This window comes from Pleurodeles waltl, chromosome 9 (assembly GCF_031143425.1).
Source record: "Pleurodeles waltl isolate 20211129_DDA chromosome 9, aPleWal1.hap1.20221129, whole genome shotgun sequence".
NCBI lineage: Eukaryota > Metazoa > Chordata > Amphibia > Caudata > Salamandridae > Pleurodeles > Pleurodeles waltl.
In genome coordinates, this window is record NC_090448.1 from 708,730,434 (window position 1) to 708,849,029 (window position 118,596).

The 118,596-nt window shown below is 45.7% G+C and overlaps 1 protein-coding gene and 1 long non-coding RNA gene across 2 annotated transcripts; one reads left to right on the plus strand and one right to left on the minus strand.

Annotated features, from left to right (window-relative positions):
• Positions 1-466: 466 nt before the first annotated feature.
• Positions 467-106,974, plus strand: TIGD3 (tigger transposable element derived 3). Its single transcript, XM_069207819.1, has 2 exons — positions 467-585; positions 99,080-106,974. The coding sequence occupies exon 2, from the start codon at positions 99,119-99,121 to the stop codon at positions 100,547-100,549; it is 1,431 nt and encodes a 476-aa protein (XP_069063920.1). The 5' UTR covers positions 467-585; positions 99,080-99,118; the 3' UTR covers positions 100,550-106,974.
• On the minus strand, positions 23,671-47,722 carry LOC138258705 (uncharacterized). The gene is made up of 3 exons (XR_011198515.1): positions 47,123-47,722; positions 27,667-27,831; positions 23,671-24,074 (listed from the first exon to the last, which is right to left on the minus strand). It is a non-coding gene; the product is annotated as an uncharacterized lncRNA (long non-coding RNA).
• Positions 106,975-118,596: the final 11,622 nt, after the last annotated feature.

Below are 118,596 nucleotides of genomic sequence, written 5' to 3' on the forward strand. Positions count from 1 at the left end.
CCTGGCAGCGAAGGGGTTAATACGTACATTTCGTGAACACTTTGGCGGCCACTTGTTGTTACACTTTCAAATGTGTACATTATTTTCCCTACGTTATTACATTTTCTACGCAATTCAACACTTAGGATATATGAATATTCATTAATAATTCTGTTAAAAACTCCTGCTCTAGCACCATCAACGTCGGCTAGTGTATTGCATTTGATTCCAGTGTTTGTTTGGCGTTTTTATCGCATGCCAAGGAGTTTCTGTACTGTATAGCAATGCATTCTATTGTATGTCACTTCTCTTGTGTGTTTTATATTTGTATTATTTCTACCGCTGCAGTTTTGCCCTGGGTACGATTTCTCCTACACTGCAGCTACAGGTCAGCAGTGATGCTGTGCTACAGTGGCACTCAGTCTCAGACTCGATCAACAGAGATGTCGAGAACGTGATTACTTCCCAGTCTAATTGGTCCCTTCTGCCGTACTCCACGTTTGAGGTCATCTACAGCAGCAGTGGTCGCTGGACAATGGTTGCTTCAGTACACACGGTTCATTGGCATTCGGAGTTTCCACTTCAACAGGATTGTCTGTGTACCGGGTGAGTATGGGACGTTAACAATCTGCATGGGAGGCAGCTGCACTCAGTACGCGACCTATTCTCTGTTTACCCCAGAGCTGGTCACAGACGCAGGGTTCGAGCGTATCAAACTGGCTCAGCCTTTGCAAATAGCAAACTGGCTGAAACTTTGTTAATAGCAACCTTATAGGCTGGACGATTCGATTGTCGAATGGCTACTAGGGGCATTCATCCCTGCGTGAGCAGTTGCCCCGAAGGCTGTGATAAACAGTTCAATGTGCAGCCGACCAGAAATCTTAAGTGTTTTTTGGCTTAGCTTTGTGTTTTGTTAAAATCTGTAATTTACATTTTCCGCTCAGCAAGAATGGACTTGTACTGCAGTTTGAATTCTGAAAAATTTGAGACCCCCACCCCCTTCGCTGCCAGACCTTTTCCTCTCAGGTGCTGTACCCTTTTTTTGGCCATTCGGGGCAGTTCGCGCTTAGGCCCTCATAACCTTCGTCCACATAAGCTACTCACGCCAAACTTGCATCCTTTTTTCCCAACATCCTAGGGATTCTAGAAGTACCCAGAGTATGTGGGTTCCCCAGGAGGAGACCAAGAAATTAGCCAAAATACAGCTGAAATTTCGTTTGAAAAAAAAAATGGGAAAAAAGGTCAGCAGAAGAAAGCTTGTATTTTTTCCCCTGAAAATGGCATCAACAATGGGTTTGCGATCCTAAAATCATAATCTTCCCAGCTTTCAGGAACAGGCTGACTTGAATCAGAAAACCACATTTTTCAACACAATTTTGGCATTTACTGGGACATACCCCATTTTTGCTATTTTTTTTATGCTTTCAGCCTCCTTCCAGTTAGCGCCAGAAGTGGGTGTGAAACCAATGCTGGATCCCGGATATCTAAACAATTCGGAAAAAGTAGCCAAAATTCGAAATTCAGCAAGGGGTCATTTGTGTAGATCCTTCAACGTTTTCCTAGAAAAAGTAACAGCTAAAATAAAAAAAAAATGAAATTGAGGTGAAAAAAGATCCATTTCTGTCCATGTTTTCTTCTATAACTTTTTCCAGCTATGGCAGATTTTTGGAAGCAATATACCATTATCGTCTGCTGGACTCTTCTGGTTGCGGGGATATAAAGGGCTTGTAGGTTTATCAAGAGCCCTAGGCACCCAGAGCAAATAAAGGAGCTGCACCTTGCAATCGGTTTTCATTGTATAACGGGTATACAGCAATTCATTTGGTGAAATATAAAGAGTGAAAAATAGGTAACAAGGCAATCTTTGTATTTCCAAAATGGGCCCAAGATAAGGTGTTGAGAAGCAGTGGTTATTTGCACATCTCTGAATTCTGGGGTACCCATACTAGCATGTGAATTACAAGGCATTTCTCAAATAGACGTCTCTTTTACACACTGTCTTACATTTGGACTGAAAAAACGTAGAGAAAGACAAGGGGCAATAACACTTTTTCTTCTATTCTTATTCCCCCAAGTCTCACGATAAAAATGGTACCTCACTTGTGTGGCTAGGCCTAATGCCTGCGACATGAAACGCAACATAGACACATCACATTTTTACATTGAAATCTGACGTGTTTTTTGGAAAGTGCCTAGCTGTGGATTTTGGCCTGTAGCTCAGCCGGCACCTAGTGAAGCCTACCAAACCTGTGCATTTTTGAAAACTAGACACCTAGGGGAAACCTGGATGGGGGTGACTTGTGGGGCTCTCACCAGGTTCTGTCACCCAGAATCCTTTGCACACCTCAAAATTTGGCAAAAAAAACATTTTTTCCTCACATTTCCGTGCTGCAAAGTTCTGGAATCTGAGGGGAGCCACAAACTTCCTTCTACCCAGCATTCCTCCCAATCTCCGATAAAGATGGTACCTCACTTATGTGGGTAGACCTAGTGCCGGCAGCAGGAAATTCCTCAAAACCCTATGTGGACACATCAAAATTATCAAATACAAAACTACCTGTCTTTGCGGGGGGCACCTGCGTTTTTGGTCCTGGGCTCAGCAGCCATCTAGGGAAACCTACCAAACCCAGACATTTCTGAAAACAAGACACCTGAGGGAGTCCAGGAAGGTGTGACTTGCATGGACCCCAAAGTTTTTTCTTACCCAGAATCCTCAGCAAACTTCAAATTTAGCTACAAAAAAACACATTTTCCCCACATTTCTGTGGGATCACTGCACAGAACAAATTTCCTACCACCCAACGTTCACCTCAGTCTCCCGATAAAAATGATACCTCACTTGTGTCAGTGGGCGAAGTGCCTGTGACAGGGAAGAGCCAAAAACATGTCGAAATTGAGGGGGAACCAAAGTGGGTCCAAAAGGGCAGTTTGGAAAAAAATTTTTTTTTAAGGCTGACAAGTGAGCCAGAATTTTTATTGGTTTAGATGCGACAACGCTGGGTGGTAGGAATTTTGTGGATTCCTGCAGATTCCGGACGGTTCCATCACAAAAATGGGGGGATAATGTGTGACTTCAAGCAAAGTTGGAGGTTTGCAAAGCATTGTGGGTAAGAAAATAATGCGGGTGTATGTGAAGCACACCACCCTGGACTCACCCAGATGTTTAGTTTTCAGATGTGTCTAGGTCTCGTAGATTTTTCTACATGGCAGCGTCCCAAAGTCCAAAAAATGCACCCCTCGCCGCTCCAAGCGGGACAATTTTGAGAGTTAGACAAGCTCTCATGGCCCAAATGTAAAACCAAAACCCAAAATAACCAAATGTCCTCTTACTTGCCTTTGGGATAAGATCTTTTAGTGTGTGGGGGGAGAGCTGAATGACTGTTACCCCCCTTCAACTTGGGTGGGGGCATAAAAATGCCCATACTGGTTGGTAGACACCACCCCACTATTTTTTTTTTATTTCCCTGGCATCTAGTAGGCTTTCTGTCCCCCCCCCGGAGTGGATCGGGGTTAATTGCCGCATCTGCCCACCAGTGGGCAGAACAACTTTGTCCCCATTCATTTGGAGTGGGGTATGGCCATACCCCCAACCTCTTTTTTTGAAAAATATTCTTCTCTGGTGTCTGGTGGGCTTTCTTTCCCCACTTGTTTGCTGATGGGCCTTGCAAAAATAGGGCGATGTGCCCAGAAGGGGGGCAGAAATGGCCAACAGTATTGTGCCCCATGCGAAGCATCCCTTGCCCAAGGGGCTGCCCCCCCAGACAAAGCACACACACCAATCAATGGTGCTTAAGTGGTTTCTGCCCCCCGGATCCCCCCGGACACAGATCGGCCTAATAGAAATAGGCCGATCTGCCCCCAAGGGGGGCATAAATAGCCCGAAATAAATTTGCCTTGCAGGGGAGCGACCCTTGCTTAAGGGGTAGCTCCCCATCTGTAAAAAAATAAAAAAAATCCCTGGTGCCTGGCAAAATAAAAATAGGCCGATCTGCCCAACCGGGGGTGGGGGGGGGTCAGAAATGGACTAAAATAAATTTGCCTCCAGGGGAGCAACCCTTGCCTAAAGGGTCATTTCCCTTACATGAAATTGGCGCAAAAAGCAATCCTTGGTGTTTAGTGGTTTCTGCCCTTCTTTGGGGCAGATTGGCCTAATTAAAATAGGCCGATCTGCCCGTGGGGGGGGGGGGGGGGGGCGAAAAGGCCTCATAAAAAAATGCCCTCCTGGGGAGCGACCCTTGCCCAAGGGGTCGCTCTCCTTCATTGTTTATTTAAAAAAGCCTTTCCTTTCCTTTCATGTCTGCCCAGCCCCACCCCCGATCAGAAGAGAAATGCTTTAATTTGGTCAGCACGCAATTAATGATGTTATCAGACATCACTGGGGGGGGCCGGCATGGAAGGGGAAGCGATTCCACTTCCATCCCTGCCCAGGGGAGAGGGGTGGGAGGCCCACAGCTAGAGCGCTAGTGCTCCCCCTGTGGGCCGGGTGCAGGACAAGCTGGTCTTGTCCTCAGCACACGGCAACCGTGGCGAAGGGCGAGACCAGCTCGTACAGGGCACCTGAGGGGTTAAAAGCAAAACTACAAGTCAGAGAATGCAACACTTTTAGCTAAAAAGCACCTGTTTGAGGTGTTACACATGACATAATGACACTTTGTATAATTGCATCTGTGCATATTATTCCGGGCAGTGTTTGATTTGTAAAATAATGATTGCTTGTGCCCAAAGCGCAACCCAGAAACCACAGTGGTGATGTTAAATGTCTGTGAGCCGGATACCAAGACTGTGTTGCCTAGAATCCACTTTGGGCCTCTTTAATCCACTGCCCTAGACGCCCTGACCCCTTATCTCATTATTATAGGTCCCTACTGTCTTCCATGGTGACGTTTTTTTTCCTATTTTTTCCCTTTTTTCACTCTCAGGAAACACCTGATTAGGAAAAATAAGTGCTGGTCCCCAAAAATGTGTGCCAGTGGCAGTTATGTTTCGGAGGAACTGGCATAGTTCATATTGGGCCTTAACTGAAGGGGTCCTCAGTAATGGGCCTCCCACAAAGTCGTGAGTGTGTGGTATCGCCCATGAAATCAGTACTGTAAAATAAACCACTGGCCCTTCCAGACAGGAAGTTTAGTCCCTACTACCATACCACAAGCATCTCGCGTCCTGTATGTTCCACGCTGTCGCGCCCTGTTGATATGCACACCACGCTGTCCAGCAGTGAACAGGGACCCACCTCATAACAGCTGGCGATGAGGGTGGAGGCCAGTCGCTGCTCACGCGGCACCCTGCCTTCTCCGTGCTTTGGTCTGGCACGACTGCACCTGACGGCTGTGGCCTCTTTTCCCGGCCTTGTCCCACAACGGACATCTGTATTGCCGGCCACTATGCAGCCGCTGCACTTCACCGCCACATGCCTTCCGATGACAAGAGTCTTGCCCAGCTTCACAAGCGACGAAAGATGCATTATCCGAGAACATGATGTTGGCCTGTTTAGATGCCAGCCCCACGGGGCTGGGGGCTGTTCTCTCTCAAAAGCAGAACAATGGGGAGTTGGCCCAGTGGTGTATGCCAGCAGAGCCCTCACAGACACCGAGCAAAGACACTCCCACATTGAGAAGCAATCCATTGGAGGGGTCGACATTTGCATCTATGTCTCTATGGACATCCTTTCATCATTCGTCTGGATCATAAGCCACTCATCCCGCTATTCTCCGAATCCTCGTCTAAGCCACCACCAAGAATCAAAAAATGGATCCTACAACTTCAGGAATACTGTTTCAGGATAGTGTATTGGCCAGGAGTCCAGAACCCGGCTGACTGTCTGTTCAGGCATGCTTGACCAGCCACTGCAGAAGAATAATTGAGTCTATTGAAATGGAATTGTATGTCAGACTGGTGGTAGAGAGGTTGAGGCCCTTCCCTCTCTCTATAGATGACATTGTCAAGGAGACACAAAATGACGACTGTCTCCAACTAGCCATAATGGCCGTTTTGTCTGACAGTTGGGCCACGATGACGCGCAACCTGTCGCACGGGACATGTGAAGCAGAACAAACAATAACATCATTAAGTCACCTGAAAGATGAACTGGCAGTATCGTCTGAAGGATGCTTACTAAGGGGGCCTCGCATTGTGATCCCGAAGGTCCTACAACAGCGGGTGGTAGACCCAGCACACCAAAGCTTCGTAAAGACGAAGTCCAGATTTTGCAGCAAGGTGTGGTTCCCAGTGTTAGACAATCTGGTCGAGCAGACCGTCACCCACTGTCTGATGTATCAAGCGGCCAGCCCTGCTGAGCCACCTGCTCCAATCATCACAACACCAATCCCGTCAATTCCTTGGCACTAAGTCAGCACAAACTTCGGCAGTCTCCCCGATGGGCACTTCATGCTGGTAGTGGTAGATAATTTTTCCAAGTATCTGGAGGTGGAGATTATGGAGACAACTACGGCCAATCAAACCATCCACCGATTTAAAAAAAGTTATAGCCACCCCTGGTCTGATCCTAGAACTACACACGGATAATGGACCTCCCTTCTCAAGTCAGATGTTTGCTGAGTATTTGAAGTTCAAAGGCATTCGTCATCTGAATGTCACACTGCGGGGGCCCCAAGCCAATGAGGAGGTGGAGTGTCTAATGAGAAGACGCCTTGCATTGCTGTCCCTGAAGGAAGAAACTTGGACTGTGCTCTATATGCATTTCTGAGGGAGTACCGACTAACTCCACACTCCACCATGGGCGTAAGCCCAAATGACTTTTGCCTCAGTCACCAGCAAATTATACCATTCCCCGTGTTGAACCGTCATCTGATCTTGGAGACAAAGCGTCTTGTGCTATCCAAAACCAGAAGGCCAAGAATCATGAAATATCGGTCCGGAGATGAGCCAGGAGCCAACACCTGGAGTTAGGAGACTTAGGGGGTCATTTTGACCTCGGTGGTCTTTTTCCAAGACTGCCGAGGGACCGCCGTGCTGAAGACCGCCAGTGGTGGCGGTTTGCCGCTCGGCCTATTATGACCGTTGGCAGCTCTCCGTCCTTTTACGGACGGAGAGCCGCCAACAGCCATACTGCCCAGCGAATCACATCCTGTGATTCGGCGTGGCGGTGTTCTGTTGGCGGTGTGGTGTCGGCGAAGCAGCCCCCATGGCTCCCGTCCCCTCCCGGAGGATCGTCGGACCAAGTAAGTCGATCGTCCGTGAGGGGGGGGTGGGAGGGTGTTGTGTGGGTGCATGGGGGTGTACGTGTGTGTGTGTAGTGGGGGAGTGTGAGTGCGTGTATGCTTGCGGTGGTGTTGTGAGGTTGGGAATGAGTGCGTGTATGACTGTAGGTATGTCTATATGGTTGTGTGCATGTATATTTGAATGTGGGTGTGCCTGTCTGACTGTGTGTGCGGATGTTGGCATGTATGTCGGTGTGCGTGCGTGTATGTGTGTTGGTGGTGCCTGCGTGCATGTCGTGTGTGTATGAGTGATGTTGGGGGTCGGGGTGGGGAGGGGGCTCCTGCCACCTTTGGGGGGTGGCAGGGGTGGTATGGGGTGTAGGGGAGTGAGTCGGGGTGGGGGAGACACCTATCAGTGCCAGGGAAGGAATTCCCTGGCACTGATAGTGCTTACCGCCATGGATTTCATGGCGGTTTCAAACCGCATGAAATCCATTACGGTGAGCCGGGTCAAAATACCGCCGGCGGTATAGTGACGGCCACCGGCTGGATACCCTGGTCTCTAGCCCGGCAGTCGTCTCCGCCCTGGCGGGCGGAACGGAGAACCGGCGGATGACCATGGCGGTAACCGCCATGGTCATTATACAAAAAAAAGACCGCCAGCCTGTTGGCGGTCTTACCGCCACTTCTCCTCCTTCCGCGAGGGTCATAATGACCCCCTTAGTTCTGAACAGAGACCGACGTCCTGGAAGCAAGTTCCATCTAAAGTTTGAACCTTCCCCATGTAAGGTGGCCCGAGTGAGAGGCACAATGATCACTGCCACCAACAGAACTGAGACAGTCACGAGGAATGTAGTGTTCTTCAAATGTTACAGGCCGTCTGACTACCGACCTAGACCTGGAGATTCTCTACTGCCGGAAATGACCGCTGAGGTGGATAGTGAACTTAACCTCCCTGGAGTGGCACTTTCGGCACCCTTACCCTATGATGAGTGTTTGATGACTGACAGTGAAACCCCAGAGTCAAGAACTGAGACAGCACCCTGTAGTTACCCAGAAGTTGACTATCGGGACACCAAGCACAGCCCCAGGAGCAGCGGAAGAGTTCTGCGTTCCAGGAGTACCAGATACAGTCTTTATCCCAATCCAGTGGCATCATCCTGGCTCAAAAATGTCATTCGAGAGTAGACTCTGAAAGAAACTAATTTTCACTGTTTGGACTTAGTGTATGTCTGTTTATTTTGTTTTTCTTTTGTTTTCCTCACTCTTCCCCCTTCCATGTTATCTGGTCAAAAAAATAAAAAAAACCTGACGGTATGTTCATGATTTCCCTATTGTTTTAATGTTTGTTTCAGGGGTCCTCAGTAGCGGGCCCCCACAAAGTTGTGAGTGTGTGCTACTCCCCATGATGTCAGTACTGATGAATACAAGCACTTCCCACCAGGAAGTTGAGTTCTGACTACCATTCCACATGCGTCTCGCGTCCTGTATGTTCCTCGCTGCTGCGCCCTGCCAATATGCACACCCGCTGCCCAGCAGTAAACTGTGACCCACCTCATAACAGTTGGCGCACCTTTAACCATCTGCTCAAATTAAGCACTGACAGTGCACTGGGACAGTTGTCGGCAGTAAAGGTTTCTTCCAGTCGCCCTCGGACTTGTAACAGATATTGGCTGTTCAGTAAGGCTCCAAGTGCTTATGGCACTTTAGTAGTTGTTTTGGATTATTAAGTGTAGCTCAATCAGACTAAGTAGTCAGCTCACAGAACAGGGTCACGCAAGGTCTGCTTCGTGCCTATGCAAAACTACCTCCCTTTGTTTTGATGCTCCAGTATCTCCTGGGTGCAGTGTGTATGGCAGTGCGTTCTGCTTCCTCAAAGTGACATTCACTGTACATTTCCTGGGCCAATACCGTTTAAAAAGCAAACAATGGGGACGTGGCCTGATCTGGAACGGAGTAGGATGTGATGCTTCCAAGTCCTGGGATCTCATGGTCCGCAAAGTCTCTTTCAAACATCCCCAACAGTGCTTTCATCCTTCATGTCTGTCGGGTGGAACCCCCATGGGCAGAGCTCACAGCTGTCATCTCGCTTCACTCCCGACCTCTGTCACAGGTGGGAAGGGAAATGTACACGCCGGGTCTCGGGCCCATCTGCACATCTGCAGGTCTATACACTGCACGGGCTGGTGGGCTATTCTTCTGCAGGTGCACCCACCAGTGAACTAACAGCAAACTCAGCAGCCCTGACAACAGGCAGTAGCAGCAGAACTGCCCTCCATCGTGGATAGGGCTGATAAAGAGAGAGAGCCCTGAACACCAGAGGGGCTCTGGCTTGCTTTTCAGTCTCGGGAGGAGGCAGCCCGCCATCTTATTCTGCACCTGAAACACTCGTTGGGCTCTGCCGCCAGACACCACTGGAGCCCCTGAGGGTTCTCTGCTACAGCACGTTCCCCCTCCTCCCCGTTAGTGCTGCCCATGAACTCCTGGCTGCCCCTTCAATCACGTTCACGAAGAGGGACACTTGCCTGAGCAGCCCCGGCCCAGAGAAGTGGGGTACCTGGTGGTAGATATTTGGGGTGCCTGGGTCTGCAACGCTGCATGATGCCGGCCTGCTGAGTGACCTCCAGGAGGGCACCCACCATGTTACCCCCTTCCAGTGGTGACCACCTGGGTCCACCGCATGGTCCACTGGGGTCAGTGCTGGCCAGCGCTTGTGATGTGGGATGCTCGAACAACTGCCTGGTGGCCATGGCTTCATATTCTCCTTCCATTGTTGGGCCTCGCCTGAGAGAACAATGGACTGTATAGAAGAAGATCAAGAGATGCTTTAGCGCCGATTGGCCACCCTGTAGGAACAACAAATTGACCTGCAAGCCAAGTAAGATGACCTTGAGAATCATAGCCACGGCAACAATATCTATATATGAGGAGGGCCTCGGGGCACGAAGGGAGAAGGCATCATAACATTCACTAGGGACCTCCTTCATGCAATCCAGGTCAGTTTGGAAGATCAGGCTTTGCTCCTTGACAGCGCACATTGTGTCACAGTGATGGAGGGGCCAACAGTCCTGTGCTCCAGACATCTTAAACCAGGGTACATTAATTCCAAGATAAAGAATCTTCCTTGAAGGTGTCCAGAAGAAAGGCTGCCATTATCTTCAGGAGTCACACCATGCAAATCTTCTAGGATCTCTCTCCCCTGGCGCATAGGAAAAGGCAATATTTCAAGTCTATCACAGGAAAACTTTGTGAGTAGAACATTAAATGTCAATGGGGCCACCCCTATAGCCTACTCTTTCAATGGAATGGTAAACAGAGAATGGTAGGATCCTTGGTTGAGTCCACACATCTGGTGGGTCTACAGGATGAATCACCGTACAGAGATCCTTCCCCACCTCAGTGTGGGGGTCTTGACCAATGGCGCCCAGTAAAGCAGACTGTGAGTGGCCACGGACCTGACCACCACACCAAAGCTAAAGCCCTGCACGACACCAACAGGAAGCCTCCCACTCTACCTCTAAGGATGCCTGAACATTTTTTTATACTTTTATGCCTGTTGAATGTTTGAGCAGTCGGAATTTATTTGTTCGTTGTGCATTATCCTCTTTAGCAGGGCTCCAGGACTCAGACCATCATTCTGACCTTTTGTAGGATTATCATCTACCTTTAGATCCTCACATTTACACCGTGGACCTATTCTTCGTGCCCTTCAAAGGCTTGCCTCTGTTGAGAGTAACACTTTGGCAGGGGAGAGTAGTGAATTCTTTCACCCGTTTCCTGATGAAGGGGGTCCCCCGGATGGGCTTTGTTGGCCCTAATGGTTCAGTACAATGTGTTTACACATTGTTTAGTCTCCTAATGGTAGAAATTTACAGGGGGTGGGACACCTAAGACTTCCCCGCTCTCCCCCTTTATCTGTCCGATCCCTATCAGCCTCCTCTACCGCTATGCTGATTACTGGCCCTAATTGTACAAATTTGGACCTTGAATATCGTTAAGCTCCTCTCCCTGAATGTTTGAGGCCTTAACTTCCCTAACAAACACAAACAAATCTGGTGCTACCTTTTACTGCAGGACCCTGATGTACTCTTAATTAAATAAATCCAGGATCTGTAAAGCACAGCGAATCATGCAAGATGGTCTCCAGGTGCTGAATTGTATGCACTGGTAAATTAAGTGATTTTCCCAGAATCACAGGATGTTGAGCCAAGACTCGAACCTGGTTCCCCCAGCTCTGAAGTCGACAGCTCAGGCCGTTACGCTACATCCTCTCCTTCAAGAAACCCACTTGCTCTAGGAGGATTGTCCTTGCATAACTCACCCGCAGTTCTCCTGTCAACACTAGGCCACCACCAGTTCCAAAACACTCAGCATAGCTATATTATTTAACAAGGATTGTGAAAGCCAATAGATCTTGCTTATGCAAGATCTATTGGCTTTGCCAATGTTTTTAGCCATGTTGCAAATGGCTGAAAGTAAAGATAAAAAACTTTGACGCAGCCAGCATTGACTGAATTATAGCGTTTTTGTTTTACTTGCAACTATGCTGCACTGAACCCTGCCTGCTGTGTAATAAATACTATAAGGTCCCTGGAGATCTATGGTCTGGGGGCTGCAAGCACACTCCTGACCTTTGCATGTGGCCCTCTGTTAAAATAAAAAATGGGCAATCATTTATTTACAAGTTAATCAACATGAAAGAAAGCAAGTAACTAGGGTGTCATGCACAGTTAACTTTTGGGCCACCTTCATTTTTTTAAAGACATTCTGCAACAAACGTGTAAAATATGAAAAAGTATCTTAAAAGATTAAAAAAATTTATTTTATTTAAATGCAATGCGATTCAATTCAATTCTTTATTGTTTTGGTTAATTAAAACCATAGCAATATTACTTGTGAACTTACAAATAGCTATTCTATTCACTAAAACACATAAAATCAGTATAGTATATAGAACGGCACAAAAATCTATTAATACTGATTTAATTCCCCCAATGATCAGTTCAATTATTTATCATAAAATAACATGTGGGAGTTTCTAAAAAACAGAGAAATAAATAAATTCCAATTCATCTTAGTGACATTGGCAGTAATCTAACTTCATTCAACAAAAATAAAACCATTTATGACGTAAAATAATAATACCATTGTACCACCTACTGAGAAGTACAATATTTAACCTGAGTTTGCGACTAAACAAGCTGTTAATTGTGGAATCACTTGTTCATGTAGCGATAGATATTTCATCAATTTACAGTTCAATTGTGGATTGGATTGGTCAAGACCTTTTATTATGGTAGCCCTACATGTGCTTATGCTCCCGGCAATAAAGCTCTTCTTTACCAAAGTGACAGATGCCTTTTGCAGATAGGAGCATATGCATAGCAGATGTATAAAGTCCTCTTTTTTGTATCCACAAAGTCTACATGGTGTGGCGCCACTATATTTCCAGGGCAGTTGATCGGATACTGTTGGTAAACAGCTAAAATGAATTGCCACACCCTTCTTTCTAGATGCAATGATAATGTGAGACTTTAATGTGATGCTGGCTTTAGGCTATCATAGTATTTAAGCACCATTCAAGCGTTTGAACATTGTCTGAAGCTATTCTTGTTGACCAGGTGTGAATGCAGTTTCGCAGCTTTGTTTACCGTTTGCCTCTAGTTTGCAAAAGGTAAGTTCTTGTTCTAGAACTCAGCAGTGTTTGTCCATTTTAGTGCCTTGAAGAAATATTTGTATTACGTAGATTGTGGGTCTCTTTCAAGCACCCGCCATAATGAGCTATTTAATGGGGAGCGTTCTTTGCTTAGTCTAACTTTGCACCAGCTTTTTATGGAGGTTTAGATTCTCCCTAATACCTTGTTTGTGAGCCAAATTCCAGTTGCACCTGTGCCAGCGAAGCATTTTGAGGTAGTGTAAACACCCGCTTAAATGCATTTACCTGCAGTTAGTTCAAAAGGAGCACATCTTTCCCATGCAAGGCCACACTTGCATATGCCACCAGCGAGGGCAGTTTTGCTGCTATTACAGACAGCAGCGGCTTATAGGAGGTACCATCCAGCTTCTTGGCAAGTGTTTAATGTGAATACCTGGGCGTTTCCTTTTTTTTTTTACATATATTGCATCTGCTCCTGATGGTTAAATCTATTATCAATGTATGCTCCTAGGTACTTGTAACTGTTCACCTCCTCCAGCCGCGTGTCGTCCAGCAATCCTCCTAGCTCTGCATGGCTCTGGATTATCATTGTTTTGGGTTTAGCTATATTGATTTCCAATTTGTTTGCAGTGGTATATTCCTCCAGTTCGGCCCCTGATCTTTGCAATCCGGCTACTTTTAAACTCATTAAAACCACTTTGTCTGTGAAGGTAAGGTGAGGTAGACTTAAAAGACCCAAACATGGTGGATTCGAGTTGACCTGGTCTCTCTGTGGTGTTGAGTCTGACATAAACAAATTGAGGAGATGTGGTGCCAACACGCACCCCTGCTTCCGGCCCTTTTTATAGTTATCTTTATCAAAATTTTGGTGCCACCTTCCAGTTTGACTCGAATCCAGATTTGCGTATACAGTTGTTCAATTTGTCACAATAGTTTTTCGGTAATATTCCAATCCTTTAGTTGCCTCTACAAAATGCCTCAGCCAAATGCTGCTTTTAGGTCTATGAAGCAAAGGTGTCATTTTGTTGTTTTGTGACATTTGTCTTCTATTAAGGAGACAGCTAAAATGTTTGTAATAGTGCCAAACCCTCTCCTGAATCCGGTTTAGTTGGTCGGGACCAAGTTGCTCTCATCAAACCATTCAATGAGGTCCCCTAGGATCAGACACAAGTAGTATTTTGCTTCTGCATCTAATAATGCAATTAGCCTATAATTTGCTAGATTAGTTTGGTCCTCATCTTTGAAGACCAGGTTTATTATAGAGCCTCTCCAATTTGACGGGATGGTACCTGTTAACTCAACTTCTTTTAATAAAGTGTTTAGAGTCAGGGTTCAAAAAATCTACTCAACCACTCGCTACGGCGAGTTTTATTTTATGTGTATGAGCTTTTTCTAGATCCTACTCGCCCCTTCTGGCGAGTGAACAAAGAATAGGTGTTCTGTTCAGTCAGAAACTGAATTAGCACTTAAGATGCCTTTAAATCTTATTCTCATCACATTTGCTCTGTATTCAGAGACAGAGGTCAAAAGTCAGTTTGTTTTATTGCAATGCAGATACGTTTTCTTGTGACTGCAGAGTTCCAGGATTTTGAAAGGTGAACTGTCTGACCTATGTGAAATGAAAGGTGGTATCAGGTTTTTCTTAACACATTTATATAACTAAGTCAACTTTACAAACATTTCAAAATATATTTCAGTAGCTGTGAAATACCATTTTTTGTACTTCTGTGTGATGAAAAAAATATTTTAATAGGATGAAAAAAGTCAGAACACTTTACTTGGTGATGTGCAAATGATAAATGTTTTTTGAAACCCAATTTTCACAGATTATTGTTAATACACTATTTAGTTTTATCAGTAAAGCTGCAAGTTAGTGGAAGGTTTTTGGACATTTCTTGGAAATTTACTGTCTGTAAATGACAGTGTGCTACCACCTCATGCTTTAATAATATATTTATTAAAAGTGAGTGTTTAAACATAAACTGAGAAACACTCCTACCCTGAGGGCAAAGCTATTAGTAAACTAAGAGGCAAGTCATGCATGGATAATGTGTACCCTGTATGTGGACTAGATTCATTATACATTGAGCAAACGTTTCGTGTATTTAATCAAACAAATGAGGATTTTTTTACTACAGAAATGCTGAACTCCTATATTTGAAGGTGCACTCATATGTAAGAATGAAGAAAAAGCTGACTGTAAAATACAATATTTGCCTAGGATCACACAATTTGAGACCTGTTTCCGGGTCAAGTACATTACAGTTAGGTCAAGTAGATTTTTCAAACTACTCAACCTGCAGGTCTAGTAACATTTTAATGATTTTTTTAGGCCTGTGGTTTACCCAGTATTGCAAGTCCCATTTGAAGGTGGCCTGTGGTATTCCATTAGGTCCAGGCGCTCCGTCTCTTCTACCCTTGGTTATTTTTTTTTTTACGTAGTCTGGCGAGTAGAACTGCTTATTTGGCTTTTAATTTGTTTTACCTCTTTTCCTATGTTGTGATCCATTGTTTCTCAATTTGTTATTTGGGTGTCAATTCTTAACTTATTTCCGACATTTCAAGCATAGTGGCCCCCTCAAACATGGTGGCCAAGAAGTCAGCCCAGACTTCTTCCTGGGTATTTAAATTATTTATTGCATTTGTTGGCCTGCTGAGACCGTTCACAAACTCCCAAATTGACCTGGAGTTGGTCTGCTTTGCACTAAAGATGAATTTTGTCCAAAGCGCCTCTTTCTTTGTGTTCCAATTTTCCCAAAGCTCCTTTTTATATTCTTTTCTATGTCGCCGAGCTTTTTTCTGTGAGATAAGTTGGGTGTTTGTTGTCTTCAGGTTCTGGGTTGCCTTTTCTAGCATCCTTTCCAGAAGGTGGCATTTTTGTGAGAGACCTTGCCTGCTACACACCTATTCTTTTTAATTGGAAGTGCATGTAATAACCATCTTGTAGTGAAATCTCCCCAAGTGTTGATTTGATTGCTTGCTGTTGTTCTACTGATCTCTACTAATTCTTTTGCTTTACTAGACAGACCTGCTAATGAGTTATTTCACCACCTCAAGCGCCTTACATTTGTTGATTTTAACTACTCAAGATCCCCTGGGGCGAAGGTGTGTGGGTTGTGGGGCTTATCCCAAATGTTATTCATTGACAGGAGTGATCACTAAGTGTAGTAGTGTACTGCGCTAAATGTGGGATTAGCGAGAGGGATACAATTGTGTAATCAAGTGTTGATCGTGAGTTTGCACTGTGGTAAGTACAATTTGGAGAGGTGTCTTCACTCGTTCTACCATTAATGACCCTCATACCTAGGTACTCTAGAACGGTTAGTTGACTTTGCCCTATACAGCAAAGATTGTAGGTGTTTTAAACCAGGAATTTCTGCAATCAGTCTCATTATGTTTCCTCTAATGAGGATATCCTGTAGGCCTTGCAAATCGTATTTTGGATTTAGACTAATTTGGTGTCTTGTTTTCTCCTTCAAAGGGGAGAAGTTCATATTTGGCAAGGGGCTTCAGCAACTTTCTAGCATGTTTTTTTGGTGAGTTGGTCTTTGATCTGCTCGCCCCGGTTGGGGGGGCAGTAATACTGTGCATTTTTTTGTATGTTGACCAGTAGTCTTCTGGCCTCCATTTCAGCTTGTGAGTGTTTTGTAAGTCATTAGCGATTAGATTAAGCATTAGCAGAAGACATCTTGTATTTAGCAACTATTGTGAACATTTCGCGGAATCCATTTTGTATTCATGGCAGCCATTTTCTCTGCCATGTGCTCTGTCCTACCTTTCTGTTAACTACTTTTGAAAATCTGTCTAGTGACAAGTTATATTTAGCATCTCTCACTTTCGCACATGCCAAGTAAGATCTGCAGCTGTTAGTAATCAGTAACAGACAGTAATGTGTCAACTAGTCCTTGAAAACTGTTAGCCCCTCCTACCTGTTGACTGTGCATTTCCATATGACCTTATATGTATATAAGTCTTGCTTCTATAATTGTACCACCATCTTTTAGCCCCTGCGTGGGTATAAAAGGACCATGCTCTCTTAGTTCAGTCTGCTACTTCAAACATTACTGAAGGGTGCTGTTTGAACTGTAGTACCACCTCATGAGGTTTAATAAACTTTGTCTTTTATTTCAGTTTCTGTGCCATCTTCTTCCTATATGGTCTGAGGACTTTGTGCAGAGAAGGGCGAGCCCCTTGCACTAGTAGGCCTTGCTGAGGCTTACTTCGACTAGTGGCCATCCAGTATTCCCTCCAGCAGGACTGGTCTTGCTTTGGTTACACTGGAGATTATCATGACTTCCTGACCACTAGGTACATTAGCTGATGTTATAGATTGAAACACTCTAGTGTCTGGTATCAGTGCATTCATTTATTCCTGCATGTGCTCCTTAACATTATTCACCTTTTGTGTTGGGAGCCCATGATAGAGCTTGGAGGTAACTCTGTGTGTATTTATGTTAACCAATAGTCTTCTGGCCTCCGAGTCACCTTGTAAGTAGCCATCCTGCATTCCTTCTTGTAAGGCTGGACTTGATTTGGTTTCGTGGCCACTGGAGATTGTCATGACTTCCCAACCACTAGGTACGTAAGCTGTGTAATAGATTGAGACCTCCTAGTATCTGGTGTCAATGTATTTGTTTTTTCCTGTTTGTGTTCCCTAGCATTGTTCACCTTTTGTGTGGGTTGGCCATGTGTGAGGAAGCGAGCACTATGCAAACTTGCTCCTTTTCCCTGTTTCTGTATGGGGTTAGCCCATCCTAGTCCTTTTGTTGGAGCTTGTTGCAGCATGCATTGTACTTTAAGTAATGATTGGATTCCGCTGCTAGTAGCGACCGCTGAAGGATTGTTCTGAATTTCCTCAGATGTAATAATAGTCAAATCTTTAGCGATGTCCGGTGATTCTGAGGGCATACGTTTGTTCCCCATTCCTTATTATTTGACTCTATCAATGTCCTTGCATCAACGGCATGATTACTGTCTTCTTTTATCTTAAGCATCGGGTATATACTGGGGGATTCTTCCTTTGCCAATTGCAGATGTTTCTTCCTTGCCTTCCTAGCCCATTTCTTCTGCCTGTTCGTTTGCACATCAGCCCTGGGCTCATTCAGACATGTACCACTTGGTGGCAACTGCAGCATGGGTTGCACTGTGTCCTTTCAACTCTTGCCTTTTTGAGTGTTCTAGTGCATCCCCTAGCAACGCAATTGCCAGTAAGTTCTCATGTAACTCCCCTCCCTGGTTTAGCTGATGTATAGTGAATTCTTGCAATTGTCAGTTATTAGCAAGTTTTTTAGCCAAGGGTATTTTTTCATTTCGATTATGCTTGCTGAAAGAGTAGGTAAACTACTTATTTCGTCAATGAATTGCTTGAACTCTAATAATTAAATCAGTTAATTTTCCCAGTTTTGCATTTATGCCTGAAATGTGAGAGGCATTTATGCCTGAAATGTGAGAGGCCATTAGATTCAAAAGATGTATTTGGATGTCTAATTAATCCGACTGTGTGTTAATCATCTTAGTTGAAGCTTGTAGAGTGTGTAGCAGTGAAAATACAAAGACCTGATGTGCCTCAGTCCCCATGCTGTTGATTCTTTGCCGTTATCAGTAGAATACTTGCCTGCCCACTTGCAGATTCTCTGATGCGATGTGGCTGTTTACTACTAAGGCTGTTTCAGAATTAGGGCTTTCATTCTGTGTGGCTTATTTGGATATGATAGTTGTATTTGCTATTATATGATCTGTTACATGATCTTGTTCCTTAACGTCGTCGGCCAAATTGATTGTTTTTACTTCCATAACTTGTATAAGGTCAATGTTGATTCATATTGAGATTGATCTTAGCCAGGAGTTGTCTTGGTCCTCTGTATATTCCTTAGAGATACTACTGGCTATCTGTAGGGGTTCCATGTTAGGGATAGGTCTAGGAGTTGAAAGAGAATGATTTGTAACACGGACCTGGGCATTTGTTGTTATCATTTCTGAGACTGGTATGTTAATGAGATGATTGATGTGGAGTTTTTTTTTTCTTTTACTATCACATCCATTGCTAGATCGATAATGCCTCTGTGATCTTGTTTCACTGGTAAATCATTTTGTTTCACTGATAAATCAGTGTTTTTGAAGAGTTAAAGGGGTTGGAAGACTTGTTAAATTTGCAAGCATTGAATAAATTGCTGCACTCATCTTTTTTGGGAAGGTGAACTTAAAATTTACATTTACTTTTCCAAAGAGGTTCAGTATAGGAGATATCAGAAGACTATCCTGGTCCTCATTTTTTTGGGCTGAATTCTTGCTGCTTTTGACTTCCTAGAGTCCCTCTTTTGGTTTACATGTTACTGGCCAATCTATTACCTAATTTTTCCTGACCTCATTTTCCACAGTTTTTACTCTATTCACTGAATTCCCAATTGATTTATATTTGCTACTAGTTCCTCTGTCCTCCACATGACTTTTCCAATGTGCATTGCCTGCCTCTGTGCGATAGGGAAGTGAAGAAATGATTACAGTTAATAGTGGTATAGGGCTCACGCCAACACTACAAACTTCCCCCCACCCTAGTGGGGCCATCTGTGTTGCCAGGCTCGACCCAAGTGGCGGCACTACCCTGCCACCCTACACTCTTCCACCATATCTTGTAGCCCTGTGATATCGTAAGACCACCAGATCTAGCCAGTTAGATGTATGTCGCAGGTTTTGACACACCAAGGGCCATATGTAAGATGCATTTTACCAGTCGCACACAGCCTATCAGGCCATTTGCGACCGGTAAAATGTGTTTTGGCATGCACCAAAGGAATAATGTGAGTCGGTAACTTGATACTGACTTGCGTTTTGCGTTTGTGATTTGGTATTAGGAAGAGGCCTGTAAGGGGCGCCCTTTCCTAATAATGAGTCACACTGGTGTGAATTAATGTTTTGCAACTGGTAATGCAGTCGCAAAACATTCATACTTTACTGACTCCTTGAAGGAGGTGGTAACATATTCGCAAACTGGAAGGGGTCCTTAAGGGACCCTTTCCCATTTGGAATGCGGGCGGCAACATTTATTCAGACCAGGTAGTGATCCCACGGACCACTGCCCACTCTAAACAAACCAAAAAAATAAAAAATATGAAAAGAAAACTTTTCATTTTTATTTTTGAAATGCATCCTGTTTTCCTTTAAGTAAAATAGGCTGCATTACAAAAAAAAATGTTTTATTGAAAAAGCAGTCACAGACATGGTGGTCTTTTGACCACATCCCTGTGAATGCTGGCCATTACCAACAATAGGACGCAAATTGCGACCTGCTTCATGAAAGTTAATAAGGCAGGTCCCTTGCAAACCATTTGGGAATCGCAAACAATGTCTCAGACACTGTTGGACATCAGTGTTTGCGACTATCAAAATAATGCAAATTGCGAGTGACAGACACTGAGGGTCATACATCTGGCCTCAAGCACCCTGTTTCCTTTTGGCTTAATTCTTAAAGTTGGCTTGCTTGCTCAATAATGTTGGTTTCACTGCGGAAGTGTGAGGTAGTGGGATATGTGGAAGCCCCACAAGGCAATAAAGGCAATAGAGGCTATTGAGGTGCTCCCAGCCCCTCACTCTCTTACCTTGTGAAGTTACAGCCATGTACGTTGTGAGGAGATATTGCAGCTAGTGACCTGGTGTCTCACGGCAGGGCTCCAGGAGCAGTTAATGGGAGCGGCGCCAAACACCAGGCAGTTCTTGGGCTGTGTATGGTGAATCCCTGCAACCCTCGCCACTGCCAGACACCACTGGCTTCCTCCTCAATTTTTTCAGTATTAATCATCCAACCCCATTCTCTTGCCGTTCTCTTGCTCTGTACTCTTGCCGACTGTGGACCAGCCCACCAGGAGCGTCACTGAGTGCGGCGTTCCTCACTGAGTGCTGTGCCCCACTTCTAAGTGCTTGTGGAAACTTGGGGTAATAGAGCTTCACTGATCTAGGGTCTGTCGTGCTCCAAGTTGATGAGACTCCAACCCCAGGGCCAAAACTCCAGGAGGGCCAGAGCTCCGGATGCTGTTGCTGCCACGGTCTCTCTCTCTCTTTCTCTTTTGCCACGCCTCCTCCTCGCTCGTGGTCATCCTCCATTCCATTTATCCACACGCAGAACAGTTTAATCTTAGTAGTAGTAGTAGTACATCAGACTAAATCGGTGCAAGTATGTTTTTTAAGGAATAGTTTTCAAACATGAATTTTGAAATGTTCATGCTTCCACCCAACCAAGTCAGTTATGTGCAACCTTTGGATGGCCTGGGTTGCTATTCTACATGGACAACATTTTAGTGAAATCAAATGTTGGAGACGTTTTCATACAGCACACATACTGAATGTATGTATTTCAAGACTGTATTATATGTAATAATAAAAAGAACAAGCATTGGTGAAGCCAATAGGTTTTGCCTATGTCAATGTTTTTGTACATGTTGCAGATGACTGTAATAAAGATGTGAAGTAATGGAAAGAGCTGCCGAATTCGGGAACCGGGTTTGAGTCTTGGCGTCAGCTCAACATCCTGTGATCCTGGCCAAATTTTGTAATCTCACGAGTGCAACAAAAAGTGTCTTTGTGCAATATAACTGGTGCTCTTACAAAGAACTGAAATACTTTGTAGAACATTTAAGTGTTTTTTATAAAAAGCTACCTGCACTGTGAAAAAAGGTGATCCTGTTTTGCCTTTCACTAATGACCCAGCTGAAATACTCATGCACTGACAAAAAATCTCTGGAATGCACTTCTTAGTCCAAAGAAGACATTTATTATTTCACTACGCAAGGTTCCTAAAAGGAGATTAGCATGTTGAAAGCCCATGTTTAAAAATAGTCATAACAATGAAATGAAAACATACACAAATAATTTTCCACCGCAATATACACAGCAAATAAATGTATCTATATTATAATGCAAAGCCAATAATTAATAAAAATGTTTCACCGTAGGGCCTGTCAGGTGCTTCATCTTTCTCCTGCCAGCAAGCTGATGACCCCGTTCGACTGCGAAAACGAAAGAGAGATCTCTAACCCCACGGGAAATCTATATCACTTATCCGACGTCTGAATCCTGATTGAGGTCTCTGAAATTCCTGCTGTTGAACTGGGTCTCTTTTATAGATTAAAAAAACAAAGAAGGAGCTTTATGGAAAAACCCATGCTGATTGCGCAGGAAGTATTCAAACATGCTGGCTAGTTTAGGTATGATTTGAAAATAACATGTTGGGATTTGGCCACAATCCCAAGATGTAAAGTCAAAGCAAGGCCATTCCCTGCTGTCTGAGTACATTCTTATCAGCCAAAGCCCTTGGTGAGAAAAAAGCACGAAAACAGACAGACAACGTGGAAAATCACTGGCAGCATTTAACATGGCAGTGTCTAATGCTCTGATAAAATCAGTAGGCAGAATGAAGCTAAGGCTAAACTGAATACAAAATATAGTCTGTAACTGGTGAACATTGGACAGCTAAGCCATGTGCAAAGTGGTGCAACACGAAGTCAGTGTTCAAAACACACATTTCACTACAGATCCGTACACTTTTAAGGTGTGCCAGTGTCCTAGGTAAGGAGAAAAGGAAGTCAGTGAGAGAGGAAGCCAGTGGGGGGAGAAAGGAAGAGTCAGGAAGCACGGCGGTGGTGGAGGAGACGGCGCTCCCACTGCGCCACAGGGAGCACTGAGACAGCAGATGGTCGCCAGGGAGTGGTGAGATATCAGTCATAGGTGGTTCCGAGTTGGGGATAGTAGTAAAATATAGCAACAATCTGTATTCCTAGACCTTTTGACCCCTATGCCACTGCACCTGCTGCACCATTTAAATCATGACCCTAATGCCTGCAAGGTAATTAGGCTTGTGACTGCTTGGTTAGCAGTAAAATATAGCAATAATCGGTGTTCAATGGGTTTCCCAGACCTTCTGGACCCTGTGCAACAGCTCCTGCTGCACCATACAAACCATGACCTTAGTGCTTGCAAGTTAATAGCACTTCTGACTGCTGGATAGGTAGTAAAATATAGCAATAATCAGTATTCAGTAGGTTTCCTAGATCTTTTTGCCCCTATACCTTTGCACCTGCTGCACCATTGAAATAATGGCCCTAATGTCTGCATGGTAGTTCAATTGTTGCTGCTTGTTTAACAGTAAAATATAGAAATAATCAGTGTTCAGTGGAATTCCTGGTGTTTTCAGCCCCTCTGCCAACTGCACCTGCTGCACAATTCAAATCATGACCCTAGTGCCTGCAAGGTAACTGCGCTTGTGGCTGCTTGTTTAGTAGTAAAATATAGCATTGATCGGTATTCAGTGGGTTTTCTAGCCCTTTTGGCCCCTATAACACTGCACCTGCTGCATTATTCAAATCATGACCCCAGTGCCTGCAAGCAAAATGCACTTGTGACTGTTTAGTAGTAAAATATAGCAATAATCAGTGTTGAGTGGGTTTCCTAGACCGTTTTGCCCCTTTGCCATTGCACCAGCTGCACCATTCAGATCATCATCCTAATGCCTGTGTGGTAACTGCATGTGTGACTGCTTGTCCAAAAGTAAAATGTAACAATTATCAGTGTTCAGTGGGTTTCCTAGACCTTTTGGCCCCAGTGCCACTACACTTGCTGCACCATTTAAATCATGACCCTAGTGCCTGCAAGGGAATAACAATTGACTGCTTCCTTAGTAGTAAAATATACCAATGTGGCTGTCTTAGAACTTTTGGCCCATGTGCCACTGCACCTGCTGCACCATTCAACTCACGAACCTAGTGCCTGCAGGGTAATTGCACTTGTGACTTCTTGTGTAGTAGTAAAAGATAGCAATAATGTAGATTTTCCTAGTTTATGACGGAAAGTCTTAATTTTATTAAAGACACGAGGCGAGTATTATGCGTTTCTTTCCTTGCTCAACTTTAATAGCAGCAGTCAAAATAAACAAACTACAATTCCCAAGTGGAGAAGAAAAAGAGCCAATGGGAAGAAAAACGTATTTCAATCATAGTAACCAATCAGAATAGATCTATACTATTATTACGTCACTTGACTGCGATAGCCCTCTTTTCTTGCTTGAGAAGTAAATCAGAACGAAATAGAGGGAAAATAGAAAATAAAATAAGAATAGCCATGATGAAGGACAATAGTTCAGAACAAAAGTTCATAAATCCAGGAAATGGAAAATGATCTGGAGCAACAGGACCGGCAGACATCAAGACTCTTCCTGAAGACGAAGAATTCGATAGTATGGACTTAAAAAAGATTGATGTTTATTTACGTGGAAGGTTGAGTAGTAGATGTTGTTGCTGTAAGGGTGGGAGAAAACAACAGTTAAACAGTGTGGTGGGATAATACTCGCCTCCATGTCTTTAATAAAACTAAGACTTTCTGGCATTAAAACTAGGAAAATCTACATTTTATCTCAAGACCGGATGCTCCTATTATGCTTGTTTAAAGCGTATTAATCACATTCATTGAAACATTATCAACAGGTTTACAATAAAATACTTTAAACACATTATCTTTAGACCAATCTGCAGATTCAAGAATGTCCTCCAAGCGGGAACCCACCCAAAAGGCTTTGGATGCCATTGCTCCTCTGGAAGAATGAGCCCCAAACATGGAAGTATCAATACCCGCTATAGACATGATCCATTTTACCCAGCGAGCTAGAGTAGTGGCAGATACAGGATTATAGGGTATCCTAAAAGAGATAAATAGTTTGGATACAGAGGGCATTCCTAAATCTGCAATTTTTTGTTCATAAACTTTTAAACATTGTCCAACACATAACTTGGGATGATCAGGAAAATAAGAATAAAATACTGATGTTAGATTGGTTTTGGTTCGACGGACCACTGTGAACAAAACCCCCAATGGAGTAAACTGGTGAGCGGAAATGTCTAAAGCTTTAACATCAGATAGACGCTTAATAGATATAAGACATGACATAACATTGTCAACTTGGCAGATAACATTTTCAGGAAAGCATAGAATTATCAGGCCATGATGAAAGAAAATTTTAAACTACATTAACATCCCATAATTGCGTATGTTTGGGCAGTGGAGGATTAGAAAATGTTACTCCCTTCAAAAGTCGGCAAACAAAAGGATCTTCTCCCATTGGTTTTCCATTCACATATGCATGGTTGGATGAAATAGCTGATCTGTACAGATTAATGGTACAATAGGATTTGCCTTTGCTGGCTTCTGCAGCCAGGAAATTAACAATGAATGTCACATCTGCTGAAAGGGAATTCATGTATTTTCCCAAGCACCAGCTGTGCCATAAAGACCAAGCTGATTTGTAAGCCTTTCTAGTTCCTGGAGCCAACGATTGTTTGAAATATTCTGAAGCCTCTGATAAATTAAAGGGAAAGGCTGGGAATTCCTGAACGTTCCCAAACCGAAAGGGTCAGGAGATTGTCTAATATGAGGTCGTGAGGAGGGTTCATATGATGGAACAAGAGGTTCGGAAACAAAGGAAGAAGGATGGGAAAATCTATTGAAAGTTCCAAAATAGTTGGGAACTAAATCTGGGATTTACAGAATAGAGCCATAAGCACTAGAGTGGCTTGTTGCCGTCTCGCTTGTGCAGGTACCCTGCTAATCATGAGGAAAGGGGGAAAGGCCTAATTCAGAGACTTTGATCAATCATGTAAAAAGTCATCTGAGGCCAAGGCCAACGGATCCAGGCGTCAGCTGTAGAATTGAGGAAGTTGGGAATTGAGGCGTGATGCAAACAAGTCGATTATCAAAGGGCCCTATTTGTTCTGAATTGATTAAAAATTGAGGGATGAAGGTTCCAATCGCTTGAGTCCCAAAGATGGCATGAGTGCCAATCTGCTATCGAGTTGAGAGCTCCTGGAAGATACTATGCCTGAACCGAAATTTGGTTTAAAAGGCAAAATTCCCAAAAGCCTTTTGCCAGTTCTGCTAAGGGTTTGGATTTTGTCCCCTCAAGATGATTTATGTACCAAAATATTGTTCATCCTGAGAAGGATGGCACAACGAACCTTGTTTTTTGCAAGGCTTCTGATTCGAAACCCAAAGGGTCAGGAGATTGTCTAAAATGAGGTCGTGAGGAGGGTTCAGAGGATCCAACAAGAGGTTCAGAAACGAAGGAAGAAGGAAGGGAAAATCTATTGAAAGTTCCAAAAGAGTTTGGAACCAAATCTGGGATTTCCAGAATGGAGCTATAAGCACTAGAGTGGCTTGTTGCCATCTCTCTTGTGCAAGTACCCTTCTGATCATGAGGGAAGAGTGAAAGGCATAATTCAGAGAATTTGACCAATCATGCAAAAAGGCATCTGAGGCCAAGGCCAACGGATCCAGATGTCAGCTGTAGAATTGAGGAAGTTGGGAATTGAGGCGTGATGCAAACAAGTCGATTACCAAAGGGCCCCATTTGTTCTGAATTGATTGAAAATTGAGGGATGAAGTTTCCAATCGCTTGAGTCCCGAAGATGGCATGAGAGCCAATCTGCTATCGAGTTGAGAGCTCCTGGAAGATACTATGCCTTAACCGAAATTTGGTTTAAAAGGCAAAATTCCCAAAAGCTTTTTGCCAGTTCCGCTAAGGGTTTGGATTTTGTCCCCCGAGATGATTTATGTACCAAAATATTAGTAATCCTGAGAAGGGTTGCACAACGAACCTTGTTTTTTGCAAGGCTTCTGATTGCAAAGGAGCCGGCAAGCATCTCTAAACAATTGATATGCAATTTGGACTCCTCCAAAGACCATGTACCCCTAGTCAAAATTGGCCTACATCGGGCCCCCCAACTTGTGCGGCGTGCATCTGATTCTAACAGAAGATCTGGGGTTGTTGCAAAGATAGTTCTGCCGTTCCAGGCATCTAAATGGTCTATCCATCATTGAAGTTCTATAGATGATTCGAGATCTAGCGCAATAGAGTCTGAATACAATAGGCCTTTTCTTAAATGTTGATTCTTTAGTCTCTGTAGAGCCCGATAGTGAAGAGGACCTGGGAATATCGCTTGACTAGAGGAAGAAAGAAGTCCAACTATTCGAGCCAGCAGTCTTAGAGAAATCAATGAGCTGCGTAGGATCTGAAGAATTTCTAATTTTATGGATTTTATTTTTGCCGAAGGAAGAAGAGTGGCAGAACCTGAATTTATTTTGAAACCTAAGAATTCTATAAGTTGAGTTGGAAGCAGAAAGGATTTTTCCTTGTTGAGAATAAACCCTAGATAGGATAGGAGAGAACATGTTAGTGTCAAGTGAGATATGAGGTGACTGGCTCATTATAAGAATGTTGCCTAAATAAATGATGAGTCGCACTCCTTGAGCTCTGAGGAAAGCTACCATCAGCTTCATGAGCTTGGTGAAGCACCACGGAGCGGACAAGAGATCAAAGGGTAGAGAGGTAAAGTGAAAGTGTTGGTCTAACCACTGAAATTGGAGAAATTTCCTGAAATCTGGATGAATTGGAACAACTAGGTATGCTTCTTGTAGATCTAACCGAAGCATCCAACCGTGTTGGAGGAGAGTATCTCTGAGATGAAGAATCGTCTCCATTTTGAAATGTCGATAGACCACAAAATGGTTGAAGTACTTGAGATTAATTAGTGGATGCATCTTTTTGTTCTTCTTTTGAACTAAGAAGATGGAGGTGGTAAAACGTGATGGATCATGTTGGGTAAAAGAAATTGCTTGTTTCTGTAGAAGAGGCTGTACTTCTGAAGAAATGAGATTGGACATTTCTGTCAAAAAACGCGGATGTAGCGGTAAACCTGTTTTGACCGGGTTTGAGGAAAGTTCAATAATATAAACTTGTACCGTGTTTAATACCCAAGGGTCTGAGGTGATTGACAACCATTTTGGTAGAAAAAAATGAAGACGACCCTCTACAGGAGGAGGGCCAGATGGTAGACTTACCTGATTGATTGGAGAATCCGGAATTCTTGTAACCTCTACTATGGAAACCTCTGCCTCTTTGCGGTAGAATTGGGGCCGCTATTCTTGGTAGGATGTGCTGTAGTAGCCTTGGGAACCTTGGTTGGAATAGCTGCAGTTTCTGCCTCTGCCAGCCCGGGCAAAAACCTGTTGCGAAAACATTTTCTTTAAAGACTGTTGAGCTTTGTCCAAAGACGCAAAGGTGGCAACATATTTACTCAATTCCTTAAATAACTTCTCCCCAAAAAGTAGACCTTCCGTTTTAACATCCTGATGTACCGTCGCCAAATTAACCAATTAGGGATCAAATTTAAGTAAGAGACCTTTTCTTCTTTCATGAGTGAGTGCGGAGTTAGCATTACCCAGGAGGCAGACTGTCCGCTGAACCCATAGCGAAAGTTCTTCCAGATCAATAAAAGTGCAACTAGCCTGGCAGCCTCTGCAAGATCAAAAATGTGTGTAAGGGGGCCAACCACATCCAGAAGTTTATCTTGGCAAGAGGACCATGCTTTGCCCACCCCTTTTCGAGGATCTTTACCGAATTGTTAGGAGAGCTGTATTAATAGAGGGAGTAATTGTGACTTTTTGGGAAAGGGAAGGGCGAGGGCATTCAGATTTTAACTTGGCCCTAGCCTGCTTGTCTAGAGAACAATTCAGTTTGGCGGATACATACTCCCCTACATGATCCGCAGGCACCCACTCTGTAGAGTTGGGGTGGAGAATGTGACATGGATCAACCATTGGTACCCCTTCGGAATCCATGACCGGCTTAGAAGCCTCCAATGAGGATAACTTGGGTTTTTATGAAGGAGTGGGAAATAATGAATCTCTCTCAACCTTGTCAGATAGCTTATTATCTGAGTCCATATCAGGCAAATCGTCATCCGTATCGGGAATGGAAGTAATGACTATAGAAGCCATATTATGTTTTGGTTTTGATTTGCATTTTAAAGACAATTTTAAATTGTCCTGAGATTTATTCTCCTTTGTAGGAGCCTTGTGAGGAGCCGCGTCCTCTGCCATGTGTGATGGAACCTTACTCACCTTTAGCGCCACCTTATGCAATTTGTTAGGCTGATTAATGGCTGAAAGGCGCTGTCTGCTTTCCCCCCGCAGACTGGGTTGAAATCATCTTAGTATGCATATTAAACACTGAAGTTTCTAAATTATTTGACAATTCTTGGATAGAGGAACAAACCGCCTGCGGTACAGAGTTTTGAATAAAGGTGTTAAACTCCTGCCTAAATGTATTGACCTCTTCAGGGTCATCCTGCGGTAAAGGGGAGCTGTCAATCTTCATCACTGTGAGAGGAGATGAGAGAGCAAAAAAAAACTGTGTTGAAACCGGAAGTGAAAGGGTTAAAATTGAGAGGGAAGGTGTTTAGGCTGGAGCTCTGCCAATGGGTGGTACCAAAAGGGAACTGATAAAGTGAACGGACCGGAAAGAAGGAGCCTGAGACGTCGCCGCATCAGAGAGAGCAGCAATGATTGAAAACACAAAGAAAGTTCCAGTTTAAATGCTGAAACCACCAAAATCCGGACGAGGAAAAGGAACTGTGAGGAAACGGTATCGACGCTCCTCAGATGCGGGGAAAATGGCGACCGCAATCTGAGGAGACGGTTGAAAACCGTTCGGAAGCAAGCGCAAGCGCTCATAAAGCATGCAGCAATTTGCAGACTCAAAATAAATACGCTAATGACGCGCTATGGCAGTAAATCAATAAGGTAAAGGCAAAATGTTCAAAAGACTGTAATAATACTTATAAATATTGAAGAAGAGAATTATAAAAGTACCTAACTGATTGGTTACTATGTTTGGACTACGTTTTCTTCCCATTGACTCTTTTTCTTCACCACTTGGGATTTGTAGTTTGTTTATTTTGACTGCTGCTATTAAAGATAAGCAAGAAAAGAAACACATAATAGGAGCCTCCGGTCTTTAATAAAATCAGTGTTTTTTTTTTTTTTAGACCTTTTGACCTGTGTGCCACTGCACTTGCTGCACCATTCAAATCATGACCCTAGTGCCTGCAAAGTAACAACACTTGTGACTGCTTGTTTAGTAGTAAAATATAGCAATAATCAGTGTTGAGTGGGTTTCCTAGAACTTTTGGCCCCTGTGCCACTGCACCTGGTGCACCATTCAAATCATGACCCTAGTGCCTGCAAGGTAGCTGCACTTGTGACTGCTTGTTTAATAGTAAAATATAGCAATAATTGTTCAGTGGGTTTCCTAGTGCTTTTGGCCCCTGTGCTATTGTACCTGCTGCACCATTCAAATTATGACCCTAGTACCTGCAAGGATAAATGAAGAGATTCGTTATGGATCAATTCTGTTTATTTGTTAATATGACAAATCTATTTGCCTACAACCCATTGGGCCAGGAGCATATGATAGCGAATAGTAACCACTTATCACAGCCTAAGGCCTACAACCCAGAGGCCAGCAGCATTGCAGGATGTGATAAGATAAAGAAAAACAAGAAAACTTCAAACCCCCCCCCATGGACTACCATCTCCCTCACCTCCTCACATACAGCCAGGTGGTCACTGGTGAGTCACATAAGTGAATAAGCCTAATAAGAGAACAACAGGTGAAATGTATTGTATGGTAGCAGTATGTTAGTGTCGTATCATGTTGGGGCAGGAGGGGTAACATCTTCAAATAGTTGGGACAAGTAAGCTCATTAAATTCTGAGGAGAGGACTTGGATAATTGGCGCCCATTTTGTGGAGTAAACCTGTCTTTGGTGGTCCGCTGCCAAGGACAGTTTCTCTATCCCTAATTAAAAAAAGCATAACTTGTGGAGCCAGGACATGTAGTCTGGTATCTTTCTGTGCCCCACAATGATAAGATTACTTGATGTGCGCACCAAGGGCGAGGGGCATCTCTTTCCTTTTTTGGGGTCAGAGTGGGAAGGTTAAGGGGTTGGGAGGCTCAGGATAGTATATGCCGGAAATCGGGAGAGTACAGTATTAAATGTTTTATCAATGTCATCCAGTATGCGCCCCCAGAACCGATCTAGTTTTGGGCATTGCCACATGAGGTGAAGCAGTGTATCCGTATTCTCACAGCCCCCCCAACACTCCCAAGATCTGGTCGGGTTCCAAGACTGAAGTCTAGTAGGACTAAGATACCAGTAAGAGATTAATGTGGAATTGATTGCAATGCTGGCTATACTGTTGACTGTGTGATGTATTCTATAAAATATGTCTCCCTATTCCGTGTCTGTCAGTTCCCTGCCTAGCTCTTCTTCCCATTTAGTTTGGCCTAGTGTCTTAGGGGGTGTGTCTGTGCATCAGGAGTGCATATATCTTGGAAATTAAGCACTTGTCATCCTTTTTAAGTAACACCCATTTCTCAAATGATGTGAGAAGCCTCTGTGTATAAGTTTGGATGGTGGGCTGTAGCACCCAGTGGCAAAGTTGCAGATATTGCAGTCTATCAGATTTCGTTACACCATGCTTCAATTTTAGCTGGTCAAACTGTATAATGTCGAAGAGGCAGCCCACTCTTTTACACTCCCTCTCCTGCCATTGTTGAAATTGATCAGGGCACATTCCAGGAGTGACATCGGGGTTGGCACATATGGGGGCCAAAGGGGATAGGAAAGAGGTCAGCACCGCTTTGGTCGCAACTGCATTCCAATCTTGAAACACAGAACTGGTGACGGGGGAGGAGTAAAGTCCACAAGCCCGATGCTTACGGGGGAGCCAAGATTCCCTCCATTTGTGGGACCCGGCACCTGCTTGGTCCGTAAAGCACCAGTGTTTCTCTGAGAGTGGATGGCTGCATTCCACCAGAAGCGTAGCTGAGCAGCTTCGAAGTATTGCTCTAAACAAGGTATTGCAAGTCCCCACTCCCGCAACAGGCAGTACACAAATGTTTGGATAGTCATAGAGGTTTCCTTTTCCAGACAAATTTGTAGATCACGTTTTGCATAGTATTTTTCAGCCATGTTAGGGGGACCGTCTGGAAGAGTTAAAGGACACAGGGTAAAGTAATCATTTTGATCACTGCAATGCGGCCCATCCAAGATAGGCACAGATGCCGCCATGTATCTAAGTCTATGAGGACATGTGCTGTAATAATTTGTGATATGGTGCGGACCAATTTGATCCCTAGGTAGGGGAGATGATTAGATGTCCACAGAAATGGAAATCTAGATCAGAGGCTGGTTTTGCGGTGCAGAGTTACTGTAAGATGGAGAACCTGGGATTTCTGCATATTGACTTTAAGGCCTGATATCAGCCCGAATCCCTGAAGTTTGTTGACCAGGGCAGCGAGAGAGACCATTGAGTCAGAGATGGCCAGGATTATGTCATATGCAAATAAGCTGATGAGATGGTGGTCACCGCCAAACTTTATCCCAGTAATATTAGGGTTGGTTCGGATCTTTTGAGCAGGTGGCTCCATGTATAGGGCAAAGAGCAGGGGAGATAGGGGAAATCCCTATCTTGTCGCCTTCTGGATGGGAAAGGGCTGTGAGGACACCCTGTTCACCTGCATTGAAGCCCTCAGCGTGCTACACACGCTCTTGACCCAGCTCCTGAATTTATTTCCAAAGCCCAGGTGGGAGAGTGGTGCAAAGAGATAGGGCCAGTGGACCCTGTCAAATGCTTTCTCAGCGTCGATAGACAGCAGAAGTGCTTCCTTATTTGATCTTATCCACTAAGTGTAACATGCGCTTAGTGTTGTCTCCTCATTCTCAGGTGGGAACAAAGCCTGCCTGGTCTGGGTCAACCAGTTGTACGTTTTTGTACTCCTCCCAATTTAAGATCGATTGGAATAAGGCCATGGTGTAGTTCTTGATGTCCGTGCTTTCGGCACCCTGGTGGCCCCCCTTATGCAAATGTTGTTCCATCAGGGACGATTCTCAAGTTCCTCCACATGAGGCTGTAGTATGCCTTGTTGTTCTTGGAGGCACAATATTTCTTGGCACAAAAGCTCTACGTCCTCGTCCCAATCTATCTCGTCCTTTAAGCCGGAGACACTCTCTCCCGTTGTGTTTGGATCTGACCTGAGGTCTCGTAATTCCTAGGATAGGTCTTTCCAGAGATCTTATAGGTCCGTTTTCAGTGAGTTGAACAGCGAGGTCCAGAAGCCTCTTGTGATGGGGCCAAATCTCTTTCAGTGGACTCCTCTGAGCCCTCCTGTATGGGCTGGTTTGATGAAGTTCCGGTTTCTTTGTTGTGCGCAGGAGTGGAGTTGGTCAGCATCTCATGAACATACTGGTCTTTCTAGTGCTTTGTTGCAGCTATGCTTCAGAGGGCAGGAGGTGATGTGCTCCCAAATGACCTGCTGTCTCCGATATAGTGCAGCGATCTTGCAGAGACCTTGCAGAAGCTCCGATTCCCTGTGCATGCCCATTATCACGTAAATATATCAGGTACTGGATATGCTGCAGGCCTCCAAATGAGGAGGGGAAATGAGCGGTAGTGTTGCTTCAGTCCAGGTGGGGTTGAGAGGGGAGCCGCCACGCAGCGGGGGAAGGTCATAGCAAAAAGGTCCCCTGTTACTCCAGTTGAGGTCACAACAACAAGGTGAGGTGAATATGGACCCCTGATGTTGCGTTAGCATTAGCAACACAAAAGGATGATGGACGGAGTGCTGAAAAATGCAAACACTCACCCCCAGCCATATGCGAATCAGTCTACCCTGAAACCGGCCCCCAGGATGCTTGTTTCTGGTCCAGGGAGGACCTGGCTTGGCAGTTCGGGCTGGACTGTTCCCATGAGGAGCAGGATCAAGACAAATTTGCATATGGCTGGGTCCAAACTGGGGTGGCATGGTGAGCAAAAGAACAATGGATTAAACCCAGATCTCTGACTGGGGTGAGTGTTTGCATTGTTCAGCACTCCATCCATCATTCTCTTGTGTTGCTAAAGTTGCCTTAAGTGGGAAGGGTATGCACAGAAGTGGGTCCCTTGCTCACTGTGCCATTGGATTCAAGCTGGCCTGGCTGATGAATGGTGATACCCTGAAACCGGTCCCAGGATGCTTGTTTCCGGTCCAGGGAGGACCAGGCTTGGCAGTTCGGGCTGGACTGTTCCCATGAGGAACAGGGTCAAGACTGATTTGCACATGGCTGGGTCCAAACTTGAATGGCATAGCAAGCAAAAAAACTTATGGATTATACCTAGATCTGTGACTGGGGGTGAATGTTTGATTTGTTCTGCATTCCGTCCATCATCTGTTGTTTGTGCATTTGTTGCCCCCAAGTGGGAAGGGTATGCCCAGACGTGGGTCCCCTGCTTGCTATGCCACCAGATTCATGCTCGCCTGGCTGATGAAGGGTGATACCCTGAAACCGGTCCCAGGATGCTTGTTTCTGGTCCAGGGAAGACCTGGCCTGGCAGTTTGGGCTGGACTGTTCCCATGGACAACAGGGTCAAGACTGATTTGCACATGGCTGAGTCCAAACTGGAATGGCATAGCAAGCAAAACATCTGATGGATTAAACCCAGATCTGTGACTGGGGGGAGAATGTTTGAATTGTTCTGCATTCCGTCCATCATCTGTTGTTTTTGCATTTGTCGCCCCCAAGTGGGAAGGGTATGCCCAGATGTGGGTCCCCTGCTTGCTATGCCACCAGATTCATGCTCGCCTGGCTGATGAAGGGTGATACCCTGAAACCGGTCCGGGGATGCTTGTTTCTGGTCCAGGGAAGACCTGGCCTGGCAGTTTGGGCTGGACTGTTCCCATGGAGAACAGGGTCAAGACTGATTTGCATATGGCTGAGTCCAAACTGGAATGGCAAAGCAAGCAAAACATCTGATGGATTAAACCCAGATCTGTGACTGGGGGGAGAATGTTTGATTTGTTATGCATTCCTTCCATTATCTGTTGTTTTTGCATTAGTTCCTTTAGCAGAGGCAGGAGTGAGGGTGGTAGGAGGCAATCCAGCTTGAGGTGTGTGTACACATGCAGACTTAATTTGCTCCTGGTGCAGCATTGGGTAAAAGAGAACACTAGATGGGGCCCATGTAGGTGTCACCTGGCGGGGCCCTGAAGGAATGTTTCCGGTGCCTGTAAAGTTCTGGGCTGGGCCTAGCTGTAAGTTGCGGTGATGTAGTCAGCCTCTGGGTGGCTAGCTTGGAGGACAGCAAGTTCAGGGAGGCAGCCTCGTGATTATGCGCAGTTAAAGGGGGGGCTTCACCTCTCAAGCACAGCATAGAGCACTCACTGAGGCTTGAAGTGTAGGTGGGGGAGCTGGCTCTGGCCCTCTTTGTCTGTTTGCCCACCCCCTGGAGGCGCCCCTGGCCTAATGGTGCCAACCGAGGTATAGAGAGGGCAGGCAGCAAGAGTTTCCCCCCAGGCACCACCACTGGTCTCCACTCTCATTAGAGGGGAGATGCCCTACTCACACCAGCCCAGTGTCTCAGTGGGCCTCTGGCCACCCCACGGGGCTCCGAAGATAGTGAATCAGATGGCCCTAGTGGGGGAGGTGGCCCAGACCCACCTGCTGTGACTCCGCGCTTGCGTCCCCCCCAGCCCCGATCAGCCCTATGTCTCCCAGCCATCACCTAGGTGCTGAGGCCCTCACCTGGCTCCAGGTGGCAAGGGGCCGAGGGCGTCGCCGTTTCCATGGGTCTTGTCAGCACCTCATTCACTGGCGGCTTGCAGATGCTCCGGACCCAGCTAGGGCAGCAAGGTGGCTGCCATGTTATCTCGCTGATAGGTGGCGGCTCCCACCTGGTCAGAGCGGGCGATGTAGGCTGCACAAATGATGTCCCAGCCATCATAGGCAGCTTTCCCCTTGTGATAGGCTTGGATGTGGGTTCGGTGCCGTAGTTGTCAGTAAGAATACAGGCCTGGGCAGCGGAGAAGCACAGGTTGCGTCCTACTCCAAATCCATTGTGGCTATGCTCTGAGGAAATCATTTATAGCGGTACTATATGCGTTCTAAAAAAGGCACAGTTGGAGGCGGAATAAATAATTACTGTGTAACTTAACATAAACACAAAAGCTTTTTATAAAAAGTGTCTTTAAATTTAACCAACTCTCCAAAACGAGTTGCCACAGATGTCAATAATAAGTGAAAGCCAAACATTGTTAAATTGTGTTACAATGTTGCTGGCTCTTTTCTGGCTCTTTTCTGTAAAAAGATCTTATCCTGTACTTGGGTCATAAACAGAGTAAATTGCCAAAGATCACCATATGTTCAGGAATGGCTCGCGGTGTGCTTGGAGGGGGTGGGATGGTGCGACGCGCAGGGCTGGGGGTGTGTGCGAGAAATAAACCGTCTTGCTGCTGCAGGCACACGCTCCCTGCCTGCCATGCAGTCATTCCTAACACTGCTCAAAGCAGCGTCAGGATTGGCTGAGAGAGCCCAGCCAGGGCGCTCTCAGGCAGGCTGGGAGCCTGTGGAGGCTCTCTGGAGACAGCCTTCTGCGCATGTATGTTTGGAGGGCCCGAGACCACTGGCCAAACATACAGTGCTGAGAACTCCGCCTCGCTGCTCGACACCCTGTGGCCCCACCCCTTCAAAAGAAAAGGATAATAAACAAAGTTTATTATCCTTTTCTTTCAAAGGTTTGCAGCTGCCGCTGCTAGCGGGCGGTGACGTTCCTCCGCCCTAAAGGAGGAGCCACCCCTGCATATGCTAGACTGAAGGTGAGACTGAAATGCAGTTTTGTTCTCTGTTCTTAAAAAGGCACTTTGAGAAATGTAATTAACTCACCAAAGAGGAATTTTGCAAAAAACATGTTAAATATGAAAAAGTCTCTGCAAACATTTAAAAAATGTATTTCATTCACATGCAGATCTGTTTCATCTTAGTAGTATTAGTACATCAGACTAAATCAGTGTGGTCCGCAAGCGCCCTCCTTAACTTTGCATGTGGCCCCTCCATTGTAAACAGATAAGCATTTATTTAGAAGTTAATCGACCTGAAAGGAAGCAAGTAATAAGGGTATCCTGCACATTTAACTTTTGGGCCACCTTCATTTGTAAAAACATTCTGCATGCAAAACTGTTTCATCTTACTAGTATTAGTACATCAGACTCAATCAGTGCAAGTTTTATTTTGTAAGTAATAGTTTTACAAATCTGATTTTAGAAACCTTCAGGCTTCCACCCTGACAATGCCAAAAGTGAACTTCATGCCCTACGAATGAAAGGCAAAAGTTTTGTGCAGCTGAAGAATGATATACCTTTTGAGATGGCTAAGTCTAAAATAAAATTGTAAAAAGGGGCACAAGCAGGCTCCTTGGAGGAAGTTTTCTGCATTCTTCTTTCCTATAAGCGTTCTCACTTTGAAATCAGCAGAAAGCAAAATAAACACAAGGCTCCCTCAAACAGACAGTTTGACATTTGACCTTGGTTTATGAATGCCCAGCAAATGTGGAGAGATACGAACAAGATTTACAGGCCTGTTTATTACAGAAAACGAGTTACAACTCGAGATGGGGAGCCTAAAGGAAATACAATTACAAACTACAAAGCCATTGGCAGTCAGTGGGCAGAATGCATTCCCAGGTCAGCTTTCTGAAACTCTGCAAGATGTCTTTAGCAAACCGGAGAGCTCCTCTGTCTGGTAGGCTGCAAACTTAAAATAACTTTTGCTTCAAGCATGTACGATTATCCAGAGACCTTGGCAGGAGATTTTTGACAGTAATCATTGAAAGGGGGAGAATCACCCTTACGTTTCTTAACTAATATGCCCCCAAACCTTCTTAGATTGTATTCATTCTCAGTGTCCTGAGAGACCAGCTGGGCAATGCCTGATGGGACATAGTGGTTTCGAGAGCCTTCAGCCTGGTACGGGATGGAAAACTTTAAAACATTTTTTTTATTAAGTTTGCAGTTAGTACATCTTAATCCACAATAGAATAGTCAACATGTAACAACCCTCCCGAGCCACATCCCATCCCCATTAAATGATTGTATAAGAGCACTGTATAACAAAACAAGTGTTTAGCAGTCATCAGTTCCTTCTCCAACAGGTAGGCCACCCAGCAATAATGTCAACGTCACCTCACTGCATCTCCGGCACAGAATACGCTTTCTCAAATAAAAAGGACACAGCTGCTGTCAGTCCATCTCAAGCTTCGTGTTTCCCACAGGGTGGGAGCTCAGGCCCTCCGCGGCCTAGGGGGCGCACAGGTCTCAGATCCCATAAGCCCTACACCCTCCAGGGGGATCCCAGTGGAGACGCAGCAGTGATAGGAGCCTGACGCTGAAGCAGGTATGCATCCAATGGGGCCCAAATATCTCTAGAGCGGGATGAAGGTGGCTGCCGCTCTGTGTATGTCTCAAGCTGCATCTTACTATACAGGGAGTGCAGAATTATTAGGCAAATGAGTATTTTGACCACATCATCCTCTTTATGCATGTTGTCTTACTCCAAGCTGTATAGGCTCGAAAGCCTACTACCAATTAAGCATATTAGGTGATGTGCATCTCTGTAATGAGAAGGGGTGTGGTCTAATGACATCAACACCCTATATCAGGTGTGCATAATTATTAGGCAACTTAACAAAAAACAAATATATACCCATTTCAATTATTTATTATTACCAGTGAAACCAATATAACATCTCAACATTCACAAATATACATTTCTGACATTCAAAAACAAAACAAAAACAAATCAGTGACCAATATAGCCACCTTTCTTTGCAAGGACACTCAAAAGCCTGCCATCCATGGATTCTGTCAGTGTTTTGATCTGTTCACCATCAACATTGCGTGCAGCAGCAACCACAGCCTCCCAGACACTGTTCAGAGAGGTGTACTGTTTTCCCTCCTTGTAAATCTCACATTTGATGATGGACCACAGGTTCTCAATGGGGTTCAGATCAGGTGAACAAGGAGGCCATGTCATTAGATTTCCTTCTTTTATACCCTTTCTTGCCAGCCACGCTGTGGAGTACTTGGACGCGTGTGATGGAGCATTGTCCTGCATGAAAATCATGTTTTTCTTGAAGGATGCAGACTTCTTCCTGTACCACTGCTTGAAGAAGGTGTCTTCCAGGAACTGGCAGTAGGACTGGGAGTTGAGCTTGACTCCATCCTCAACCCAAAAAGGCCCCACAAGCTCATCTTTGATGATACCAGCCCAAACCAGTACTCCACCTCCACCTTGCTGGCGTCTGAGTCGGACTGGAGCTCTCTGCCCTTTACCAATCCAGCCACGGGCCCATCCATCTGGCCCATCAAGACTCACTCTCATTTCATCAGTCCATAAAACCTTAGAAAAATCAGTCTTGAGATATTTCTTGGCCCAGTCTTGACGTTTCAGCTTGTGTGTCTTGTTCAGTGGTGGTCGTCTTTCAGCCTTTCTTACCTTGGCCATGTCTCTGAGTATTGCACACCTTGTGCTTTTGGGCACTCCAGTGATGTTGCAGCTCTGAAATATGGCCAAACTGGTGGCAAGTGGCATCGTGGCAGCTGCACGCTTGACTTTTCTCAGTTCATGGGCAGTTATTTTGCGCCTTGGTTTTTCCACACGCTTCTTGCGACCCTGTTGACTATTTTGAATGAAACGCTTGATTGTTCGATGATCACACTTCAGAAGCTTTGCAATTTTAAGAGTGCTGCATCCCTCTGCAAGATATCTCACTATTTTTGACTTTTCTGAGCCTGTCAAGTCCTTCTTTTGACCCATTTTGCCAAAGGAAAGGAAGTTGCCTAATAATTATGCACACCTGATATAGGGTGTTGATGTCATTAGACCACACCCCTTCTCATTACAGAGATGCACATCACCTAATATGCTTAATTGGTAGTAGGCTTTCGAGCCTATACAGCTTGGAGTAAGACAACATGCATAAAGAGGATGATGTGGTCAAAATACTCATTTGCCTAATAATTCTGCACTCCCTGTATAGCAGATCTGAGAGCCAGTCTTTGAATTTGGGTGCTCTCTCCCCAACCCTACCTGCAGGTCACCCTTCGCTTAGCCCGTAATAGGGTGAAGCTGACATATCTGCGGTAGCCAGGGATAATCGCCTCGGTGTGTCCCAGTAGTGCAACCAGCGGTGTGAGTCTCAATGGAGCGGAGACCATAACAGACAGTGCCTCACCAACCTCCCTCCAGTAGTCCAGCACCACGTGACAGGACCAGGCCAGGTGGAGCGCCACCCGCTCCACATCTATCACAGTTATCATGAGTTTGGAGATTGTACTGGCAAAGCCTCGCAGGCGTGTGGTAAAGATGGTGCAAGTATTTATAGTGCATGATCTGCAGTCTACTACTGGTGGTGAGTCTCCCCGTCTGCTGACAGCAGTATGACCACTGAGCCTCTGTGATCTGCAGCTGTAGCTCTTCCTCCCACCTCCCGCGCGCCCCTTCCTCAAAGATCGGCTGTTCCCGCTGAATCGAGTAATAAAGTATCAAGAAGAAATGACTTGGCGAGCTCGACTGCAAGAGTGCATGGAACGTGTGCAGACAGGCCGGCTCCACGGGGAAAGAAGGTGAAAGAGCCCTGACGGAGCGCCGAAGGCGGAGATACAAGACGGTCTCCAGCGGGGAGAGCGGACCATCCGGAGAGAAAACATCTTGTTCACGAAAGTGGGAGACCATATAGAGATCTCCCCATGTCGGAATATGAAGCCTAGTGAGCAGCCTCGCGTCCGCAGTCTCGCACGTCGAGATCATTTCGTGCCCCAAGAGAGGCATATCCAGCGAGCATAGCAGACTGCTTTCCGCTCGGGTAGCTATTTTTTCCAGGCTAGCTGCGTACATCCTACCGTCGAATCTCGAGGACCAGTGACAGCGATGTCCGGTCTCAGCTAAGCGGAGCTGGGGACTGGTGCCATATATCCCTGCTCACCTTCCAAGTGTGCCATGTACAGGGGCAGGCGGTACCAGTAGTGCGCATATTGTGCCTGTGCACAGTGATAATACAGTTCAAAATCTCGGGTTTCAAAGCCCCCGCACACAAAGGGCTGCATCATGATCTCCCATTTGAGGCATGGCTGTTTGCCAGCCCCAGCCAATCTAATCATCTGCGTTCTCAGTTCTTTATAAAAAGGTCGGACTGGGGGAATGGTATATTTAGAAATAAATAGAGGAGTTTAGGGAGTATAATCATTTTCATTAATGATATGCGCCCCACGATAGAGAGGGCAGAGCAATCCAACGTGTGACCATCGCCTGTATGTTATCTAGCTGCACCCCATAATTCAGGCACATCAATTCATGTCTTTCTCGGGTAATCTCTATGCCTGGATAACGGACGGAGGTATCGGACCACTGGAGGTGGAAGTCCGAGCAATATCGTGCTGTGCAAGTAGTCAGGGGGTATACCTATAAAACTCGTCCGGTATGCCATCAGGCTCTGGGGCTTTACCAGACTGGAGCTGCATCATGGCCTCCCGGATTTCGTCGTGTTCAAGCTCAGCCGCCAAAAAGTCTTGCTGCGCATCACTGAGCCAGGCCAGTGCCACCTCCATCAAATAACCATTGACATCTGGAGGCTCTGTTCCGGTAGAGGAGTATAAGTGCTGGTAATAATCAGCAAAGGTTTCAAGCATTTCAGGGGTATCCCTAAGCAGGCGGCCGGAGGCATCGGATATTTTGCGTATAGTATTCTCGGGTCGGGCTGCGCGAAGGGTGTGGGCAAGAGACCTACCCGATCTCTCACCCTCCCCATAGGAACGGGACCGGGCATATTTGCCTCTAAACAGTACTTCATGTTCTGCAGTTTCCTGAAACTCAGTTAAGGTTTCGCACAAGCGCCGTGCAACGTCGGCCGAGGGTGCCTCTGCCCGCTCCAACTCAAGTCTTTTAAGTTGCAGCTCCAAGCAACTGAGTGTGTGTGAGAAAGTAGCCTCTTTCTAGCCTTGTTACCCCCACTTTTGGCCTGTTTGCGAGTATATGTCAGGGTGTTTTCACTGTCTCACAGGGATCCTGCTAGCCAGGGCCCAGTGCTCATAGTGAAAACCCTATGTTGTCAGTATGTTTGTTATGTGTCACTGTGACCCTGCTAGCCAGGACCCCAGTGCTCATAGGTTTGTGGCCTATATGTATGTGTTCCCTGTGTGGTGCCTAACTGTCTCACTGAGGCTCTGCTAACCAGAACCTCAGTGGTTATGCTCTCTCTGCTTTCCAAATTGTCACTAACAGGCTAGTTACCAATTTCACATTGGCATACTGGTACACCCATATAATTCCCTAGTATATGGTACTGAGGTACCCAGGGTATTGGGGTTCCAGGAGGTCCCTATGGGCTGCAGCATTTCTTTTGCCACCCATAGGGAGATCTGACAATTCTTACACAGGCCTGCCAGTGCAGCCTGAGTGAAATAACGTCCACTTTATTTCACAGCCATTTACCACTGCACTTAAGTAACTTATAAGTCACCTATATGTCTAACCTTCACCTGGTGAAGGTTGGGTGCAAAGTTACTTAGTGTGAGGGCACCCTGGCACTAGCCAAGGTGCCCCCACATCGTTCAGGGCAAATTCCCCGGACTTTGTGAGTGCGGGGACACCATTACACGCGTGCACTGTAAATAGGTCTCTACCTATGTACAGCGTCACAATGGTAACTCCGAACATGGCCATGTAATTTGTCTAGGATCATGGAATTATCACCCTAATGCCATTCTGGCATTGGGGGGACAATTCCATGATCCCCCGGGTCTCTAGCACAGAACCCGGGTACTGCCAAACTGCCTTTCTGGGGTTTTCACTGCAGCTGCTGCTGCTGCCAACCCCTCAGACAGGTTTCTGCCCTCCTGGGGTCCAGCCAGGCCTGGCCCAGGAAGGCAGAACAAAGGACTTCCTCTGAGAGAGGGTGTTACACCCTCTCCCTTTGGAAATAGGTGTCAGGGATGGGGAGGAGTAGCCTCCCCCATCCTCTGGAAATGCTTTGATGGGCACAGATGGTGCTCATCTCTGCATAAGCCAGTCTACACCAGTTCAGGGATTCCCCAGCCCTGCTCTGGCGTGAAACTGGACAAAAGAAAGGGGAGTGACTACTCCCCTGACCTGCACCTCTCAGGAGAGGTGCCCAGAGCTCCTCCAGCGTGCCCCAGACCTCTGCCGTCTTGGATTCAGAGGTGTGCTGGCACACTGGACTGCTCTGAGTGGCCAGGGCAAGCAGGTGACGTCAGAGACTCCTTCTGATAGGCTCTCACCTTACTCTTGTGGAGAAGTGTGGCTCAATGGTTAGAGCGGCAGACCTGGAAGCAGAGATCTGGTTCAAGACCAGGGTTCAAGTCCCGCTTCGGCAGGTGTTGGGCTCAATTCCCTTTGACCAGATAATTCTCGCCTCGGTGCCTAATCTAATTCATGGGTCCCACTCTGCAACTCTGGGCAATAGCTTGCTTAATCTCCACAACGGCCCCAACAGCGCTTGGATGCCTGGCTTCACCCTGGGGGTGCCCAGGAGTGGGCACCTCACAGAGAAAAGCCAGGAGGGGTTCCATAGCGGTATGAGTACAGCGCCTTGAGACCCTAACGGGTGAGTAGTGCGCTATACAAGTGCAAATTTACATTTTACATTTTTTTTTTACCTTTCTTACTAGCCTATCCTCCTTCCTAGGTAGCCAAACCTCCTTTTCTGCCTATTTAGGGTCTCTGCTTTGGGGAATTCTTCAGATACCGAATGCAAGAGCTCACCAGAGTTCCTCTGCATCTCCCTCTTCACCTTCTGCCAAAGGATCGACCGCTGACTGCTCAGGACGCCTGCAAAACCGCAACAAAGTAGCAAAGACGACTACTGCAACCTTGTATCGCTTCATCCTGCCGGCTTTCTCGCCTGTTTCCTGGTGGTGCATGCTCTGGGGGTAGCCTGCCTCCTTCTTGCACCAGGAGCTCTGAAGAAATCTCCCGTGGGTCGACGGAATCTTCCCCCTGCAACCACAGGCAACAAAAGACTGCATCACCGGTCCTCTGGGTCCCCTCTCAGCACGACGAGCGTGGTCCCTGGAACTCAGCAACTCTGTCCAAGTGACTCCCACAGTCCAGTGACTCTTCAGTCCAAGTTTGGTGGAGGTAAGTCCTTGCCTACCTACGCTAGACTGCATTGCTGGGTACTGCGTGATTTGCAGCTGCTCCGGCTCCTGTGCACTCTTCCAGGATTTCCTTCGTGCACAGCCAAGCCTGGGTCCCCGACACTCTAACCTGCAGTGCGCTACCTTCTGAGTTGTCCTCCAGCGTCGTGGGACTCCCTTTTCTGACTTCGGGTCGACTCCGGTTCACTCCTCTTCTAAGTGCCTGTTCCGGTACTTCTGCGGGTGCTTCTGTGAGGGCTCCCTGACTTGCTGGGCGCCCCCTCTGTCTCCTCATCCAAGTGGCGACATCCTGGTCCCTCCTGGGCCACAGCAGCATCCAAAAACCCTAACTGCGACCCTTGCAGCTAGCAAGGCTTGTTTACGGTCTTTCTGTGTGGGAACACCTCTGCAAGCTTCTTCATGACGTGGGACATCCATCCTCCAAAGGGGAAGTTCCTAGTCCTCTTCGTTCTTGCAAAACACCAAGCTTCTTCCATCCGGTGGCAGCTTCCTTGCACCCTCAGCTGGCATTTCCTGGGCTCCTGCCCACTCTCGACACTGTCGCGACTCTTGGACTTGGTCCCCTTGTCTTACAGGTACTCAGGTCCGGAAATCCACTGTTGTTGCACTGCTGGTGTTGGTTTTCCTTGCAGAATCCCCCTATCACGATTTCTGTGCTCTCTGGGGGTTGTAGTTGCACTTTACACCTACCTTACAGGGTCTTGGGGTGGGCTATTTTTCTAACCCTCACTGTTTTCTTACAGTCCCAGCAACCCTCTACACGCTCACATAAGTTTGGGGTCCATTCGTGGTTCGCATTCCACTTTTGGAGTATATGGTTTGTGTTGCCCCTATACCGAGGTGCTTCTATTGTAACTTTACACTGCTTGCATTACTTCCTTTTGCTATTACTGCATATTTTTGGTATTGTGTACATATATCTTGTGTATATTTGTCATCCTCATACTGAGGGTACTCACTGAGATACTTTTGGCATATTGTCATAAAAATAAAGTACCTTTATTTTTAGTATATCTGTGTATTGTGTTTTCTTATGATATTGTGCATATGACACCAGTGGTATAGTAGGAGCTTTGCATGTCTCCTAGTTCAGCCTAAGCTGCTCTGCTATAGCTACCTTCTATCAGCCTAATCTGCTAGAAATACCTCTTCTACACTAATAAGGGATAACTGGACCTGGCACAAGGTGTAAGTACCTTTGGTACCCACTACAAGCCAGGCCAGCCTCCTACAGTGTGAATCAAAGGTCTCGTAAGATGCCTATGCCCTTGGCCAAGCAGAATCCCCTGAGGGTGATCTTAAAGGCCTCCCAGATTACCGCAACGCTATCCACAGTACCCTTGTTTCTGTCAAAGAAATCTGTTATCTTGTTCCTTAGTTCACTACGTAAAGCGTTGTCTACCAATGTAGTGGGGGACAGGTACCACAATGCAAGAGGGGCCAATGCGGAGGGGAAGCTCAACTTGAGGGCAAATGGGGAGTGGTCAGAATACATGTGGGCCATGTGCGTGACCCCCACAAGCCAGGGTACCATGGATGGGGAAATAAGCCAATAGTCTAGCCTCGACGAGCCTGAGTGCACCGCAGATTAAAATGTGCCCTTCCTGTCACAAGGGTGTAGCCAGCGCCATCAGTCCACCATGTCCTGCGCTATGATGTCTGCCCTAAGTCTCTCCGCTGCCCTGTGGTGATGGGGCATTGTCTCCGTCCCTCTGTCCTCCCGGGGCTCTAGTGCCAAATTGAAATCTCCGCCCCATGTTAGATATTTCAAGGCTATCTCCGCAACACAGCTCCATATGGAGTCAAAGAAAGAAGGGTCATCGGCATTAGGCGCGTAGCAGTTAACTATAGTAATGGAATGCTGCAGCACCCGGCCCCAGATAATGGTGTACCTGCCCTGCGTGTCATTTGTAAATCCCAGCAGAACATAGGGGGTTCCCCTGCGTATGAGGATGGAGGTGCCCCTGGAATACGAAGAGTAGGCGGCATGCTGGCTGTAAGAGGACAAGCGATCCGCAAATGTAACTCATTTCCCAGGTGTGAAATGTGTCTCCTGTAGGAGTGCAGTATGTATTCTGTGTTGTTCCAGATACGCCATAATGTGGCGTCGCTTGCAAGGATCTCCCAGCCCCCTCCCGTTCCACGCCAGGAAGAGGAAGCGCAAGATGTGCCCATCGCCAAAGTTCTGGGCTGTAACCTTAAGTGTGTATCGGTGTGGCTCAGAACAAAAAGTAAACTCCCCTATTCTCCCTCCCACCCACCTCGGCGGCCCAATCCCACCCGGAAGGACCCTCCCTTTGAAACCCACGAACATAACCACATACTGACAAATCTGCATCTCAAAGAGTAGATGGGGATTTCCCGGTAAAAGGACGTCCAGAAAGCCGCGATAAAACCCCCGGGTGTCAGGGGGCCACCTGGACAGGTATTAGGTGCCCAAGAGTGCCCGGTCCGCCGAGAGGCGCACACCGGGGCCAGGTACAGAGTCACACTCGCAGGGGGTGCTGTTAATGATGTCCAGGATTCTCCTCTATAGGGGGAGTCCACTCCGAAGAGAAGAGTAGCCTCAGTCCTGGTCGGATAGAGTGGAAGAGTTAACCGAGGCCGTCTCAGCAGGATTTTCCAAAGTCTCTCCCCCACGGGCTCGTTTTAGATATTCATTTGCCTGCTGTGGGGTGGTAAATATCACATTTCTATCTTAGTGGGTAATTATCAGTTGCGCCGGTTATAACATAGCATAAGTTATGTTCGCTTGCCGTAGTTTCTCCTTTACGGCTGTGAATTTTTTCCGAGCCTCTTGAACATCCATGGTGAAATCTGGATAAATCGACAGTGTGTTACTCTCAAACTGCAGGGGATGTTTTTCTCTACTCAGTCTTAATGCAGCATCCCTGTCCCTGTAGTTCAGGAGGCGAGTGACAATCGGTCTGGGCGGGGCACCAGGCGATGGTCTGGCCATCAAAGCCCTATGCGCCCCCTCCACCACTAGAATTCGTGAAAAAGCATCCTCTCCGAAAAGGGTGAGGAGCAATCGCTCCACACATTGCTCCATACGGCCAGTGTTTGCAGACTCTGGAATGCCCACTATGTGCAAGTTATTTCGTCTGGATCTGGCTTCCAAATCTTAATTCTTGAGCGCTATGACTTTGAGAAGTTTATCCATCTGCAGAAGTTTGCTGTCTGTCGAGGATAGGCTAGACTGCATGCTGAGTAAGAGTGCTTTCATTTCGCTCATTTCCAACTGCTCGCCCTGGGGCGCGGCATTTTCCATGCTCTCTGGTGGCACCCTGGTCGATTGTTTAGCTCCAAATTGCAGCTTTTGCTGCCTGGCGTCAGATCTCCCCATTGCAACCAGGCGCCGAACCACAGCCTCCAGCAGGCCCCTTCCCAGTGACCATCGCCACCAGTCAGGCTGCCCCCCTGAGCGACAATGAAGGGCAAAGCAGATAACAGCTGCAAAGTATGTTACCTGGGGGGCAGCAGCTCAGCCAGCTCTCGGGAGCAGCCCCCAGACGCTTCGTATAGTTGCGGCTTCAGCGTAATCTCGTCACCAGCGGCGCCTCCCTGGGCCCCCAGAGGCCCCGCACTCCTCACCTCCACTTGTATCGTCGTTGCCGCTGCAAGGGGGCATGACGCGGGCGCCTCCTCAGCAGACCACCCAGCAAGAACCTCCGATCCCGGCCGTCCACGCCACCACTACAGATTTGGCCCAGGCACCGCCAGTGCTCTCTCGCAGACGGCCGATCCACCGCCCCAGTTAGGACACCCGCCTCCTATCCGACGGGCCACCCCGCGGCGAAACTGCCTGCCTCTCGCCTCGGGCTGTGGGCCCCGTCCTCAGAGACCTAGGAGTAGCGGCCGCGCCAGCAGGGCCAGCCCGCGCGCATCCCGCGCGCGCCGATATCCAGCCGTGCCCCGCTTTAATCCAATGTCAGGTAGGGGACCCCAGTCACCAGCACACGACCCCCGCTAGGCCACCAGGCTCAGCACAGGATTTAAGGCAGTATAGTGACAGATGAGTGGTCCGGCCCGCTGGAGCCTCACCGAAGTGCGGCCATCTTGCGCGGCTGCTCTCTAGCTCCCCCATGGGATGCAAAACTTGATAGAACCACGACACACCTCCACGGGTCAGGCACCATGTCGATTTTGCTTAAAAATAAATTGACCAACCATGGTTTAGTCAAAGCTTTGTGCATATGTTCACTGTAGCCTGCGCATATGCATGTGCAGTCCACCTTCCACTAGCACCCAGTATATAGCCAAAAGTACTATAGCCTGCACCGAGAGAGAGATCTAATAAGCCACTTGTTGAAAAGAGGAGCAGCCTTTCTTCCTTTAGTTCAACCTGGTAACTGAAGCATTTTAAAGGTCTGCCACAACTTATTTCGTGCAGAGCTAAATTGAGGGCAGCTAAAAGTCAAGAATTATCCAAGAGTCATCTGTTTGTTCATCACTGCTGTTCGTCCCAACAAACCTACCTATATACATCTCTCCTTTATTCTACTCACCAACATGTATTGGCCTTTTGCAGTCAGTAAAATGCAACCCACCCCCTTTATTACTCACCATTAAAACAAGAATATCTTGCCAAAGAGAACTGAAAGACGAGCGATTCATTTCTTTAGCTCTGTTGTCATTTGAAGCATGTTTTTAAACAGACGAAATGCATGTCCTCTGTTCCAGCTGCACTGGCAGTGTTTCTGCATGTGCAAAGTGGGGGTAGTAGACAACTTTCTTGTAGGGCAGGCTATGCACATGTTCATTTTAGTCGACAAAATTACTTGCACACGCACTGGGGGACCCTATGACACATTGTACCATTTATTACAACGTTTGATTCTCAGTAAGATCACAGTAAAATGTGAGATATTTTAGAGTGTCTAAAAATAAATTAGCACACTTTTTCCCTTAGCCTACCTAAAAAGAAATTGGCAAACTTATTTTCCATCGGACCACCTCAGTGTCGTAGAGACTTCCGACGAGGGGTTCCTCCCACGCTCAGAGAAATGAGTAATAAGTCAAACACCACGATAAGACAGGTCATCATACATGCCAATATTTTAGAACAGGAGAGTGGCAGAAATGAAAAACCAAATCGAGGACATGTATTTTCCACAAATACTTGTATTGAAGCAGAGGCAATTTCAATGGGAAGACAGAGAAATGTAATTTATACTGATAACAAACATAGGTAAAGACAATAGATCTGCTTGTTTTAGGCTTTTGTCCTTTGTTGTGTTATATGTCTGGATACAATAAGAGAAAACTCAGAGAGGCACCCCCATAACGAAGAGCCAGGACACTGTGTGAAGCACAGTATTTTAGTTTTCATGGTTAAACCACACCCTTATTTACATAGCTCATCCCTCTTGGAAAGGATTTCTTGATAGGATTATTTGGCTATGCCCTTTTTAGAGACCTTTTTCATTTCACATAAAGCACCGGTCGTGGGGGAGGTTTCACACATCTGGATTATGGACCTTACTTCCACATTAATAGAGGAATTTTCGACTCACCCATGAGTAATCACTAACATTATTGTAAAAGAAAGGGTCACATAAATTGCAATTGTAAGTAGCAAGTAATTCACTGCCAAAATGATGCACGTCATACCAGGGCACTTTTCAGGGATATCCCCTTTCCCCCCTATTATTTGCCTTAGTGATAGGGCCCTTAGCCATCCGTGTCCGTCAGGCTCAGACTATTACCGGCATCCCGTTTGATGGCCACAATCATAAAGTGCTTCTTTTAGCTGATGATCTGATTCTCACTTTGATAGAGCTGGAATCCTCACTCCCTGCAGTTCTCCAGCACCTGCAAGAGCTTAACGCAGTTTCAGGCTACAAAATAAACGTGACCAAATCGCAAGTTCTCAATCTAACCATCCCCTTGGTTGCAAGAGTTGGCCATTTCAATAGCCGGCCCCCTCTATCCAGAATTTTGGTCTCACCATCACTGCTTCCCTCCAGTCGTGGTTGCAGAAGAACAAGTCTCCCTATTGCTAGAAAGTCCTCTAAGATCTTAGGCATTGGAAAGACCTTCACATTTCATGGTTGGGGCACATAAATGTGGTCAAGATGAATATCCTCCCTAGATAGCTTTATCTGTCCCAATCGCTCCATACCCCATCCCAACATGTGACATTAGACACATGCAATGTGATCTTTCTTTTATTTGGAAATGGGGACGGTCCGCGTATCTCTAACGCTTTGCTCATGCTGCCAAGGTATAGAGGAGGCTTGGCAGGTTCGAACCTGTTAGCCTACTACTTGGCATCTCACTTGCGGTTTATTTCCAGATGGGCGGTCTCAGAGAGCAAAAAACACTTTTTTCACAGGGAGCATGCAGTGGCTTGCTGACCATTATGGACTTAGGATGGCTCCTGAAACACCACTGTCCCTGCAGCGCCTACATAGCCTCCCCAATCAGGACAGTTTTGGAAATATAAGACAAGATAATAGAGGAGCGAGCATTGCCCTTCTTTCACTCTCATCACACCCCAGTCACCTGCAATCCAGACTTTACACCTGCACTCCTTCCAGGCTCCTTCGTTTGCTAGGAAACAGGTCAGTGCAGGATCCTACAGGATCTATTCCAGGGGCAAACTATTAAACCTTTTGAGCAGTGTAAGACGGAGTTTGAAGTGCCGGATACGACATGACACGTAACCAATATTTTCAACTCCGCCACTGGCCATTACTCCCCCCCAGTACCCTCGGGCCACAAGGTCTCTCAAACTTTTCAAATATTTGGTCCAGAATTATGAGGGCTCCAAAGGCCTAATTTCTAAGACTTATCAAGTATTACAGCAGTTCGAAATACCCAAGAATCACAGAAACATCCTGGAAAGGGAAATGGCTTACAATCTTATGCTTCAATGGTACTATACCCTGGTGCAGCCACACTCTGTTTCCTGTAACCTTGTCTATGTGCTGGTGCTATGGCGTGCAATTAGGGGATCTCCAACACATATGGTGGTCCTGCTTTCTTATTACTGTTTTCTGGAAAGAGGTCTTGGGACACATCAAAAACACAATGGGCATCCTATCCCAGCAGATTATGGCACACTCATCTCGGGAATACACCCTCTGACACTTAAAGTGATGACCTTCGCAGAACGGTACCTAGTCTGTCGGATGGCAGAGGTGATGAAGCAACTCATTGCCTTAGCATGAAAATCTCCCACCGCTCCTCCCAAACCGGCTTGGTTTACACAGCTTTGGCACTTTATGGCCATAGAACACCTATTCCATAAACGTTCTCTTTCGGAGAACAAATGTGTACGATGCTGGCAACCCCTCCTTGTTTATATGTCCTGAATAGAGTATTTATGCTTCAACCACGTAGGCTTCCCGCCCTTCACCTGTTTGATTAACTAACAGGGACAACAACGTTGGAACCTCTGCTTGGTCTTGGCAAGCTATGTTGCCTACCTGGCTTATGCTCCTCCTTACCCCTCCCCCTCGAACCTCTCCTTCCCCAGCTTTGGCGTGCACTGCGTTCTTATGGGAAATGCTGGAGACATATATTTTCTTATTGTTCAATTTCTTTATCCTGCTGGGCTCGTTGGCCCCCTTGATCTCCTCTAGGTTCAGTACATGTATGAGACACGTGCCTCCTTCTCCCTCCCTGCTCTTGGGACACCACCCTTCCAATGATTAGATATGTGGCTCCTCTCTGCCTACTCAGTGGACTGACTTCATCTTGAATCTCTGTAACTATCTCCCGCTACAAGGATGGTTGCATGCCGCTCCTTATTGTACTTCAGTGCCTCCCCCATTTGCTGCCTCTATATCGCAATCATTATAACTGTGCTTATCTTACTTGTTATTTGTTAAATGACTTTTCTGTCTAAAGTTTCTCCTGCTCCCGTTTCCATCTGTATTGTTTTACACAAACTCAATACACAGATTTGAAATTAAATAACAAATGATGAAAGATACAGATTATGGGGGTCATTACGACCTTGGCGGTCTTTTTGCAAGACCGCCGAGGGACCGCCGTGCGGAAGACCGCCTGTGCAGGCGGTTTGCCACTCAGCGTATTATGACTGTTGGCTGCTCTCCATCGTTATTCTGACGGAGAGCCGCCAACAGCCATACTTGCGGGCGACGGGGAAGTGGAGGTTGCTCCACCTCAACCGCCACGCCAACAGAACACCGCCCAGCGAATCACGTCCTGTGATTCGCCGTGTCGGTGTTCTGTTGGCTGTGTGGTGTCGGCAGAGCTGCCCCCATGGCTCCCGTCCCCTCCCGGAGGATCGACGGACCAGGTAAGTCGATCGTCCGTTAGGGGAGGGGGTGGGGGAGTGTTGTGTGTTGTGTGCGTGCATGGAGGTGTGCGTTTGTGTATGTAGAGGGGGTGTGTGCGTGCATGTATGCTTGCGGGGGTGTTGTGTGTATGGAAATGAGTGCGTGTATGGCAGTGGGTATGTCTGTATGGATGTGTGCGTGTATGTTTGAATGTGGGTGTGCGTGTCTGATTGTGTGTGTGGATGTAGGAATGTATGTCGGGGGTGTGCGTGTGTGTGTTGGTGGTGCCTGCATGCGTGTCGGGTGTGTGTGAGTAATGTTATGTTGGGGGTCGGGGTGGAGAGGGGGGGCCCTGCCACTTTTGGGGGGTGGCAGGGGTGGTGGGGGGTGTAGGGGAGGGAGTCGGGTGGGGGTGGGGGGTGGGGGAGACCCCTATCAGTGCCAGGGAAGGAATTCCCTGGCACTGATAGTGCTTACTGCCATGGATTTCATGGCGGTTGAAACCGCTGGAAAACAATGGCGGTAAGCCGGGTCCAAATACCACCGGCGGTATACTGACGGCCGCCGGGCTGGAGACCCAGGTCTCCAGCCCGGCGGTCGTCTCCGCCCTGGCGGCCGGGATGGAGAACCGGCTGTTGACCATGGCGGTAACCGCCATGGTCATAATACACCAAGGTAAGACCGCCAGCCTGTTGGCGGTCTTACCGCCAGTTCGCCGCCATCCGCCAGGGTTGTAATGACCCCCTATGTCTTGCTACTCCAAGCAGAATAGGTATTGTGGGCATAGAACTCAGTGAGATGTCATCATTGAAGTTAGAGATGGCCATATGCCCAGGAGGCGCAGGAAGATAAGTTAATTTGCCTACATCACCTAGAAACAAAGTTTTGGTCAAGTGTCGGTATTTTTACCCGTAACATCTGGATCGAAAGTTGACAGTTAACCCACTACACCACATCCCCTAAAATGTATTCTGAGTCTCATCCCTGCTCAAACACACTGAGGGTCACCGGTTTACTGACAGGTCCACCATGGTTCCAGCTCTCGCTAACCTCACCATTGCAAAGAGTACTTTATTTTTGTAGCATCATATAGAGTTATAGATGGGTTTTTAGTTGCATCAAATAGCCAACAAGAGCAAACCCCGAGTTGTCTATGATGTCATTCAGACCTCTGAGGTGAAAAACATCCCCTTAATTCACTTATTACTCTTCTATAATTTTATGTTATGTATGGCCCCAAAATCATCTTCCCTGCTTTCAACTGCAATGCAAGGATAGAGGAGTAATGGCTAGCCATACATAACGCAGCCTCTTCTCCCTGTCCCATTTTTTTTTTAAATCTTACCTCCAATCCCATGCCAATCCAGCCACCTTCTCTGCTTTCCTTTCCCCTTCTGCAACAATGCTTTCTGCTTTTATTCAAGGCAGACTAGCAGTGCTGCACTGACAGGCTTTCAGAGAGCCATGACTGCCTGGCCTGGAAGGCCTTTATCACATCACAACAGTGGGTAACCAGTTTTATCAACCTTTGCTGTGTCATAGCAGTGAGTTGTGACATTTAGAAACTGAAATAAACAATTGCGGCTTTCTGGGAGAGCCATACATAGTGAATGGAATAGTCCCTTCTGGTGAGGAAATGGGGTCATATTGTCTTCTCAGTTTTCCTCAAAGATTATATCACGAGAACCAGGATTATAAGGCTCAATGCATAGATCTGGTTCTGTGGAAGTGTCTGGAGCATTTCATGTGAAGTTCATGAAGAAGGATATGTTGAGGAAGTGTTCAGATCTCCTGATGATGCAGGCTCCATGTGTCCGTGTGGTTGTAACAGATGAAGCTTAAATGGCAGTCATAGTTTGATGAGGATGCTGATCCTTCCTGTTAAGAGCTGCTCATCTTCATGACGGCGTGAAGTAATGAAAACTATATGTCATCGGAGGGTATAGTACTGGCCACAGTTTGATCAAACAACAACAGTGCAGGTGACATTTCTCTTATTATGTGGAGAGGCCCAGTACTCAAATAAGAGAAACAGAACATGGTAGTTTTAGAGTGGACCACTTGTTGTTCGGTTTTCTACTATGCCTCACTTACTATCTTCATAAATGTTTCTGCCTCTCCACTGGCAAGAATGGATGGACAAAATGGTGTTAAATTCCTTGTCTCTCCAGTTACTCCTAACACTCGTTCTGTTTGACCTGGGGGCAGTGTCTGTCTTGATCGTATAGGAAGCCCATGTTTGGATAATGTCTTCACCAACTTGAGGAGAGACTACCTTCGTTAAGGGTACCTTTGAAACTAATGAATGACCAGATGTTTTCCACGTGGTGGGGAACACTCCATGCACACTTTGCCCTATGGTTTCTGGCATTGTTTTATTGCTGTTGTGTCCGATCTTCCCCCTAGGATACAGCGTATTCTTTTCAGTCACTATCAGACTGACCTATGGAAACCACACATTTACCTAGGCTTTTGACGATATCAGAAAGTTATGACTTTGCTTTTTCCCTGTAATAGTAGCCCCCTTTCCAAGACAGACAATTCCTGCCAAATGTACCTGTATGTATGGTATTTCTGTAGCACTAGCACAGCTAAAATGCAGGGTGTGAATGATTTTGTAACTTCCAGTGTCTAGTGACAGCGCTCTTCCTTAAGGTTTTTCCACCTACTTTCCCAGTGAGGTTTCACCACTACTTGCAGGTACTTGTTTGATTGCATGATGTTGTAGGGTCAGGAATAAAAGAACGACACAACTCTGGCAAATAATATGAGCATTTATGAATAACGGCCAAGAGGGCAGCACAGCTCTGAGAATGATACCGCACTCAACTTTGTCAGTACAAACAGCCCTTTTTATATGTTCACGACACCTTGAATGCTTCTTATCACTTGTCATGCATTTTGATTTAAGCCCCTGCTTGGTACATTGTATCTCTACCTACGTTAGCATAAAGCCACATTTCTCCTTGAGAAAGCATCTAATTACGCATTTACAGAAAACCGAAGGTTACACATCTGTCATGAGCACATTTCTTAATAAACCACAATGTCTTTTATCTCACGTTCTGAAGCCTATCAGTACTTTCTACTTCAACTAACTCCACACTTGGAAACATTTCTGTCTGGCCTCCCTTGCACAGCTGCTGGCTTTCAAGCATCAAAGCTTATTGTGTTCCCTTTCTAAAACCACCATGGTATATCCTTCCCTTGTGAATGTGGATTGGAATGTGCACCCTCCCTGCGTGTATGTGTTATCAAGTTATAACTCAAGCTTTCTATGGCCTTCTACTTGCAGCTGCATTATGAATAAATGTTTCTGCTTGTCCTTGTCTTGCCCCCATGCTTTCTGTTCTGAGCTCTCTATTTGGACACCATGAGCATTCTGGGCCTGTATTCTTCTCTGATCATGTACTACTCTGCACATTTTCCTCCTAATTCATGCATTAGCAAAATTGGGCCTTTTCATATTTTCAGTAGCAATACTTAGTTTGCAAACACCGAAGGACCCAATCATCTGAGGACTTTGTGTTTGTTTTCTGAAATAATCCCCATATGGTTTTTAGTATTAAAACCTACATGTTCCTCAGTCTTGAACTCTTTTTACAAACCTCTGAGCTGGCAGGCTTCGGTTGACAGTACAGATACATAGTTGAGTCATAGTATCTAGTTTTCAGTGTGAGTATATACTGGTTTCTGCTGTGCTTTGAGCACTTTGTTTTTATAACTGGCGTAAATTATCCAGAGCTTAACGGGCACAATTGAAGAGTTCTGGCAAAAATACTGGAAATGTTGAACGTCTGTGGCATAAATGTCCATACAAGCCCCTCATTGCACCGTGCAAACAAGAATAGCAAGCAAGTCTGCATTGCTTCTGGAGGGCTGGTTGGGTAGAAAGGATTTCTCCCTCCAAGAACTCTTTGTAACATTGTCGAAACAAGGGTGCGTTTTACAGCACAACTCCCAAGCATGTAGGCTACAAAGTCATAGGATTTATTTGCTTTTATAAAGGGTACTTAAAGAAATAATAAACATTTCACAGTGGCTTATAAAAGCCAGGAGAAATATTTCTCAATAGCAAAAAAAAACATTTATGCACAAAGATTGTATGCCCCATCTACGAAAATTGAATGCACAACAGCTAGCTTTTTTGGCACAGGAGAAGTGGTGTCTATTGGACTGGGTGTACCCCATTGGAGAAACTGCACATTGAAAATCCTTTGCAAGAGAAGTGTTTTCCATGTCAGACTTTAGGGGTAAATGTTTCTTATTTTTTTTTTAAATAAATGTTATCTTTTCAAATATTAGACTTATACAATAAAGAACTTGAGTTGTCTCTGGATTCACAGGAGGGATATGTCACTAGAACTGGAGCCTGTGTTTTTATAGATGTGAATCTCTAAACTTTCTCTTTTAAGATTAGAGTCTGAAATTTGTATGTTCACTGAATGTATATTCCTGTATGCTGTGCTTAATTCGAGCAGGTGATTGCTCGTTGTTGGGCGCCAGCACTTATTTTTGGGGGCCGGCACTTATTTTTTTGCTTCAGACAATTGCTGCGAGTAAAAGACACATATGGGAAAGACGGAAGAAGAGAAGGACGAAAAAGCATCACAAAGGGAGAAAGATGCAAGAGTGAGCTAGAGGGGCAGGCATTGGGTGTAAATGAGTTAAATCAGCCCAATATGGCTTTAGGATTATGCTGCCTCAGTATTCTGCGCTCGCACACTTAAGTGCATTAGCCGTGTGCTTCAGAGGAGACCTTTGGACACCAACATGTTTTTATTTACAAATTAACCACTTCCTGTATGTGAATAAAAACAATTCTCTCTTAAGATTAGATTTTCTCTTTGACTTTCTCTTTTAAGATTAGATACTGAAGCCTGTATGTGAATGAACAAAGTTTGTTCACTGTATGTTCACTGTATGTATATTCCTGTATGTGAATAAAACTATTTGCCACCTTTTGTGTGCACTAACTGCAACTTGTGCCCTCCGCATACACTGCTTATTACATCACATATTTTATAACTCGTGCCATGTTAAATGACATAATTGACAACATCTCAAATGGCATAATCCATTATACTATTATTCACATTTCTTCATAAGCCCAAACATACATATATATATATATATATATATATATATATATATATATATATATATATATATATATATTTTAAAGTTGTCAGTAAAGCACTTATAGTCCTTTACAGGATTGAGTTACTAAATGCACATGTGTGGGTTTACAAAATTGAAATAGCTGAGTCCCTAGAGACAGGTGTGGTTGTGCATGTTGAAAGTAATATTGTGCATCATTTACAAACCAGTAAAGTTTGGAGTAGAAGTAGTACTGCATGTTTAACAAGGTAAAGGCTGGAACGCACCTGATGTGTGTTGTAGAGGTATGTTTCACAGTAGGTTGTGGCTTAATACCAATAACCGTGAGAGAAAAAACAAAGCTTTTGTTCACAGTATATTGTCCACCAGTTGATGTCTGGGCACAAGCTCATGCTAAATAATTGTTAGACCGTGCTATAGACTAATTCTGTGAATAGAAAATGTTTATAAGGTATGAATGTTTACTTGCATAACTTTGCTGTGAATTTCGAGGCACTACATATTTTCGAACTATGTAGAATGTAAGGGTCAGACATTTACAGATGGTTTAACTCACACAATGGTTGTAAACAAGGCTCTAAGGTTGTATTCCATCATGTTTATCTGAGGAATGTATGTAATCTATTTCAACAACTGTAGAGGGTTGTCCATAGAGGCTGGCAGAAGGTGTCCTATCAGTGGAAGATGCAAACTTGTCAACCTCTTTACTTAAAAGTGCAGGACATGTGTAGCCTCTAAGAAGTGATTTGTTAAGGTGAATGGAGTACAGACTCTTTTTTTGGATGTTTAAGTTTTGAAAAGGGGTGACCCCATTAGTCTTCAGTCATGGAATGACCAGTGACATCAGTAATCATTCTAATCAATCAATAATCACTAAGAGAATCATTAGTCAATAGACAATTATAATCAACATCCCATGAATAACCACAACTTGATAAAGCGTTCACAATTTTTATTTCCCTATTAATTACAATTCTAATGCATTCGGTTAACTCATAGTTTATTCAATCTGCTTAGAATTCGTTTATTAGCGACCACCAATAACACAATCTAATCAGAACTTGAGATAACGTGCTCAAAAGCTTCAACATAAGTCCACAAAGATAAATATATCAACATTAATAACAGAGTTAAAAAATCAGTCCGTGAATCATTTGTTACTGTCAACGTCACCCTTAGGAACCCTACCTAACTCAGATTAGCATCAGCATGTAGGACTTCATGCGAAAACAATTTAGGAAACATGAATTTGGAAAACATCTAGCTAGAAGAAAAACTATAACAGCGCAGTTGGTACCTAGAAGAAAAAGCACAAAGTTAGTCAGTCACATTTTCATAGCTACCTATCCACGGAATGGATCAGCAACAAAGTCAGTCTTCGTCTTCAGGTCATCAATAGATCAGCAACACATCAGGCTCTCAAGAGCATGAGCCGAATGACAGAATCTCAAACCGCGTCTCCTGACGTCATCAATTCTCCCCTCGCATCTGAAGTTTTAGCCCCTTGTCATTACTTTTTATTCAAGTGTTTCAGTCCATTCCCCTAATTTCTAATTGGTCAATCAGCTCTCCATATATGACGTTACCCTTTACTTTTTATTCCACGTATATATGAGTTCTAATATTTCGTCTTTCTCAGTTCATGGATTGGTCCTTTGTACGATGTCTTCATCATCCGGCTCTTCAGGTATCAAAAATGTTGCATGTTCCTCTTCAGTCAGTGCTCTCATTGTTCAAGTCCTGGGAAAGTACATTCAGCCTACGCTACATATAATTGTATCAAATTGACTTTATCATCTCCTGTCTGTCGGTACATTGCAGAAAATTCTAGCTAAGCACATGGTTCATGGTCAGTTCACAGGCACCAGTAACTTCTACATTATGAGTTTATTCATTTCTGCTTCTGCACGAGGCCTGGCAAATAGGCCACGACTTCGGCTAAGTTAGTTTCTACGATATATTGCAAAACATAGGTTATACATCCCATTATGGCACATTACTACATTATTATTACACATTTTCATTATTTCACACCTTTTTAGTAATTTTAGTATAAATTTGTATAAGTGGCTACCACTCCCCGTGGGCACATTTTCAAACGTGCACATTATTTTCTTTACAATTAATTTCTCAATTAACTTTTTGTTAATCAAAACACATAAACATTCATTAATAATTTCTATTTAGCATATCTGCTTCAACAGGTATCTGAGTACCAGTGAAAAGAGAATAATATCTACCAAATGTAGGTTACTTGGCAGATAACCTATGTGTCCAGCTTATGGTAAAACGTTATGTCAATTATCACTTGTTTGGTGATAGAATTGATAGATAGGTGATAGAAAATTGGGTGGTGGCGTGGCGTTTGAATTACTTCAAGTCCACGAACCCTATAGGAAACTATGACACTGACAGGATGATTTCATCAGTGATTTCATGAAGGATGTCATTTGCAATGCCATCATTGATGTCACCAATGATGTCATTTAACATGTTGAGTGATATGTGAGATCATAAACAATGCATACCAGGTGAATTTAATGTTCTTTTAATTTTTTAAACACTAGTTCTCATCTCATTTCAACACCTAACTGTAATGCCACAATAACCTTTGTTTTTTTTCAGTGGTCTTTTTTTTTTAGTAGACTACAATCTTATCATGCCTAACTATAATGTCACTTTAACCTTTGTGTATTTTCAGTAAATTTTTGACATTTTTTTATCATATTCTGAGTTGAGCGGATGCCTAACCACTTGTGCAACCTGAAACCAATATCCCTGAGAGCAACCAATCCCTGTCGCACATGGCTTCTGGCCTTGTGCAGCAGGAGTTGGCCGCTTGGCCTTGAAGAGCCAAGCAATACAAAAAGATGATGGACAGAACTGAGTTAAGTCCATCGTTTTTGGCAGTTCAGGCTGGACTGGTTCCATGGACAGCAGTCTCAAGACTGATTTGCATATGGCTGGGTCCAAACTGCAGTGGCGTGGTGAGTAAAAAAATGATGGACTTAACTCAGATCTGTGACTGGGGGTGAATGTAGAAAATACTTTCAGTGTTTCACTTCGATTCCATTAAGATGGTGTTCGGATGTACCAAACTTTTGGCACAAATTTGGAATGTTAGAACTCTAGTTGTTCATTAGAACGCTGTAGTAAAGCTGCTGATTAACTGGCAGTCTGCTGCTGGTGTTGGAAGTGCATGTTTCAGTCTGCATATCAGAATGTTTCAATGAAATAGAAGAGGAATGTATTTGAGAACTCACTTAGCATGTGCCCTAATTTTCTTTCTACAGCAGTAACCATAATTTCTGTGACAAAATGGACCCCCTCATCCTTTCTAAATTGAATGTTTTAAGTTCTACCAGTTTAATTCAATCAAGATGGTTTCAGGTGTGCTACACATTTGTCATAAATAAGACAGTTATTGCGCTAGTTGTTCTTTAGAACACTCTGGGATGCTGCAGTAGAACACAAGGGAATCAACTGACAGGCTGCTCCTTTTGAAAGTAGATATTTTACTGAGAATGTCAGACTTGATTCTCATATGGCTGAGAAAGATAGTGTGAATTTACAGAAAATATGCTTTCATGTTTGCTTCTGGGGCACCTTCCATAGCCTCTATGGGAAAATCGTGAGAAAAATGTTTTCTCCCAAAAATAATTCATGAAATCCAAGCATAAGGCTTTTTCACAGGGTAAATTCACCTTAGAACACACCACAATTCCTAAAATTAGTATGGTACCATAAGCAAATGATTTATATTGTAACTAAAATCTATTATCACCCTTTGAACATTCTCCTTTTCATGACCCTCAAAACCTGTCTTTTACTACCACGCATTTCAATGGGAACCATGACTCAGAGTCCTATAAGTACTAGTACAGTATGTTGCCCATATTGTGGTCAGACAATAAAGACGTCCTTTGGGGTGTGGGTTTACTCATCCTGCTTACTTACATATTTTTTACATTAATTTTCAGGACACAGGGACCACGTACCTGAGTCTTATATTGCCTGCCAAAACATATTGTTCAGGTTGTCACCATCCAATCAGGATTGACTAGTCTCCTTTAAATTGGCCAATCAGAGTAAATCTGAACACCAAGTGTCCAGATATATAAATTTCTATTTCCTTTAATATCTCAAATCTTCTTATCTGATTTACACCAATTAACAAAAAGGATGCTTTCTAGACCAAAAGCTTCCTTTCTACCAAATTTGGTGTAATTCCGTCCAGCAGTTCGAGCTGCAGTTGTGTCTAGAAATCCCTATAGAAATTGCATGGGGAAAAAGCGTTTTGGGACAGCCCCTTTTTCTCAGCCCGCATGAAGAATCACCCTGAAACTCTGAACACAGCAGCTGAACTGACTGTCTTACTAGTTTTGGAGATTCGTTAGATGGTGCAAACGTTATTGGCAAAAAAAATACGCTTTTCCTATGGGAACAAAGTCCTAACTTTAACTTACTATATTCCCATATATATATATATATATATATATATATATATATCTCTTTGGCACCGTTTGATGAATTTTCACAAATGTATCCAAAAAAAAAGTGTGCTGGTGATTCTTCCCGGAGAGCTGGAAACACGCCGAAGTCAACGCCCTACTCAAAATACCAAAAGCCGACCCCGAAGACCTCAATAACTACCGGCCCATCTCCCTACTCCCCTTCCCTGCGAAGTTCATCGAGAAGATAGTCAACAGCCAACGATCTCGCTTCCTGGAGGACAACAGCCTACTCGTCATCTCCCAGTCCGGCTTCTGCAAGAACCACAGCCACGAGACCACTCTCGTCGCTGCTACCGACGACATCAGAAGCAGGCTCGACAAAGGTAAAACCGTTGCCCTCATCCTCCTGGACCTTTCTGCAGCCTTCAACACCATCTGTCACCACACACTTTGCACACGCCTCCATGATGCAGGAATCCGCCACAGAGCCCTGGATTGGCTCACATCCTTCCTCACCAGCAAATCCTAAAGAGTCCGCCTTCCCCGTTCCTTTCAAAAGCCACCAAGACCATCTGCGGAGTCCCCCAGGGATCCTCTCTCAGCCCCACCCTCTTCAATGTTTACATGGCACCACTCGCCAACACCGTCCGATCCCATGGCCTCAACATCGTCTTCTATGCGGACGACACTCAGCTGATCCTCTCTCTCACACAGGACCCCGCAACTGCAAAGACCACCCTTCACACTGGACTTCACGTCATCGCCAACTGGATGGAGGCAAGCTGCCTCATACTGAACTCAGAGAAGACCGAGATCATCATCTTCGGCTCCAACAAATCAGCATGGGACGACTCCTGGTGGCCGGCCACCCTAGGAGCCACCTCAACGCTCACCACCCACGCACGCAACCTCGGCTTCATACTGGACTCATCGTTCACTATGACCCAGCAAGTCAACGCCATCACATCCTCATGTTTCAACACCCTCTGCATGCTTCGCACGCATTCAGAATGCCTCAGCACAACTCATCCTCAATCTCCCTCGCCACGAACACATCTCAGCCCACCTCAGAGACCTCCACTGTCTCCCCGTCAACAAAAGGATCATCTTCAAACTCTTTATCCATGCTCACAAGGCTCTCCATGACACCGGACCCGCCTACCTCAACGAGTGTCTCAACTTCCACATCCTGACACGCCAGCTCTGCTCCTCCAACCTCGCCCTCGCCACCCTCCCCGCGTCCACCGTACCACAGCCAGCGGCAGATCCTTCTCCCACCTTGCCGCCTAAACCTGGAACTCCCTCCCCGTCAACCTACGTCTGACCCAGGACCTCCTGACCTTCAGGAAATGTCTCAAGACCTGGCTCTTCGAGCAGTAGCACCCCTCAAGCACCTTGAGACCCTACCATGTGAATAGCGTGCCTAACAAATTACTGATTGATTGATTGATTGAAAAAAAAAGTGTGCCGGTGACTCTTGTTGCGCATGCAAAGTTTCGGGGTGATCGGTCAAGCGGGGGCTGAGAAAAAGGAGGGGAGTCAAAAAATTTGCATTTCCCATGTTAATTACCATAAGAGTTTTTAACACGACTACAACCCAAACCGCTGCAGGGAATTATACCAAAGTTGACAGAAAGGTAGCTTTCAGTACGCATATAAAACATTTTTGTTATTTGGTGTAAATCTATTCAGTGGTTTAAGAGAAATTAAAGGAAAACCAAATTTGTATATCTAAGGCTGCGGTTCCTCTGCGTTAACTTCACGAATAATAAGATCAAAGATCTGCAGAGCTCTGATTGTCTGCCAAAACTTCAACCAGGAAGTTTTGGCAGCCATCTTGGGACTCTGCTTCTGCTTCAGCCGAGTCCCAGTAAAGAAGTGAAAATAAAAGAAGTGTGTGGAAATCCCGATCTCTTAGCTCTGATGCAGGAGTTCCAGAGGGCCCCCACCAGGGCAAAAAAAGCACTTTTAAAAAAAAAAATTTGCTGTACATTCGTGCTGACATCGGAAATTTGCGGATTCATTTTTTTTTTTTTTTTTTTAAGCGGTCTCCCGTGCTTCTTTTAATAAAGTCCCCGGATGGGCCAGATCCCAGGGACATGTAAAAAATAAGGGGGGCACACTGGGCTCCCCTCCTCGACTTATTTATGCCCCGGGTACCACCACCTCCCTCTGACAAAATGACTTAATTATAATAGGGGGAATCCTGCGGATCCCCCTCCCCATCCCTAGGGGTAAAATAAAAGAAGATAGAGTTCAGTTGCAGACCCCCTGCCCCGGGGACCACCACCTCCCCGGTGCAAATTCAGAAGTTGGAGGGGGGCTGTGTGGCCCCTCCTCATGGTGCCATACATGGCCCTGGGGACCGCCATCTCCCAGGGTCAGCTCCTGGTACGTCCACCCAGGGACATAGCTGTTTGCTGTTACTTGGCGGGAGCTTTGACAGCTCCCATCAAGTCACAGCAAACACTCTGGTTTCAGCAAGCGAGAGCTATCAAACTGCTCTTGATTGCTGGGAGCTGAGGTTTCCTCTGCTTCCCTGCCTGCAGAGATACAGGCAAGGAAAGAGAGAAAACTATTGCTCTCACATACAGAGAGCTGCATGTTTAACAGCTCCATGTCTGTGACAGCAATGCTGCAGCTCCCATGGAGTGCGAGACATAAGCACAGGGTCGTCGGCATAGAGCAGACAAGGTATGGGTCTGTAACTGATCTGGTGGGGGATTGCTGCAGGGTCTGCTGAATGCAGTCTCTAACCTGTTAATCTACAGGGTAAATAAAAAAAAGAGCAAGGGCGCAGTCCTGTCTGACCCATTGCCAAAGATCAAAAGTGCTAGTGCATTCTCCCCTGGGGCCGAAGAGTGCTCTGGCCTTGTCACTGGAGTATATATCTCTAAGAAAGGCTATAATCGGTGGGTCCATCCCATCTCTGAGAAGATAGCCCATAATTTGCTCTGAATAGCTCTCTCAATGGCGCTTGACAAGTCAACGAAGGGTAAGAATAAGTGGCCCTTCTTCATAAACAAGTTAAGATTAAACCTCTGCTTGATAGTCCCCAAGCCTTTTCAGAAGCTGTACTGAAGGTTGGAGAATATGTTATTGATCTCAGCCCACTCTTACAAACAGTTCTGCAGGACTCTCCCTGTCACTTATACCAGGCAATCAGGAAGTGAAAAACAGCGGTAACAGGTGGGATCAACATAATCACCTTTCTTAAAAATTGGTTCGATTATAGCCACCAACCAGGCTTGAAAGATACCAAAACAACAACATGCCCATAATACCCTGGTTAAAATAGGATCCTACAAGGAGTTGATGGCCTTGAACAAATCATTGAGGATGCTATCCTGGCCTTGTGCTTTGCCATCCTTGCTACCTGCTATTGCCCTGTTGATTTCATCTAAGGAGAAGCTCAAATTACTGAATTCAGAGGTCATAATTTCAGTGTAAGAGTTGTCAGGTCCTATGAACAACTTGCTTGGGTTAAAATAAATCTTTGAGAAGTGGGCAATCCACTCAGACTCATTAATAGCTGCCTTCAAACTAGGGGCGCAGTCGTCCGTTGATGACTTGCTAGAAATCAGATGTGGCTTTAGACGCACTAGCTCAATCAATTATTCCCATGCAAGATTTTTCCTTTTTATTGTTTTTTAGTGCTAAATTATAATGTGATCTGCACCTTCTCACCTCCAAGGGGCAACGGGGCAGCTTAGGAAGGGCTAACAAGAGTTGATTGTGGGCTTTAAAGCAGTTATGTCAAACCACGAGGGCTTTAAAGATTTAAAGAGCTTTGTTCTAGTTAAAGCAGCTTCAATCCCACCGGAGATCGAGGGAAATGCAGCCTTGGTGTCAATATCACTGAATTAAATATCCAAACATGTATCAAAAGCATCCCTGTGGGCAGCTGTTTATGAAGGAAATTTCCCGAGTTCACCAGAGACCAACTCAGGGAGGTACCATTGCAGGTTGTTAAGGCGGAATTATCATGATGTGTTTAACATGGATATTTCTATGGCTGTACTCTAGTCTGACCGAAATACTCTGAAGAAAATGATCGCTCATACGAATAGTGAGTCATGAAATCACCTAAAACATACTGACAATAAACAGAACATAGAATATAATCAATAACAGAATTATGCCCTCCCCAAAAAAGGTATGATTAAAGGGAATGGAGGGGGGACCCAGTTCAGTAAAAAAGCAAGGTTAAATTTTAACATTAAATTGTTCAGTTTCAGCCCATAATCACTGGGTGGAAGGTGAACTTGATCATCATTATTTGAATCCACCGTACCATAATTCATTTTGGCTGGAAAAGAACATAGATGAATATTGTAGTCACCACCCCACAATAAGAAAGTGTACTTCCCTTCACAGCAGCACATTTTATCCAATTCCTGTTTGAGCGGGGAAAGAACCATGTTGTTCTCAAGGTGGGAGACATTGTTATAAACATCAATAAGGTTCATAATGAAAGAAAGAACACGAACAATAATTAAGTAATAAGGTGAAGATGATTTTAGCTCTATGCGTAGGATAAGGCAACTGGTTAGAAACATAGGCGGACAATCCACCCTTTGGTTTGCCAACATGAGATGGCACTGCGGGTTGATGAAAAGTCTTATATCCATTAATATTTGTAGGATCCATGCCCCACTGCTTTTGGAACTAAAGAAGCCAAAACTTTGAAACAAAGCCCATCCAGTAAGAGGGGAGTATCTTAGAGTGCAGTCCCACAACATCCCCACCACATTCCATAAAAGAAAGTTATAGAAATGGGACAGCTCAGTAACTGTGCTCATAGAATTGGAAACTGGAGGGGTATGATTGATCACCCTTGTCAGTGTGGCCTCAAGGTATGGGACTGGAGACTCAGGCTCAAAGACAGATGGATAACATGTTGGGAGGTCCTCTCAGGCCCTGATGAAAGTCAATCAGAACCATCCAGCTCAGACAACAAAGAAAAGTGATTTTGTTCAGTAGTTTGGGGATGTTGATTCAGGATTTATGTGTTCGGGCCCCAGGGTAGTGAGAAGCCCCACCTCCAAAATCGGGTGGCAGTAAAAAGGGAGGGCAATCACTTTTGTGATAAGGATGAGGAATTAGCTCTGATTCTGTTCAAGATAAAATGTACTAAAAGAGGGTATTTAAAAGACATTATTATGCAGTCGCCAGGTAGAGTTTTGACTCCTATGACAATCCAGCTGACTCTTCCAACCATTTTTAAGTCCTCAAAGAAAGCATTTATCATTCCAATTTTCTTACCCACCAAATGTATTGACTGATTTTTCAAGCTCTCCCGGGATTCAGAATCAGGGTGAATAAGAGTTAGTACATTCCTGAGGATCACCACAAAAGGCGTAGCTTCTGGTGGAAGGTCCAAACTTCTCAGTGGTACTGGATTTCAGTCTGAAGCAAAGTAACTTTAGCTGTAGCTAATTGAATGTTGGAATACGGAGTTGGCTGAGCCTGATTACTGGTAGATTGATAACTGGTGCACAGTCCTGAGATACAGCAGGTGGAAATAAGTGTACTGAAAGAGATTAAACAAGTAGGTGAAGCAGCAAGGGAAAACGCTTGATGAATTAGAATTTGGCAGAGAACTGTGCTGGTCAGAAGTTTGCAATAATTAAAGGCAGCTAGTAGTGTTTTTTTTTTTCAATTAAGGCTAATCTAGAAGTAAAAGAGTCTAAGGAAAGTTTGATAGATGTTTCTAATGCTTGGACAGTAGTGAATAGATGGTTGAAATCGTTGCAGAGGAAGCTGGGGTTTAAGTGGATGTGCCTTTTTTTAATAAGAGGCCTCACCGGACCATTTTGGCCCTGGGGACCCAATGTCCCAGGGCCTGCCAGCCTTTTTAAAGGGTGAGGCAGGCACATGGCCCCCTCCCTGGGCTGGTATAGGCCCCTGGTCCCAGCCACATTTCTAAAGAAGGAGGGGGGCATGTTGTTCACCTCCCTGGTCTGATTTCAGTCCTGCAAACCCCACCCCCCAGGGCCAGGAGGATGGGGGCATGGAGCCACCTTCCCTGAGCGGATGTCGGCTCTGGGGGACCCCATCCCTCAGGTCTACAAAATCAAGAAAAGGGGAGGGGGGCCATAGTGAATTTCTGTGGGTTTTAAAACATTATTTTATTGCTGAACATTTCACCTAACTATAACGTTGCTTTACTCAATATATATATATGACGCTGTTGCCAGCCACACCACGGACTACAGCTGTCACCACGAGCCCAGGAGGAGGGATCCAACGGGCGTGTGCTAGGGCGAAGACGGGCCAAGAGAAGGCCCATCTGTGCCCATCTGCAGCCAGAAGAGGCTGGGCTGGGCCCCATCTCCTGGCCTATCTCTCCTTTGCCAGCACTTACAATGACGAAGCGTAAGCTGCCGTCATTCAAAGTGCAAGGTAAGCCCAGTTTTTCAATATCAAACATCTGACAGGCGTTATGGGCACTCTTCACAAGCCGCATGCCCTCCTCCCCCAGGAAAATTTCACTGGGCCCCCTGGGGATAGGCTTTCTGGGGCCAAAATCAGCCTGTGGATGGGGTCCATGTGCACCCACTACCCCTAAAGATAAATATCTCTTCCCCAGGAGCCTGGCCCACCGCAGGGGGCCTAAAACAAGCATGAAAGACCACACTTGATGGTTTTTTTTTTAATTGTGCTGTGGATTTGTGGATCCTCTGTGTGGCAAAATGGAACAAAAAGTTTTTGACCCCAGGTCTGGAGGGGGGGGGGTGTCAGGGTATCCCTACCCTTGCCCCTTGTTTCTTTTTTTCATTTAGTTTTCCTAATATGGCTGCCACCACTTCCTGGTTGAGCTGGTGGCAGCCAATCAGATCTGTTGGGATCTGAAGAACCTCTGCGTCACTAGATATACAAGGCATTTGAGCATTAATTGCTCAAAAACTACTGAACTGATTTATATTAAAACACATTAAGGACTCTTTCAGGACCTAGGTCTACTTTTCTGCCAAATTTGGTTTTAATCCATTCAGCGTGTTAGTGGGGGGAATGCATTTTGAGACCCCTATTTTTTTCAGTCACATGTGATGAGTCACCCTGAAACTTTCCATGCCCAAACTAGGCAAAAAGGGCACTTTTTTGGAATGTTTAGTGAAGATTTGTCAACCTGGACCAAAGTTATTAGCAATACAAAAGATGCATTTCCTATCGAAACATGATCCTCACTGCTTTAAGTACCCAGTGGGTAAAATTAAATATATACTACCTACTGGCAGTCAACAGTAGACAGTTATAGTTAGGACCATGTTTTTAATGGAAAAACGTTTTTTTGACTTGCCTATAACTTTTTGTGCCATTTGACGGGTCTTCATTAATTTGTTTTAAAAAAGTGTGCTTTTAATTCTTGTTGCGTATGGAAAGTTTTGGGGTGATCTGTCAAGCGGGGATGGAGAAAAAGGAGGAGTCAGAAAAGTGTGTTTCCCATGTTAATTTCCATAGCAGTTTTGAACACAACTACAGCCCAAACCGATGGACGGAATTACACCAAATTTGGCAGAAAGGAAGATGCTGTTCCGCAGATTGTGCTTTTTGTTATTTGGTGTAAATCCGTTCAGTAGTTGTTGAGAAATTTAAGGGAATCCAAATTTGTATATCTAGCGCCACGGATCTGCCGCAACGACTTTGCGAAGACTAATGAGTTCATGCAGGGAAATGCAGAGCTCTGATTGTCTGCCTACACTTCAACTAGGAAGTGTTGGCAACCATCTTGAATCTCGACTTCAGCTAAGTCCCACAAAAAAATAGAAAAATAAAAAAATGCCATTTGATATGTCATCCGTGATGTCACTGGCTATATCATGAGTGATGTAATATGTGAGGTCATAAGCAGTGCATTATGGGGTGTGAGTAATAGTAAGCTCAGGTGACTGTAACTGCTGAACTTCACTAGTTTTGGATGAGTGAAATGTGAGCCTAACTATGACATCCCTGTAATCTTTTTTTTTTCAGTGAGTATACATATGTGTGTGTATATATATATATATATATACACACACACACACACACACACACACACACACACACACAAACATCCATCATAAAATTACTGAAATCTTTATGTGTGGGCGTGTGTAAGTTATTAGTGTTTCATGAGCATGCAGTTAGTATAAAGGCCTTGTTGCTACCAGTGTATTGCACTGTTAAGTGATTTGAAGGTCATCTTGTTCTCCATTGAAAAGTTATTTATTCACTTTTGGCTGCAGGCGATGCTCTGAAGCAGTTTGGTGAAAATCTAAGGTACTACCCCCCATAACCGGAAGACAAATTTTAAACACGCTAGGATGACTTAAAAAAAATAAAGAATTTAAAGAATAAATCATTATTAAACTATCAGCCCAACTGCCCTGGTTAAAAAGCTATAAGGATTGCAGGCATTTTAAAACAAAACTAGTGCATTGTCACGTGACCCATCATATTCCAACTTGTGCATAGCATCGTTATCCTCTTCATTTTTTAATCCTGCTTCTTTATAGTGTACATTCGCAATAATATGTTATGACTCAGTGTCTAATTGTATGGGAAAAAAATCCCAAACCTTCCAATCACAAAACAACTACATGTATACTTCAGGTTCATGCTGCAATGCTGCTTCTAATTTACATAGAATTCTCAGGATGAGACCAGTTACACGAATTAGACATGTTGAGAATTCGGACAGCTGTAGTAATAATAGCATAGAAAGTTATATAAATGACAAAATCCCTCCACACAAGTTACAAAATAACAGCCATAAGCGTTACTGACCTCTGAAATCAAACTACCAAAATCAGGCATTTCACAGACAGTTTTGGGAGAATAATTAAAGTATAAATCACAGCAACATTATACAGACATGCTACGCAAATGCATATGAGAAATGGGTCAGGAATTGGGCAAAGTTAACATATTTCATAAAGTGCTTCCAACATTGTGAAAAGGAAGGTTTGGGATGAACAGGGTGCACACCGGCTGACAGTTGAGTTAAAAGCACAAGTGCTCAAAATGAGCGGGCATTGAGCAGGCTCAGGATGTGTGTGAGTTGCAGACTGCAGGCTGATTAGTGAGTTGGGGCCATATGTACCAACACATTTTCCCATGGACACAGAATGGGCAAAACTGCTTGCTACATCTGGCCCTTAGTGTAGAAGATCAGCGGTGGGCAACCAAGACACAGGCTTGGGTGGTTAAGCATAATACAGGCTCAGGGGTAAGAGATAGCTCTCAGACACAATGAAGGACAGGCAGCTTGCAGGCCCAAAATTGAGAAGATAACGAATTAAAAGGCTCAGAAGTATTTAAGTACAGGGAGAATGTGGCGTGGCCAAGATGGCGACAGTGTAGATCACACATCTGGAGCTCTGCAGTCCTCGGCCTCCTCACAAATATCCTGACCCACTCACAGTACCTCCTGGCTGCAGTCAGGACTTGTGGAGACCCCCAGGAAACTGGATGAAGGGCAGGTGACTTCCTCTTCTTGTTTCGGAGGCTCGGGCTGCCGCAGGAAGCATCTGCCGGGAAGGAAGCACTTTGAGTACAGGCGGCCCAGGGGACACAGATTTGGCAATCTGGATGGGCTGCGAAACTGCACTTCAGGACATGTTCCCTAGCTGGCAACGGGCACGTGAGCGCAGCCCCAGTGGAGACCCATGGCCCCCTCTGAGCGTTCGCATCCCATCATAGATTCCATGGTGCAGCCCGCAAGCAGGAATAAGCATCTGTAGCGGCCGGGCCGCAAATGAAAGAAGCTGGGCCGCCGACGCAGTAACTCCATAATGTCTGAAAAGCTTTGTCTGGGGCCGCAAATTGCTTCATACCACTAGAGGCACAAAAGAGCTCTCCTCTCTTCCCCGTGACCAACTAGGAGCCTCGAAACCCGTTGTGAAGAGGGGGCCTCCTTCCTTAATGAGTGGGGACGTGAAAAAGCTGTTCATCTGTCCGGGGGAATGGAATACCAGACATTTATCACCTCTCCTGTGAACACCAAACCTTCAGTGACACCTTCGCAGCTTTCATGATGTACTTTTTTCTGGAACCTTGGGTGTCCTGCCCCTTACCGACAAGGGGCACCAGCACCGAGCAGTGAGTGTGCTGCCAATCAACTCTCAGCACACACACAATCAAGCGCTTCCTGCGACCCCCCCCTTAGGTCTGATGATCTGGACTACAACGGCTCACATCTAAAGAGCGGGGGTTGTTGCTCTCCCCACGTTCCTTCAGGAGATTGAGAGTGATACTGTACCCACAGCATTGTCTACCTTGTGTTGCCTTGTCTTCACCCAGACAAACAAAATAAATATTGCACCAAGATTCACTGTGTCCAGTCACTAAGGTCACCCTGAGGCACCTCACCCCACCATATCACAGCACAGTCAATATGGTTCACACAAAATAGGACAAGGCGTCAGAAGACGCAGCTGAAGGAGACCCACAGCGTTTAGCAGGAGGATCACTCGAGGCCACACTGACCACTTACTCACGTAGATTCGATGAAATACAAGCTCCTGTGCTGGAGATTAAAACCACATTGGCTCCGAAAATTGATGCTTTGCGGATAGATATGGACCTCCTGAGGGAAAATCACAAAAAGCTGAAGGAGCAGGTTGAGAACACATAGGGGGTCATTACAACCCTGGCGGACGGTGTTAAAGCGGCGGTCTTTTTTTTGGAATTATGACCATGGCGGTTACCGGCATGGTCATCCGCTGCTTCTCCGTACTGCCCGCCAGGGCGGAGACGACCGCTGGGCTGGAGACCTGAGTCTCCAGCCCGGCGGCCGTGACAATACCACCGCCGGTATTTTGACCCGGCTTACCGCCGTGGATTTCCAGCTGTAGGAATCGCCATGAAATCCATGGCGGTAAGCACTATCAGTGCCAGGGATTTCCTTCCCTGGCACTGACTGGGGTCTCCCCCACACCCCACCCCGACTCCCTCTCTTACACCCCCCACCACCCCTGCGACCCCCCAAGGGTGGCAGGGCCCCCCTCCCCACCCCGACCCCCGACATTATCTGACACATACACACCCGACACGCACGCAGGCACCACCAACACACATACACGCACACACTGACATACATGCCAACATCCACACACACAGTCAGACACGCACACCCACATTCAAACATACACGTGCACATCCATACAGACATACCTACAGACATACATGCACTCATTCCCAAAACACGCACCACCCCCGCAAGCATACACGCACTCACACACCCCCTCTACATACACCCACACACACCCCCATGCACGCACACAACACACAACACCCCTCCACCCCCCTCCCCTAACGGACGATTGACTTACCTGTTTCGTCGATCCTCCGGGAGGGGACGGGAGCCATGGGGCTCTGCTGACACCACACCGCCAACAGAACACTGCCGCGCAGAATCACAGGACGTGATTCGCTGGGCGGTGTTCTGTTGCCGTGGCGGTGGAGGTGGAGCAACCTCCACTTTCCCGCTGCCCGTCACTATGTGTAGGAGGCTGGAATGGCTTGTAGTGAGTACCTAGGGGTACGTGCACCTTGCACCAGGCCCAGTTATCCCTTATTAGTGTATAGGGTGTCTAGCAGCATAGGCTGATAGATAATGGTAGCTTAGCAGAGCAGCTTAGGCTGAACTAGGAGACGAGTGAAGCTCCTACAGTACCACTAGTGTCATATGCACAATATCATAAGAAAACACAATACACAGATATACTAAAAATAAAGGTACTTTATTTGTATGACAATATGCCAAAAGTATCTCAGTGAGTACCCTCAGTATTAGGATAGCAAATATACACAAGATATATGTACACAATACCAAAAATATGCAGTATAGTATTAGAAAACAGTGCAAACAATGTATAGTTACAATAGGATGCAATGGGGCACATAGGGATAGGGGCAACACAAACCATATACTCCAAAAGTGGAATGCGAACCACGAATGGACCCCAAACCTATGTGACCTTGTAGAGGGTCGCTGGGACTGTAAGAAAACAGCGAGGGTTAGAAAAATAGCCCACCCCAAGACCCTGAAAAGTGAGTGCAAAGTGCACTAAAGTTCCCCAAAGGACATAGAAGTCGTGATAGGGGAATTCTGCAGGAAAGACACAAACCAGCAATGCAACAACGATGGATTTCCAGTCGAGGGTACCTGTGGAACAAGGGGACCAAGTCCAAAAGTCACAAGCAAGTCGGAGATGGGCAGATGCCCAGGAAATGCCAGCTGAGGGTGCAAAGAAGCTGCTACTGGGCAGTAGAAGCTGAGGATTCTGCAGGAACGACCAGGGCTACGAACTTCCCCTTTGGAGGACGGATCCCTCACGCCGTGGAGAGTCGTGCAGAAGTGTTTTCCTGAAGAAAGACCGCAAACAAGCCTTGCTAGCTGCAAGTCATGCGGTTAGGGTTTTTGGATGCTGCTGTGGCCCAGGAGGGACCAGGATGTCGCCAATTGCGTCTGGGGATAGAGGGGGCGTCGAGCAAGACAAGGAGCCCTCTCAGAAGCAGGCAGCACCCGCAGAAGTGCAGGAACAGGCCCTACGAAGAGGAGTGAAACGGTGCTCACCCGAAGACGCACAAAGGAGTCCCACGTCGCCGGAGGACAACTTAGAAAGTCGTGCAATGCAGGTTAGAGTGCCGTGGACCCAGGCTTGGCTGTGCACAAAGGATTTCCGCAGGAAGTGCACAGAGGCCGGAGTAGCTGCAAAAGTCGCGGTTCCCAGCAATGCAGTCTAGCGTGGGGAGGCAAGGACTTACCTCCACCAAACTTGGACTGAAGAGTCACTGGACTGTGGGAGTCACTTGGACAGAGTTGCTGGAATCAAGGGACCTCGCTCGTTGTGCTGAGAGGAGACCCAGGGTACCGGTGATGCAGTTCTTTGGTGCCTGCGGTAGCAGGGGGACGATTCCGTCGCCCCACGGGAGATTTCTTTGGAGCTTCTAGTGCAGAGAGCAGGCAGACTACCCCCACAGCATGCACCACCAGGAAAGCAGTCGAGAAGGCGGCAGGATCAGCGTTACAGAGTTGCAGTAGTCGTCTTCGCTACTTTGTTGCAGTTTTGCAGGCTTCCAGCGCGGTCAGCAGTCGATTCCTTGGCAGAAGGTGAAGAGAGAGATGCAGACGAACACGGATGAGCTCTTGCATTCGTTATCTAAGGAAATCCCCAAAGCAGAGACCCTAAATAGCCAGAAAAGAGGGTTTGGCTACTTAGGAGAGAAGATAGGCTAGCAACACCTGAAGGAGCCTATCAGAAAGAGTCTCTGACGTCACCTGCTGGCCCTGGCCACTCAGAGCAGTCCAGTGTGCCAGCAGCACCTCTGTTTCCAAGATAACAGAGGTCTGGAGCACACTGGAGGAGCTCTGGGCACCTCCCAGGGGAGGTGCAGGTCAGGGGAGTGGTCACTCCCCTTCCCTTTGTCCAGTTTCACGCCAGAGCAGGGCTGAGGGGTCCCTGAACCGGTGTAGACTGGCTTATGCAGAAATGGGCACCATCTGTGCCCATGAAAGCATTTCCAGAGGCTGGGGGAGGCTACTCCTCCCCAGCCCTAACACCATTTTCCAAAGGGAGAGGGTGTAACACCCTCTCTCTGAGGAAGTCCTTTGTTCTGCCTTCCTAGGCCAGGCCTGGCTGGACCCCAGGAGGGCAGAAACCTGTCTGAGGGGTTGGCAGCAGCAGCAGCTGCAGTGAAACCCCGGGAAAGGCAGTTTGGCAGTACCAGGGTCTGTGCTAGAGACCCGTGGGATCATGGAATTGTGCCAACTATGCCAGGATGGCATAGAGGGGGCAATTCCATGATCATAGACATGTTACATGGCCATATTCGGAGTTACCATTGTGAAGCTACACATAGGTAGTGACCTATATGTAGTGCACGCGTGTAATGGTGTCCCCGCACTCACAAAGTCCGGGGAATTGGCCCTGAACAAAGTGGGGGCACCTTGGCTAGTGCCAGGGTGCCCACACACTAAGTAACTTAGCACCCAACCTTTACCAGGTAAAGGTTAGACATATAGGTGACTTATAAGTTACTTAAGTGCAGTGTAAAATGGCTGTGAAATAACGTGGACGTTATTTCACTCAGGCTGCAGTGGCAGGCCTGTGTAAGAATTGTCAGAGCTCCCTATGGGTGGCAAAAGAAATGCTGCAGCCCATACGGATCTCCTGGAACCCCAATACCCTGGGTACCTCAGTACCATATACTAGGGAATTATAAGGATGTTCCAGTATGCCAATGTAAATTGGTAAAATTGGTCACTAGCCTGTTAGTGACAATTTGTAAAGAGAGAGCATAACCACTGAGTTTCTGGTTAGCAGAGCCTCAGTGAGACAGTTAGGCATCACACAGGGAACACATACCTATAGGTCACAAACTTATGAGCACTGGGGTCCTGACTAGCAGGGTCCCAGTGACACATAACAAACATACTGAAAACATAGGGTTTTCACTATGAGCACTGGGCCCTGGCTAGCAGGATCCCATTGAGACAGTGAAAACACCCTGACATACACTCACAAACAGGCCAAAAGTGGGGGTAACAAGGCTAGAAAGAGGCTACTTTCTCACACCCCCCCCCCCAAACGAAGGACAATAAGGCTAACCTTTGCCAGTTGAGACTTTATTGTCTAAGTGGTGATAAGTAGAGAGTAGCTCTGCAATAGACTGGTTACTCCCTTTATCATCCAATATATGGTTACTTCCCTGTGGGGATGTAAACCACTCTGTTTGAAGTTTTTTTAGCTAAGCAACAATGTGAAGATGTATTTTCAGAGTTCCTACCAGTAAGTTTTAGTTTAGAGCTGTGGGAATTGTCCACTGAACCTATTTGTAGTGATGGAAATGCCAGACAGGGATGCTGTCTCAGAAAAGCCATAGCTGGGCAAAAACTTTGTCCATATGGCTGGAAGAGAGAACAGGGATGCTGTTTCTCTTGAGTTGGAGCAGGGCAGGGATGCTGTCCTATGAGCTCCACACTAGGGCAGGGATGCTGTCCTAAGTGTTGTGAGGCAGTGCAGGGTTTCTGCACTAAAGTTTCTCTGGGAGGGTTGGAGGGATGCTCCATGTTAACTAAAATGGTGCTCTTTTTCTACCAATGTTAGTTATCCCACAGAGAGGTACTTCTACCTCAGGGAGTACAGCTTTGCCAGCTGATGCTTCCCTTGGAACAGGTGCCACCCCAGGAGAGGTTTCTCCCACCACAGGAATGGTATCCTGAATGGCAGGGTGGTTAGGGGATACTAGGATACCCTTTTTACCTGTTGATGGAGAGGGATCCTGAGTTTTCAGGCCTTCTCTCCTTTGCTTTTTCATTTCAGTAGAAATGAGAGGGAACAGTTCCTCTGGGATGCCCAGCATGGCTGCATGGGCATACAACTCTACATCAGCCCAACCTGAGGCCTCTAGGTCATTACCTAAGAGACAGTCTACAGGTAAGCTATGTGATACCACCACCTGCTTAGGGCCAGTAACTCCACCCCAACTAAACTGAATTATAGCTAAGTGAAGAAACTTAGTGGAGTTATGGACATCAATAATTTTATACTGTTGTCCAATGATGTGTTCTTCAGGAGCCACTAGGTTTTCAGTCACCAAAGTGATACTGGCACCTGTGTCCCTGTAGGCCAAGGCCTCAACACCATTTATTGAAACTGTCTGCCTGTACTTATCCATTGTAAGGGGACAAGCAGCCAGTGTGGCCAGGCCAATGCCACTAGGTGTGACAGAAACTGTCTTGGGACTGACTACCCCAGTTTCTATTATGGACCCATAAGTGAACCCAACTACACCCTTTGCTTGACTGTTGCCAGCAGTCCCACCACTAGTACCACTACTGCTAGGGGCACTAGACCTTGATGTATTAGTGGTGGTAGGCTCAGGGGGTTTACCTGGACAGGACTTATCCCCTGGCCTATGGCCTCTGTTTTTACACACAAAGCACCAAGGCTTTTTAATGTGTGTGGGTTGAGAAGAAGAGGAAGAATTTGTTTTATCCCCACCCTCTGAAGAGTGTTTAAGATTTGAAGTGGGATCTTTGGTTTTACCCTTATCCCCATGCTTATCTTGAGATTTGTCACCATCTTTCTTCTTGCCATCCTTGTCACCACCTGTATGAACTTTTCTGTTCACTCGTGTTCTGACCCATTTGTCTGCCTTCTTTCCCAATTCTTGGGGAGAGGTCAGATCAGAGTCCACCAAGTACTGGTGCAACAAATCAGACACACAATTATTAAGAATATGCTCTCTCAGGATCAAGTTATACAGGCTTTCATAATCAGTAACTTTACTGCCATGTAACCACCCCTCCAAGGCCTTCACTGAATGGTCAACAAAATCAACCCAGTCTTGTGAAGACTCCTTTTTGGTTTCTCTGAACTTCATCCTGTACTGTTCAGTGGTTAAGCCATAACCATCTAGGAGTGCATTCTTAAGAACTGCAAAATTATTGGCATCACTTTCTTTCACAGTAAGGAGACTATCCCTACCTTTTCCACTAAATGATAGCCATAGGATAGCAGCCCACTGCCTTTGAGGGACATCCTGTACAACACAGGCCCTCTCAAGTGCAGCAAACCACTTGTTAATGTCATCCCCCTCCTTATCAGGGGGAACTATCTTGTGCAGATTCCTAGAATCATGCTCTTTTGCAGGATGACTATGGGGAATACTGCTGCTGCCACCATGGGTTTCTAAACCCAATTTCTGTCTTTCCCTTTCCACTTCTAAGGATTGTCTATCCAAATCCAGCTGTTGCTTCTTGAGCTTCAGTCTGGTTTGTTCCACTCTCAATCTATTGAGCTCCCTTTCTAACACTCTGTCATCAGGGTGGGTGGGTGGGACATTCCTTGAAACAGAAGTATGGTGAGAATGTACAGAAGGAGACCCATCCCTTACAGAAGGCATCCTAACAGCTTGGTTAACAGAAACATCACTTCTACTATGATGTGAAGGAATACTCTTGCTATGATGTGAGACAACACTATCAGTATGGTGTGACTCTACATCAGTACCAACTATGCTAGGCTGTCTTGTAATGGGCAGGCTAGGAAGTTTCTTTCCTGAATCTTTTTCTAGGGGTGTCCCTGGATCAGATTGTGAACCATTAGCTACTTTTTCAACAGATGGGGCACCTCTGGCCTTATCCTGTTCTATAAGCATGTTAACCAATAGTTCTCTGGGGGGATTCTTCCCTACACTTAAACCTCTTTCTATGCAGAGACTCCTTGCTCCTTTCCAGCTAAGGTGATCATAAGCAAGTTTGGACAGATCAACAGTTTGGCCTGTGCCAGACATTTTAGAAAGTGTTTTAGTGATAGAAAAAGGAACAAAAAGTTTGTCAGAACTTTTAGAAAGACAGAAAAAAACTTTTTAAAACTTTTTAAGAACTTTTTGAAAGTTTAGAAGTACTTTTCAGCACTTTAGAAAAGAAGTGAGAAAAGAAATGCAAAACTTTTTGGTTAGGTGTACATACACTGAACTTGTTTTGTATATTTTTCTCTTATGAAAAGTACAATGACAAAAGTGGTAAGTAGTTACAAAGCACTTATCCCACCACTGCACAACCAATGTAGGAGGCTGGACTGGCTCATAGTGAGTACCTAGGGGTACTTGCACCTTGCACCAGGCCCAGTTATCCCTTATTAGTGTATAGGGTGTCTAGCAGCATAGGCTGATAGATAATTGTAGCTTAGCAGAGCAGCTTAGGCTGAACTAGGAGACGAGTGAAGCTCCTACAGTACCACTAGTGTCATATGCACAATATCATAAGAAAACACAATACACAGATATACTAAAAATAAAGGTACTTTATTTTTATGACAATATGCCAAAAGTATCTCAGTGAGTACCCTCAGTATGAGGATAGCAAATATACACAAGATATATGTACACAATACCAAAAATATGCAGTATAGTATTAGAAAACAGTGCAAACAATGTATAGTTACAATAGGATGCAATGGGGGCACATAGGGATAGGGGCAACACAAACCATATACTCCAAAAGTGGAATGCGAACCACGAATGGACCCCCAACCTATGTGACCTTGTAGAGGGTCGCTGGGACTGTAAGAAAACAGCGAGGGTTAGAAAAATAGCCCACCCCAAGACCCTGAAAAGTGAGTGCAAAGTGCACTAAAGTTCCCCAAAGGACATAGAAGTCGTGATAGGGGAATTCTGCAGGAAAGACACAAACCAGCAATGCAACAACGATGGATTTCCAGTCGAGGGTACCTGTGGAACAAGGGGACCAAGTCCAAAAGTCACATGCAAGTCGGAGATGGGCAGATGCCCAGGAAATGCCAGCTGTGGGTGCAAAGAAGCTGCTACTGGGCAGTAGAAGCTGAGGATTCTGCAGGAACGACAAGGGCTAGGAACTTCCCCTTTGGAGGACGGATCCCTCACGCCGTGGAGAGTCGTGCAGAAGTGTTTTCCTGAAGAAAGACCGCAAACAAGCCTTGCTAGCTGCAAGTTGTGCGGTTAGGGTTTTTGGATGCTGCTGTGGCCCAGGAGGGACCAGGATGTCGCCAATTGCGTCTGGGGACAGAGGGGGTGTCGAGCAAGACAAGGAGCCCTCTCAGAAGCAGGCAGCACCCGCAGAAGTGCCAGAACAGGCACTACGAAGAGGAGTGAAACGGTGCTCACCCGAAGTCGCACAAAGGAGTCCCACGTCGCCGGAGGACAACTTAGAAAGTTGTGCAATGCAGGTTAGAGTGCCGTGGACCCAGGCTTGGCTGTGCACAAAGGATTTCCGCCGGAAGTGCACAGAGGCCGGAGTAGCTGCAAAAGTCACGGTTCCCAGCAATGCAGTCTGGCGTGGGGAGGCAAGGACTTACCTCCACCAAACTTGGACTGAAGAGTCACTGGACTGTGTGAGTCACTTGGACAGAGTTGCTGGAATCAAGGGACCTCGCTCGTTGTGCTGAGAGGAGACCCAGGGTACCGGTGATGCAGTTCTTTGGTGGCTGCGGTAGCAGGGGGACGATTCCGTCGACCCACGGGAGATTTCTTCGGAGCTTCTAGTGCAGAGAGGAGGCCGACTACCCCCACAGCATGCACCACCAGAAAAGCAGTCGAGAAGGCGGCAGGATCAGCGTTACAGAGTTGCAGTAGTCGTCTTTGCTACTTTGTTGCAGTTTTGCAGGCTTCCAGCGCGGTCAGTAGTCGATTCCTTGGCAGAAGGTGAAGAAAGAGATGCAGAGGAACTCGGATGAGCTCTTGCATTCGTTATCTAAAGAAATCCCCAAAGCAGAGACCCTAAATAGCCAGAAAAGAGGGTTTGGCTACTTAGGAGAGAAGATAGGCTAGCAACACCTGAAGGAGCCTATCAGAAGGAGTCTCTGACGTCACCTGCTGGCCCTGGCCACTCAGAGCAGTCCAGTGTGCCAGCAGCACCTCTGTTTCCAAGATGGCAGAGGTCTGGAGCACACTGGAGGAGCTCTGGGCACCTCCCAGGGGAGGTGCAGGTCAGGGGAGTGGTCACTCCCCTTCCCTTTGTCCAGTTTCGCGCCAGAGCAGGGCTGAGGGGTCCTTGAACCGGTGTTGACTGGCTTATGCAGAAATGGGCACCATCTGTGCCCATGAAAGCATTTCCAGAGGCTGGGGGAGGCTACTCCTCCCCAGCCCTAACACCATTTTCCAAAGGGAGAGGGTGTAACACCCTCTCTCTGAGGAAGTCCTTTGTTCTGCCTTCCTGGGCCAGGCCTGGCTGGACCCCAGGAGGGCAGAAACCTGTCTGAGGGGTTGGCAGCAGCAGCAGCTGCAGTGAAACCCCGGGAAAGGCAGTTTGGCAGTACCAGGGTCTGTGCTAGAGACCCGTGGGATCATGGGATTGTGCCAACTATGCCAGGATGGCATAGAGGGGGCAATTCCATGACCATAGACATGTTAAATGGCCATATTCGGAGTTACCATTGTGAAGCTACACATAGGTAGTGACCTATATGTAGTGCACGCGTGTAATGGTGTTCCCGCACTCACAAAGTCCGGGGAATTGGCCCTGAACAATGTGGGGGCACCTTGGCTAGTGCCAGGGTGCCCACACACTAAGTAACTTAGCACCCAACCTTTACCAGGTAAAGGTTAGACATATAGGTGACTTATAAGTTACTTAAGTGCAGTGTAAAATGGCTGTGAAATAACGTGGATGTTATTTCACTCAGGCTGCAGTGGCAGGCCTGTGTAAGAATTGTCAGAGCTCCCTATGGGTGGCAAAAGAAATGCTGCAGCCCATACGGATCTCCTGGAACCCCAATACCCTGGGTACCTCAGTACCATATACTAGGGAATTATAAGGGTGTTCCAGTATGCCAATGTAAATTGGTAAAATTGGTCACTAGCCTGTTAGTGACAATTTGTAAAGAGAGAGCATAACCACTGAGGTTCTGGTTAGCAGAGCCTCAGTGAGACAGTTAGGCATCACACAGGGAACACATACCTATAGGTCACAAACTTATGAGCACTGGGGTCCTGACTAGCAGGGTCCCAGTGACACATAACAAACATACTGAAAACATAGGGTTTTCACTATGAGCACTGGGCCCTAGCTAGCAGGATCCAAGTGAGACACTGAAAACACCCTGACATACACTCACAAACAGGCCAAAAGTGGGGGTAACAAGGCTAGAAAGAGGCTACTTTCTTACACTATGGCTGTTGGCGGCTCTCTGTCGGAAAAATGATTTAGAGCTCCCAACAGTCATAATACGCCGAGCAGAAAACCGCCACCACTGGCGGTCTTCAGCACGGCGGTCCCTCGGTGGTCTTGTGAAAAGACCGCCGAGGTTGTAATGACCCCCATAGTCCGCTTTAGCCTCACTCAGGCCAATGGTCTCGGATACCTCTGCACACATCAAGGACCTACAGGATGAGGTAGACTATCTCAAATGATGAGCTGAAGATCAAGAAGGCAGGTCACAAAGAAACAACGTCGGGTTGTAGGCCTTCCGGAACAAGTAGAAGGCCCCAGCATGGAACTCTACCTCGAGGAATAGTTTTCCACAATGATCATGCAAGGCAAACACGTATCCTTCTTCTCAGTGGAACAGGCCCATAATATCCCTGGTCGGCCCCTCCCTCTAGGAGCCGCACCACACCCGACGGTGGCCCGCCCCTTTAACTACAGAGGCAGGGACCACATCCTGCAGGTCGACCATGGGCAGTGGGGAACACAGAAGCCAGCATTTTCCCAGATTATACCTTGGAAGTGCAGCAGTGGCAATGTTTATTTCTACCTGTAAAACAGTGCCTTCACAAACATGATAACAGGTATGTTTTGCAATTTCCGACCACACTGAAGATCATGCAGGGAGATAGTGCCACCTTCTGCAAGATTCCAGATGAGACCTGGCATTGGTTAGAATGTAGGGGAATAGCCTCTCCACCCCCATAATCTGCAGACACCACCACAGCTTGGAAAACGCTAAGGCGCCACCACTCCTGAAAATCACACTCCAGGGTGGACCCCTTGAAGGAAGAGGCAGCCAAGGAAAGAGTGCAGGTGGTCCAGGAGGTGGAACAAAGAGAGATGACCCTGTCCCTGACTTTGTCAATGGAAAGCAACCTGGATGGGGAGTCACAAAGCAATCCAACAGCACTGGTTGATTAACTACTTGGAGGAAGTTTGAGAGTCACCCCTCTGACATCGGAGGAAGTAATATAGCCATAAGTAACAGCATGACCCATACCAAACACTGGCCCCCGAGCAGGAGCAAGCAAAGAATGGCTGATCGAGGTCTGACACTTTGCCTGTATGACAATGGTGCTGCTTTACCGACACTGCCCAATGGCTACATACTATCACAGACCATGACTATCGTACATGTTCATTTTTCAGTTGCATCTTGGTGCAGTAGGCTGGGAGCCCGTTGGCATACTAGCATGGGAAGGGGGGTTTTGGCAATTGTTATGGATTTACGTTGCAAGCTTATTTTTGATTTCTCATTTAATGGCGTGAGACAAACGTATATGGGCCACAAGGCGGGGGACTGAATAGCGATGGAGGGAATAAGGTAAGCGGCGTAACACACATGAAGCTCTGCTATGTGGCTGTTATTGAATGGACATGCTTGACCTGGGGACACGAACGCAATACCCATTACTGACATGGAATATAAGGGGGCTGGCAAGTTATGTGAAGTGTTATTGAGTGCACCAATACCTACACATGCTTAAAGTTCAGGTTACACTTATACAAGAGACACATCTGACATCACCAGATTTAAAGAGCATGCGCAGACGCTGGCGAGTCAGCAGGAAGTCCACTAGAGGTGTCTCACACAAAGGTGCATCCAGAGGGGAGATACGAGGTGCTGGAGAGGTTCTTAGTTGGGCTCCCAGTATCCTTTATTTCCTTGTATTCTCCCAATACCAGTCTGGCCCACTTTTTGCAGTCCCTCACACCAGCCCTGCTCAGCAATGTACTGGCTCCCAGCTACTGGGGCGGAGATTTTAATTGTGTACCAGACCTTGAACGGGATCGCTCTCGCCCTCCGATGCAGGGGGCGCATTCAACACTGCTCATGCTACATCTAGCAAAATGGGTAGCTCACACTCAGTTAACAGATGCATGGCATATGTCCTGGGTGTCGGGCTATAGGAGTTCCACACCCTTAGGCTTGGAGCAAGACCCCTGGAGCAGATGACTGGCCAGTAGGATTCTACAACATCTTTACATCCTAACTCGCCCTTCATCTGATTAAAATGTTCAGTGCAGCCCTATAAAAAAAAATACTCCCCAATTCACTTCAGGAGGCAACGTTAGTGGTTTTACTATACCGGACAGAGATCCCCTGCTGTTAGGGTCATATAGACCACTGTCCTTGCTTAACTCTGCTTTATAAAAAAAATAGGTAAGGTATTAGCCAACTGGTTGATCCCAGTAGTTCAATCCATAGTACACCCATACCAGAACGTGTTTATTCCTGGAAGAAAAACTTTCCTGAACTTACGTCGGCTGTTCATGCTGATCGACTGGGCTCTCTTCACAGACACAAACCCCTGGGTAGCATCGCTCGACATAGAGAAGGCTTGTGACACACTGGGCTGGGAATATTTAAAGGCGGCCCTAGCAAAGATTGGGATAGGCCCCAACTTTCTCCACCGGGTAGCTCTGCTATATAACACACCGCTAGCCCAGGTTAAAACAGAGCGCATCATATTTGATCCATCAGAGACAGAGCACGGCACCCTTCAGGGTTCCCCACTGTCCCCAATAATATCCGCATTGGCGATGGAACCTCTTGCATGTGCACTCAGAGCATGTGCCCCACAATGGGGAATTCAAGCCAATGGGTGTTGGCATATAATATCGTTGTATGCCGATGACACACTAGTTTACCTTAGAAATGATGTTGAAGTGCTGACTTCGGTCACGGACCTCCTCCAACGAATCGGGGAGGTATCCAACCTAAGAGTGAACTGGGACAAATCCCAGCTGTTTCCAATGAAAGGCCTGTCTGAGGCCCAACAGATGGAGCTCCCCTGCACCCCCCTTCCACGGTCCTGTAGAACTATTAAATACCTAGGTGTCAGGATATATCATACAGAAAAAGATCTCATAGAGGGAATCATGGGCAAAACCATTACAGGTGTAAGATCCTCCCTCCCGTTCTGGACGTCCCTACCACTTGCGCCAGTGGGAAGAGTGGCTATATCCAAGATGCTAATCCCACCCTGGCTATAATACTTTTTTCCCCTGTACTGATGGCGCTGCCTGCCCAACTGTTTGCAGACCTACGAACACTCCTCACTACTTTAATATGGTGTAAAGGTAGGTGGTGAGTGGTGCTGACCAAATTAAATGCCCCTTGGGGTGTGGTCGGCTGGGCACCCCCAACTACCAATACTACTATGCGGCTGCCCAACTACAATGGCCCATGCGATTGCTAGTGGGCCAAAGGAGAGTTGAGCTGGGGCACTGGTTTGGAGGGGAGATACCTCCTCTGGTCTTACAGTGGTTACTGAGCTCAGAAATTGAGGTACCTGGGAAAGGCGGAAACACACTAGTGCGAGCAGCCAAACAAATGCTGGACAAAATACATGGCTAATCTGCACAACCACCGCCATATGCTCCAGAGTTGTCATTGTGGGCACTACCAGGTTGGTGGGCGCTTCAATCACACCCAAAGGTACCGATCTGGACCGAAGCAGATATTGCTGTCTGGGACAACCTATTCACAGACAACATACTCTTCACGTTTGACGGACTGGTAGACAACTATGGTATAACTCAGGGCTCTTTCCTACTACATGCCACGATCATGCGGCACCTCTACAAGACTTGGCACAAGCCTCATGATGTTCGAGGGGCCTTCCGGCTCTTCTAGACGCTGCTGACACATAGAGGAGGGTTCAAACAGTCATACATGTCTGTGACTCCATTTGCACTGATAGGAAAGTTCCCCTCAATCAATTACACACTTTTTGGGAAACCGCTCTCGACATCACACTAACAGACAAGCAGCGGTCGCAATGTATAGAAGCACCCAAACTAATATCCACGAATGCTAGTTTGAAATTCATGCAGTTTAATTATCTACACCTCACATACCTCACCCCTGAACACTCGATGCAAATGTACCCAGGGACTGCCGACACTTGCCCCCGCTGTTGATTTGCACCGGCAGATTTCACACACCTGGTGTGGAACCTCCCTCAACTAATCCCCTTCTGGGAGGAGGTTACAGAGTTCCTAACTGAAGCATTAGCCACCCCATCCAGAGAGAGCACACATTGCCTACTGGGACTCACCTTCCACTCGGCCGCTTGTAAGCCAATCAACAAATAAGTAGACCTCGCTTCGGTGCTGGCGAAGCAGTGGATAGTCATGTGCTGGAAGTCTGCTATGCTTCCGCTGTCCCCCTGTGGCTCTCCGGATCTACGAACTGGCGTCTGGCGGAGCAAACTGCATTGACAATAGGAGGACCGAGATGCTCCATACCAACCACACCCCCAGGCTGGCAGAAATATCTAGAGAAAGTTAAGGCTAAAACGGATGGTAGACCACCATAATCATAGGAAGGATCCCACCGCTCTGCATTCCGGGGCAGTCAGGTCTTTCCATGCATTCTGGGGCTGCTAGGAAAGACCTGACCAACACTCCCTTCCCAGACACTAGCCCCAAGCCCCTGAACACAACACTCAATACTGGTGACTAACTCACTAGCTTACTCACAAAACGCACCAAGAATGCATAGACAGTGATGGACTACTCCCACAGGGTTCTCTTCCTCTCCCCGCTACGCTTCCCCCACCGCACGGATCCACTATCGTTTATGATATTTATTATCCATGGTTGATGTCAATGATACAGACACTAACATGAAGATACTAGTATGTTATTATGTAGACTCTTTATATTGTAATTAAGGAGACTGGGGGTATCCTCAGAAGTTGTGTCATTACAAACAGAAGTAACGTTAATACTGTCTCATCTCAGTTTCTCATATTTGAATGTGACATTCAAATGTTTAAAAAATAATTAATAATACCAATAAAGACGAATCAAAAAAAGTAACAGGGAGGATAGATAGATCATGAGCAGTAAAACGAGAGAGCACATCGTCCTCCAAAGTCTGAAGGAACCAATACTTAATTTGTGCTTGTTGTTTTCGGTGCGCAGCACCGGCACTTATTTTTGAGGGCCGGGGCTTAATTTTTTGCCTCAAGCATTTTTTGAGAGTAAAAGACACATATGGGAAAGTCTGAGGAAGAGAACAACGAAAAAGCGTCACAAAGGGAGAAAGCAGAAAGCTGCCAGAGTGATCTTAAGGGGCAGGGAGTGGCTGTACATAGATCAAAGAGGCCGGAGATGGCTTCAGGATTACGCTGCTTCAGTATTCGGTGCTCGCACATTTAATTGCAGCAGCGGCGTGTCGAAGAGGAGGGCTTTGGGCACGGCACCTTTTTATTTACAAATTAAGCACTGGAAGGAACCCAGCATATACTATTCCTCAAATACCAACTTTAAATACGTGTTATAAATACGTTAATTTTGTACAAAACTTTACAGTGTCAGTTTCTGAAAATATTATATTTCGCCACGAAATGCAGAATTTTCAGTTACATAATTACGTTAGATTCCCACTAATGAGAATTGTGTTTTCATCCAAAATAATATTTATGTTCAGAAATGTTAAATCTTGTGGGGTTTATTTGTAAGTACGTTTTTGCTTCCAAACAGCAGCTACTCATTTTTACCAAACATCCTCCTGTGCTGTAAGACATGGATAGACCCTGCCTTTCATGCAAATTTTTCATCATCAAATATAGAAGATGCCCATCTTGTGACTGAGTTTATAACTGCCATTGTGCCAGGGAAAGACGCCAGGATGTATACATGACTGCCCACAATTTGTCAAGGATGGGTCATCATTCTGTCAGTGGTAAAAAGAATATCTCGAAGAATTCCCACAGCATATCATGAATGACCGTATCCCAGGGATAGTCATTATTACACCAGGGGTAAAATGTCGCCTACAAAGCACACAATATGTCAAGGTCAGACCACTATAATGCCAGGAGTTGCAAGAACGTTGCCAGAATACCCCTATACATGTCACAGAGGTAATATGAAAACAAATCCACTAGTAAATACATGAAAGTACAGACACCACACATGTTCAGGGCAATATCAGTCACTAAGACGCACACACTACACTCTTCTCACTCATACACGTACCTTTCACTCACACTTCCCTCACCCACTTTCTCACTAACACATGTCTATTACTTATCCAAACTCCTCACACTCCTTTCACCCACTCACACTAACATAAGATTTGTCCCTATATGATCTAAGCCACTTTAACCATGGACTCGATTTGCCAAAATGCCAGGGGTAGTGGAAGTGGCATCACGCCCTTTGACCTCCACTTTCACTCACACATATACACTTACCAACATTATCACATAAACTCACTCACCTGCAAGCACGCACACAACATACATTTAAAAGCATTTTCACTTACCTCACCTGCCATGGAAGGGCATATTCCCAGCTAATTGTTGCACATCATTATTAACCCAATAGTGAATAATATGTTATTATTCACTATTAGAGTGATAAAAATTGTCAGAAAACAGAGTGGAGCCCCAACTGACGTCCACAATGACGTGCTACCCCTGTTTTATTGGCAATGAATTTGCCACCTCCTAGGCCGGGGTCACAAAGGCAGTGCCAGAGGTCACAAAGGGAAAACCAGGGCCCCTGGTGACCCCTAAATGAAGTCCTTGACTTTAACACATTCAATGGATAATAAGAACTGGTGCTTACTAAATTCTGATGCCCCACTTAAAAGGTATTGCTCTGAAACGGCCCACTCATGCACATTCCATCCCTTCTCTTCACAATCCTCTGACCTAACCTCACACTGATACATTTCTCACTCACCCTCCGAAAATTAACTTTTTTTCCTTGAGCAGTACATAGCCAGTACATAAAAAAGAAACATATAATGTTTATCTGTATGCATGCATAAAGGGCAAATACACAGCATATCATGTAACGACGCAATCCATGAAATCAATATAAAGTGCAGATCAGACAAGTGTCAAGTGCAAACATTATGTTCAATTCATGTTGTACGGGATAAAATCTGACAGCACAATTAACGCAACTTGATTAAAACATTCTTGGACAATTTCTATACAAAATGAACAGATACGTGCCAAATAGCGACCCAACCTTTAAAAACAATGTGAGGTACGGGCAGAAAAGGTGTCTGGGGCAGGTGCTATTGTCAATCTGTACAGAGCAGAATGTAACCAGAGAAATTCCTCCATTCTACAAGCTCAGCCAATAAAGAAGAGCTGCGCAGTGGCAATAAAATCCACACTGCCTGGCAGGCTGTTACAAGAAAGCGGGATGCTCGTCAGGCACCCACATAGAGTGGCTGCCGAACATGCAGTATGTCTTGACCGCTAAATGCGCGGCTGCCGATACAAATATATTTACTCTTTCTCACCGGTGTCTGGTGTCCAACTTGCCCAGTCTGTCAATAGGGCACGTGACTTTTGTTCATACTGTGAGAACTTCGAGGAACACCTCACTCGTCTGGCGTATACTTCCTTGAATACTTTTGTTCACTGCATTTCAGCCTGCTAGTGATCTAGGGATGGAATCTCTGCTCTGCTCTGTCGTTCTCCAATTTTTAGGTCGAGCGCAAGCGTTTGACCTCGTGTATACTTTTAGAATACTTCTTATGGCTTAAAGCGATTTCATATGTTGGCTGCAGTGTCCTTCAAAAATTCTTGCTCGCTAGTGGTCAGTACTGCCTTTCTCAATCTACTTTTTCTGTTTCCAAGCAGTGATCAACTACTGTATTATTCCACTTTGGTTTCTTTATCAGGGACTTGACTATTTTTGTTATTTCTATGGTGCTCCGCTTTCACTATGGGTGGTTTAGGCTGGTAGCTGCCAGCGTTTTATTGCAGCATTCCGTTCCTCCCATCTCCCCCCATGTTGTTGACATTTGTTTTGGCTTTATTCCAGTGCTGTCCTCATTTACCTCTGGCTCCTAAAATAAGCTTATTTTGCTTAAGAAACACCCTTGCTTTAGCTCACTGCTCACGAAAGCCAAAATACAGCCTTTTTGGTAGAATGTAGCTAAACCTAGAAGCAATGATGTGAAACTTGCTTAGTTTTGATTCGTATCTCAAGTCTCTCTCTCCAGAGCCGCTCCCTGCCAGCACTCACCACATTGCACACAGAGCATTGCTAAACTTCTTAATTTAGGCCATAAATCTTCTCAGGCTGCTCTGCTCATTGAGATGCGAGGCAAGAATGCTTGCAAGACTTTTTGTTCTGTTAAAATAAAAATAAAATACTTTTCCAGGCTTATTTTCCAATTGCTGTTCAGGCGTTTACACAACTTGAAGTAGTGCAGTCATCTTGTCTCTCCTCAAGGGCTTGTTTTCACAGCACGTACAACTTTAGTTGTGATGTCAATGGCCAGAAACGCGCATGCGGAAAAAGCTGTTCCAACACCACTGTGTGGAAACAGACTAACCAACAACATGCGTCAATGTGACTGTGAAAGGCGAATTAAATTAAGTTAACAAAGTATTTAATTACAAGAAAGTGATTCACAACGACCCCACTGTCAGGAAGTCTCACGCTTGTGTTGGTTCACTCTTCAGACCTCTCTCATTTGCTGTTCAGTACAATGTAGCCAGACTCTAGCTTTTGCCATGCCCTGCACACCAGTCAAACTGAAAACCAGAAATCCCTTGAGTGTATCTCAATGAATGACTTCCATTCAAACTAGGCAAACAGGGAAACCGTCCTATGACTGCACGGCTCTGCTCAAGGGCGAATGACATACATGTTTGTTTTCGTGTTCAGGCCAACATACATTGCGTCTTGTGGTGCATTCGATCCAATTATAAATTTGCGTGTTCCAATTCTTGATGGTAATTAATGAAATAACAACTAGACCCTTTCAACAATAATTATAACCTCATGATTTATGCAAGAGCACGCCTTGTGAGGGTTAATACGCATATATGTGCTTTGCACAATTGCTTTATGTAATCAGTAAACAGTGTCGTCTGACAAGTGGAGCAGAGGGGCTTAACTTGACACGAGACAAGCAGTGAAAAAACTGGTGCGAGTCACATGAAATTTGTTTAGTGAAACAATAATATACATCGACTTTGATGTAGAAAGCAAGGCCCACTGCCAGATAATGCAATTGTTACATATTAATGATGGGAGTTCCACTGAAAGCCTCTGAGTGGGAGAGGTTTGATGCAAGCTGGTATGGCTTTTTCAATTACAACGTACTAGAACATTCGGCTGTCTGTAGATGAAATATCCTGGCATCATTGGAATCCTGTTGGCTCCAGGATATGCCAGTCCAAGGCCCTCTTCTTTTAAGTTGTAGGCCTTGGATTGGTTTAGACCTATAAATCATAAGGCTTATTATAAACAGTCAGGCCTGCGGCAGAAGAGCTATAATGCAGTAGAAATTACCAATGTATTAGTCAGAAAACTTCATAGAGGGTAGCTAATTCCGGTTTGCGTTAGGCGTATGGACATGTGTTGTCCAAAATACTTTACCTTTGTTCTGCTCTGGAGATGCATTGCTGGACTTGTTGCTCAATTGGGTAGAATATTCACCAATTATGCGACTTTGGTGCAATGTGAGGGTGTGATAGATTCATGGCAGCTTCTTTTCCACTGACACAGAGGCTGGAGAGAGCAACTGATGCACCACCGGGCTGCCAACACATACACAGCTACATGGTGCAAGGTGTTCGTCATTCTTTGTTTCAGATATACACCCCCTAAGATCCAAGTATTTACGTGAACTGTCACTCAGTAATTGCGTCAGGTTGAAAATCCCTACCATGTGAATGTGCATCTTCTCAGTGCAACCCTGAGGGCCCAAACTGTGAGGGTGATTCAAAGGGGCCTACCATTCCCTAATGTAGGTCCATTGTCCTGTTAGGTTTCAGTTTGAGCTGCGTGCATATCAAAAGCAGCACCGGATGCCGCTCAGCCATCTGTTATCCTTGTCTTTATTGCCTAGGTCTCACCCTGCCTTTCCGCCTGCTATCACCTAATAATAGGCATTGTCATATTAATGGTCAGTAAAAGAGTTGACCCCCAGAAGCTAAAGTTACCGGACTCTCAGTTCCAAGGATGTGGATATGCATATAATTAGCATAGCAAATTGAAATTAGGATGCTAAATGGCAACATTTTATTTTTTGCTGCAGATGGAGGAAGGTATATGGAAGTGCTTTAGTTATATGCAAGACCACTAGAATTATGTGTCAGGAAAGGACCAAATTATAAGGCACAGTTGACCAATTTATGTGGAAAGAAAAGTCCAATAGGGCATTAACATTGCAAATAGTTTTAACTCTCATTTGTAATATGAGGCTTTGGGCCACTGCAATGCACCAGGTGCTGGACATTCCTATTAGCTTTCCGAAAAGCATGAGGTGAGCCAAATAGTGCAAGTGTGATCTCAGGGAAATCAGGACATGCGTAGAATCTGCAAGCACCTGAAAGACTTTTACCCAAAAATCATAAAGGGCTGGACATGTGAAACAGATATGGAGCAATCCCCTACCCCATTTATTTGACATTGAAAACATTGATCAGGAACTGCACAGACAGCGACAAGCTTGTGTAATCTGTTAGGGGTATGATATGCCAACCACATACATAAGAAAGCCATTCTTTTAAAATGTGTATCCCTCAGTGATTTATGGCCCAGTTCTGTCATATAAGTCCACTCTCCTTTGTTGATGGCACAACCAGTAGTATGGAACATTTTGGCCAGGGTATCATCTACGAGAGACTTGGTATTCTTACCCAGATCCTGATACCAATTCCCCACGCCCGTTTACTTTTGTATAGAAGATGCATTACTGCATGCATCTCTGGGCTCATGATAGAATAAGCTGCAGAAAGTGGACTGGATATCTCCCTACAGCTGAACATTAGGCCTCTGGAGTCATCCCCCAAGCACAAGCCTATTTTGTCCCATGTTAGACACCTTTTAGCAGGAAAGAAATCGCCTAGGATAGTGAATCCCTTTTTCTTCCAATGTTCCAGAGTGGCTTTGGTCAGTACAACGCCAGAGAATCGGCAGTCCTCTAGCAAACCCTCCTAACAGTCACACTGCTTTTTGTCATCCACCCATGTCTAACTTGTATGCCTTTCACTGACACTTATATAAGATTTGCCTCCAAATACTCCTAGGTACTTTAACACATTAGCTGTATAGGAAACAAGAATTTGTGCATACTAGAATCTGGTGAAATACTTGAAAAGGTATTTACCTAAAAGGCCCCTCTATCCTGTAAGAAATCACCTAACAACAAAACATATGTCTATTCCTCAGAATTTAAACAATGAAACGACAGTACTATTGTAATATTTTACACAGATAAGGATAGGATTCTACAATTGCCTACAATATTCAGTTTGCCCATTGGGTATCAACAAAAGTAAGAAGGTGAATGTGCGAGACCAGAAGTCATATCCCAGAACACCATTGACTCACTGTGTTAGTACACATGCAATATATATTCTTTAACTCCCTAAGGAAAACCATATGTTAGGAGTACTGTACTACTATTGAATATCTGCATAAAAGAGAATTGGCTAGTCACCAAGAACACAGGCGAGAAACACCCTACCAGATCTCTAGAATGTATAACCATATGAACAACATAACCATTTATGTCTTAGCAGCTGAACGTTTACAACAGAATTGAAATTCCATAAAAGACCAAATTTATTGGATTTCTAATCTGAGGTCTATTAAACAAAGACCCTGAAGTTTATACCTGTCTGATATGAATGACAAATGGAAAGGGAACAATGGATTGTGTACAGACTGCAAGCTGGTGCTGAGAGTGCTCAAGAGGTAACGACTCAAACTGCAATTGCTTTTGACAAGTGTATGTGATTCAATTTTTTTCCAACTAAATGTATTTCATGCCACTAAAATTATTACCTCACCCGTTCCATTAGAGAAGGATTGAAGCTAATTATTAACTAAAACATTGGCACAAAAATAGTAAGTTCACCTCGACTATAACCCAAAGCATATTTTCTGCAAACGTAGAATCCAGACAGGTTTCAGTCTTCGATTAGGCGAGGCTAGTTTGTTGCAACGTTAGTCACACTGTAAACAAACCCAAGTAACTCACCCCCCTATGGCAGGTGAAATGTGACTTGTTTTGGTTTAAGACTAACACAGACTGAGACGCTATATACTCCTGTCCTGACAGAATGACGCAGCACCTGTTTTACAGATTAGCAGACAGAATACTGTGTCGCAAACTCAATGGAGTAGTCGCTCCTCAAACTGCCTGACCGCCTTCCTCATTTAGAGACAGACTATAAACTTTCAGTTGACGGCACCCCTGTTGACTCCGCCAACTGAAAGCTTCCTTCGATGGTCCCGCAAACTAGGAGGCATCTGAGGGAAGCATTAACTGTCCGCCCTATTTAAGGTGGACGGTGTAGTGCCCTTTTTTCTGTCACCACCAGGTAAAACCAGGTGGTGAAGGACAGAAACATAAATTAATATCCCCCACACCCTTGGAGAAAACTTTTATTGTCTTTTGCTTTGGGAGTTTGTTTCTGGGAAAAAAAGTTACATTGTTGGTGAATGGCTGTCATATCCAATGGTGGATATCCACCAAACAATTTTTTACCTTGAAGGGAACCTCTGTGACATCTGGGCTGGCCATTATCTCTAATTTTGATGGGCGGAGTACTGTCAGGTAGCTGGACGTAATGTCCTCTACCATTGCGATGGGCAGTATTCCATCCACCAAACTCGAAATCAGGCCTATAGTTTTCACAATGACACTCACAAGCACTTGCTGCAGCCCATGACAAAAATGCACAGCTTTGGTAAATCATGGCATGAACATTCACCAGCTACTAACACAAGAGGTATAGGTCTCCTGACCAGACCCAGTATACCGTCACTGTATTTCTGTAATAATAATCTTTATTGTTTAGTTAATAAAAACCATAACAATCATCTCATAATACAACATGTTTAAAGATAAAACATCTCTAAAATTCTATAAAATTCCGTAAATTCCTTGGCCATGAAACCATGCAAGGATCTAAAATCAGTTTCTTAATTCTAAGATGCAAAAAAGTGTGTGATTAAGTATGCATCCTGGATGTCAGGTTTACGTCTTTGGTGTTTGCAGTCAAGAATTAGATAAATTTGCATATAAAAATTCTGTAAATTCCTTGCCCGTGAAACCATGCAAGGCTCTAAAATCAGTTTCTTAATTCTCAGATGCAAAAAAGTGCGTGATTAAGTATGCATCCCGGATGGCAGGTTTACGTCTTTGGTGTGTGCAGTCAAGAATTTGATAAATTTGCATATTTATTGTGCATCATTAGGATCAAACCTTGACATCGCCGCTGACCGACAGGAACGAGTCCCATTTCTCATAAAAAGCGGTTTTAATAGTTTGTCTGCTGGCTTCTTTTAAGGCTGGACAAATACAAATCAGGTGAACCATATCTTCTTTTGGGTCTTTGCATAGCCTGCAGGAAGTCTCTCCTCTATTCTTCCACAATGGTTGATCCGCTCTAGCAGGAGATGCTCACAAACGCAGAGTCAAGAAGCGATGCTTGACGTGAAGTGCGAAGGTTTCGGTCAGGTATTGTGATGGGGCCATGGTGGTATAGGTGTGCATTAGCAGCCAGGCGTGTGAGTGTTGCCCAAGTTTAGCTTTATCATCTAGAAAGATTGGATACTTATTTCCTTTTTTATCGCTCGACACAAAAGGGAGTACGACATGTTAGAATCCCATAGGTACTTTGTTTTCGTCTCTTGCAAGGAGTTGTTCAGGTATCTGTTGTATACTGAATTAGGATTGCCATTTACTGAACTCCATAGTGCTGCTACAAGCGGGCTGACAGTGTTTTTCCTTATTTTGTACCAGATCTTCATTGTGTGGGCCTTCCTGTCAAGCTGCTGTTGTGTTAGACCAAATTCCAGTCTTATCTGTGCAGGGGAAGCTGAGCGAGGAAGATTGAAGACTTGCTTATAGATTTTTATTTGCTGCCTTTCCAGAAGGCTAGCATCTTTCCCGTATTGGGCTGCGCTTCCATATGTAATTGCTGGAAGGAATTTAGCCGACATAACCGACATTAGTGGTTTATATGATGGGCCCTTTAATCTTTTAGCAAGAGTGCAGAAAGCGAACGCCAAGGCTTTGGACTTCTGTAGAATATACTGATTTTGCGGCACAAAAATTGATCTTATTGTCTACTGTAAGTCCAAGATATTTGTAGCTGCAGATCGTATCGAGAGTGAAACCGTTCAATTTTATTTTGTTTGCAGGATTCAAAGAGCAGCCTATTGACATTGTTTTTGTCTTTGAAGTGTTAACCTCTGGTTTGTTTGTCTTTGCAAATTCGCCCAAGACAGTAACCAGTCGTTGCAACCCTATTTTTGTGTGGCTTAACAGAACAATGTCATCAGCATACGATAGATGTGTTATAGCCAGACTTCCCATCCTTGGAGAATGTGAGTTGGTTGCATCTAGTTTTGCAGAGAGATCTGCCATGAAGAGGTTAAAGAGGTGCGGGGCCAACACGCAGCCTTGCTTTAATCCTATATTTGTTGGTATTCTCCTGGAAACTTTTGAGCCGTCTGCTACCTTGATTCGTACCCAAGTTTTGTCATACAGCAATTCTATACACCTCAAAATGCGTTCTTGCTAACCCCAACTCCTTAGTTTGTTCCAGGGAATTGCTCTGTCCACACAATCAAAAGCACTTTTGAAATCCACAAAATATATGTGTAAATTTTTCTTTAAGCACTTTGCTCGATTGGCTATATCTCCTAGCGCAAGAATGTTAGTCACTGTGCCGTAGCCCTTCCGGAAACCAGTTTGATTCATAGGGACCAAGTTATTTAAATTAGACCAGGTGAGCAGGTCTGCTAGGATTAAAGAGGCAAAGTATTAAATAATACACATTTTTTCATTACTTGCGTATTATTTCGCCACCACAATGAGAACTCTGCCGAACTTAAAATTGACTTCGGACTGATCTGAAACAAATGCAGTGACCTAATATACACAACCTCCACAGAGATTTTAGTTTGGTACCGATTAAAAATCATGATAATCGCTATGGGCAGAAACAACAGAAAATGATTTATGAAACTTGAATAACAGTAAACAATACATTACTCTGTTTTAAGGTAACACTTTTCATAAATCACCACTTTGGTGTCTTGTACAGCATTCATGCCCAAATTGTGTTTGCTGTAGAAGTCTCACACACCTCATTTGGTGTAGAAAGTGCTTTACCTGTTTTATTCTTTGTTACTTGGGTGTAGTTGATACTGTCTGAGGGATCGATTTGTATTTTCATGTTTTGTTGTAGTTTTGGAAAAGCTCAAGGGTTCACAAAACCTGAGAGAACCATTTTTGCTGGACATCACAATAAATGCACATATATTCCATGGTCTCAAGGAAGTTATTTAATTATACAATAATATTGACTTCGTTTCAATTTGTATACATACATTCATTTCACTCACACTTTCACTCCCCCCACTTCCTCTCTCTCACTACTCTCATTCACAGACACGGCTCTTATATTCCTCTCCCTCCTGTGCACGAGCTAGGTCAAGCTACGTTCGGTTACGTCAGTTCTTGACCGTTCTAGTGGCGATTGCACACGTATTACATTCATTCATGAATTAGATCATTCTTTCTTGTTTTGTCTCGCCCCCACCATACCCCTTCTCTTTTCTTTAACTCTCCTTCTCCTTTACATCTCTTTCCTTATTTCTCTTGCCAGCTAATTTCCTTACATTTTCTCATGTTATTTTATTTTCCCTTCTGATCCCCATCCATTTCTCCTAGTACCGCTCGCCTTCTCCGTCTTTGTGTCTCTTGCTTGCCCTTGCTCACAGAAGGAGACTTTCCCTCTGCCCTTGTATCCATTGATGTTCGGTCTACAGGCCGAAAGAGAGAAAGAATGTAGCGAAATAGCATACAAATTCGCCATTGTTACCGAGTTCACCAACTAGAAAATATTTTCAATGAAAACGCTTTACAGTTAATAGTTGCCACATTTACTAGGGAATAGATTTTTAGTGGCTGAGGTAGTTGGGTAATTTCAAATACTAAAGCAAAATGTATATAAAGTGAAAAGGTGTCAGACGAGCTTTTACAGACTTTTGCAGTGTGTGCAGGCACACAAATGCAACTGTATGTTGAACTGTGCTCCACCCTCTGCACAGGCAGATAGACCATAAGAACCACATGCCTGCTGTTCCCACCCACTGGGTAGCAGACCTTAACGCTATGTGCGTGCTGTGCATGACCAGCAAGAACGTCCATTTGCCTGGCTGAGCTCTCTAATTTCCACTTCCATTCATCTCCATGCACATTTCCATCATAGAGGCCTCATGCTTGCTGGCACATGGTGCAGTCCCTCCCAGATCCCACCTCTAAACCTCCCCCAAGTCCCCAGAAGTCAATGGTAGGGACCCGGGCTGCCTGCAGTGGGATTTTTAAGCAGGCACTGAGAAAAGACAGTATTTTCCACTGGTATAGAGTTAATATTAACAAACGGGGCTGAGAAAACGGCTTGTGTAGCTCGTTAATATAATGTATTCCACATACCCAGGTATCCACCTTCTCAGAATGTTTTTTCCAGTGTTTAGCCAAGGCTGAGCCCTGACGTGGACAGTAACCCCACAGACATTTCTTTAAGTGGAGGTCAACTATAGGAACTACGACTGCCTTGAGGCTGGTGTATTCACTAATTGCACTGGCTCGAATTGCCGGTGGTACCAATAAAATGCCAGTCTGCTGGAAACCCTCTTTTCACCCAATGAGAAAAAAGAGTCAAAACTCATTCTTACAATCAAACTCTGTCAAAAATTGCAGCTAATCCCACGAATCACACTAAACACATGATTGCTTTGGGGTGGGTAAAAGAAAATGATACATTGTCCATTCTTCACTATACTTTGGACTTGTGCAATCTTTCATTAAGTATGTTTACAAGTAATTTATGTTTTGCATAAGCATTGTGTGTCTTAAAACTTACTTTCTCTTGTTCTGGTAATATATTTTTTTCTAGATTATTGATGGGCCCCTAAGAACATTGTCAGTAATCGGGATGGAGTTCATTGGAAAGAAAAAGCTCCACGCTTTGTCCCTGGCGGAAAAGATTCAAGTCTTGCAGATGCTGGATGAGTCAAAGATGTCCCAGTCGGAGGTGGCTCGAAGATTCCGGGTTTCCCAACCACAAATCTCCAGGATCTGCAAGAACAAGGAAAAGCTCCTTGCAGATTGGTGCAGCGGGACTGCCAACCATGAGCGTAAGCGCAAGCGTGAGTCAAAGTACAGTAGCATTGATGAAGCTCTCCTATGCTGGTTTCACATTGCCAGGACTAAGATGTGGGATGTCACTGGTCCAATGCTGCTCCAGAAAGCCAAGGATCTGGCAGACATAATGGGCCAGGACTTCATACCTAGCATCGGGTGGCTGGTGCGCTGGAAACGCAGGAACAATGTTTGTTTTGGCCAGCGTTACACCTCCAGAGCTTACTACATCAGCGACACATTTTGTGAGGACAGTGTTGCAATCAAGCTACCACAGATCTTAAAAGATTACACACCAGAAAACATATTCAGTTGTAAAGAAACCTGTTTGCTTCATAAGATGGTTCCTGTTGAGGGAAATAACTCGTCGAAAGAAAACAAGGAAGGGGTCTGTGTGCTCTTGTGTATTAACAGTTGTGGCAGTGAAAAACGGAAGCCTGTAGTGGTTGGTAGGTATGTGCCCACGCGTTGTTTCTTTGGTACGAATCATGACAGATTACCAGCAGTATACCGAAGCAGTTGTAATGGCTGGATGACCTTTGATCTCTTTTTAGAGTGGCTGGTGGACTTTGATCGAGAGATGGGAAAGCAGGGTCGAAACGTTGCTTTAATTTTAGGCCATGGCCTTGTCCATCCTGATATTGAGATGGCCAATGTGAAGCTGGTGTTTCTTCCTCGACACGATCGCTCAGTATCCCCACTACACTCCGAGATCATTCGGAATTTCAAATCCCACTACAAGGGCAGACTCCTAGGAAAAGTATCCTCCATTAGGACCGAGACAGACAGATCTCCAGTCTCAATTGCAAGCAGTTTGTCAATGCTAGACACCGTCCATATGATAGCAGCGGCCTGGGAAAAAGTGCCCCGTTCGCTTGTTCAGCAGTGCTTTTCAGAGGCTGGCTTCAGTACAGGGAGGAAGACATATGGTCCTTTGTCTAATACGCCCCCACCAAAGGGGACGAACCAAGAGGATTACAGCCATTTTATTGACCTTGACGAGGAAACCACTTTCTGCCAACACAAGGGGACCTACATGTATAAGGAGGAAGAGGATGGGGAGAGGAGTCGCGAGGACCTGCTGGACAGCCTCCCTACGAAAGCAGACGCACTGAGAGCTATAGGGACCCTAAGAAAGTGGTTTGAATGCAATGGCTCAACCGAGGACATCTTTCTGAAGTTTTATGACTGTGAAGAAGAAGTTGAGCGTCTGTGCTGGCAGTGAAATAAAATAAATCTTGACATATTATTGCGCTACGGTTTGAAAACACGAAGCACAGCACTATTAGTGCTCTTTAAGGGTTGAAAGAACGATTTCATGAACAGTGTTTATTTCTATCTTATTTCGGTGCAGTTATATGTGCTTTCCACACTGGTACCTTTTGACATTGCTGAAATCCTGGTTTTACGTGTTTCCACATTTTTCCCAGTTGACATATATTATTTTTCGAATTGATGGTTTTCTTTGTGAGACCAGTATCTGCTTGCTGGGTAGATCAAGGCATGCCCGCACTCTCGTTTGGTGACATGTTCTATTCACAACAGATCATAAACTTTGCACCAGCCATTCCGTTTTTACTGACGTTTGCCGCAGCTAAACATAAACCACTATAACTACAATTTACCGGGGCTTTATAAAATGGAAGGGACCTGCAAGGATTTGTGGCGTACCGGACCAGTGACTCGGAAACTGTACTGTAAAGCGTACTGAATAATTAATTGCGCACCTAGTCTACACTTCAGGTGCGATCAACTGGTTGTTCCAGAAAGTATAATCCAAACTAATAACAGAGTCCCCAGTGGAAACATTTCACTACGTTTAAGAGGGTTTAGGACTGTGGTTGGATATCAGCAACCTGATACAAATAAATAGTGGTCTGTAGAAGCAGAGAAAAAGCTAATTGAGGGCCTGATTTAGAGTTTGGTGGAAGGGTTACTCTGTCACAAAGGTGCTGGGTGTCCCGTGGGCTGTATTGCAATCTTCATAGGCCATTATTGGATTGTAATACAGTGGATGGGATTTCTGTCACTGTAATGATGGAGTAACCCCTCTGCCGAAAACTAAATCAGGCCCTTAGTTTACAAAGGCTGCTGTGTTTCCAATATTACTAGCTGGAATAAGTACTAGCAACACAATTGCAAAATGTTGACTTAAAGGGAAGAGCAGAATAGAGCAGGTAACACAGTGGTTATTGATAACGGGGGTTTACCATTTTGATTTTTAATTTTAGAAAAAACTGAGGACCAATAGGCCAATTTAGGGTAGTTCACATGTAACTGGGAGCAGTTCTGGCATGTAACAATTCAGCCCTATCACGGTACTGGAATCACACACGTGCTACACAGAGGTGGAATAGTTTTACATGTTTGCCAGGTACCTTTCTAGACACTTTATAAATAACAATTACGAGGCTAGAAAAATAAATTATTTTTGTAGACCCTTCGGTATGATGAGATTATTTATAGTATATCTCTCAGGATCACTAGTGGTGAAACATTGCACCTTGAATTAATAAGAGTATTTACTGAGTGTGATTAAGTCTAACGGTTAGAGATTGTAGCATTAGCATAGTGTGGTGTAAGACTGAATGCAGCACTAGACTCTAGTACTGCACCTAATTAGATATAAAATATTCCGGCATGTTGCTCTTTTAGAAAGACTAACAGATTCTATGTGGTATTTGCTGAAAATCTTATTTTCAAATTGTGTATATTTTGTCTGGAAGGAACTGAGTTGTTATTACCGGGTCAGTGTCTGCACCGCATGATGACTGATTATTATGCTAGGTTCCTGGTTTCAGTACGACCACCAGCCCCTGTGTAACCAGCGCCTCCACTGCCATCAAAACCATAACATCCTCTGTCCACCTGCTGTCATACACCAACCTTATCCGGCTAAGGCAGACACTCCTGAGGAAAGTGAGATTTTTGAAAACAGGCAGGTCGGAGAGAAGAATGTGATGATTACAAAGTATCAGCTAAGGGAGATCCTGTGCCACCACATGCTTATTATCTACCATATAACATCGCCTGATTCCATTCCTTGGTAGAGAAAGCTTTTAAGCGGATTGCGCTTCTAATTTCTATAACTAAAATAGCTATATTTTCTGTATGATTTTAAAGAGCCAGCAAGGAAGACATTAAAGGTGAATCCCTTAGTGGATCACATGCAGCACAAAGGCATTAAAATATTGCAGTCAACAGGATTGTTCCCTACATTGGTGCCACACTCTGACAGAAATACAGAGCCTTAGATGGCCCACATATATTATTTATTGAACAACCAAAAGACAATTTGGTATTGGTGCAAGCTGCCCAAAGGTGGTCTAAAAAAAAGATCCTCACCAGGCAGGTAGGACAGGAAAATGGACAGCTTCAGGCAATCACGTCTGCCAAGGATGCTAATTCTGACACATAGGACCCTCTATGGAGAATATTCCAAAGGGCAAAAAGGTGGAGGCAAGAGCCATTCTTTTGGAAGTATAATGAACACCGACAGCAATGATAGACTGCTAATTGTATGTGACAACAAAAGGATTAAGACAGCGAAAATGGGCATTGGTTCTCCGAGATAAAGGATGGCTTAGGTGTTAATTCTTCAGCTGTGATGGTCAAAACCGTATACTGGACATGTTCTTTGATGGAAAGATTTTATTTGGCTACTAAGTGACATGGCTGTCCAGGCCATAGTTGTGCATGTCACACAGCAAATTCTACAGGAGTACCTTAGTACCACAAGCAATTACCATTTGGAAGGACTTTTGGCAGAGGCATATCTGACTTTCAAACCCTGAGCTAACCACACCACCAACAGCAAGCACCATATTATCCTCAGCAGTATGACTCTTCAGAACACTATAGTGTGCCATTGCATTCCTCATAGTCTAGATAACCTCTCAAAGAGAGGGGGAGTAACCAACCAAAGCCGCAGGATTCACCAAGATGCCTATGGCAATTTCATGGCACGAACCTCCTCACTCCCCCCAAAATATATTAGACAGAATAATTTGGAGCCATTATATAAAATGGACTGCAATCACTTCAGACAAATGGATGCTAGATGTTTGATATAGGCATGCACTATAGTCTGTTCACAGATTACGTCAACTGCCACCAGACAAGATGGTAAATCAACATGTGGATCAGCTGTTTGCCTGATCCAGTCAATGATCCAGAAGGAGAATATAAAGTCCATCACCAAGTCCAGGTAAAAGTAGGGATTCTACAGTGGGTCCTTCCTAGTCAAAAATACATCTGGAGATAGGTTACCAATTCTGTACTTCTGTAATCTGAAAAACTATCTCGGGAAAAATCCTTTTAAAGGCCACACTGCAGGAAGTTGCACAACTACTTTACAACTACTTCAGGAAAATGAATTCATGACATCTCTGGATGTTCACAATGAAGATTTCATAGGCTTCTATGATTTGAGGTTGCCAGTTACCAAAACTCCTTCAGTCTTTCTTTCAACATCAAGTCTGATCCCAGTATTTTCATAAAGAGTATGGCCTTGGTGGCAGGTCCTCTGGTATTTTCTTGTCTAGACAACTGGTTATTCAAAGGTGAATTGCACAGCATGACACAATCTTACACAACAGTTTGTGCCATTCTGTTCACCAGATTAGGCCAGTCTCTGAACACAAGCAGATCCTTAGTTCAGTCCACAACGTTTAAGCCATTCTAGATATCAAGTCAGGGAAGGCTTTGGAGGATAGTATTCTGAGATTGCCAAAACTCTTGACTCTATTTGAAGCCTCTTAGGATGCCAAGTCAGGGAAGGCTTTGTTTAAAAGAAAGTATTCAGAGACTGCCAATACTGTTGAAATCCAGAAGTTTCCCAGTGTTACAGCATAGCTCTACAAGCCTCTGGTAGGCATGATATTGTACTGCATCCCTCTCATATTGCTCTCATGCTTGTAAAGCATCTCCTTCAAGAAGATTTCAATGTGCAATGACCCCAATCAGCCTGATCCTTCGACATCTGCGTCTTCATCATGGCCCTAATCAAGTCATCACTCTCTTAGTGCATTTACAGGGGCTTCATTTCAATAGTCCTTCAGTTTCATCCACAAGCTCGGCACGTCTCCATGACTACAGATGTCCCAATGGAGAGATGGGGCGCACATGTACCAAATTAAAGTAAAAGGCTTATTGTCTATGAAAAGGGAAAAGCTCAACATCAACATTGTAGAACTCATAGGCATCCATAAGGATGAACAATATGCCTGTGTTTTACATGAACAAAGAAGAATGGGGTCTTTTGTGCTGTCAAAAGAAGCACAATGCCTATAGAACATGAATGGCTCGATATGAAATATCTATAACTGCGGAGAATTTGCCAGGCCTCAGCAGTGTGTTGGCAGACACCCTCAGCCTCATGGAAATTGTGTGCCTTAAGTGGGAACTGAGTAAGGGTCACCAGGACAAAGTGTTTCAATGTTGGAGACGTCCCAATGTGGGCCAGTTCACTACATCTTCCAACACGAAATGGTGGTTTACTGCCAGCAAACAGAGGCACCCAGAATCTGGGAAGGGGGAACAGGGTGTAATTTTTTGATCGTATGTACAAGAACTTTGCATACCTTTGTCCTCCTTTTCACCTCTTTCCAAGAGTAGTAAGCAAAATTAAGAGAGAACCTTTGCAATCTGATTCTTATAACTCCCACATGGTCTCATCAGTAGTGGTTCACAGACTTTCCTCTTTTGAAAGACCAGCATATTCCCCTGTGCAATCAATTGAATCTATTGACCATAGATGGAGGATAGATCTGCCATGATGTGAAATCCTGTTATAGGCCAACGTACTATCAAACACTAAGCTGTCTCAAGCAGGATTAAAAAGGTTTTGCATTTGGTGACAGTTGAAAAGATTGTTTCCAGTGTCTGCTAGGCCTCACTTGATTTTACCACATCACCACTTAGCCCAATCAGGCCTTAAACATGGTTCACTTAAAGTACATTTTTAAGCTAAATCATGATTCCACTGTTCTGAGGACAATGATTATTCTTTCCCACAGAGCTGTCAACCTGAGGCAGAGAGATATTTGCACTGTCAGTATTTGAAGGTGTTCTCAGTTGTACTATGAAAGAAAAAGATTCTTCAGGGAAATTGACTAACTTTTGGTAACCCTAAAAAATGCTCTCCTCTTTCCAAGCAGCAAATTGCTAGATTGATAGCAGCTGCAATTCGTTTTTATCATGCTAGAGCTGGTCATCCATGCCATAATTCTGTGATGGAGCATTCAACTAGAGAAGTAACAGTGACAGTCGGTTTCTATGCAGGAGTGCCCTTATTGGAATATAGAGGATGGTATCCTCAAAGAACTGCTTTACTTTTAAGAAACCCTGTTGCATGTTTACAGAGGCTTTAGGAGACTGCTGGAATCAAACGGTCCTCCATCATCTGTTCTAATGTGGTTAATATTGTGCATATACTGCTTGTTATTCTGATTTGAGCATATGGTTATGAAAGATCTACTGCTAGAGAAGAACATTTTCCAAGGTGTATATCTTTCATAGATTCACATGAAACACACCCTCCTTCCTATCCAAGGCTCACCTTTTCTGCACATTTTCCACATTGATGCTTTGAAATCTGACCGATGATGGCCTGTAGGTGGTGTGGCATTTAGTGCACGCTTATCTCACTGGCTGGCATTTAATCAGTTTACAGTGAGGTGATTGTGCTACCTAAGTGATACTGTTTACAGCCTTTCATAAAAACAGATTTCTGCATGGATGCTTGAATTAATGTCAGCCACTGGCAATTACTCGGTGCCAAACCCCAATGCATTGATATTTGCCACTATGCCACTTATACAGATATATGTGGATACATTTTGGTCCATCTCCAGTAGGACACTCCAGACCAGGTCCCTTCCAAAAGTGAACACAAGTAACCCAAGCTTCCACCTACTTAAGTCTTGACAGTGAGGTATAGCTTGAGCTTTGTTGCACAGTGAGCATGGGATTCGTGTCTGGACATAACCATTGCACTTGGGAGATCTACTGCAAAAAATAAATAAAACCAAAGTGATGGATGGAATACATGAACTTATCTCAGCCACTGGCAATGGCTTGTCTCTACATCCCATTCCATCCATTTTACCCGATACGCCACTCTAACCTGAGACCGGTCATGTGCAAACCTATCTTGGCCCTGCATCAGTGGGTCCAACCCCAACTGCTAGACCAAGTCCTCTCCAGATAGGAGCGCAAGCAACCCCAGACTAGTTTCAACCTACTTCTCGTCAGTGAGGTGAAGCTTTAGTCATGTGGTACAATGAGCAGAGGACCCACATCTGGGCATACATTTGGCACTTATTTATTTATGTTTGTATGTTGTTCCAACTAGTAATGCTGTGTTGGAATTATATAAGTTATTTTACCACTTCTTTAGGTTCTGTTTCATTTGAGTCACATTACTGATGTCCATGAACAGTAATAAAACTTCTTAAAATCTGTGAAATATTTCCATTCGGTATCCTGTCTTTTTCATCTTTCTGTTTTTTTTTGTATACCGTGTTCCCATATGGATTACTTTGTTGCCTTGTTTCCTATGTGAAAAAGGTCGATCTGAAATTTTACACTGAACATTTATTGTTTTTGTTTATTATTTTTGTAAGGTGCACACAAGTTCCTGGGTCCAGCTTCTAGATGCAGCCGAAAATAAAAGAATTGAACTGCAAATTGATAAAGCTAGATTGAAAGCTGTTCTTTATCCTTAGATCTCTTGGAAAGAGTGTTACAAAATGTTGCCCATGCCACTTTTGAAAGCTCTGCCTCCAAATCTGAAAAAACGCTATTTATCGGTTAACAGATTTTCAATCGAACATGAGGACATGGATGAGATTGATGGAAAAGCATAGAGCTCTGTATGGAATGTTGTGACCTATGGGCAGCCAAATCGGTTGGAGTGTTATGGCACACATGTGATAATTTTACTTAAGGCCATACATGATGCCTGTCGCTGTTATGTATGTGTAGCTTTTGAACAGATATCTTTAGAAGACTTAAATAGGTGGCTATGAGGTATTGTAATAAAAACATTAGTATTTTGTAGTGTTTGATAGTTAACGAGTGGCAAGTTGAGAGGGCACATATCCAATGACATATTCAGATATTATTAAGATCAGAATCTCGAATTTGTTGCTGTTTAGACTATTCATTTTCATCCCGTTTTTGACTGGCATAGACAGTTATAATGATTGTTGGACCTGGCTTTTTGACAGGGTCATCCCCAAACTTTTTGCCTCCTTCCTCCTATTTTTTCTGACCTGTTGTTGTTGGCTTTTGACCTCTGGGCACTTTACCACTGCCAACCAGTGCTAAAGTGCATATGCTCTCTGTGTAAATGGTACTATTGATTGGGTTATCCATGATTGGCTATTTAATTTACTTATAAGTCCCTAGTAGAGTGCACTATATGTACCTAGGGCCTGTAGATTAAATGCTGCTAGTGGGCCTGCAGCACTGGTTGTGCCACCCACTACAGTAGCCCCTTAACCCTGTCTCAGGCCTGCCATTGCAAGGCCTGTGTGTGCAGTTTCACTGCCACTTCGATTTGGCATTTAAAAGTACTTGCCAAGCCTAGAACTCCCCTTTTTCTACATATAAGTCATCCCTAATGTGTGCCCTAGGTAACCCCTAGAGCAGGGTGCTGTGTAGGTAAAAGGTAGGACATGTACCTGTGTAGTTATATGTCCTGGTAGTGTAAAACTCCTAAATTCGTTTTTACACTACTGTGAGGCCTGCTCCCTTCATAGGATAACATTGGGGCTGCCCTCATACACTGTTGAAGTGGCAGCTGCTGATCTGAAAGGAGCAGGAAGGCCATATTTAGTATGGCCAGAATGGTAATATAAAGTCCTGCTGACTGGTGAAGTCGGATTTAATATTACTATTCTAGAAATGCCACTTTTAGAAAGTGAGCATTTCTTTGCACTAAAATCTTGTTGTGCCCTTCAATCCACGTCTGGCTAGGTTTAGTTGACAGCTCCTTGTGCATTCACTCAGACACACCCCAAACACAGGGTACTCAGCCTCACTTGCATACATCTGCATTTTGAATGGGTCTTCCTGGGCTGGGAGGGTGGAGGGCCTGCCCTCACACAAAGGACTGCCACACCCCCTACTGGGACTCTGGCAGACAGGATTGAACTGAAAGGGTGCTTGGTGCATTTCTTAGACACTCTTTGAAGTCACCCCCACTTCAAAGGCACAACTTAGTATAAAACAGGGCCTCTGCCCTACCTCATCAGACACTTGCTGGAGAAGAAACCTGAACCAGAAACTACATCCTGCCAAGAAGAACTGCCTGGCTGCTCAAAGGACTCACCTGTCTGCTTTTCTACAAAGGACTGCTGCCTTGCTGTTGGCCTGCTGCCTTGCTGAACTGCCTGGCTGCTCAAAGGACTCACCTGTCTGCTTTTCTACAAAGGACTGCTGCCTTGCTGTTGGCCTGCTGCCTTGCTGAACTCTTGTCTGGCTGTAAAAGTGCTCTCCAAGGGCTTGGATTGAGCTTGCCTCCTGTTCCCTGAAGTCTCAGGACCAAAAAGACTTCTCTCTTCCTCGTGGACGCTCCGTGCACCGAACTTTTCGACGCACAGCTTGTTCCGCGGCAAGAAAAAACGCCACACACTGACGCTGATCGACGCGACGCCTTCGGGACAACCGAGACTTTGACGCACGGCCTCGCAAGGACAACGCCGCCCGACTTCCCAGGAGAAATCGACGCGACGCCTGCCGTGAGATCGAAACTTTGACGCACGGCCTCGCAAGGACGACGCCGCCCGACTCCCCAGGAGAAATCGACGCGACGCCTGCCGTGAGATCGAAACTTCGACGCGCAGCCCCGCAGAACAACGCGCAGCCGGAAAACAAGCAGGAAAATCCACGCACAGACCCGGGACATCTGGTACTCCCCACGAACCACAGAAAGAGACTGTCCGCGCGCCAGAAAACGACGCACGACTCCCCGCGTGGAAAATAACGACGCAAGTCTGTGTGTGCTGAGGAGAAATAGACGCACACACCAGTTTTCCACGTACCTCTTCTCCTGTGGCCCTCTGAGGAGATTTTCCACCAGAAACCAGGTACTTTGTGTTTGAAAGAGACTTTGTTTACTTTCTAAAGACTTAAGACACTTTATATCACTTTTCAGTGATATCTTTACAAATTCATATTGCAACTTTGATCGTTTTGACCTGAAGATACCCAGATAAATATTATATATTTTTCTAAACATTGTGTGGTGTATTTTTGTGGTGTTATGCTATGGTATTGTATGATTTATTGCACAAATGCTTTACACATTGCCTTCTAAGTTAAGCCTGACTGCTCGTGCCAAGCTACCGGAGGATGAGCACAGGCTGATTTTGGATTGTGTGTGACTTACCCTGACTAGAGTGAGGGTTCTTGCTTGGACAGAGGGCAACCTGACTGCCAACCAAAAACCCCATTTCTAACATTGGTGATCAGCGGTGAGGATAGGACTTGTGTTTGTGCAGTGACATACAGTAGCTAAGTATTTCACTACCTACCCACAGTTGAAGGTCAACTTGATTTTTCATCTTTTTTGGCTTTTGATTCTCTGATGTCCTCCTGGATATACTATTGATATTTTGGACTTTGGATTTTGGTTTTTGCTGGTAAGATCTTATCAGAATGGGATTGCTTACCTACTCATTCTTTGTTCGTACTGACCACCTCACTAAGGCTGACCTAAGGAAGCTTTGCAGAAAATGGGGCCTTCCTGTAGCAAGGAGATCTACTAAGGCGGAGATGCTACATAACTACATAGTCTGGGGGGAGGAAAGATGGGCAGAGAGAGAGGCAGCAAGAAACCAAATGACTAAGTACCCCTCAGATGAGGAGGAGGACTACGCACATGAGGAGGAAGACTGCTCACATGAGGAGGAAGACTACTCAGATGAGGAAAGAGACCCAGAGATAGATGAATGGCTCCGAAGTCAAAGGCGACAGGAGCAACAATTAGAGGAGTATCTTGCAGGGGTTGAGGCAAAAAGACTCTTAGCCCTGGAAGAAGAAAAGATTGCAGCTCAAGAGCTGAGCTGTAAAGAGCTGAAACTGGAGGCCGGAAGGGCTGAGTCCAGTTCAGATGGTGGCAGCAAAAATCTTGCATCTAGTACTGCTGAAGAACGGCACAAGCCCAGAGATGTGGTGCCCCACTTGAAGAAGGGAGTTGACACACCCCAGGCGGTTCAAGGGTATGAGGTAGTTCCCGTTATGCACAGGGTCCCTGAGAAGGATTGGGGAACTGGCACAGGGAGTCATATTCCTTCTGGGGGGAGGGACACTTTACTGACTCTAGCAGAGAGTGACAGAGAAAAGGGTTCCCCCCTGGTGGACGTCCTGGATATAGAGTGTAGAGACATCCCAGAAGAGTATGGGTTGAGTGTCAGGGACAGACAGATACTGTCTCACCAGTCTCAGGAGGGTGAGGTAGAGTGCTTTTCCAAGGTTGAGTTACTGGGTGGTTGGGTGAAGGGTACTGTGGTTAATACATGTGAAGGGCAGAGAGATGTAATTGCTGGAGAGCATATGTCTGGTCCTTATTTTCCAGAGCTACGCCAACACCAGGTGGAGTGTGAGTTCTCTGACCCCAGGGAACTTACAATGGAGGCAGACTTCTGGGTGAGTACCAGAGAGTCTGAAGAGGCATTTGGGGGTGCTCCTGAAGGGAGTGGTCTAGGTGGTTCCCAACCGAGTGAGGTGGGAAAGGATTGTAGTGTCCCAGGTAGGTCCCAGGTCCTAGAGGGTTCCATGAGGAAACACCAGGAGGGAAGCCTAGCCTGTACCGTAGGGCCACCTTTTGAGGGAAGCCCCGCAGTGTCAGAAGAACTTGGGGGGGTGACTGTAGCCAGCATCCCAACAGTTCTGGTGTCTGGCAGTACCCCTCCTAGTGAGGGGGTGCAGAAGTCCAGACATAGGGTTGAGAGGGGGTTGCAGACCCCAGTGGAGGACCTTGAGAGTCAGGGGTCAGCTCTGAGAGCAGAGCCCCCCAGGAATGACCCAGGTGAAACCGTTTCTGGTTTGGGGGAAACCCAGACTCTGCCGGATGGGCAGAGGTCGGGAGACCTGCGCCAACCAGACTCTTGTGTGGCCCTTGGGGACGGTGTGTCCCTTGTGGGGGGTGAGAGTGTCCCCCAGGAAGTCCTGGCATGCCAGGCAAAGATTCAACCTCAGGGTGGTGACTCTGGGTTGGATACCCAGGTTCAGAGGTTAAACTCTGACCTGGTGGGAGGTAGGTGTGCCTCCCAAGAAGTCCTGCTGTGCCAGGCAATTGTCCAACCTCAGGGTGTTGACTCTGAGTTGGATGGCCAGGTTCAGAGGTTAAACTCTGACCTGGTCGGAGGTAGGTGTGCCTCCCAGAAAGTCCTGGTGTGCCAGGCAATTGCCTAACCTCAGGGTGGTGACCCTGGGTTGGAGAACCAGGCTCAGAGGTTAAACTCTGACCTGGTGGGAGGTAGGTGTGCCTCCCTGGAAGTCCTGGCCTGCCAGGCAATGGTTCAACCTCAGGGTGGTGACTCTGGGTTGGCTAACCAGGTTCAGAGGATAAACTCTGACCTGCTGGGGGGTAGGTGTGCCCCCCAGAAAGTCCTGGTATACCAGGCAATGGTTCAACCTCAGGGTGGTGACTCTGGGTTGGATACCCAGGTTCAGAGGTTAACCTCTGACCTGGTGGGAGGTAGGTGTGCCTTCCAGGAAGTCCTGCTATGCCAGGCAGTTGTCCAACCTCAGGGTGTTGACTCTGGGTTGGATAACCGGGTTCAGAGGTTAAACTCTGACCTGGTGGGGGGTAGGTGTGCCCCCCAGAAAGTCCAGGTGTACCAGGCAGTTGTCCAACCTCAGGGTGCTGACTCTGGGTTGGATAACCGGGTTCAGAGGTTAAACTCTGACCTGGTGGGGGGTAGGTGTGCCCCCCAGAAAGTCCTGGCGTGCCAGGCAATTGTTCAACCTCACGGTGGTGACCCTGGGTTGGAGAACCAGGTTCAGGGGTTAACCTCTGACCTGGTGGGAGGTAGGTGTGCCTCCCAGAAAGTCCTGGTGTGCCAGGCAGTTGCCCAGCCTCAGGGTGGTGACCCTAGATGGAGAACCAGGTTCAGAGGTTAAACTCTGATCTGGTGGAGGGTCAGTGTGCCCTCCAGGAAGTCCTGGCATGCCAGGCAATTGTTCCACTTCAGGGTGGTGACTCTGAGTTGGATGGCCAAGTTCAGAGGTTAAACTCTGACCTGGTGGGGGGTAGGTGTGCCTCCCAGAAAGTCCTGGTTTGCCAGGCAGTGATCCAGTCTGAGGGTACGGACCCTGGACTGGAAGACCAGGTTCAGGGTGTCCCCCCAGACCTGGAGGGAGGGGCTACTGAAAACAGTGCCCCTACCATGTTGTCTTCTGAGGAGGCCACTCCTAGTTGGAGGGTGCTGGACCCCAGAAGGGAGGGCAGGGGGAGGGAAGCCTCACCCCGGGCCCTAGTCCAACCTGAAGGTACAGACCCCAGGTTGGAGGGCCAGTTGCAGGTTAACAGCCCTGCACTGGTGGAGGAATGGTACAGGGCGACTTCTATAAGCACCCTGACCATGTTGGGCTCTGGGGGTACCGCTCCAGGAGGGAGGGTACAGAGCCCCAGAGGGGAGGACCAGGTTCAGGCTGTCATCCCTGACCTGGTGGAAGGGAGAGTGGTTAAAAGGTGCCCAGCACCTGGGGCTACCGCCCCCCACTCTCCACAGCCACAGTGGTGGGAGAGCTTTGAGAGGCCTGGGGCCTGGCTCTCATCCCTGGCAGCTGTCAGTAACCACTGTGGCTTGCTGTCCGGGTGGACAGAGTTATCCCTGGGGAGGGGACAAGTGTCACACCCCGGGGGTAGAGTGGGCAACACCACTGTGTTGGTCATGGTGGTACTATCCTGCTCCTGGGATACATCTGTGAACAAAGTAAGGTTAGGTGCTGCACAGATGGGATCCGCAGGTAAGGAGAAAGGTTCCCCATGGGTTGGCTTAGTGGGCCCTGAGAGTATGGACAGAGGGATCCAATTGGAGTCAGGAAGGCGAAGAACTGGAGCATGCCCCTGCTGTTGTGGGCCTGGGTCCTTATTCTGTCGCCTCAAACTGGGAAGTACATCAGGATAGTGATTGTTCTCCCCTGGCTTTAGGCTGGTAGGGGGTCATGTTGGACCTGGCTTTTTGACAGGGTCATCCCCAAACTTTTTGCCTCCTTCCTCCTATTTTTTCTGACCTGTTGTTGTTGGCTTTTGACCTCTGGGCACTTTACCACTGCTAACCAGTGCTAAAGTGCATATGCTCTCTGTGTAAATGGTACTATTGATTGGGTTATCCATGATTGGCTATTTAATTTACTTATAAGTCCCTAGTAGAGTGCACTATATGTGCCTAGGGCCTGTAGATTAAATGCTGCTAGTGGGCCTGCAGCACTGGTTGTGCCACCCACTACAGTAGCCCCTTAACCCTGTCTCAGGCCTGCCATTGCAAGGCCTGTGTGTGCAGTTTCACTGCCACTTCGACTTGGCATTTAAAAGTACTTGCCAAGCCTAGAACTCCCCTTTTTCTACATATAAGTCATCCCTAATGTGTGCCCTAGGTAACCCCTAGAGCAGGGTGCTGTGTAGGTAAAAGGTAGGACATGTACCTGTGTAGTTATATTTCCTAGTAGTGTAAAACTCCTAAATTCGTTTTTACACTACTGTGAGGCCTGCTCCCTTCATAGGCTAACATTGGGGCTGCCCTCATACACTGTTGAAGTGGCAGCTGCTGATCTGAAAGGAGCAGGAAGGTCATATTTAGTATGGCCAGAATGGTAATATAAAGTCCTGCTGACTGGTGAAGTCGGATTTAATATTACTATTCTAGAAATGCCACTTTTAGAAAGTGAGCATTTCTTTGCACTAAAATCTTGTTGTGCCCTTCAATCCACGTCTGGCTAGGTTTAGTTGACAGCTCCTTGTGCATTCACTCAGACACACCCCAAACACAGGGTACTCAGCCTCACTTGCATACATCTGCATTTTGAATGGGTCTTCCTGGGCTGGGAGGGTGGAGGGCCTGCCCTCACACAAAGGACTGCCACACCCCCTACTGGGACTCTGGCAGACAGGATTGAACTGAAAGGGTGCTTGGTGCATTTCTTAGACACTCTTTGAAGTCACCCCCACTTCAAAGGCACAACTTAGTATAAAACAGGGCCTCTGCCCTACCTCATCAGACACTTGCTGGAGAAGAAACCTGAACCAGAAACTACATCCTGCCAAGAAGAACTGCCTGGCTGCTCAAAGGACTCACCTGTCTGCTTTTCTACAAAGGACTGCTGCCTTGCTGTTGGCCTGCTGCCTTGCTGAACTGCCTGGCTGCTCAAAGGACTCACCTGTCTGCTTTTCTACAAAGGACTGCTGCCTTGCTGTTGGCCTGCTGCCTTGCTGAACTCTTGTCTGGCTGTAAAAGTGCTCTCCAAGGGCTTGGATAGAGCTTGCCTCCTGTTCCCTGAAGTCTCAGGACCAAAAAGACTTCTCTCTTCCTCGTGGACGCTCCGTGCACCGAACTTTTTGACGCACAGCTTGTTCCGCGGCAAGAAAAAATGCCGCACACCGACGCTGATCGACGCGACGCCTTCGGGACGACCGAGACTTTGACGCACGGCCTCGCAAGGACAACGCCGCCCGACTTCCTGGGAGAAATCTACGCGACGCCTGCCGTGAGATCGAAACTTTGACGCACGGCCTCGCAAGGACGACGCCGCCCGACTCCCCAGGAGAAATCGACGCGACGCCTGCCGTGAGATTGAAACTTCGACGCGCAGCCCCGCAGAACAACGCGCAGCCGGAAAACAAGCAGGAAAATCCACGCACAGACCCGGGACATCTGGTACTCCCCGCGAACCACAGAAAGAGACTGTCCGCGCGCCGGAAAACGACGCACGACTCCCCGCGTGGAAAATAGCGACGCAAGTCTGTGTGTGCTGAGGAGAAATAGACGCACACACCAGTTTTCCACGTACCTCTTCTCCTGTGGCCCTCTGAGGAGATTTTCCACCAGAAAGCAGGTACTTTGTGTTTGAAAGAGACTTTGTTTACTTTCTAAAGACTTAAGACACTTTATATCACTTTTCAGTGATATCTTTACAAATTCATATTGCAACTTTGATCGTTTTGACCTGAAGATACCCAGATAAATATTATATATTTTTCTAAACACTGTGTGGTGTATTTTTGTGGTGTTATGCTATGGTGTTGTATGATTTATTGCACAAATGCTTTACACATTGCCTTCTAAGTTAAGCCTGACTGCTCGTGCCAAGCTACCGGAGGGTGAGCACAGGCTGATTTTGGATTGTGTGTGACTTACCCTGACTAGAGTGAGGGTTCTTGCTTGGACAGAGGGCAACCTGACTGCCAACCAAAAACCCCATTTCTAACAATGATCATATCTTCGGAGTTGCTGCTAAGGTTAAATTGATACTGGGTGTCGGCGTACATCTGACAATGGAGTTCTTTTTTCAGGTGCGCAAGATGGAGTACATATAGATTAAATAGGCGAGGATAAGGCGGCGGCTGCATCAGACTAATTGAAAAGAGCTCCATGGCCGGCCTATATTTTATCCTGCATGAATCCTGCCCATCCAGCCCGAAACTGCCCTGAAACTCTGCCCTGATGCTTTGCACAGTGAGGGAGCAGTACCTGATTTCACTTTTGCCGAGCAGTGCTCCCACACCAGCAAGGCCCTGCTATGATGCACCACCTGTCATGGTAGGCCTGGTTTCAACTCCTTGGTGGCGTGGCCCCTTCCCACTTGGGGTCCAAACTCTCTTATTACCTATTGCCGGCAGAGAAGTGCGCCTGTGAGAAATGGCTGTCTGCAGCCATTGGCACAGTCAATGCCTTGGAAGGGGGGGACCCTGCTTTGCTGCATACACCCCAGCTACTGATTGCAACTGCACAAGCCACTGCTGCATGAGGAGGAGATGGCAGTGCGGACCATTGCCTCCCTCAACCATGGACCCACGGCTGTGAGGGCCACCAACCGTGAACAAGCATTTGCAATGCAAATGGTCTAGCACTATAAACTCCTAACCGGACTCTTCTTGCCATATAAACTAAAAAGTAAAAGTTTCACATAAGCGAGCTGACGGCCGCCATCAGTGCAAAGCAGACACAGAAACTGAAATAACAGTTCACTCGTAGTGAAACCTATCGACAAAAGTGCAATTATCTAAGTGCAGTTAACTATGTGAAAGGGTCGATGTCATGCATACCGCTCGACTTCTGCCAAGCGAGATCACGCTGCGAAAAAAGAGAAAAACTAGTCCATAAACAGGACGGAAAACAGCGAGCCTCTTATGTTTTCAGTACTTGGTCGCTGCGCTCGAGGAGGGCTAACCACCGGAAAAGGCATGACATATGCATGCCTTCCACTAATGAAAGCAAGCCCACGAACCAATGAAAGACACTGACGTGACATGGGTGTGGTTTGAAGCCCAAAGAGAGATAACAACATGGATCTGAGCGCTTTGCGCTCACCTGTAAAAAGGGTGCAGGCCAGGCTGGGTCTGCACCTCTGTGGAGGGAGTACCGCTAGACCTGGGATGGCAGGGAGCGAGGTTGCCAATGCTTGTCCTGCTGTGGGGATGTATTAGTGAGACCCGGGAGGCCGATACTTGCCACTGCTGATGAGGACCCCTATGTTAGGGGCCCAGCCTCGGCAATGAGTGTCCCCTACTTTTTCGGGACTCAACTTGATGTTGTTGAATTGGACAGCGGTGGTGCCGGTGGCTGCCTTTGAACTGGCAGCACGTGGAACAGTCTAAGATGGAGTGAGTGTGGGCCTGGCTGGGTCCGCTTTGCCACCTGTGCCGACTTGTAATAGGACTACGGGGCTTAAGATTGCTGGCACCTGCTCTCCCCCATGGGGACTGGTGTTTCAGTTGAGCTGCCCGTCCTCAGAGAAGCTGCGTGCCACCCTGAACCCTTGCAGCTCCATGGACAGTGTTGACTGCCACCTACCAGGGGAGTGAGAGCCATGGCCCTTGGATGCAAGGAGCAGGGGAAGAGGAGGTGAGTGAAGGCCCGGCCCGGTTCATTTTGCTTCCGGGGTGCTGCTTCCTCGGACACTGCACTGTATGAGCCTGCCCACGACCGCTCCCTTCCAGCGGTGTGACATTGGGTTGTCCACCTGTAAGAAAACCTGCGCAACCATTCTAGGCTTCTCCACTGAGCCATGTGGGCTGTAACACATGAAGAGACTGCGTGACATGGCCTGGGAGCTTGGGGGGGGTGCAGATGACGAAGTGCGTGGGCCCAGCTGGGTCCTCAAAATTGCCAGGAATCTGACTGTCCTGGGGGTGCAGGGCGAATGATAAGTTGCCTGCTTTCCACTGCGTGAGGAGTATCGGGTGACCTGCCCACTGATGAAGGTGTTCCGTGGCCCTCCCAACCCCACCCAGATATTGGCCTGAAAGGTGTTAATTGATTCATGATTGGGGACAGCATGCTGCATTAAGCACAGCAGGGGCTGCTAACACACAGGCCCGTTTTCTACTGCTCTCTCGATCGGTTGTTGGCCACATGGACATCTGCTTGTGCGGCTAACACTGCTCCAGATTAGAACCAGGGATTGCACTCTTTCTGCCTGCATCTCAGGGTGGGGGTGGTGTCACCCTCTGTAATCTCCTTGCCGGGCCAACTTCCTGTTCTGAACCAGCAGTGCCTTTGCCTGGATTCCCTGTGGAAAGAGTTTGTCATTGAACAGCATAGTGAAGGAGTAGTATGGGCGAACCTAGTTGTGCCTTAGGACTGCCACATCCCTGTTTTGCTCCACACTGGAGACAGCCGCCTACTTACTCAATCCATGTGCACCCGGGTCTGCTCCCTACTGAGAACTCTGAGCCATTGTATCACCCACCACACATCCTCTCCGTTTGCACTAAGGATCACACTGTACTGTACCATGATGGTGAAGTCTAAAGCTTCTAAACATCTGTCGCCAAACCTCATTGGCCAAACACCCGCTCTTGCTCCTGCAGATGAGACCTCAGATGCCCTGAGCCAATTGGAGGCCACCCGTCAGACACTCCTCAACCAATTTGAGAAGTTTTTGCAAGCGATTCTAGGCACTTAAAAAAACGTAACTTGAAGCTAAAATCGACATGGTCTTCCTGGACGTCAACCTACTTCTAGCCGATCATTGCAAACTGTCTGACCGTGCTGATGAAAGTGAGTCCTCCCTGACCGCTCTGAGACTAGTAGTGCA

Coding starts and splice junctions, on each gene's coding strand:
- TIGD3 (XM_069207819.1), top strand. CDS start 99,119: ATGGAGTTCATTGGAAAGAAAAAGCTCCACGCTTTGTCCCTGGCGGAA.